The sequence below is a fragment of the Melozone crissalis genome, unplaced genomic scaffold, assembly GCF_028551555.1.
Source record: "Melozone crissalis strain CALT ecotype California unplaced genomic scaffold, PUWL_Pcris_2 ptg000006l_1, whole genome shotgun sequence".
Lineage (NCBI taxonomy): Eukaryota > Metazoa > Chordata > Aves > Passeriformes > Passerellidae > Melozone > Melozone crissalis.
Window position 1 is genome coordinate 4,897,680 of NW_026535784.1, and position 129,397 is coordinate 5,027,076.

The 129,397-nt window shown below is 39.0% G+C and overlaps 1 protein-coding gene across 1 annotated transcript; it reads right to left on the bottom strand.

Moving 5' to 3' along the window:
* Positions 1 to 57,643: 57,643 nt before the first annotated feature.
* On the bottom strand, positions 57,644 to 121,596 carry STIM2 (stromal interaction molecule 2). The gene is made up of 12 exons (XM_054294300.1): positions 121,384 to 121,596; positions 85,782 to 85,912; positions 75,419 to 75,533; positions 68,397 to 68,508; positions 67,639 to 67,754; positions 66,255 to 66,432; positions 65,180 to 65,357; positions 64,442 to 64,609; positions 64,146 to 64,246; positions 63,663 to 63,901; positions 60,165 to 60,366; positions 57,644 to 59,353 (listed from the first exon to the last, which is right to left on the bottom strand). Exons 1-12 carry the CDS (start codon positions 121,562 to 121,564, stop codon positions 58,873 to 58,875), a joined length of 2,202 nt encoding a protein of 733 aa, XP_054150275.1. The 5' UTR covers positions 121,565 to 121,596; the 3' UTR covers positions 57,644 to 58,872.
* Between the last annotated feature and the right edge of the window lie 7,801 nt (positions 121,597 to 129,397).

The window sequence follows — 129,397 nt, forward strand, 5'->3', positions numbered from 1 at the left end:
GAGCCAGCTGACAGCTTGTAAGTCAGAACCATTGGGCAAACCAAAATCAGTAATATCATGAGGAAATACTGGATTTTGTGGCCTTCTTTAGACAGCTGTAATAAGCCTCACATACACAGGCTCTCATGCTCATGCAGACTTCAACCATTTTCCAAGGATCATTTCCCTCCAAACTCAAGAATGGTCCACCCCAATGTGCAGAAAGTCAAACAAAGGTAGCAGAGAGCTCCTGAAAATCTCAACTACAAAACAATAATAAGAGGTGGCAGAAGGGACATTTGGCCCAGGAGGAATACAGAGATACAGTACAGGTGTGGAATGATGGTGTTAGGTACAACAAAACCCATCTGGAGCTGAATGTGACAGAAAATCTACAAGGTAATGGGCCTCACTTCAATCTCTGAGAAAGTAATGAAGAAAAAATTGGAAGTATTTTCCAAAAATATGAAAGAAAATGAGATAATAGGTGGTATGCATTTATAATGGCATTTTTATATTGACTTTAGCAAGCATTTTGACACTTTCTCCCATAACTTTCTCATGGATATATTGATGAAATATGGAGTAGATTAGTGGATAGTAAGCAAGGTGAATTGAAAACTGGTTGAACTGGCAGGATCAAAGGTCTGTGATCTGCAGCACAGGGTCCAGGTGACACCAACCCCTAACTGTGTCCCCCTGGGGCTGATACTGGAGCCAGTGTTGGTTAACATGTTCATTAATTACCTGTGACATGGGCGTGAGTGCACATGAACAGGAGGAGTGGCTGGTATACCAGATGTTGCCATTTCAGAGCCACCACAACAGCCTGGACAAATGAGCCAACAGAAAGGCCATGAAGAGGGAAGAGCAGAAGTCCTGTATCTAGGAAGGAACAATCCCATCTACCAGCACAAGATGGGGTCTAGCTAGCTTGGAAGAAGCTCTACAGAGATACTGCAAAGGAGGGAATGAACAACTTGACAATTAACCAGCAATGTGTCCTTGTGGCAAAGGCAGTCAGCAGTCACTGGTTTGTGTTAGGGAGAGTATTGTAGAAGGCTGAGAGAGCTGATCCTCCTCCTTCACTCAGCACTGGTGAAACCACTGAGTGCTGAGCACAGTCCTGGAATCCCCAGTGCAGGAGAGACAGGGACACAGGTGGAGCAAGTCTGTTTACAGGCTGTGAGGATGATTAAGGGTCACATGAGGAAAAGCTAGGACTCTTCAACATAAAGAAACGAAGGCTCACGTCTGATCCTGTCAGTAAAGCAGATGGAAACAGACTCTCCTCAGTGGTACCAGCCATAAGTTAAAATACATTAAGTCTGGTTTAACCATTAAAAAATTAAGAAGAAGAAAGAAACCCCGTATTTTCAGTGTGAGGGAGATTAAGAATTGGAACAGGTTTCCCAGAGAGGTTATGGAGTCTTGGCCTTTGGAGATATTCAAGATCAGATTCAATACAGCCCTGAGCAACCTGCTCTAGCTATCCCTTTTGGGAGATGGGGGGCTGGACAATCTCCAGGTATTCCTTTCTGCCTCAGACTCTTCTACCAGAGTCTGTGGTTCTGGGATCAGTTTGGTCACCTTCCCAAACACACAACCAAAGTGCAGGGAGCTTTCATTGTGTTACATGTAGACTTGTGTTCACTTGATGGGAGCCCTCATCTGTTTTAGCTACATTACAAGAATGCATTCACATCCATACCAGAAAAGGATCATGACCTACAAGCCCTGGAGTGCTGTAGGAACACGTGTATGCCGCACTGCGCCGGAATCACTGGGAACTGCTGATGGAGGAGATTCTTCTAGTTAAAAAGCCTAAGCAGAGACATTTTAATTAGCTATGGACTCAAAGCTATACTTGCTGGCAGTAGAACTCCCAGGAAGAATTACTCTGATTTACAGTAATTTTCCACTGAGGATTTCAAACTTCACAAAAAAAAAAAAATTATAAGTTCATAATATAACAGCAGAGATGAGAAAACTCCCCAGGAAAGTTTTCTGTGCTGGGATATTTTTGTAATATTTTCACATTTTTGCATCCTTTCTCCACTCTGATTACATACAAGACTGTATTTCCCAACAAAAGGATTAGGAAAACTGAAAAAATATTATCATACTCTCTAGAACCAGTGATGAAAAGAAATGGCTGTCCAGTTTGCCAGATATTTCTATTTATCAGATATTTTTTTTTTAGCTTGCAGTTTTGAATCAGAAATGGGGAGGGCAAAAAAAAATAATAAAAAGAAAAAGAAAATACCACTAGAGTCAATCCTGTTGACTCAGGCACCTGCAAAGGAAAGTAGAGCTAGAGGTTCATTCTCCTGCTCTGAATTAAACAAAGAAGGGACTTGAATTTAAGTCTCCAGTTAATGCCCTATGGGTTAATTTAGTGGACTATTTTGGTTAGGCAAAAAAACCCAAAGTCTATAGGGCTAGTATGACTTTACTATGCCTTTACAACATCAAGCACTAAAATAAATCAAAAACTGGCACACTTCAGCTTCTTAGCAGAAAATAACAATTGCATTTTTTAACATTTTATGGAAAAGAGAAAAACAAGCAAAAAAGAAGCTGAAATGTGAAAGGAGGTATTTCTAGATGGCAGATTGTTTGTTTCACCATGGAATCTTTTCTATCACCAAGCACATTGCACAGGATGATAACAGAGCTAGCAGAAGTCCCTTACAGGGGAGCAAAACCATTCTGTGGGTCAACTAGGTTAATTTTAAGAACAAAAGAGAACAAAATAAAATAAGAAGTACCAACAACATCAAAAAAGTAGAACATATAATAGCTGTTCGTGAATCTCACACCACATGGTACAGTTATATGATATACATACACATATCTGCACGTATGTACAGCCATGTCCTGCATCACTCCTGTTCACACAGACACATCAAAACTAGCTTTAAGCTAACTACATAATTGTTGCTGTCAGCATAATCACAGCATCTCAGTGCAGACTGGAACACCTACTGGGCAAATTTACTCAAGACCCATTGGTAATGTCTGCCAAGACCAACACGTCCAGAGCAATACTAATAACTATATTTGAAACAGAACATTTAGCTTCATCTACTGGCACAAGACATCCCTATTCAATACTACTGGAAGATATTCTTTAACACATAATTCATCATGGACAGACAAAGAAAAGGAGCAGATTATAAAGCTGACAAAGAGACAGCAACCTTGTAAATTTATACCACTTTTACCATCACCTATGAAACATCTATCTGCATCTTTGTTCAAAGGTTCCCAGAACAATATTTCAGAGCAGTCTCACCTGGCTAGGAAGCAGCAGAGGTTAGGGAGCCTGTAAGAGTGAGACATTCATTTCAGACAACCAGACATCCTCCAGGATCCCTTCTTACTCAAACTGTCTGATCAGTCTCTGTCTCTCTCCCAAGTCCAAGCTACTCAAAGCCCCAGATGCCGTGAGGGATCTCAGGACATAGCAAGAGCCATGAAATTCAAGCTTTTCAACCTAGCTTTCCCCCCAGAAAGGAGAGAGGTAAATGGATTGACATCTAATTGCTCCAAACACCATGTTGTTTAATCACCAATTAGACCTCATTTCTCATCTGCTAAGTTCAACCTATTGATTTCCAGTCACACATTCTTCTTGTTTACTGTAAAGACAAAGGCATGCCCCTGTGTGCTCAGGGGAAGCAGGAGCTGTGGCCCCACGTGTACCCCAGCAGCCCCATCAGCACACATGCCGTGCCCACATGCCCATGTCAGGAGCAGGGCAGGCAGTTTATTGCAGGCATAGCTGCACAATAACAAGTCTGAAAGCTTCAGGCTGGAGCTGGCTTGGAGCAAACATCTGACTAGGCAGATACTACAGTCGAAAGCTGCCCTGGGGTTGTGCCTGCAGAGCTCTCTGTTCGCATTAGTTTTCTGACTTTCTCAGACTTTTCTTAGAATAATTTTACATAACAGATTGGGATGGCACTTGGAGTAGGTGCAGCTACATAACCCTTTATATAGAGGTCGTGTAGAGGCCTCTGTACAGCATAAGTACCAAACTAAAAGCAACACTCATCTTCGGTGCCTGGCTGTCAGCTGGTCTTGGATGAACATATTTTTAGCACTTGTCAGTATTCCTGATGCTCAGGCACCTTCCTCAGAAAGTTTTGTAATCATTGTTTCAACAAAGTATTTCAGTTTCAACAAAATAGTAATTCCTGACAAAAAAAAAAAAGAAAAAAAAAAGAAAAAAAAATTGTGCATTCATTAATGCTGAGCAGTTCTACCAGTTTCTTAAAATAAGCAAAAGTAACAGTATCAGAAGCAATGAACTGCAGTTATATGCATAGTAGAGGCAGGAAAAAAAGGCAAAAAGTGACAATGCAGCCAACAAACTCTAAAAAAGGTTTGCATTTATTGCCTGGCTATTTTACACGCTGACCGGTATAAACCTACTGTTTTTGCAAGACATTAATTCATTTCAGCTGCATACTGTACATTTTCTTGTTGCTGTGTTCTGAATGGGTCATTCTTATCTACCATTTCACAGTTTATACATCTTATTGATACTACAAAATCAAATTCTTAGCAAAAGGATGGCCTGTCATTTTGTGGAAAGTAATCTATACACAGCTGTGCTTCCGTTAGCTTATCTGTACCCATCAAATTAATCTGATTACTTCTAAGCTTCCCTAAACTATTCTGAAGGAGAAAATTCTGCTAGAATTAGGAGTTATGATTTTTATGTCATTCTAATGTGCTTAACAAGATAAATCATTACAGAATTCAAACACTTTGGCAACACATATCCCTGGCAGGGGAGTGGACATTAAAATGGCCTCAAAACCAGTTTCTCATGCTCAGGAGACACCCTAGAGGGCTGTCCTGGAACAGAACTACAGTTCTGCATGGGCTTAAGTCAGATAAAACCAGTTGAAGGAAATAAAATAGAATGTTTGAGAACAGACATTTCAGCAGTTCCTATGAAGAAATTAAAAAATTACAAACCTACCATCACAGATAGCTGTAGAGACACAGGCTGATTAACGAAAAAATATAGTACCTGATCCTGTGTTTGGCTAGATGCTGAAAAGCGAAGTCCATTTATTTAGAAGAACAAGACGACAAAGATACAATCTGTTTAGAACAAGAATGTAATTTTCAGTTGCATGTCCACTTTCAGCAAGTGCAGTTGCTGCGGGAAAAACAGAAATCGAATCACACTTGCTGCTAAATACATATTTAATTGCTTATGTTTTTTTTATATTTTGTTTTGCACCAGACTGTTTACTCTGCTCATGATGATGTGGAATTAGTGTTGCTAAGTTTTCTGCTTCCTTTAACCAGTCTTAAAGTGCCGCCTAGTGCACGTTTAAGGCAACAGCCTCGGCTAACACAGCAGTGCCAAGGGCTGAGCTTGCAGAATATTCTAGCAGATTTCATTTCATGTAAAAACACTTCATTATCTCCCTCCAGCCAATTTCATCAAATTTTAGGGGCTGAAGTGAATTCTGCATCTCTGGGAATGTGTATTAGTAGCAGTTAATCCAGTAAGACCCTGGACTGATGTAACATAAGAAGTCGTACTAGTGCTGTCTAGCCTTCCAACCTGCACAGCTGTGACAGAGGAGGGAGAGATTGTCAGGGAGGCTGGAGCACTCTGGGACCAGCTCTCAGCACCACTCCCACCAGGATGCTTGCAGTAACATCAACCTAACCCAGCAGGCTGGGCCTGCCCAGGGGCCATCAGCCCCACAGAGAGCACCCAGGGCCCAGACCCCTTCTGTCCTCTAATCAGCAAGAAAGGATGTGCCCAATGGCTCTGTTTGGACTAAGAAAACAAACCTTAAGGAGTGGATTGATCTCTTCTGAGGCTTTGGAAGAGAGTGCCAGGGCCTGATACCCTCCCTAGAGTTACAGCTGGCTGCATCAAACTAAGCAGATACAGCAACAGATACTGCTGAAAACTGTAGTTGTTTAACCACACACAGACATAGCAGTGTACATCATCCCAACTGCTCGTGTTTTCCTTGGGAGTGAACAAATCACCAGTGCTCTGTGGCACAGTGAAGGAAAAGAAGAATTGTTCCTTTTATTTTTAATCACAAAGATAAAGAGCTGGGATTTACTTAGAAACTTGTCAAGAATTACATGAAAAAAATCTGAAATTACCTGAGCTTTTAGCTACCTGACATTTGCTTGAACCACAGACTTCTTTCTCCCTTATAAACCATGTACACTCAAAATGAGCTCTGCTTTTCATTCACTAATTAATTTAACACTGCAGTGGTAAAAAGAGCTTGTTTCTCAAATGCTTAAATATTACTCTTGATGTATAGGGATCTATCTGTCTTTTGTGATATGTTGTGATAAGCTAATTTCTTCTGCAGAGCTTTCCTGCCAATAAATTGTAGTGCAGGAAATCATAGAATCACAGAATAAGCTGAGTTGGAAGGGACCCACAAGGATCCTTAAATTCAACACCCAAGCCTTCACATCATCATCCCCAAGAGTCACACCATGTGCCCGAGAGAATCATCCAAACACTTCTTGAATTCTGTCAGGCTTGGTGCTGTGACTGCTTCCCTGGGGAGCCTGTTCCAGTGCCCAACCATTCTCTGAGTGAAGAACCTTTTCCTAATATCTGCCCTAAATCTCCCCTGACACAGCGTCAGGCCCCTCCCTTGGGTCCTGTCACTGGGACCCCAGAGCAGAGATCAGAGCCTGTCCCCCCTCTTCCCCTCACGAGGAAGTTGTAACTGCAGTGAGGTCTCCCCTCAATCTCCTCTTTTCCAGGCTGAGCAAGCCGAGTGACCTCAGCCATTCCTCATACCCCTTCCCCTCAAGGCCCTTCACCATCTTGTTGCCCTCCTTTGGACACTGTCTAAGAGCTTCCTATCTTTCTTATATTGCAGTGCCCAAAACTGCACACACAGGACTGGAGGTGAGGCTGTCCCAGCCCAGAGCAGAGCAGGACAATCCCCTCCCTTGCCCAGCTGGCCATGCTGTGCCTGGTGCCCCCCAGGACAGGGCTGGCCCTCCTGGCTGCCAGGGTGCTGCTGAATCACATCCAACTTGCCACGGATCAGGACCCCCAGGTCTCTTTCTGTGGCACTGCTTTCCAGCATCTCATTCCCCAGCCTGAGCCTACATCCAGCATTGTCCCAGCCCAGGTACAGAATCCAGCACTTTTCCTTGTTGGTCTTCATATTATTGGTGATTGCTCAGCTCTCTGATTTGTTGAGGTCTCTCTGCAGGCCTCCCTGCCTTTGAGGGAGAACAGCTCCTCCCAGCTTTGCATCATCTGCAAACTTGCTCACTCCCATGTCCAAGGCATTTATGAAGATATTAAAGAGCACAGGGCCAAGGATGGAGCCCTGTGGAACCCCTCTACTGACAGGTCACCACTCTGATGTCACCCCATTCGCTGTAACCCTTTGCGCCTGACCTGTGAGCCAGCTGCTCTCCCATCACACCATGATGTGTTTATTCACCTATGTGCTGGAAATTTGGTAAACTGTTACAATATGTTCAGCTGGATAATTATAAAAAAATATTAAGACAGTCCTTTTGTCATCACTATCACAAATAAACCCAAAACCAATTGAGGATCAATAAATACATCCAGCTGGCAAATCTCAGTGACAAGATGTCCATATAATTAGAACAGCAGCACCTGCTTTCCCCATCCTGCCTCACAGAAATCACTTCGATCTTGCCTCTTTAGATATTTAGCATTTACACTGATGAGATGAATCTAAATTCCCAGGCAGAAGTCACTGTACATATACATCAAGAATATTTTAACTCTTCTTAGTTTTTTTCTCTTCTCTTCGGGATTAAATCAGAGTTCATAGTATGCCTCTGCCTTTTGTGGTTTTATTAATTTGTGCCTAATTACTTATAGAGCTATTTTGGTTTGACATTATTCCTACTTGGGCTCTGTTAAAAGATCTTCAACAGCTGTTCCAGATCAGTGTAAGCATTATTTCACATCCATTTTATCATCAGAATTAATGAAGAGAAAAAAAGCACCTGACTTACTGTGTAGTCCAGGGCAAGTGGTTTTTCTCTCTGCTTAGTTTTTACATCATTACCACCTTCAGAAAGACTTATCAAGAATCACCTTTTTTTCCATTCATACAGTACTAATCATGCTCAAAAAAAAAACCGCCAAGAAAATAACCAGCACTCTTTTATGTGTCTTTTAATGGTGTATTTAAAATTGGTGTAGAGCAGAATCCAAATATTTTAAAGTGTCATTAGACTACAGATAACAGGACCCAAAAGATCATTAGTCCATCTGGTCAAACCAAGACAATAAGGCTTCATACTACAAGATTTAAAAACACCCAATAATGTCACAGCAAGAACTGCTATGCAGTAATGAATTAATTTATTTATACTTGCCACAAGCAGCTTGTTCTCTCATTCTCTTCCCTGTAACCAAATTACATATGCAAAGTAGGATCTGGTAAGATTGCTTTTCCCTGCATAAATATATACATGCTGCTGTGTGCCTATTTTAGAGAAGTCAAGGTCAAAAAAGTATACTTCCATTTGAAGCAGCAATTCCCACTGTGGCTCCTATAGAAGGTTATTTTAAAATCTTTGCTGAAATAAAACTTAATTGCCTGAAAAGCCAAAGTGACAGTGTCTGAAGGCTTTCTTCTGAAACTTGTGCTTGGTGGAGTGCTGAATGGAGCCAGCCTTTAAATACCTTCAACCTCTTAGGGGGCCAAATTTGGTCAAGAAAACTGAGAACAATATCACTGAAAGGTTGCTTGCAAGAAACCACTGAAGCTGTCCAGTCCACTCTCACCCTCCAAGCAGGATTATCAGCAGAACTGAGTCAGGTCATCAGTAGGAAACACCCCAAAGATGGTCACCTGGCTGGGTGCCTCACTGCAGTCCTGGAAAGATGGGTTGGCTAACTTGACCCTCCCCATGCAGAATCATGATTGTTTCCTCCTGATACATCATCTGTACCTTCTGAGGAATTTTAGCTCTCTCATTTTCATAACTCCCCATAGTGAATTAGTTATAAATACCTACTAGATCCCTCCTTAGTCTCTACGTGACCGTGTACATGCCCAGCTCCCTCAAAGAGCACGTATCCTGCAGTCCATCTTGGTGGCCCACTGACAGACTATCAATAAATAATTTATGTATTTACTTAATTGAAAGATGGTTCTGTTCTGAATAACACTTCCTAAGTCACTGGGATTTATGTTAAACCTGCTGTAATGCTGTAGACTCCAAAGCTGTATCATCTGCTGGGCAGGACAGTACAGAGAATGATAGAGGCTCTTTCAGATGCTATTATGCAAGAGCACACACAGAGAATTCATCCTCCCCACAGAGAAAACTGTACTGCAACTGAAATTACTTCAACATACACTTCAGGTCTAAACTAAAACTCTTGCATGTATCTTGTTAGCATTCCATATGGCTGTGGTTTGGCCCCCATCCCCAGACCATTTTGATTGGAGTCATATCACCTTACACAATTGAACAATGCACTATTCCATGCATTAAATTGCTCATATCTTAGCTCAGCTCCTTCTAGGTACTGCCAGGTTGCATAATGTCACAGTCAACTACACCATCCCAATGGATCTTTGTAATGACTCCTGGTAAAATTTTCAGTAGCTCTGGAAGAGGATTGACCCTCTTGAGAGGATGGAGGCATATGAAAGGTCAGTTAGCAGAAGCATGCTTCTCCTGATACTATTGTTTGTCTTGCACCAAATATTTAAAATTTCAGGATTTACAACTAAAATCTAAGGTGAACACATCAGCAGAATAACCACAGCCACAGTTTCATTAACAAACTGAACAGCTAGAAATTAGAATGTGGAATGTATTTTTAATATACAGTCCAGTGTTTAGCTCAGAGCAGGAGCAGCAGAGTCTGGCCTGCAAAATACCCCTTGAATACCACCTAATGCTTAGGCCAACATAGGATCTACTTTTTACAGCTCTTGTGTCAGCCACTTTCTTTCCAGTCACTGGTCTAAAAATTGCCTTTTTATCCCTGAACATTTTGACTTCAGAAAACCACTTAAGTAGCTTTAGTTCGGGACTGTGTCAGCTCCACTCCAGCCTGAGCTACATCATATTTTCCTCAGTCAGACCTTTTTGATCCAATGCATCCAGTTCACTGCTTGTTTTGACATCTGCATTCTGAGAGCCATGCTATTCCAAAATGGCAACAAAACCAAACTAAAAAATCAAACAAACAAAAAACCACACAAAAACACAAACAAAAAAACCCCCACCCAACACAGACTCTGACAAATTAACATACTGCTAGATACAGAGAGAATCTGCAACAAGATTTATGATAGATGGCATATCTCAAAATTTCAACGTTTAAGCATTGAGAAATGGAATTCTATTCATAGGTAGTATGGTCCAATTTCTAATTGCTGTTCGGTAATTTTGCACATATACATAAACAAGTGAGAAAACATTATTTTACTTTTCTCTTCCAAAAGAAAAACATTTTAATCCTGGATCTAAAAGCACCAATGTAGAAAGGCTGCTTAAAGGCAGTGATGAAAACCTAACACCTACCCTACCTGCCAATATGTGTGTGCAGAGAACTCAGCTAGAATCACCAAGGGTTTGGCTTAGTTTTAATCTAGCAACTGTTTCAGAGGATTTCCATTACTTTTACACAACTGCAAATGTTTTCCATGCATCATTGCATACCAGCAACATTTTCCAATGCCTTTCTTCAATAAATTTTACAGAAGACCACAGCAGGAAATTCTGCATGCCCCATTGGGTTAGCAATCATTAAATATACAACATCCTAATGAAAGGCAGTTTAGAGTACCAGCAAAGAACTTTTCACACATAGACAACCAGTTTCTCAGCTTTTGAAAGCCTCATAAAAAGGCTTCCAGCTGCCATATAGTATTTGCAACCAAACAAAAACTAATCCTTGGCAAATGTCTTTGCAAAAAATAACTACAGAGAGTAATAAAGTGGTTAAAAATGGAGTCACACCAAGAGTAAAAACAAACACTAAACCAATCCTTTTTAGCCTTCACTCCTATTTTAAATTGATATGACTCACTCTTCCACATCATTCTCCCACCTGTGCAAACTTGGAGGCAATATACCAATTTTCAGTCCTACAGCACAGACAAATATGATGACAACTGTCCTGTCCTCAGCCAAATTTCACACATCTCGCATTCAATAGTACAGAACCTAAATTTAGTTCAGCTGAAGTCTAGTACAGACTGACACAGTAGTATTTTGACATTCAGCTATGTTTTTCATAAATTTATGATCAGTTCTTGAGTAAATCTCATTTCATAAACAAGACAAGGGAGGGCAGTTTCTCAAGGCTCTTGCCTTCCCTTTCCCCTTGGCTGCACAGGGACCCGTGACAGCCCTCAGGGCAGCAGGACCATCATTATGGTCTGGGCATCAGCAAAAGAGAGCAGAAGCCTTTCACAGGGGCTTGTATTTCACTGTTTTGGGCTGCAGGAGCAAGGCACACAGCAGTGTTAACCCCTTCCAGCACAGAGAGAGGAGGGAATGAGACCTGCACCCAGAGGGGGAATGCCCAGGGGCAAGCAGGGCCAGGGAGGGTGGATGGAGAGCATTTGGGGTTGTTATGGGCTGGGCATCAGCAGGGCAGCTGGGGCCATGCCTGGCAATGCTCCAGTGTACAAATCCAGCCTGGCAGGAGTAACAAAAGAGTCAGATGATTTGGATCAGCATCAAGGGCTTTATCACCATGCCCTATCCAAATCCTACCCAAAAAGTCTCTTGGCATTTGGAAGGAAACTTCAGATGACACTTGTGGGAGAAGGCCTTGTGGCAGCTGGACTGCCATGCTGCACTCTCAGTAAAAATCAGTCCTAGCCCCAGCCTGTATTCCCAGACACCAAGCTGCAACTTTCTCAGGGAAGATCTGCAGCTATGTGATATGACTCAATACACAGCCAGAGGCAATGGCTCATATCTGACCTATTTTGAACCACAAAATGTGGAAACAACTCTCAGCAAGAAAATATGTGCTTTACTTTCAAGAGCAAGGAGGCCCAAGTAGTTCAATTACCACCCAAGATGCTAAGGAGAAAAAAAAGTGTCTCACTTCCAGTGTTGTTACAGAATCTCAGAAATATTCATGTCTCTAATTACTTGATGATGTTCCTAATATTCTTCACTAACGCTCCCCTCTCATTTTTTTCCTGGTCACCAGCAAGCTCAAACTACAAGAATATTCAACTACCCCATTTACACAGGAAATTTTTTTTCTAGATTGTGTTACATTATTTTCTTATTTACTTTGGAAGTAATATATTATTTAAACATAAATTAGCTGGGATCAGAAAAATGCAATGTTAGAAATATTAGAAAGACAAATGTATGTTTAACTTTTAGCTGGTTTTTAATTTTGTAGTTCCACAAGAGAAAAACAGGCTTTTCCTCCTCCCTATAAAAACAAGAAAAATATCACTAATGTGGAAACAATGCATTGCAAATGTATAGAAATTGTTTCTCTAATCCTTTTAGCCTACCCCCAAGAATTCTAAACAAACAAACAAAACAAGAGGAAAAACCCACTACTAGAGCCTTGTTTTAAGCATTTTTTACTTAAACCTTTTCCATTTTGCATTTTTGAGTATAAGGAAAATTTTAATGCGTGCATTTGTAACTTGCACTTTAAAAAAACCAATGGCTATGTATTTTTTCTTGTCTTTCTCCCTCTCTCTAAGGAACTTGTGTAAGAATCACCTTTTTAGCATATCTGCTGAGCTTATTGGCCTGGTCATTAAAAAAAAAGCGAAATAAAAGCACAAATGTCTGCCACTAGAACTACCTAAGTTAGCAAGAGTCAGCCAGGAGCCTGCCTCCAGTGACATCTATGAAGATGTCCTTTCAAAAAAAGGAAATGTTTGCTCCCTCTCATCACTGATTTTAATAAGATTCATTGGCTGAGACAGCTATTCATGCACAGCAGTTATGATCCCCTCAGACTTTCACTGACCTTCAGGGAATTATCTAAAAGAAGGAACCAATTTTCATCCCTGGAAAGGAGGAGGGAGAAAGGCAAGCCCCCTCTCAATGTGTAAAGGTAAACACTCCAGCAGAAAGAGCTCTGATGTTATAAAAGAATTCCTAACAGCAGGAAAGAAGGCATCAAATCAGCTGCTGTCATTTTAAATATTTCCTACAAAGGAGGAAATATGCTTTAGTGCAATGAGATATCCAGCAGTGGATTTTTATGTAGCATGCTCAAGAATTAATCTCCATGTTCAACTCTGCACTACTACAGCTGAGTCAGCACCATTCTTTTAAATGACCTGATTCTGCAATCGCATTATTAATATCATGAAAATTACTTTCCTCTTTGCTGTTTTGTGCTATCAATGGAAAGCCACAGAAGCAAAATGCATTAGCTCTCCCAGGTCTCCTCTAGGATTATTTGCATCAATACAAACTGAATTAATCATGGAGACATTTGAATAATCACCAGTCGCGTGATAGTGCCAGAGCTGTGTCAGGAGCTGTGGTTCACTTCTGTAAAATGTTGCATTTCATTTGTGTTATTGTCATCTGAACCATGCATATTTTACCATTCTCTATCAGGATGATATCTTGCAATCTGCACTGTTATTCCTTTTTATTTCTTGGCATATTTTATATACACTGTCTGCTTTGTGTTTCCTAATGTTCAATCCTAAATTTTTAAGTGGCACAAACTTAAATTTATGAATCTGAAGAGGGGAATTCACGACTAGAAATATCAGTATAACAGAGACTCCCTTTGTTCTGAAAGACATTGACTCAACCTTTGATTTGTAGTGTTTCGTATAATTCTAGGCTTTAACGGCAAAGAGGAGAACAACTGGAGAACCAGAGGATTGCTCTGATGGTCAGTAAAGTTTAGCTCTAATTTCTGAGCACTTCTATAATTCAGGCAGACTGCAGATGTTAAGAGTAAAGTACTTTGGAAAAAACCACTCATGACAAAATTGATTTGTTCTAATCCTACTGGATTGGTAACCAGTGGGTTCAAGGCAATTTGTCGAGCCTGTTTAGCAACATAAATTCTAAAAACTTCAGCATTTCTAGCAATATATTAGTAAACATTTTAAATTTAAAAGAGGTTCAGATAGCTAAAGTCAGAATTCTGATAAAAGTGCTATAGGGTTCGTCAACATATTTAATCGGCAAAACAAATTTTAAAAGATACTTAATGAAACAAAAGCAACCAGATTTCTCATAAAATCATACTAGGAACTTATCAAACACTGTGATATACTGCTGGAAAAAATGCATCTCCCTCAAAAATAGTACATAAATACATGTGAAAGAGATCCAACAGGCAAGAGAGTGACAAGCAGTCTTACACACATACAAAAGCAGGAGTCAAATTACTGGTACTGAAAATTATCACAGAAACATACATCCCTGTTAAACATGGTTCAAGTGGGTTTTAAACTATGAAAGAAATATGTCTTTATCAAAGGGAATTCAGAATAACCAAAGTGCCACATGGATGTCACAGCTTTGGAAGAAGGACAGCGACAACCCCATCCATCTTGCCCACAACTTTTCTGAGTCCTTCCAGCTTTCAGGCCCCTCTTGCAGCAGTATGGCAACATAAACATGATTTCCCAGAGACACAAAACTTCATGATGCAAACACCCTCTAAGCAAAGCTATGGAAATTGTATCACCATACCAACAATAATAAATCTGGAACAGCAAAAAGCGGCAAAGTATTAAAAAGCATCCAATCAAAGCAAACACTGGAGCAAATACTCAGTGGAGTAAATATATTCATCTCTGCCCAAAAGGAGACAAGACCTGTCATTTGGGAGGGTAGAGGCATTTCATGAAAGTACCACAGCCAATTTATCCAAACATTCAACTGAGCTATTTTTCATTAATTTTCCTCTGAAACGCTTTTTTTCTTTCTTGTATGTGGAAAACAATGCTTCACAGAAGTCCACATGGGGGAAAAAATCAAGTATTTAATCCTACCCTGTTACTGTACAGCTCCAGTTACCATAACAACTTGCTGTAGCTCTTCTCATAATAGGCTTAGAGTAGCTTGTCCATAAAACCATTTTGTGACTGGAACTACTGCTAGTACACTATTCTGCATCCATGCAGTCCCTCCGTTGCCAAGAGTCAAATTTATTTCATTTTAAGTGTAAATATAGTTCACAGTATTTGAGATTTTATGGCTAGAAAAGCCAGACTATAGGAAAGATAGCAATCACATCACTTACAGTGTGGCACTGCATTGATCATTAAATAAACCCCAAAACACAGCCTACTGCTGTTCATCAAGTGCTTCAATATTTCAATATGCTTATAACAGGAAAAAAGTATTTTAAATACATGTGAATTTGTAGCTGTATTTTCAGTTACATCACCGGTTCAATTGCAACAAATCTGTGGTTCTTTCATTTCTATATTTGAAAATTAAATGCTATTTAAGCCTGGACTATATATCAACTCTTTTCCAGGTATCTTTTACCTCTGTTTTTTGATAAAGTACTCCAGCTATGGAAAATGACTGTGAAACCTACTAAAATTCTGTGGGTAAAGTTGGAAATGGTACTAATTATTTTTTTCTCAATTTTATAACACAGATATCCTTTCCTAACTTTTATTGTTAAATATCAGCTTTCCTTTAGCATTATTTAGGTAGGAAGTGTTTGTACAAAGGCTAAGATGGAACTTCATGTCAAAGTACTAGGTTGAAAGATCCTCAAAATATCTTTTATCTGTTTTGAGCACTACCAATTCTTTAATGAAATTACCCTATCTTTTAAAGATAGTTATTCACAGTGCTTCAATGCAAGGGAAAATATGTACATCCAGGCTGGTCTGCTATTTGGTGCTCCCAGTTGAGTACATTGGAGTAAAGGTGCCAGGCAAGTGCAACTTTCAAATGTTAGGAGCCTTCTAGACACCCTCTACTGTCAGCAGGGTAAAAGACTAAATTTAAAGCTCCAGAATTTTTTCTCTTGAGGGAGAGAATAAACATTTTTCTCCAGATGACAAATTTAAATACAGACAGCTCCACATTTTTTGCTGTGCCTTAAAGCCTTAAAACCTCCATTTAAGCAGGTCATAAATGGGAACTCCTAGGTTTGCCCCATAGCTGATGATCAGGATCCATCCACATCCCCAACAAAGCTTTCCTCCTCTGGCTCAGGCCTTGGAGCAGGCTGCACTCTAATCCTGTATCTGGTTTTAGTACAAGTCTAGCAAATTCTTACCAGCACCAGGAACCTGCCCATTAGATCCAGACCCAGAGGCAAAGCAGACAAGGAGTGGTGCCCTCTCTGATTCGACGGGATAACTTGCACAAGGACTGGGTGGAAGTCTCTGCTCTGGCTGCTGCCTACTCCCTGTGCGAGGGGACTCTCTCAAATTCATGTGCAGGTGGGAGCCAGGATGAAGGTGGGCAGTAGCCTTACTTACAGATATGAAAAATCCTCACAGTTTCACTGGTTTTCCATGCAATTTTCTGTACTCTTCATAAGAGTACATTTTTCGTTTTCTGTACCTTGTCAACTGTTAGAACAGCATTAGGGTCCATTTGCTGTTATTTTTAACTTCTTTTTTCCTTTTTAAATGCATTTCCTATTTTAAATCCTCCCTAGCAAAAGTTTATTTCTATCTAAATCATTTGTATCTGCAAAGTTCTCTGAGTTATTCAGATTTGAGGTGTGCTATTTTATGAAGTTTGAACTTTAAATCATTCCTAAATCAAAGCCAACAACGTGGCATATTTGGGCTTAATTTGATGTGCAAAGACCATTATTATCTAGTTAGCAATCTCATCTCAATTTTAAGTATTTTAAAAAGATCACTAGGGGAAAAATTCTGCAGTGTTTCAGTCAATGCATACAAGTCATTAGCTAGCAGAATGCCTGACCTTAACTATGGATAGAATTTTGTCTGTTTAATTAACAAGTGATGAAGAATAGCCATAATTTTTGCATGTAAGCATCCTAAGTGGCTCTAGCCCAATTGATTAGTATTTCCTGAGCAGAAGTGGCAGGCTAGCAAACACCACTTTGCAGATCTCAGCTCAGCTCTGGCATCAGTAAAGTCTCTACTAAAAACTTATAAAGGACATCTAAGCACAATAAGATCTTTATTTTGGACCCATTAAAATGCTGGAAATTGCATTGTCAGTAAAAACGGCAAAATGGATATGAAAAGCAATTATTTCTACCCTTAAATAAAAGTGTACTTGAATCTTCCTTGGAAAAATAGCAGTATCAAATTCTTGGAAAATTACTAATCTGTTCAACATGGTCCAACTTAATACTGCAAATTCCTCAATATGTATGGCTGAACAGCCTTCTGTGGAGGGAAATTAAAAGTGAAAGACCAAGAAGAGGACATGAAATGACATAGCACAACCTAAAGGTTACCAGCTGCTTGACAGTTATAGTAAACTGTGGTCAATTTAACAGGTTTTTACTGAATACAAATTAATGCCCTTTTCTATTAAAAATGATCCATGGCAACCATTGGCCATTTCTTTTATATGAGGGAACAAATAAATATTCCTTTAGGAACACATTGCAAAATCCAAAGCTGTTGTCCAAGACACTGCTTTGTAAAACACAATCTGAGCACAACTTGCAGGCAGGGTGAGAAAAAACTTCCAGAGAATTCTATGCAAATGCAGGATTTGGAAAAATGCATGGGAGCTGTGAGGTTCTGGCACAAGAAATGGTGGAAGCCCAAAAGAATTTGTCAGCAATCGCCTTAGAAGGTCTGGAATACGCAAACACAGAAACTGCTTCTTTCCCAGTAAAGCCAGACTTTCATACAACTCCATACACCTGCCATGCACATGGACAGGACAGTGCCAGAGAAATGCTTGCCTCATCTCAACCCTCCTCTGAAGAACCTTCAGTGGGGACAATCACTGAAGAACGTCAGAGGCATTCCTATCCTGAGATGCTGTAGCAGCTGTATATCTACAAAAAACATTGAGAACGAGGTGCAAAGCCACGTCCAAGTGTACATGCAATGTCTGCTGTATTGTCATGGCATGACCAGTGAGTTTGGCCAAGTGAGCTTATCCTTTATGTTCCTCTAAACTAAACACAGGCCTTTTGCTGTATCTCTTACCAAGCAGCTGGATGTTGCACCAATTCATAATACCCTGAGTATTACCACTTGCAAATGACTTCCAAGGGAATGAGTGCTCAGGAGTTTGTCGGAGACCTGATTAGATGGTGAAATGAATCAGTGTTAGAACCGCAGCAGACTTTGATCAGTTTAAAAATGGCTTGTTTGAACATCTGAAATCATTAGCGAGGTGCAAATGGGAGTGATTTAATATAGTGTTGAGAGCAATTAGATTGGAGTTCATTTTGTAGTGTCTATTGAGAACATTATTTTTATCTGGTTTAGAAACATTATAATACTTGCATAATAGATGCGACACCCATTCTCCTTGAGCGTTATTATAAATGTCTTTCCAGTAATATTCAGACATGTGAAAGCAGCAGTAAAAATAGTATTTGCTCTTGATCTTTTTCTGGGAGAAGGCTGAAGATTTCAGTGGATCAAATGCTTATTCTGCCTTCCAAGCTCTTTAGACATTTATCCAAAGATCTACTAAAGCAGTCAATGCAGATGGAAATGAAACTTTAAGACCTAGCTCTACAAAGTATTTATATTGAATTGCTTTAGCAAAATCCAACTACACATATTAAAAAAATGCACCTTCCTTACAAAATGCCATTAATCTGGAAGCTATGCCTCCAGTTTCTCCCAAAATTTATGGCATTACTTTTAAAATAAAACCTAGCAAAATGAACAACCTCCAGAAAGATCTAGTTCAGAAAATATAGTGCTCAAAGTCCCAGACTTTTCCATTATTTATCAAATTGATTTCTGTGTGAAATTCTGTGGTCGCCTCCTCTCCTCTTCCCAACAGTTCTGCCTTTGTCTCCAATAACAGAAATTTAAAGCTCTTTCTTATATCATTTTGCAGTAAAAAACAGTTGGGAAATATAGCTTGTTTAATGGTAACCTGTAGAAAAAAATATATCTTTTTATATAAATACATATTGACCGCAGTGGTCTGAAAATCAAGAAATATAGCTCAAGAAGTGACCTACTGACAGACAACAGGGTTTTCAAAGTATCATCATTCCAGTTAGGTTTATATCTACTGGCATGAAAGTAGATCACATTAAAGGGCCTGAGCCAAACCAGTTCAAACTCAAGAAGTTATTGGAAAGCTTGGGAGTCTATACACATGGGATAAAAAGTGCCATTTAGAAACCACTAGTAGATGATCTGCCTCCTTGTGATTAATGTGCAAAAGCAGAATTGTGCAGAAATAGACTAGTAAATGGAGGGCTTTCGTTTTTCCTAGTGACTGTGTTTACCATGAGTCATTTCTAACACAAAACACTTACTAATAAATGGATCACGTCAGGCTTTAAAGTTGTTTTCCTCATAGTACCTGCATGTGATGTATAGAACAAATTTTATCTTCATTTATAGACAAAAATTTAAGACCTAAAATATACTCATAAACAGAAATTCTATGACAGTAAAGGAAGCAACTATGCCAAAATATGAAGTTCATATAACCAGCTTTTTAACTCCCATCTATTAAGTCTCTTGTTTACTCAGGCATTGCTGACATATTTGTCTCTGTGCCATTCCTAAACAAAAAGCTACAGCTTCCTTCAAGGAAGCATCAGTAGTTCATATCAGTGGCATGAGCACATTCCACACTGGTTCTGGATGGGGATTCATCCCAAAGCAAAGGACAATTGTTTGTTTCTCAAAGTCCTATTCCAGGTTCCACAAGTAAGTTTTGGGTTTTCTAGGACAGCATTGACATGGGAATCAGCTTTGGCACATTAATCTTCGCTATTTAATGGTGTAAACATTCCTCATCTGCCAAATAATTTATGCCTTTTACTGATGCTAAATCCTTAGAACAAACATATTAACTATATACAGAATCAGTTTCAAATAAAATGATGATTTCTGCCCCAATGCCAAGTTTTTACTCAGGAGCTTAATTTTACTTTTTTGCTAGGCAAAGCAAAAGCTGCTGTTCCCCTCATTAGCACTCCACAGTTATTGAATGATTACTTCTCCTTCAAACAGTCCCTAAAATCTCACCTTGCTGAAACACGTGAATATGGGGGACTAAGCTCATGATCTTTCACTAAGCTTCATTCATCCTGCATTTTCAGTCAGGTATTTTACAGGAGCCACATAGCATAATCTTTGTTATATGCTTTATAAAGCACAGAGTACACTAATATTCAATAAAAGGTTAAGAAACAGAGTAAAACTAATGAAGAAAAAAAAGAGGTTGTTCCAGTATCACAGGAATTTCCAATATTAATTCTTGTTGCTTTTCTCTCCTGCAGGCCATGATGACATGGAAGACAGAGCAAAGCAAGGCACTTCAGGTCATGAGTTACATCTAGTTCCCATGAGGAAGCTGGTAAGAACATGATTAAGTAGAGTCATCCAAAAGCATTTGAACTATGAGTTATTTTTCTGAAGCAAAATGTTTCACTGTGCCTGTGCAAAACACAGGATTTTATGCATTTTAAAAATTCTGTAGAAAACTGACCTTCAAAAAGTAGCAAGAATTATATTCTTCTTCTGCAAGTGGCCAGATGAAAATTAAACAAACAAGCTCTCAATGTAAGTTGTCCTCACTAAAGAGTTTCATTGTTTAGGGGAAGGAAAGGGTTGTGACATTATTTTCTTTTAAACAATCAATCCTTCAGAACATCAAGTCACTTAAAGAAGAACCATTAAAATAAAATTAAAAATAAACCAAACTAATTTCTGCCCTTGTTGTAAGATGGGTAATTACACAAAACCCAACAACAATGAAAGCAAGATCATTACAGAGAGAGTTAAATAGAGAGAAACTCCCAGAAGAGAACATAACAGATGTGGATGGTATATTACACCATTGTTATCAGGCAAAACTATTCTCTTTGCTTGTAAATTAAGTTAATGTGTTAGTATTAATACTTAAGCATTTGAAAAATAAACCGGATTTCAATTACCATCACATTTCTACACATGGTGAGGATCATGTCCCTTGTGACAGGATGCATACTGTAGAGTATTAGCTATTTAGAAGTGATTGCTCTGGATTTTTACCTCCACTGTTTGCAGGACAACAGGGCAAGAGCATGGGAAGGAAGCATGGCTGACACGGATAGCAGCAACAAAAATTCTGGCTGGCCCCTCACTGACACCCCACATAGGCTCCCAACACTGCCCATCCACCAACCCAACAGGGCTAAAGAAAAGCAGAATTAGGGCAGGCCTTAGAGCAGTCCATTCCAAATATCCCAGGGACTGATCAGAACAGACAGTGCAGAGCTAAGGGCTGTGCCATGTGCCTGAAGTAAAGAGAAGCAGCACCCAAGGGCCCCAAGTCTGACCCAGTCAAGAGAGAGGGAATAAAACATTTCCTCACCTCCCCTGCTGCAGCCTCACAGCTCATTTGTGTTCTCCAGTTTGACCCCGCCATGGGCCTTGCCAGGGGAATCTCTTTGCATTTGAGCAAGGACCCTGAGCCTTTATCTCCATCTCTGCCTGCACAGCTTCAGAGAACCTCCCTGTGCCAGATCCAAGTGATACGAGCCAGTGCAGAAGGTTCCTCAGCAGTACATGGAGCCCTCCTCCCATCTCTGGAGCAAGAAACAGGAAACTTGCATAATTAGTCAATTTAGACCCTGTAATGAGCATTGTTTTATGTTCTGACATTAAAGAATGTAGGAATCATTTAAAACCTGGAAGGCAAATCCACTGTTGGAGCAAACAGCTGACTCCAGTGACATTCAGCTTGTTTATGCAAGCAGCGAATTTGGCCTGCGTGTACTTTTTGCTCAATGCTTCTGTCAGACAATGCAGAACAAACAATATTTGGCTTCATCTCACTCTGGGCAGATCAACTATTTGCACCCAGGACTTTTTTCTTTGCCTGCCAGTTTGAATTTTCCCTCAGCCCAGGCTTTGATGTACCTTTATAACAGCTGCAAAACACATTTCATGCCAAGGAGCAATTTGCAGGCACAGCACTAGACATTTCAGAGCATTGCTAGTTATTCATACAGTATTTTTTTGGCAGCTTTTCGAAATATAATACCATAGAACTGTCGTCTCTCACAGTAACAAGTATTTTCATGCATTAGTCTTTTCTGTGAAAATAATTTATAATTTTTTACCACAACAGAGAACTCATCCTAGCAACATAGAAATTTTAAATCCAATAGTTTATTTTAGTAGTGCTAATTCTAAAGCAGTCTTAACAAAGGCTATGTTGACATATGTGTACAAAATATCTCAGGTAACAGAAAGGAGGGAAAAAAGAGGCAACCCCATGAAAAAGCACCTTGCATCCCCACTGCATGCTTTAGCTGACCTACCTTTCCCCAGGGGAAGAATGCAGTGCCTGGTAAATCATATACATGCTGTGAAAGCAAAGGCTCATTTCTCTATTCCTGCTTTTTCTGTACAAAATGTACATAGAAATATTCTTAATTTGGATAATAGTTCCCCATAAGAAAAGATTTCTGTTAAGCAGACATAAGTCTTATGTACCTCATTTACTTGAAATTCCTAAAACTAGGCTAGGAAGGCCTTGCACTCCGTCTGAATTTATCAGTGATTACATAGCAAAGACATGGTAAATAATATTTGTTAAAAAGAAAACCCAAATGTATCTTGTCCTCATAGTTTACAATCATCAAAAAATAAAGCTGCTCATATTAGCTTCGCTCAATGAAAAGAGTTTCCATCACAGGCTAGATTCTAGAATATGAGAGGGTGACTTTTTCTTAGTTTAGTTGCCTTTTAAGACCCAAATGTATCTCCTACAAAGTTTTCCAAGGACAGTTTCATCACAGAATTTAAATTCCATTGATATTCAACTGCTAGTAATCCACTCCTACAGGCCAACAGCCCCAGGGCACCATTTCTAGCCTTCTATCTTTCTCAGTTCAGCAGGCACATCACTGTTTTCTTACTTTGTGTTTCACATCACAGGCAGACTGAGCCATCACCCTGAGCTACATTTTCAATGTAGAAATCAGACATTCAAATCTCATACTCTGGAAGACATCCATCCCTGCTCACCAAACCTTCCCGTCTCATTCACCTTGTCAAGTCATCCCATCAGACTTAAAGGTATCCTGATATTCTGGCTGCTAGGACAGTACTAATTCATCCCCAGGATGTGGGCTGAGGGCATTGCAGGGAGAAGCTCCAGAGAAGAGCCACCTGCAGCAAGTTCCAGCTCACCAGCACAGGTCCCCCTGTCCTGGGAGGCAGGCCAGCCCTGCTTCTGCAGAGGGAGAGTCTTTCTCCCACCTGCCCCAGGCCCAGAAGCTCTTGGTGACAGAGAGAAAAGGACAACCCGAGCCAATTCACCGCTCTGCTCCTGCCCCCTCACGCCCCCTCCCCAGCTGCCAGGCAATTTGATGTTCAGCTGGCAGAAGCATCTTGTTCTCTCACAGAAAGTAAACTAATTGCCTTCATTATTACTGCTGTTTCTCATCCCTCTTCTGCTTTGTGCCACTTGCCTCTTTTGATCATTCTTCTTAAATATACACAGACTTCAATCCATTTAGATTTATCAGTGTTGTATTCTGCAGGTTATTACTCTCTCAGAAAGCAAGTTTTCTCATAATGTGATAGCATTTGGATAAGTAAGGAGTCAGTGTCTCCCTTTGAACCTTATTTACTTTTCTCCTCCTTCCACATGTCAGTTAATAAAAAAATATGGATGGAAAGTATAAGAAAATCTTATGAGATAAGACCTCCTGCACAAATATACAGAGAAGTTAAACATCATCACCTAGGAAATCAATAGCAAAGTAAGAAGAAGATCCAATCTCTTGATCCAAATCCAGCAGTCTCAGAAAAGTACTTTATGTCTAACATCACATTGGTTTCATTTATGACATATTTCTCACTGCTGTTGTTTGAAATACTTTCAACAGGGAAAGAAAAAATAAGTGATGAGCTCTCCTTTATTTTCCTGGTTTCATTTTAAATTAAAAAGAACCTTGCATCATGCCTAAATCCTATATTTCAAAATTTAAGTTTGCCTAAAGAAGAAAAGATTGAACGAACAGCAGAAATTGTGGAATTTTTTTTGTTTAAAAAGAGATTTTTCTTTAAAAAGGAAGGAAAATATCTACAGGTATTTCTCAACTGTAACTTGTTAGACATAGATACAAAATACAAGTATTTTAGTCCAATTTAGTTGACGGAATATTAAGTACATAAGAAAAATATTCAAACCCTAAAGACTGATTTTATAATATTTAAAACGTTACTTAGAAGCATTTTTGGCTGTTTGGTAGGTGAAGGAGATACACGTATCCAAAATGATCAGAGCACATAGTGCAGCAACCAGGTTACTTTCAAGTTGTCATTTAAGAGACCCAGACAGCAAAATACACAGCCAGCAAGGCAGCTGGATGCACAATTTATTTCCAGTCTCTTTTCTCATAATAAAGAAACTACTTTTCTGTCATAGCAGCAGCATTCATTATACCCAAAGCAGTGAGACAATGGAAACATCATCACGCTGTAATTGGCCTGAGGGATGCTGGCACGTCACTTCTTTCAGGCAGAGGAACACTGAGGCTCATTCCTCCAGTGATCCCCAGCCAGAGCAGCTCTGCAGCTGAGCTCCTGCCCCTTTGTCACAGCTACTGCGCTGTCCCATCAGGGCTAGATGTCCTAAAATGGAGCAAGCAAACTCAAAACTAACAATCAGTCATCCCTACAGGATTCCACTCTGGCTTGGCACAAACTGTGGGGTTTACAAGCAATTACAATTAAATCATTTTGTGATGAAACTCTTATTAAGAGACACGACAGAAACAAAAACAGCAGCATAATTCAATTTGTTTTCTCACAAAAGATACATCATTGATCAGCATTTTTCAAATCAAAGCTTTCTGCTCCTGTGTCTTGTAAAAGACAGAGGACATTTCTCTAACCTCATTAAGTTCTCAACAAAGACCAGAAGGAATACTGCCTTCAGTTTTCAAAAGATGACATATGGTGTGTTCCACAGGATTGTCAGAACTAATCTCTGAAATCTTCACCTTAAATTGGCTGACAACTCTGCTAAGCTAAAGTTATTTTTGTATTAACCCTTAGGAATACAGATTGCCAGCAAATAGTAAAACTAGTCATCTTTGCAATTCCTTTTTGCTGTGTATCTGAAAGGCTCAAGGCATTATACACATGCCAGCCTTCAAAACATCCAGTAGGAGGGATACTAAAGCCACTTTAAGGTAGAAGTATTGAGTAACAAATAAAATAAATAGATGGCAAGAGAAGTTTGCAACTCAAGGACAGATAATTTCTCAGTGCTAGTTCACAGCTGCAGACAGTCTTGTCATTAAGAGAAGTTATTTCCTAAATGTTTTCCAGATCCACTACAATATCAGCACTAGCCAGTTTAAAAACTTCTGAAGTCTAACATTTTTACATTCACAGAAAAACACACAGAAGGCACTCACTCCAGTTTTGTTGACATTATGAAAGCTTTTCAGGTCAGGACTCAGACAAATACTGATTCCAACACTTCCATTGATGGAAATCAAGAATTTGATGAAAGCTGGGAGACCTCTGCCCAAACAGAGAATTAAATTGCTATTGTCCTGAGCAAGTACCTAAAGTGAGCTGCTCAAAAATAGTAACTCCCTCCACCACACACACACATCCCCCCCTCCAAATCTATAAAACATCATTCTGCTCTTCACAGATCCCATGGAGACAGCTGATTAAGCACTAACAGTCAGCTACTACAGCCAGCAATCATGTAGGACAGGACTTTATTAAAAGAAAAGTTTTTTTCCATAAAGTACAGAGTCACCAGGTACAACTTCTCCTTCCATCATTTCAGATGGTCTCTTCTAGCTTTTGCTGAAGTCTGTTTCTTGCATTACTCTGTACAGCATGTGAGGCTATCTAAAAAGATCATTAAGATCAGTGAACATTAGCAAAATCTGTTTTAACAACACATCCAGACTAATTTTTCTCAGAAACTAGACAATATAGGCATTCTTTATCTTAAAAGTAGAGAAAAGGAAAGCTCACATCTCTAGAAATAATTTTCCTTTGCTGATTTCTTGATCAGACACAAGATCTTGCCTCAATTCCATCTAGAGGAGTTGCCTTAACCCTTCCTAGATTTCCTTCCACTGAGGCATATTGCAACATGCGACTGCTCCAAGGAGAGGGATTTTTCTCATAAAACATTTGACTAGAAGAAAAGCCTTTTTGGAAGCAAGGAATACCTATTGTCCCCAAGACATTTTTGTGTTAGGTTCCTACATATTTTTATCTCTAAACCATGCTCCTCACAGCTTCTTCCTAGCTGTATTTCCATAAACAGCTACAAGCCATACTTATTTTTGATCTGCATGTTCATTGTGCTTGACTGTAGTGTTAGAAATCACAGCCCATCTGGGTATGTCTTTTCTCTTTATCTGACTACTGTTTACAAGAATTTGCCTCTGCATATTCCCCAAGATGTGAATGTGGTTATTCAATCATGATACATAAAGATCATTTCGAAGATAATCTCAGATTCAACAAAAACTATAGGCAAAAAGATAGGCCTTCCTTTCATGAGCAACAAGGAAAAAAAACATCTTCAGCTGGTTTTGTTCAGGCAGCAACATCAACTTACACACAGTCTTTGGGAGACATCACTCGGATTCTTGTGAAGAGAGAGTTATCAGAGCCAGAGACTCTCTGGCATGCACCAAACATTAAGCTTGCAAGCTCCTCTAGGCAGAGAGAAAGAAACAAAGAAAGCATTCAAGTCCCTTTTATATCACATACACATAATACACAAGTGAAGGAGCAAAAATAACACCAGTATAAACTCTTCATCTAGCAGCTCATCACCTCCATGGGAACTGCTATAGCAGAGATTTCAGGTCAGCTTCATATTGATCAGATGAAAACCAGTTAACCATTTTCTCCTCACAAAGATCCTTTTCATGAAACTGCAAGCATCTTAGTGATATAGAGTTTCTTGCTTGATAACAGAAGAGAAGCTTTAACTTCAACAGTCCTGAAAATTAGGCCACCAACTGCATTGGGCTGCAGACTATTTTCAAAACTCACTGCATTCAAAAGAATTACGAATGCCTATCTATTGCTCAAAATTTTACCTGTTAATTTTATGAGGGGCTCTTTTTTTGCAGCTGTACAGTCATGATAGCATAGGTATGCCTAGATTTTTGCAAAGTTTATTTCAATTATTCCCTAAAGATTAATTATGATCTTTTGCAGTAGGCCAGTACAAGTTCAGAATCTGTAGAGTCTCTTACAGAGCCCTGGGAAGCAGTCTCTAAAGAAATACAGACATTACTGCAATTCACATTATAGAACACATGAAGTGTTATACCTGAGAATACCATAAGATTGTCAGATCAGTCACAGTTTTCCTATGATTAATAGCATTGCACTGACAAGCATATGCATGTGCATATATATGGAAATTTTTATATGAATAATACAGCTTTATCTTGCATAATATTCATTGCATATAAATTAATGCGTAATGTAAATAATTCCCTCCTGCAATGCTAATGATGGTGGTTTCCAGTTAGACCTCATATACAGTAAAAGCTTATGCCTTTGCCAAACCATGTATCAGAACATGCAACTCTCTCTGTGAAGCATTGGCAGCCAGCAGGCCCTAGGTTTGCAAACATCTAGGAATCCAAGCCTGTTTTACACCAGTTTCATTGGCAAAAATGTTTCGCTTTTACACTGAAATCTTGGCCTTTCCAGGGCATCAACACTTTCTACTCTGCATTGCCATCTCCAAATATAGGCAGGAATAGTCCTTTCTGTAGTAGGTTTAAGTGAAATACAAACCTATTTTCCCAAGAAAAGCAGTGAAATTCCAGGGTCAAGGGAAGTGGTTACTGCTGGCCTTCAGTAAGATGATGGCTGTTGTGTGAAGATACATGGCTGGCCAGGATCTAAGTGCCCCAAGATGTGTTTGTGAGAGCCTCCAAAAACTGTGAAGAGTGCTAAGATACTGTTCCAACAGCACCTGCAGGTCCTGGCTCACACCACCTTTCCTCCTGGTTTCAGTGCTCACATCGGTTTCACTGTGCCAGATTTGTGGCCACACTCTGGTGGGCTCAGACTCCCCAGGTGTGCCCAGCCCTGTCTCTTCTGGTGGGGAAGCAGCTCTGGAGAAAACAGTGCACTCTTGTATGAACACACAACTGCCCTAAACACAGAGAGCCCAGCACCAGGGCACACCCTCGCTCCCCCCTCACCACATTTCTACTCTTCAGTGTTTTATCCCAATGTTCTTCTTCATGACCGTAGCAGAATTAAAATTCTCCTAGCTGGCTGCAGAAGAGCAGGACGTGACACACATTTGCTGCCTTCTCTTGACTTTTGATTCAGCAAAACTTTAATAAACCTTATCATTTAAATAATCATATTAACATGAGCAGTTGCCACTACTATGTTGCTTCCTCTCCTTGTACCTTCATCAGGTCTTTTTAACACATAGGATGTCTGAGAGGAGGACTAATTATTGCTTTGTATTTGCACTCCAACATGATTGAGCCCTACTTACAAGCCTTTAAAATAATAATTGCATACTTTTATAAATTGCCACACAGACAATTCAAGCACAACTATTTTTTCCTCAGCGCACGTAAAAAAATTTCTCACTTTACAGTCATTTGGAAAATAAGATACAGCACTGAGGACAATACAAATTGGCAATTTTAAAAAGATAGAGATAGATATACATTTAAATCCCTGTCTAAAAACTTCAAGACCTAGGATGAACTTTTCATGCCTAAGCCTGTTCCTACCTCAACCAACTCTCTAACAATTAAATAAAGCTCATGGAGGCATCCTTGAAATCTGACTTTAAATAATAAACATTGCATGGGATTTCTTTTCCACTATTTGGGGTTTAATTAGCTTAATGTTTGCAAGATATAACATCATTTAGTCTAAACAAGACACAACATCTGATCTGGCTTCAAGTACCATAGACGCAACCAATTCCACAACGTTTTTGCAGGGAATCAGATTTTTGCCTGTAAAACAAGTTAAAGTGTTAGTAGCTCCAGGTTCACCCAATACATCATATAAATGATGGCACACATTAATGTGACATGAGCTTTCCAATGAGTTCATGAGAGAAACATTTCCATGGTCATGTATCAGAGTGTCAAATTCCTTTCTAGTTGTAGCAATAACATTCATTGTTCTCGCCGTCAGATTATGAAGAGTTGTGCTTGGTTAGTTTGAGTTTCTCATAAGCAAAGAACCTGACAGAAAGTGGATATTTTGATCTATGTAAATATTAAACTAAAGAAAATGATGATGTGACAGTTAAGGTGATACAGGTTATTACATTAACCTGCCTCAGCTACTCATGAGGAATGAAAGCTGAGCCATGAAACTCAGCTGTAATTGTGTAATGTTGGATGAAAACCAACAATTTAGAACTGATCACATAACTCACAGTTAGTGTGCAGTGTTAATGTGTAATGCCTATATGAGACAAAAAAGGAAAAAAAAATCCATTTTTTGATCTAGCAATATTTTAGAGACATGGAATTTAAATCAGAATTTAGGATCTTAATAATGCCAACTCAGAATTTGAACGGATTAACATGTTATTGTGCTTAATACCCCAGCATTTTCAGGGAACAGGAGAATGTTTGCTTAATTTCCTGGGATGTTATTGAACATTAAAATTGCATGGGAAATCATGGTCATGCCCACTTGTACTCATTAATAACGTCATCACACAAAGATCTTGCACACACCACATAGTCCTCTGCCAGCTAATTTCCAGTTTATGAAACTTTTCATGGAATTTGGCTGACTCTGGGAATAAGTCCACAGTGAGTAGCACAAAGGCAGGCAGGAGGCAGCACAGGGAGCTGCACCGTGGGCCAGCCCTGCATCCCTGGCTCTGTGTGCCCGTGTGTGTTTGTGTGCCCCCAACAGCACTCACGGGCAGGGGAAGCTAAAACCCTGAATTTCAGCTGAAGGGAAGCACCAAGGGGCCTGCAGCACATGACTCAATCAGTATCACTGCTCCCAGGCCAGCAGTGCTGGGGAGCATTGCTACAGGCAGGTTTAATGCCATCTTTAATATGCTTTGCATAAGCTGTTGGTTTTTTAATTGGCTATACTGAGTGAACTTTTTTTTAAATTAACAATAATGAAGCACAGTCTCCAGAACTCCAAAGGGTTTTTCCAAATAAAAAGTAGCTCTAATGACAGTCTCTGGGCTTTTTTAACATGGTGAAATAAGGCAACTCCGGTGTCATTTGAAAGTGACACTGGCTGCAGAATACTGCTCCGTCTATCCCTCAGAAAGAATCTATGGAAAACCTTCAGGAAAATTTGTTCCCCATTCAGAGTCACATGACTAAACACCACCTAAATTAACTCCAAACCAAAAGTTATTGATTCTCGCTGATTTTCAACAAGCAAATTTTGAAGTGTCACATGGATAAAGAGAGTACTCAAGATTCTGGTTGGGTACAGCACAGGACTTGATTCCCTTCCTTCTCACAAGTACTTAAAGATGTAGGATTTTCAATTTAGACAATATAGCTTAATTTCACAAAAATGTATGTCCAATAATAAGCAAAAGGAAAAAAAAAATCCAAAAGGCCACATCAACAAATTTTAGGAGGATTTCAATGTGTAGATCAGGAAATAGATTTTTTGCTCCTTTCCTGTACCCACCACAGTATTAATACTCTTTACACAATGTGACTGGGCAGTACTTTAATAAGTAGGATAAAATTGCTTTAAAATATATTTCAATACTGAATAGGTATGACTAGGATACAAACTCACCACAAGTGGTGGTATCCAAATACTCCACAGGAGAAGGGAATCTTCACAGATGATTGCTTTTGTCAGAGGATAAAGAATATGTTAGACCCCTTTCCTACCCACATATTCTGTTCTACCTATTATTTTTTGTTTGGTTATCATAACTGGTAAAAACAAAGAACTTCAGTCTAAGCAGCATTCCCAGTTCTAGAAATAACATTGCACATATTGGGATTAAGGCAGTGAACACAAAGGCTTGTAGTCCCCAAAATTTTCAAAGATTTAACCTAGAAATCATGAGAATGGGTGTGAGCAGATTCTCACATAGAGAGATATGCACACAAGAGAGTGAAGGTGATACCTATAACTCCACATGACTTTCAGAATTAAAAGGATTTGACCCTTGAAAGAAAGAAAAAAAATCTGGGGTAAAAAAAAAAAAAAAGTGTAACAATGAAAATCCAATACCAAGCTACAACCACAGAGGCTGCTCTTGATAACTGTTGTTTTCTCTTCTCTGCACACATGACCTGTGGAGTCTCTCCAGAGACACTGAGAGGGTGTGAGCTGTTCCCCTGACTGAGCAGAGACCCCTGCTCTGTGTGACTGCCACGTGTGCTGCTTCAGGAGCTTCCTTTGGAACACACAGAGCCAGAGAAAGCAGAGGTGGCTGCGCCAGGTGAGCTGCTTTGGGGGCTCACACCAGGCTGCTTCCCAACTCCCCCGCTTTTACCTTCCCCATTCCAGCAACCTTCACACAGGGAAGAATGCAAAAGGAGAAAATCCCCGAAGCCTACAAAAGAAAATTAACAAAATAGCAAACCTATATCTGCAGTAAAGCAGGGAGATCCTCATTGCCAGAAAGGGAGCAGCCTGAGACAAGTTCAGCCATCCTCAACATTGGGAAGGATAGGGCTTTTTACTGTCTAAAATTCTTCCACTACAAGTACTATGAATAAATGTTGTAGTTTAAGAATCTGTTCAGATAAATTGCATGGAAATTGTTTTTCTAATCAGATTCTGAAATGTTTGGAGTATTTTTTCCGCATTGATTCAAGAACTGATAGGGGCCTCTTCAAGTAAAACTTCAGGTATTCATATGTATCACTCAGCAGACATTAGAAAAGCAAAAAAAACTACTAAAACACAAGCAAATTTTTATTGAAGTACATCAAGAGCCCCTAAAAAACCTATTTCAGCATGAGATGGAGAGAGTTTTAGCATTTTGAACAAACTTTAAAATCCCATTCTTGTGCTGTTTGCAGAAAAAACCCCGCAAACTATTCCCTGCAGCCAGAGAGTCTGCTCTGATAAGAGTTTTATGAGACTAAGCATAATTTTAAATTGAATAGTCTTTTTTTCTCCATACAATTTGTGGTTTCTCCCCGTTCTCTATCCCATAATTTTATTTTTTAGAAGTAGCTTTCCTTTGAATTGGATTTTAAATACGCATCATTACAATTCTGGTAAGTAAGACTGCAAACACAAATGTTCCTCTCAGTCAGGAAAAATGTCTTGTGACAAGTAAAATTTTAAAGCTGCTTAGTTTTCAGGTAGCATCTTTGCTTAGGTTTAAAAAAAATACCAAAAAAGTCCCCACCACTAAACAAAAATTCCAAAACTCCTGAATATCTAGCCTATAAATGGATCCATTTTGTTCAAGGATCTCCAATCCACTGTTGACACAATAATCCTTCATCATCCTTCACTTTCCAACATGTGCCACCTATCCAATCTCAACTTTGCCATTTCTAATCATTAATAATGTTTTAGTATTAATCGTTCCCTGGCAATAGATGAATGACACATCTGCATGGATTTTGAAGAAGAAGGTTGAATCTTTATTAGTTCCAAGATTATTTCTCCTCTTCCATAACCCTGTCACCTTACTGTGCCTAGGCTGAGTTAGATGACCTCTTTCAACAGGTAAGGAATCAGAGCTAGCACTACCAAACAAATCCCTTGGCATCTCTCCCTCTTATGAGGAAAAGAATAAATCAGCTGTCCCCTAAGACTCTTGTTCACTATTTGCACCTGGAAGCTCATTTTCTCAGCATACCTTCCTTACAAAAGTTGTACATTGATAAGGTATATCCCTGTAACCTAACAAACCCTATTTGCACTTCCCTTTGAAACAAAACTGCCCCTTAAAATACATGTAATCACATAAGCTGTTCCCTTTTCTTCCAGATAGTGAAAAACACTTCAGGCCAAAAATACAGAAGCCAATCAGGCATTAGGGTCTGGGCAATCTCTTCACTGTTTAGGAGAAGGACAGGCAATGCCAGCAGAACAACTATCTGATTCTCAGGAGTGCTCAAATGCAGAAAAGACTTGTCAGATTGCCAGTGGCTGCAGGAAAAAAAAAACCCAGAACCCCACCTTCTTCAAAATGTAAGGAGAGTTATGGCTCATAAACAGCACATTTTAAGGGCAAGGATATAGGGCATCTTCAGGTAGGGACACATTTTAGGTACTGCAAAGGTGATGAAATATTATGACTAATACTGAAACAATGTTCCAGCATGCATCAAACTCCATTGAAACACCTTTTAATTCCAAAATATTTATCTTTATTCTGATCAACCCCTATTAATGCAGGGAGTGGTCAGCACTTCCTTTTCAGCATTTACTGTGTTGTATTATTCCTTTTCAATAACACGATTAGGGATGCAGCATAGACTGTACATCTTCAGATAATATTTTGAAAACTACTCAACTTCAAATTATTTTTTCTGCCTGTGAGGGCTCTTTGTAGGTTGAAAAACATCAGACCTATAAATCATCATATTGCTTTGTTATGCAATCACAGATTTCTCACATCTCTCTTTTCTCTGCAGGTCACACACATACAGTGCTACAACCATTCCCTAAGATGGCTTGCACTTCTGCTAAAATGTGTTTTCCACAGAGAAAAGCTCCAAATTGAGAATAATAAAAAAACCCTCTGAAAGCTGACTTCTGTCTTTTGATTAAAAGGCAAAATACTTGAGCAAATATTTACTACTAGGTTGTCTCCAGGTTTTCTCAGTGAAGCCACAGCAGCCCCACCAGGCAGCCAGCTTATCTGGTGGCAACACCCCTGCACAGGTTTTTCCCTGATGGGCTCTGCAGCAGCACAGCAGCTCACAGCATATTGGTTTCAAGAGGGCAGGCAAATCTTTTCCATCACTGTTTGAGTAGTAAAAGACCGAAATGATATTGCTGGGGGAAAATGAGGGGAACATTGATATAAAGGTCAAAGCGCACAAACTGACATCTCAGAGAGAAGCTAAGACACTTTTAGCTAATGCTATGTTAATAAGGGTGGAATAGACACCAATACTGTTTGCAGCTCACATAAATAAAATTGTGCATAGTACTTGGTAAAGTGGTGGGTGTTGAGGTTTCACTTGTGCTTTCACCGGGAGAAAATGCAAAGTCAAAAACCTTTTGTATGAGAGCTTCATAAAACACAGTCAAAAACCCTTTGTACAATAGCTTCATAAAACACTGTAAAAATCCTTTTGTAAGATAGCTTCATTAACATTAAAAACATGTAAGAGTATGACATTCCTCTTGTACAGGGAACAGCTACAAAGGTAGTAACCCTCACCTCCTGAACATCACTTTATTGGGCTGCAGACTATTGAACATCACTTTATGTTACTTGATAGCAAAACCCTGTGGAAAGCACATTAAACAATATTAGCATAGATCTTCCTGCTTCACAGAGAACAGAATCTCCTCACGGTGACTAGAGCAAGTAGAAGAAAAATGATGTCACAAAAGGTGACCTCTGAACAGTTTTATAGAGAGGTTATAATATAAACCTATTCTCCCAAAATAGAACAGCACAAGAATTGCAGTTACAATCTAAGGAGAATTAGTTCAATTCTCCTATAGCAAGGAGAAAGTATTTTGTTTAAATTTAAGAAACTAAAAATTAAGAAATATTATTAGATTGGAAAAATCCAGTTTTTTATGACCTTTCCCATTGACAACAAGGTATGAGTAATCTACAGAAACACCAGTCTTGTCATATCAAGCAGCGCAGAGCAGCATTAATGCTGAGGACCTTCAAGACTCCCTAATGACAAATGGTTGCATTGCAGCAGCACTAGTTAGCATGCTGAGTGCCAAAATCCCTCGAGAGTCAAAATATTCCCCAAAATATAGATCACAAATTTTGGGAAGTTTTGAAAAGTAAACACAACAGATTTCCTACAAACAAATTGAGCAATTGAAGAGAGTCTTCAATTCTATTTGGTAATGGGGTTGATTTATTTTTTTAGAAGCAGTAAGAGAGCAAATTCATACAAGTTTTAGTCAATAAAATGCTGCTTTTATAGTCAATAGAAATGCTAAACTTATAAGCTTCGAGGATTTATACATAAATAAAGATGAAGCACGGAAATAGGCACAGCATTCTTTCACTCCTGTTTAAAAATATTTAGAAGCCTTTGAGCCAAGCTGAATGAGTTTTTTCATAAATTCAAGTATTGATATTTTCCTGAACCATTTACATTATAATTTTAGTTATTTATACATACTTTTGCTTCTCACAGTTTTTAAAAAAAAAAAAAGGCAAGAAACCCCTCATGGGGATGGTTCTCCTAATTTCCCCTTTACCAAAAAAGCTTTGTTTAGGGGTGTTGGGAGCAAACAAAACTGATGCAAACTCCAGCATCTCCAGGCCAGGACTCTGTCCTGGTCCCTGGGGCCCAGCCCTGTGCATGGCAGCTCCTGTCTGTGCTCAGCCAGAGGGATGTGGCTGCTGCTTTTCCAGTTGCAGGTTCAGCCACTGGCAAAGCTGCACAATGTGGCTGTTTCTTTTCCAGTTGCAGGTTCAGCCACTGGCAAAGCTGCACACACATCCAGGAGCTGACAGGGCTGGTCACACAGGCTGCCACAGACAAGCTGCTGCCTTCAACACCTCCCCAGAACACAAACCAGACAGCCCAGTGCCCTCCTCCCCTTCAGCTGGTACAGACAGGCAGTCACTGGTGAGAGCACACACACACATTCGTGCATCCCCCCAGGGCCAGCAGAGCCCCTCTGCCCACCCAGCATCCCTGCCCACACCCCTGCCCCCCTCAGGTCCCCTCCTGGGTGGCTCTGCCATGAGCACCCCCAGGCACAGCTGCTCTGGGCACACCCAGGCTCTGAGCCAGCCCCAGCTGTGGGCACCGAGCCCACCAAGCTCCTGTCACACGGGTGGGGACGGGGCCGCCTGCACACTGCGAGGGTGGCACACAGATGCCACTGGCCCCAGCGGGGGACATGACAGGCCAAAGGAGCCCACACCCCACCATGGCTCCAGCTGCTCCAAATCCATTCACACAGCACCACAGCAGCTGGCACCTGGTCTCTGCAGCACCCCCACGCAGGGATTCTACAGCAAATCTTTAAGGCAGGATCTGATCAGCAGATCAGACACACAGACTGATCAGTGTAGGGCTCAGTCAGTACTGACCAGCTCTGTTTACAAGTGAGCAACACCTTTTTAGTATCCCTTTTTGTCCATATCCATGGTTTCCCTTTGGCTCCCTTCCCATGCACATTTCCCCACCAGTGTGGGCAGAACCAACAACCCTTTGCAACATCCTGGACCCTCAGGTTTACAACTTTATCAGTTTTAAAGTGCCCATTTGTTAGCAAATCATTAATTCATTTTTCTTTGCTTCTTGTCTTTGTTCCATTATGTTTGTCTGCCAGGTCTGTCGCTATGTTTCAGTTATTGCTTCCCTTCTCTCCTTTTTGTCACATTTGACAAGGTCCTTGACCAGATGATCTTAGAGAAAGAAGTGTTCCCACGTTCCCCACACAATCACTTGGACATACCTCTACATACACCCACACAGTCTCACAAACTGCTGACTAAAGTGAAATCAAGTGAAAAATACACTTCAGAAATATCCAGGGATAAATAGCTATGGGAGCCTTCCACCTTCTGTTCTTGCTTCTGGTGTGCTCAGGCAAGGACTGCATTCATACTCTTGTAAAGGACTTCTATTCCTTGCTTTTACAAAGCAGTGCCATTTTATTTCAATGAGTCCTCCAAGAAGGAAAGTTGTACTCAGCATGACTAAAAGGTGCTTTCCACTCAAAATACACAGCAGATAATACTGCAACAAGCCAATAAGAGAAAAGAAAAAGAGTCGAGGTGGTCTACAAACCAAAGACAAGCATGTAGTCTACAATTCTATTTTCTATGAGAAGGAGGAAAGAAAATTCACCTTCTCCGGCTTCAAGGAGAGGCTTGCAAGCCAGTGCTGTAATTACCTTACTCTCTTTTTAAACCACTAAAAATATAGAAAGCTTTTGGTAAAATGCAGCATAACTTTGAGAAAAAGGATACTTTTTCTTTCCCTCATATTTCAATATTTACATTTATGTGTCCAGCTAACACTCCCCACCTTGCAAAGAAGGGGAACATCAGTCTTGGGAGCAGCGCTACAAAATAGTGTTTTAATTCCCACAACACCAGCCCTACTACAAAATCCAGAACAAATGGTAAGCACTGAGAAGACTTTTTTCTAAATAGTTTTCTTTTAGGAGTAGCAATAACATACTCACCATGGGTGGAGAGGGAGCCCAACCACGTGGACGATGAAAACACGTACTAAACACAAGAGGAGCATCACTAAAGCTGGGGAGGGAAGAACATGAACTTCCTTGGAATTCTCTACCCACTCCACAGCTCCAGAAAGATTTCCTAGACTTGAAATGTCTGACCTTCTAATTAGTCTAATTAAAACCTCCCTCCTCCTGAAAGCTTTCACTGCCCCCTTTTACCTTCTATAACCTAAAGTTCAGAAACAGTGCCAGAAGGACACAAGGAATTATGATTAAATATATTACACTGGCCAACAAAGAAATTATATCTAATGTTTCAAAATTCTTGGAATTAGAGGATTAGAGGATGTAGGAGGGTGGAGCTTTTGCTGAAGTGTTTACCTAGGTAACCATTAGAGGGGCTCAATCCTTCTGGGCTCTTACAGTGCACAGAGCAGTTTACACAAAAGTATTCAGCCTGAGAGAACAGCTTCCTCACAAAGGTGTTCAAAGTGTCCCATCTCCCTGTTTAACATGCGTTTCGTGTTACAATTTAATCCCTTCACATGCACGGAATTTGACATAGCCCTGCTGGGAAGCTCAGCTCTTCCCCCAGCCTCAGCCCCCCCCAGGAACCTCCAGGCGCTCGGCAGCTCCTGCACATCCCCTCAAAGTCGCTGCAAGTACCAGCACTGCCCAGCAATTGCACTTTACAAAAAATCCTGCAGCTTCTAATTGAGCCAGGCACTTCTTATGTAGGAAAACACTTGATTATTTTTTCTCCTTTAAAAAAAAACACAGCTTATGAATTCCACCTGCTTACTGATACATTTGACACTATTGGAAAAATAAGGCAGCTGATTTAGGGAACAAGAATTGTTCACACTAGGGAGATCTGTATCATTAACCATTTTTTGTTTCTTAATCTGTTCTTTGTGTGCTGTAGATAGAGCAATTCTGCCACCTAGAGTAAAATTTATGTCCAAGATAGAAAGATTTTGGTGAACATATACTGTCTGCTTGACTAATTTGAAATGGAAGAGATACTTTCTCTGGCAGATAATTAAATGCAAATATTATGGGTTTATTCATTTATTTTTTTAAGGCATGCTACAAAATATTTAGTTGGCTGCTTGCTATCAAAATCAGCAGCATTGCCAAAGAACCAGGTGAAATATATAATAAATACAGCTGAGATAATTTACATTTTTATTGGTCCTTTCATTACACACTTCTCCAAATATTTCCACAACTCACATAGAACTTATATGTTTCCCCATATAAATGGAAGAGAATTCCCTTAGCAAGGTTTTTAAATCCAGAATTAGTCTACTTGAGCAAATCATAAAATTAAGAAAATTATAATCCAACTGAACATAAAAATTGTTCCAGTTCATTCATATATATGTACACGTGTGTGTATATATACATGTTATATTTTTAAATATTTCTATTTTGGAGACCAAAACCTGCTGCCAGTCGATACATTAAACACTGTCTGTTAGCTGGGAGGGGAAAAGTGAGGCAATAGCAAGACAAAGTAATTCCTTACATAGAGCTGATGATCTTTAATTTATATAAAAGCCAGGATTTTAACATCTCATTACTATGAACTAATGCCTCTACATCCAGTTGTCTTACTCACAAGAACAAAGAACTTATGTCTCCTCAGACAGGAATCTGTGGTTTTACAGATTCGGATAAATTCAAAGCAATAACTCATCCTTTTCTGGGGGCTGAAAGGACATATGCTGAGCTCTTCCATGAGCAGTCAAAGTACCAAATAACACATAATTTATATTCTAGTGACACAAATACATTTGTCATTGATGTGGATGGAGATTTGCTTGCGACTAAAAAAGACTAAATATATTATTTTCTTCCTCTATTTTCTCTCTTTCAGTCAGGGGAGAACACCCTACAGAGGGTATTCAAGGTTAATCCCTTGGCTCAGCAAGCATTGGCTGGAAAGGCAGGGACAAGAATTCCCTCCAGGTGCAAGTATTGGATGTAACCTTCAGATCACAAAGTCTTTAAAATTTTGTTTCCAGAAGCCAGGAGAGTTTGCCAGATAACGCCTCTGTCTTTTGTGCAGATCTGTTCCTTAAACACCTGCTACTCCTGAAGCAGAGATTGTGAGATAAGTGAACCTTGGCATGACCCTTCCTGGCCATCCTCATGGGGTTGTTCTGGTGACAAAAAAAAGCACCAAAAATCAGTTGTTGCTGGAATTTAAAATAGCCTCTGCTTATTGGCAATAATGTGTTGCACCGAATGCACATAGCACACTTCATCTGAGGATCTAAGTGTTTTGCAAACATTAATTAAGCTCTGCACTGCTATTATGATTCACAGAATGCCATTATCACACCCAAGGGATGCAGGAAAGAAAGCCATTGAAGCAAAGGATAGGGAAGCAAGCCCTTGAAAGCAAAATGATTCTGGTTCCATTTCAGATCACATCGACCTACATACATCCTAGGACAGAGAAAATAAAGTCAAGGATTACTCAGAACAGAGCAGTTGATTTTTATGTGATTTATGAAGCATAGATACTTTTAAAAAGTACTGGTTTGTTCTGACCTTTCTTTCTTTTCTTGTCATTTGCAGGATTATGTGTTATTAGCATTTCCCAGTCCTACTATTATTTCTGTATATTCTGTTATCTTCCTAACCTTGAATACATTCACCTTTCTTTTCAAATCTGCTAGTCTCAACCTTCTTCCAATCATTTGACCTTTGAGTATCACATTTCTTCCAAACACCCTATGCCTCAAGTTCTTTCACTTGACATTTCCCTCCAGAAGTCAGAGAACATTTTTTCCTCTCTCAACCTTTAGCACATTTTTCAATACTGCACCAATCATTGCTGACTCCCTGGGGAGCAAATCATTTTCTATTCTAGGAACCAGGAGTAAACAGGCAGAGTGGATCCTGGGAGCCGAGAGCAGCAAGCATTCATTGTCCACCGCTACATCCCTTCAGCTCATCTCCATCACAGCAGACACACACTGAGGGACACGTTCTGAGGTTCAATAACTGGTGTGATAGGTCTTTGTGGCATCAGCCACGTTATCAACACGCAGCCAGGGTGACTGAGTGCCTCTCTGAAGCGCCAGTGCTCAGCAGTGGGCAGACCCCAGGCCTTGGAGGCTGCACACGACTGGCAGGGCTGGGATCTGCCTGGGGCCATGGAACATGGTGGGGAACTCACACAGCTCCTGCAAGGAGTGGATGTGTATTGGGTTTTTGTGGACTTCTTCAGGCAATTGTACAAGTCCCCCATGCACTGGCCCTGCTGCTCATGCAGGCTTTGAACACCCCAGTATATGGGAGGGATAATAGAGCAGAGCACAAGTAACTGAAGTAAGTGAGGATGTTTCAGGAGTGCATTAATGATGACTTTCTGACACAAGTGATCCCCCAAAAGCCAGCCAAAAAGGGCAGATTCTCTGCTGGGCTTCATCCTTTCAAAGAAAGAACAACTAGCCAGGGGTGTTGTGATTTAAGCCCCACAAGCACCCCAGCCCCATACAGCTGCTCACTCACTGCCTTCTGCAGAGTTCTGAGGGAATGAATGAAAGAGGAGAAAAAGTGAGAAAAATTGTAGGTTGGGATAGGAGGGGGAAAGGAATGGTGAACAACAAAAAGTTTGCAAAAGCAATTGTTTAGCACCAGCCCAACTAATGCCCAACTAAAGTTCTGAGCAGCAGCAACCCCTGGAAAACTGATTCCCAGTTTTATGGCTGAGAACAATGTCATGGAATCTCCTTTTGGTCAGCTGGGGTCAGCCTCACATCCACCTCCAACCTCCTCACTGCAGCAGAGTAAGAAACAGAGAAGGCCTTAATAGTGTGTTAGCACTGTTCAGCAGTAGTGAAAATATTGGTGTGTAATGAGCCTCACTTTGGTCACCAGTCCAAAACATGGCACTTAACAGGTATTTTCTGCACAGAAATTCACTCCATCCCAGCCAGAGTTAGTGCAGGGAGTGTGAAGGCTGGGGGCAATCATGAGTTGTGGAGTTCAGGATGCTGAAAGGAGGAGACAGGACAAATAGCAAGACCCTGCACTCCAGGAGAGTACTTTTGGTTTCCTCCCTTTGAGGAGCCATGTGGAGTACAGTTCTGGAGAAAAGATTGGGGCAGCCATTGGATTTTTGCTGAGTCACCTCCTCCAATCTCAAGATTTGTCTCTTCCAATGTGCAGAAAGGACTCCTGCACAGAAGAACAGGAAGTTCCTGACAAAACTCATCTATCAAAAGGAAAAATAAGAGATGACAGCAGGGACAAGTGACCCAGGAAGAACACAGAGACACTGCCCAAGTGAGTAGTAATGGAGTTAGATACATCAAAGCCCATCTGAAGCTGAACCCAGCGAGAGACACAAAAGGCAATATGAAAGGCTTCTACAGGCATACCAGCAGCTTAAGGAAGATTAGGGGCAGTGTGCTGCTGGATGGGCTCTATAGTAGCAGCCAACATGGATAAGGCTGAGGCACTCAGTGCCTCCCACACCGTGGTCCTTCCTAGCAAGATCTGTCTTTCAGAAATCTCAGGTTCTTGAAATCAGTGAAAATGTCTGGAGCAGGGAAATGCTGTCAGTAGAGAAGGGATGGATGCACCCACAAGTGCTGAGGGAGGCAGCCAATGTCATTGTGAGACCACCATCAATGATCCTTGAAAGGTCATAGGGGCTGAAGAAGGCTCCTGACGACTGGAAGACAGCAAGTGTCATCTTCCAGAAGGACAAGGAGGCAGATATGAGAAACTACAGGCCAACTGGCCTCACTTCAAACCCTGGCAAGGTGGTGCACCAAATAACCCTGGAAGCTATTTCCAAGTGCCCTCAAAAGGTGATGAGTCAGCATAAACTTAGAGTTTATACTCATACCTAAACAGCCTGACAGCCTTCCACAACAAACCTATGAGCTCAGTGGGTGAGAAGAGAGTCGTGGATGTGGTTTATCTTTGCTTCATCAAGGCTTTTGCCAGTCTCACATGACTTTCAGATACACTGACTAAATACAGACTAGATAAGTGGACAATAAAGTAGATTGAAAACTGGTTGAACTGCCAGGCTCAGATGGTTGCTGTGATCAGCAGTACAAAGTCTGGCTGAAGGACAATCACTAATGTATCCCTGAGGTTGATACTGGGGCCAGTACTTTTTAACATCTTCATTAATGAACTGAAAGATGGAATGGAGCATGCCAACGGCAACGTTGCAGATGATAAACTTTGGGGAGGAGTGGCTGATACACCAGATGGCTATGTTGCTTTGCTGCCATTCCAAGGGACCACAGCAGTCAGGAGAACTAAGCAAACCAAAACCTCATGAAGTTCAGGGAAATCAAATTTAAAGTAATGTATTTGGGGAGAAATAAGGCCATGTACCAGCACAGGCTGTTTGGGGCAAATGGAAAGAAAGCAGCTCTGGAGAGAAGGGCTGGGGGATCCTGGTGAACTTGAGTCACCCTGCACCCTTGAAACAACCCAGAAGCACTAGGCAGAGCCAAGCCAGCAGGCAGAGGGAAATCACAGAAACACGAGGTTGGAAGAGACCTTCAAGATCATCAAGTCCAACCCATCCCTAACACCTCAACTAAACCATGGCACTGAGTCCACATCCAGTCTCTTCTTAAACACATCCAGTGATGGTGACTCCACTACCTCCTCAGACAGACCATTCCAGTACTTTATCACTCTTTCCATTAAAAGCTTTTTCCTAATGTCCAAACTATGTTCCCTTGGTGCAGGTTGAGACTGTGCCCTCTGGTTCTGTCAGCTGGCACCTGGAGAAAGAGACCAACCCCACCTGACTGCAAACACCTTTCAGGGAGCTGTAGAGAGTGATAAGGGCACCCCTGAGTCTCCTTTTCTCCAGGCTGAGCACCCCCAGCTCCCTCAGCCGTTCCTCACAGGGTTTGTGTTCCCAGCCCCTCTCCAGCCTCGCTGCCTCCTCTGGATGCGCTCAAGTGCCCCAAGGTCCTTCCCAAACTGAGGGGCCAGGACTGGACACAGCACTCAGGGTGTGGCCTCAACAGTGCCGAGCACAGGGGCAGGATGACCTCCCTGCTCCTGCTGGCCACACTGTTCCTGACACAGGCCAGGATGCCCTTGGCCTTCTTGGCCACCAGGGCTCCCTGCTGGCTCATGTTCAGCCGGCTGTCACCAGCACCCCCAGGGCCCTTCCTGCCTGGGCACTGTCCAGCCACACCATCCCCAACCTGTAGTGCTGCAGGGGGTTTTGTGGCCAAAATGCAGGACTTGACACTTGGATTTATTAAACTTCATCCTGTTAGACTCTGCCCATTCATCCAATCATTCCAGGTCTCTCTGCAGAGCCCTCCTATCCTCCAAAAGATCAACACACACTCCCAACTTAGTGCCATCTGCAAATTTACAGTGAAAGACTCAGTCCCCTCATCCATGTCATCAATAAAGATATTGAACAGATGATACTTCCAGTGGTGATACACAACATAGGTGCTGGGACCAGCCCTGCACTCCCCAGTACAGACACACAGCAGAGATGAACAGGAGCAATCCCAGCACAAAAAATACTGTGGAATCTCCATCTGTGGAGATACACAAAACCAAACTGAATGTAGTCCTGAACAACCTGCTGTAGGTAACCCTGCATTCAGCAGGGGTGTTAGATTAGACAGTCCCCAGTGGTTCCCTCTGATTCTAAAGGTTCTGTGACACTGTGACCCATGTTCTGGTGACTGAATAACACTGAAATAATTATTTTAAAAAGAAAAAAAAAGAAACTGACTTTCCCCCAATATGTTTAAAACTCAACATACAGAAAGAAATCAGAGACTGTCAGACATTCTCATCTACTAACTGCAATCCACCAGCAGGTTAAACCTGCAGACGTCTCACCCACAGTAAGAGCTCAGAACACTTTTGATAAACTAGGAGGGCTCACTGAGAGCATTGGATTCCAACTAAGACAAGCTGCAAGACTTTTTCCAGAATGGAAACACAAACTACAGAAACAGGGACTATGCTCTAGCAGAATACTAATGTTAATGTTGTCAGCTAATGAGCAGAAATGAGGGGATAAGCTTGAACATTCCTCTCTCCTATTTGTGTGCACTCCATTAACATATACAGGGTTTTCAAACAGCTAGAATACAGATGTGAAATACATTGAGAGCACTACTGAAAGTATTTTTGATATTTTCATACCACTTAGGTTTTACATTCTCAATACTTTTGTATCTTTTCCATTCCCCCATCATGTCACTTTATGAAAGTCCCTGTTTAAGATGAAGGAAGGTGAAACCTGCTTTTAATAATATACTCTTTCCTGGATTTTCATTTTACTTTTCATTCACTCCTCCCCACGCCCCCCACCCTCTAAAATTTGAATAGGTTACAGTATCTTGAACGACAGAGGAGAGTTTAATGCAGCTTTGGAAAATCACCACTTTTCTTTGCAAGACAAAAATGCTTAGCTCTCAGAAGTTCTATCCCTTAATCTGGTATAGTACTTTTAATTAACAGAAGCTTAACCTTCATTCAACCCCTCGCAAGAAGCCAGTCACTATTGCCTTTATTTTACCAAACAATTGAACTGTCTAATTAAAAGTCACAAAACAAATAAGTGACAATGAGAACTAGATTTCAGCTTCTGTAGCTTAGCTAAATGTATTATGTTATCTATTTATATTTATTAGAGCAAAGATCTAAAGGCACATCTTTGCCAACACTCACCTTTGAAGGGCCAGAAGACAAAAGAAATCTCTCACTTCAAAGTGACAATAGAAAACAACTGAATTTTTCACTTGAAAGATTCATTGCTCTAAGGTATTAGTGGAAATTTATGTAAATACTTAGCCATCTATTTTTTTCTACAGACATACATATGTATATATGTATATACGTACATACATACATACATATATATATATATATATATACATATAAAAATCCCACACACCCACTAGCTGATGTTGAGCTTGAAGTAGACAATGTCAATTTTCTTTTAAGGAAGCTTTTGGGGTTTGGGGTTTTTTTCCCCTGTCACACTAGTGTGAATATTGCCATGCTAGGCAGTAGCTATTTCATCTAGATAGAACCTGGTTGAGCTGCTCAGGGTTGAGTCTTATCAGGTACAGCCCTCAAATCACACAAAGCACAGCCAGCAGCAGCCAGGACAGATCAAACACTAAGCTGGGGTGCAGTGGGCACCCACAGCAGGGACTGCTTTATCTGTCTCCTGAAACAGAAAGAACAAAGTCCTACCAGTTCATTAAAAGCAGCTTTGAAAGTCCTGTAGTTTTCTCAGGTATTTCCAGAGCCACTTAAGATGAAGAGGGCTGTAAAAAGTTGTGTAAGGTTCATGAAGCAAACTTCTTCCCAGCAAGAAATTACTGTTGTGTAATCAACAAAAAAATGCAGGAAAACACCACATCACTTCATTTTCATTAAACACAGGTAAGTGACCGGCAATAGTGTAGAATGTAAGTTATAATAAATTATATTCTTCCACAGTGAGACTGCACCTTGTGTATTCATACACAACAGACATTTTCTGTGTATTTCTACAACCCAGTTCTACAGTGTTGTAGAAAGAAAGTGCAATTAAAGATTCAGTGATTAAGGTTTTAGTTGCACTTCCAGCAGGACTTAGCAAGAAGCTGACCATATCATAGAACCAGAGATGGGGGGGCAGAACTGCAACAGAAACATTAGTAATAACCTAATTGGAACACATTATTTGGAAGAAGCCCCCTAGCTAAGTTACACGAGCTGTAATATCAAGCTGGCAATATCAATGGAGCACTATTCAAGTGTTTCCAATTGATAGGATAATATTTTAAACCCACCTAAAATCCACAGGTGTTGATAAATCTTTCTGGTGTCCATACCAGTAAGCTATAAAATTCAAGGAGCAAGGAGGCTTCCAACTATAGACCCATAATCCAACAGTATTTTCCTGAAAAGTAATACCAATGTGATCTTTGAATTCCTGCCATTTCTATTATTCTCTGTCCCCCAAATTCTCCATTGCTTCAGTCACACCCTACAGTACAGTACTGATCAAAGCAGGTGTCCTTTACTGCTAAAATCCCCTTTTCTTATATATAGAAAAGCATCCCAGTAGGACACTCATATTTCCCCAAATCTTCAGTAGGAAAATTGTGAATGTGCTATTTCATGGGCACAGCACTAAAACAGTCATTCACCACTGCAAAACCCTGGAGAAAAAAAGAGGAAACAGCCAATGTTTCAGCAGAGCTCAGGCTGCACCTAAAGTGAGAGAACTATTTGTTTAATTTCCAAGCTTTTCTGTTTAAATGAATGTTTGACTTCCCCCAGACAGGGAATACAGTAAAAAGTAAAAGGCTTTTTTCACAAAAAGCTAAGAAATGGAGCTGCCTGCCTAGTTTATGTAATTCTTTGCAGAGAAGTCATCCTCTAATGTGAATACTAATTTCCCTTGTGAAAAGGAGCAGCAATAATAACCAACAAGTTGAATGTGAGCATATTTGCGACCTAACTGTCAAATGAAAATGTGTGAATTACAGTGCTGCTTTCTCCACTGATGTTTGAAATCTAACATATGCCAGTTTACACAGTGCTTGGAGATGGAGAGCATCTTTTAAAGACACGGATAACATACACCCCCTTCTCTCTCTGGAACAAAAGAAGAAATTAATGTTTGGTTGTAATGCAACAAAAAAATCAATCACAGCTCTTTGATAAAGGTTTGTCTGAGATCCCCTGGAAAATAGGACACCTGAGAATTCTTAACTACAGCAGATACAAATCCAAAATAGCTACAGCAAATTAGTGCCAAGGAAGGCTGAATTATCTCCATGCAAATCTCAGAACAGCTTGGTTTGAACCAAGAGGCACCACCTTTACCTACAGATGTAAGTAAGTAGTATGGGGCAAACACTCTTCACAATTTTGGTTAAGGGCATATTTAAGATAATCTAGAGAAAGGAGTGAATATGTGTTATTGGGGACCTTACATTTGATTTCAATAGCTCTAGATAAAATGGTGAGCATGAGCAGCAGAACTGTATTCTCTGCTACACACTCAGGAACAAGGCATGGGGAAGTCTATAGCCTTTAACTGAAAATGCCAGCTGGCATTTCTGCCTTTGTGGAGCTCCCTTTCACAGTACTCCTGCAGGATCTTTATCTTTAAAATACAGAATCTCAAAATAATTTTGAAATTATTACCATGCAGTGTTACTAATGAGGGTCTGAACAGCAGGATTCTGGTCAGAAATGTGGAGGAGCCCCATTTGTGTTTTTCTTTAGCTTCTTTAATGCTGAACAGTACGTTACATCTCTCAATATGATGATTCAAAAAGAGCAAAGTTAGCTTTTACAAGAGAAATTATTACCACAGCAACTGATGATTACCTTGCACAACTGGCCACACTAAAAATGTCCTTATCAGTAGTACACATCCAATCCCAATGTGCAAATTAGCACATTAGTTGTTGATTAGCAGCTCAATACCAAATCCTACATCAGGCTGCCAAGTCTCTTTCCTCACATCTAAACTATATCTAGGGCATTCTATGGGATAAATTAGTTGATATTAACAAAACTAATAATCTAATTGTTCTTGTACACTTTTTAGTGCACATCCTTAATGAAAACAAAGACTAAAATATATAACAAGGTGCCTTCACTGTTCCTATCAAGTACACAAACATATTACTCCTTTTAGTTTCTTCATTCTTGGCTGCTATGTCATGAGCACTGTCACAAAGGGTTTGAAGAACTCCAAGTAGAACTACCATGTTCACTTTCATTCACACTACTTTGGGATATTGAAGAATAAAATATTAACTCTTTTTTTTTTTCAAGGAAATTACCTGATTCGAGACTGCAGTAACTAGAGCTCCTTGAAGGCTTTTCCTTCATTTATATTGGCATGATTTAAGTAGAAATTAGAGAATTTTCTCCACTGCCTGCAGAGCCTCAATTGGTATATTTGTCTCTGGCTAATATTAGCAGCGGTACTGAGTAGCTACAGCAGCTCTCTCAGACACACCATTGATCACTGGCAATGCACAGTAGCTCTGGCCACACCTGCCTGGACTGCAGGATTCCAGGCAGAAAACTCCAATCAATAACAATAACAAAGCAAAACTCCAATAAAAAACCTTGAAAAAAAATTAAAAGCCTAAGATTTGCCTGTAGGATGAGGAGATACATTGCTAACAAGAAAGCAGCAGAGGTGTCCCAGACCTGCTTTAGGAGGCTGCACAAGGCCATTGAAGAACACAGATTGCACTGCAGAAACTTTTCACTGCATTACAAAGACAAAAGTCAGACTCACTCCAAAACATAACTTCATGTTGAAGGCAATGCTGCAACTGATGGGTTGAGCAGATGACTGAAAGAAATAAAAATCACCAAACCACAATTAATTGCTGTATTTAGTTAGCCTACACTAGAAAACTTGTCTTTAAAGGATGTATTCTTTTCTATGAGAAGTTTCTAAATTGAGGTTTTTGAAATGGATCTTTTTTAACTGTTACATATTAATTTTGGAATTTATACTGTTTACAAATCAGAAGTCACACATCAAAGCAGAAACTACAGACTTAAAGCACGCCTGTGGCCAAGCAATGTCTAGATGCATGAATGCAAGGACTCTTCAAAGTGACAGGAACCTTGTTAGGAAAAGTTCACATTCAGAAGCCCTTTGCTTGTTAGGTACTGGAGATACATTAACTTTGCCAACTTTATCAAAACCCTGTGTGTGTTTCTTAGGTCTCTTCTGAAATTAATCAAAATCTCTGACAATGTAAACTGCAGCTATCCAGGCTGTTATATGCTCCAACTAGGCAACAGCAATCTGAAAAAAGAAAATACTTTAAACACAACATGGATGGGGTTTGGGGGAATTTGGAAGGTGGGGGCGGTTGGTTGGTTGGTTGAGAGTTTTTGTTGTAGATATTTAGGGTATTTATCTGTCTTGCAGTCTTCCTGGTAGATGACATGTCATCTCCAGAGGTGTATCAGATGTTATTTCTGATGTTTTATTTATCTTTCTCAAAGTATCTTATCTAAAATTGCTACAAAAAATTTACACACAGTAGAGACTGAGCAAAAAGCAGAATTTACCTTTAACACAAAGCACTATTTCCATTGACAATCCTCCTTAGGATCTTATATCTACACCTTAAAAAAGGGTGTATTTCTTAAGAGCACGAGCAAGGAAGGGGGAAAAAGTCCCAAATATCAATTAGATAGTCTGTGTTTGAGCTTCCCTCATACACAACTTGTACCTTCAATCATTATTCCAGACTCCTGCATTGCAGAGTACAAACAATTCACGGTATATCCCTTCTTCTCCTGTGCCCCTGCCCCCTGTCTCTTTCTTCATCCACACAATTATTCATGTGCCTGCACTCCCAGGCTGTAATTGTGACAATCCCTGGAATATTTCTCTATTGCTAAGCATCTTCTGCATAAAACTGATGAGAAAAACTGGAGAGTGGATAGTTTAGTAGTAAAGAGAACAACAGGAAATCCAGCATGAGGTTCAGAAATTACTTCCAGGATATGACTAGCTATAGGCTGAAAGATGAGACCTCTTAGAATACAGACAAAACCTGGCATTTAGAACTTAAATAGTTAACTTCCTCTTTGAAACACAGAAGTACAAGAGGAAGGATTGAAACAGACAAGTACTGCAACATTAAGCACACAGAAATTCAACTAAACTTCTCTTTGAATACAAATAAATTCCTTGAATAAATAAATATTTCCCACTGTATTGATATATTTGTGGATACTTAGCACATCCTTACAAGGCACTCAAAGTAACAGGGAGTATATGATAGACCTTTCTGAAAATGTTCCAAAACAACCAGGAACACTCGAAGCCTAGGAACAGCTAAATGCCCAAAGACCTTACAGGCGATTGATTACCTGTCCCATTTCAACCCTATTTCACATCCTCCACCTCACTTAGGGCAAGCAGGATACTATAGAATTTCACAAGTGATTCCACCACCAGTGAAACTGGAAAAACTGTGAGTTTAAAAGCTGAGTTTTGGCAGTGCAAGGCAATGGACTTTGATTCAATAGTAGTCAAATGCAGTTCATCAGAAAAAAAAAAATCAAACCCTGACTTCACTGACTGCATTCCAGCTTGCTGAAGCTGTTAATTAACCAAAACTCAGTAATGCCCTTTGGGATTAGAATGCTCTGTGTTCCACTTGCTTGGGTGCCAAGTCTTGCAGTAAAATAAGCCGTTTCTTATAAGCTGTGCTTAATAGCTCAATCAACATTTGCAGGAGAAATTAACAGCAGGTTCCCAGTAATTTAGCTCTCTGAAGATGCTGATTTAGGCTTTGCCAGCCTATATGATTTCCCCACTGATAAACTGTTAACACTGTTTAATCAACAACACCAAGGGCAAATTGAAGTGAAACCAGTGACCAACTCACACACACACTCACTAAATTATTGCTTCTGAAGTGGGCTGTATTAGATAACTACAGTTGAACATAATTTATATACAGACTCAATTATCAATATCCATTTTTAAGGGATAAAACATGATTAATATTGAACCTGTGGTTCACCTGTGTTGTCACTCACTGATTTACCCCACCACAATCTTGCCACCTCCACAGAAGTGGGATTTTTAGTTACAAGAGAAGCTGATTGAAAAAGCTCTTCTTGAGCTTCTTCCTTCTCTGAGCTACAAGTTAAAAGGAATATTAAACAACAACAAGGGTTGTTGGTTTGTTTTTTTTTTTCTGGTAGAGAGCCACAAGCTCTCAAACCAATCCTCATGCTCAAAATCACAAGGCTACATATTATTCCAGCAGTCACTTGGAAAGGCTTTTCAGCTTGTTCAGAAGGGAAAAGAAAAGAAAGAGTGAAAAGAAAACAAAACAGCACAAACCCAAAATCCCAAATCTTCAAAATGTTAAACAACCCAAACTCAGAAAGGATTTTTCAAGCAAAAGCAGTAAGACTCTGCTTTTACAAACCTGAGTGTAGCACTCTAGTTGCCAAACAAAATGGTCTCTACCTTTCCTTTCACAGTAATATTGCTGTCAAGCTTTAATAACAGCATGAAAAAGAAATACTGGCCAGAACCCTAAGAAGAACCAAGAAAACTTATCTCAAGATAAATTTTTTTTTTTAAAAAATCAAAAATTATATACTCAGGGAGCAGGCTAAGATCAATTAAAATTACATAACATTTTCACTAACACAGTTTCACTTTTCAAAATGAAAGTCAGATTTATTCAACATTAAGTGCAACAACACATCAGAAATCAATAAAATCAATTTTCACTTATAAAGTAAAGCAAAGTAACATGAATAAACACAGGAAAATACTGTCTGAGACTCTCCAAGCAGGACATTTCTCATAAGACTCACAGAAAAGAAAGAAAAAAAAAAGATTTTTATATGCAAACAGACTAAATTCCCCCAAATTCAGGGTTATTTTCCAGTTGTAAAGCAATATATAGCTAATGGGAGGTAAACTAGAAAAGGGGATGAAATGCATCATGCTGTACAACACCAAAGAAATACCCCAAATGCATTTGTGTACAGCATTAACAACATGCAATAGGTGAGGTTAAAAGCAAGTACAGTGTATATATTAGAGACAGAAACTAGTCAGTCTGAGGGCTTTCTTTCTTGTTTTAGTTCAACTAATGAAAACAAACAGAAGCCAAGAGCAGAGGAAGAGCAGAATCTGCATGGAGAACATCTCTTCCCAGAACAGTAAACATCTTAACATTCAAATTTTGCACACATTTACTTGTCTTGGTCCTCTTCTTGCTATGTCATTAAAACATATCCAGATCCAATGGGCTTTATGCAAGTATCTACATTTTTATAAAGCAGTAATTAAACAAAACAATGCAAGTCATTCAAATTCTGCTAATCTTTTAAGTCAGGCATTAATATGCTGAACACTCACTACAACTCAACATTATTTAAATTAAAAATAAAAACAGGGCAAGACATCTCCCAAACAGCCTTGCTGAAGTCTAGGGTATTCTAATTATATTTGTTGCTTGGAGGAGAGCGATGTGAAAACAGACAATGTGCTACCCAATTCATTTCATTAAGAATTATTTAAACCATACTTTTAGACAACAGCTGGTCTCTTTGTTCATTCTATTCAGTTCACAGCCTGACAGATTCCTCTTGTCAGTCTTTTATTTTTTATAACAGCAATTTTTTAAGACAAACTCCCAAGATCTCCTATAGATTTTGTCAGCTATTGAAAAGCAAGCAAGCATAGCACACATGCAAGTTATTAGAATTAGAGAGCCAAATATAATTAACTACAAAGTTCCAAGCAGTAAGTACATCTACATTCCCCTGGGGAGACTCCATCTTACTGGGAGATGGGTTTGAAAGCTGATAAAGAACACAGGTTACCTAGGTCACTTCAGAAGTTCTCTGCCTTCACCTGAAGACTTACCAGAATCCATTACCACCCAACAAGCTAACAAGCTAGTACAAATATTTAAGATTGTCATTAATTTCTGTAAGAATGGAGTGATGGCTGACAACTGAAGACCGACTTTTGTAGTGTTAGACATACTGACCCTAATTTTAAATGAATTCAAGTCTGAAAATAATTGTGCAGCATTAACTTAAGACACAAATAAACAATCAAAGGATAATTAAAGGATAATTTTACCACTCATACACAAATCACACCAGCCTATGCTCCACCTCATTCACCTGAAGTACAGTAGTGTTTTTACAATATCCAACTGTGGCAAAGTCTTTAAAAGGCAACTATTTATCATTTATCTACTAGTAATTCCCAACTGAAAAAGGCCTGTAATGCTCTAAACCATAAACAGGACAGGGATCACAAAGAACTGAGTTGAATTAAAATAAAAGGAATGTGAAGGACAAAGTTTTGATTCAGATGTCTTTAGCACATATTAAACCAAAACTGACATTAAGACATGCTACTAAATGTTCTCTGAAACTGCTCTGAGGTGTGGCAATCACCCTGGTTAGTACTGTAACTACTAAATTTAATGCTGGGTGAAAAACAGAATAGAAATCAGAAATAAGAAGGTACCCTGTCTTTACATGTACCCTAGAGAGTACATGTAAAGAAAAGAGTGGGATTTTTATGTTGAATAAAAAGTTACTGATCTGAAAGTGTTGAGACTGAATGTACCTCTTATCTCCAGCAATCTAAATTGTGAGTTTTCCTTAGGAGATTAAATGCCACCAAACATTTTTCATCCTCTCCAATGAACAAGAGGCATTTCTTTTTACCCTGCTCAAATGTGTAATCCTTAACATCTAAGCAGAAATCGACCTTCCCACTTTCATTTCAGCAACGCATTAAATACACAGAATACACACACAGAATTTGGAAAATTTGAGATTTAAAGTTGTAAAGAAAAACAAAAGATAACACAAATCTACTCTATTTCTGAATGCCTGAAGTAGATTGGTAAGTACTGACATCTGCTTCAGCAATGCCAGATGCAAGAGCACCCAGGAATAATAGTTTAACATTTGATATTGTTACCACTTTTATCAATTGGTGCATTCTGTTTATGTAACAGAAGACTAAGTGGAGAGCCAGAAAAAGCACCATCTGTACTGGGCTGGAAGCAAAAACTACCTGTTGAATACCTGAATGACACATCTGAACTGCTAATGAAGCCTCAAAGAACAGTCACCTAAACATCTACACTGTCAGGCAGCCAAACTCTGCAGGCAATTTTTGGTTATTAGTTGTCCCAACATCTGTGCCATTAGCAGAAAATGTTAGCAGCACTTAGACTCAACCAGGCATAGGGGGCTTCACCATGAATCATGAAGATGCAGCATCCAGGTTAAAATGCCTACAAGCAATTTGGAGCAGTGGTTCAAGAATGAGATATTAACACACCCCTATAGCAAGAGCAACTGGAACAGATTAGAAAAATGTGTTCATCCAACTTAACCTGTTGCACAAGGAGATAAGCAAATAGACAAGAGGTCCAAGAATTAGTAATTCCTGTATTTGGCTTTTTTAAAAAAATAATTTACATTCTTCATTGCTCAAAAATATGCTTGTAATTGAATGGGGAAAAAAATATTTATGAAAGTAAGGTAGCAATCCCTCTCCAGCAATGTATCATGGAAACAGAATGAAACTATCCTGAAACTCTAAAAGCTGGTGATAAAAGAAATACTAATCAGCTCATCTCCCGGCTGTGCAAGCCATGTTCCCATATTTTGGGAAGCAAAAGGCAAAATCTTGAAAGCTTTAATTTCTAATTAGTGTTATCTTTTTAGGCTTTTAATCAAGTGTAAATTACTGCCTAACTCCAGCTGGCATCCATAAATATCGTAAGAAAACTGAAATCAAGTATTCTTGGCTTCATCATCTTCTAGGCTTCCAAACAAGGAATCACATTCTTACTCTAACATTACTACTTGGATGACAATTGAGAATTTTTCCTCTTTCAGCAAACTGCCCTTCAGGAAGCAGAGGGTAATCCACTACCTAGGTACCAGTGGGGGAAGAAAAGTTGACATATGCCTGGAACTGCCAATGAACAATTTTAAGTTCCATCACTGAGCTGTGGGGATGAGGGATGGAGGGGAACCAACCAAAATGAAAAACCAAAAAATGCAAATGCCATCAGCTGGTTTTATCTCTAAGCCCACCATAAGATGGTAAAAAGCATTCCCCATGGTAACCAAAATGCCTTTCCCAAAACTTTTATGCTAATCAAGTGTCACGTAGCTTTAGTAAGAATTGTGGAAAGGTTTGTATTTGTTTCGTTTTGGAAGAACTGGGATTTTTTTTCCTTCTTTATATAGAACCTTACATTTGACACCTCTTCATTTTACAAGTGACTTAAACAGCAACCTTAAACAGGAAGAAGTCTTCTAGGCAATTTCCACAAAGAAGCTGCTGTCCTGACAAAGTACTCTAACAAAACATTTGAATAGCAAAGAACCTCATCTTCTGAAATACCAGATAATTAAAAACAGAACATGGATTTTAGCTAAAAAAAGCAAAAAACCACCCAAAACAAACAAACAAAATAAAACCCCACAAACCAATCTCTAATGACACTAGCTGACTGTCTCAAGTGACTGATACTCCCTATGAATCCTGGTGGTTGGAATGCTGGCTGCACTCACTGACTGCCAGCACGTTCAAGTCACACTGGCAGCAAATGGAACAGAGAACCTTCTGAGGCACATGGTCTCATTCTTCGATCTGGATGTGAGATTCAGTTTCCTGTTATTTCATAACAGATGTGTGCCAGGTACTTCAATGCTAAGACTGGATTTGATGACTGCCAGTGAAGATCTGCCTCAGAGCCAGTGCTCTCAGCATCCCTCAGCAACAAGACTCGAACCATTTAAAGATGGGGATTTCTGCAGGAGGAGCCATGGAGGCCACTTACATTGTGGACAAATTTAAATGGCTAGAAATGCAAGTGGCTATTAAAATAATAAAAAATAAACCACATTAAGGTAGAATTTGTTTGTCCTCCAACATATAATATTCACCACTTCTGATTGTATTCATTTAAGCTTTTTGTTCTCTATTAAAAAGCAGCTATAAAGTTACAGCCAGTGATGCACTGAGTTGAGAGTTGTCTGTGCTCCAAAGGTTTGCCATTTTGAAGCTAAAATCTACCACTATGATAATCTTATCTGATTTGTTTGCACAGTACAAAGAAGTATTTTTACCAGAAAATAGTTAAATTGTTTTTTTAAAAATATACTTAGCACTAACTCTCAGCCAATAAAGAGCTCAATACCTCCTCTATTTCACTTTTAGCTACACTTACTACAGAAAACTGAATTTGTCTGTTCTGGCTTCTCAACATTTGAGTTTTGATATCAGAATTAAGAAGTGCTGCCCTTCTACTACTCAGTACCAGCTTTTTCTCCATGTGTAAATGTTTACTCTCCAGTACCAAAATGCCACTTCATCTTTTTTGGTAATGATAGAGACAGAGTTACTCAAACCTCACACCAAGATCTACTATCCAGCCCCAGATCTTATTTTAAACTCAATTATTGCTATGGCCTTCTCAAGTGCACCAAGGTTTTTCTGGTAGTAGTCTTCTCCATGTTGTTTGGGAGGCACAGGAAGTTCCCTACTTGCATAAAAGTAATTGTTCCCTTTGTAGATGTTCAAGTACTCCATCAGGGTTTAAGCTACAGCTCTGGAAGGCTCAGCATCGAGGTGGTTCTTCGGCACAAGTCTTTTTTCATCACTGCTTTTTGCTGTCTGCCATGTACAGAGTGCAGAATCTTTGTTCAAAGAGACCATTGCTACCTTGCAATTGCTTTATTTTGAAGCTACAGCTGGTCAATCTGATGATTCAGAGAATAATGGAACAATATTATGTTCTCATTATTTTCTATTCCACTAATTTTTTCTTCGCCAAACTTTATCAAAGAATTGATTTGTCCCATGATTTTCTGCATAGATGGCCTACAATCAGTCTCTGTTAGACAACAAAACTCTGGATTATTTCTGTTCTCTTAAGGAATTAACCAAGGTACCAGGACATGTAAAGTGCTTGCAAATGCAAGGTCTCCACCCCATTTTATAACCCTTCTCTTTCAGCCATGTCACTAATCACAGTCAATCTGTTAAAATCACCACCACTTCTTGAGGAGAGAACAAACGCATTGGGTAGGTACAGTGAAACCTAAATAGAAAATGATAGAAAAGACACATATCATTTGATTTCAATTAGCTACAGGTTTTGAAGGCTCCTTACTAGAAAAAATGTAGGCAGTCTGTGAATAATTCTTTCACACAGTACATCACATACATAGTGGCAAGAAGTGAGCCCCCAGTCACAAGTCCCTGGCGGTGGCACCTGCTCCTGAGGCAATGAGAACACCCCTGTGGAAGATCTGAGACTGTTTAGTCATCACTGGGTAAACTGCTTCTGTTGACTAGAGCAAGAGATATTTCCTTGGAATGTACCTCAGAAGAAATTCCTGCTCAGTATATTAATATTTTCAAACTGAATAAAAGGCACTGTTGCTTAAGCCATATATTTCTTGTCTCCAACTGTTAAAAAAAAAAATAAAAATATGGTTTTGAACACCTAGCTACTGCTACCCTAAGAAGGCTTCCTTGTTATCTCACAGTAATTTCACCTCTCCCTAAAAAAGCTTCACAAAAATTTCTTTTATCTGAAGCATGTCATCTCACCTTTATATCTATCTTTATATCTAAAATTATGAGTTAGTATAACAGTATGCATTATAAAATTATACCATTTACTTCAGACATCTCTGAACAGCTAAATCTTCAAACTATACAAAAATAAAGTGTATGAAATCTTACAAAAGGAGGACATTAAGACAATAATAGCTAATTCAAAAAATATAATAACTTATACACAGCAATAAGCATAAGCAATGTAGCCTACGACAGCTTCCAATTAACAGGACCTCTGAAACATGTCTGAAACAAGCATCAGCTAGAATTGGAACATTCCCAAGCACAATAATGTTTCCAATTTATTATCTTTACCACAGTACAAACTTTCACAACCCAAATGTCCATTGTCTGTCAATCTGTAAACAAAAGCTACTATTCCCCCTCCTCATTTTCAGAGGTGAATTTTTTCAGTCTTCAGTGAAGTTTCACAACCATCTTGCATAAGGAATCAAGAGCCTGTTCTCTTGGTAATTTATTATTTTCTTTTTTTTTCTTTTTTTCTTTTTTTTTTTGTTTGTTTCTCATACAGCCTGCAGTGAATTAAAATCACAGTGAAAGTCCTGGGAAAAAAATGATCTTTACAGCAGGACTTGAACCATTCTAATAATAAATGCATCTAACAAAGCTCCCCATAATAAAAGCATGACATTTCCATTTCCAGAAATCAAGTCAATTAGAAATGCTAAATTTTACTTAAAAACCCCAAAAGATCTAAAAGTGAAAAGATTCATCTTCTCAGTCAAATACAAGTCTTTCAGTTTCACTTGCAGAGACTGTTCCAGTCTGTAAAATAGTAGTGCAATTCATTTAGTTCTACTTCTTTTATTTTCCTTAAAGTCCAGTAGATAAATGTCCTACTTCTATGGAAAGATAGGAAGATGCTCCAGTAAACAAGAAACTTTGGCAAGCCCAGGAAGGCTTACTAGTCCATTAAAGCTTAGGAGTCCAGAGCGGCTTAAAAATGGTTTATGAATAAACTTTAAAAAGTTCAACAAATCAAAGTAAAAAAAAAAAAAAAAAGCTGAAAAAGACAACCTAAAAAAATAAAGAAATAAATAGGCAGAAATGGATGTAAACTGTCTGAACGTTTTAATGATTTCTCATTGACAGCTGGCACAACCGTTGACAGTACAGTCATTAAATATAGGTGACCTACAGAGTATTCCATTGGGGCATCCACTCTGGGATGCTCAAATGGAATTACATTCCTAAAGATTTAAAAAACAGAGTTCTCATAATATTACTATAGGTTCTCTTCTGCCCACCTCACTTACACTTCTTCTTAAAGAGGTTTTTTATTTTTGATGGCTTTTTATTTTTTTCACCATTCTGGTAGAGGTCCTGTGGGATGCTGCTTATCCTGGGGACAGAAGCAGCTTCATGGCTGGGTTTGCTGTCACTGCCGGTCGAGGAGCACGAGGTGTGACGAGGCTTTGGGACGGGGATCCCAGTTGAAAGCTGGTTCATGCTGCAAGACTTCTCCAGGATTCCATTATAAACTTTGCTTGCAGGACTAAAGATCATGCTCTTAGTTTCTGCCATGCCTACGCAGTCAGGAGAGCCCCTAGAAACATCTGCAGTCAGAGAAGAGGAGTCTCCCGTAGATGATTCCTCCAGTGAAAATTCTTCTGGTGATACTTTCTGAGGAGAAATTGTCTGGTACATCTCAAGACTTGCTGGAGGAGACTGTTTTCTTCCAATGGATGAATTTAAGGAGTCACATTCCGAACCTGTTTCCTGTACTTCCCTGAGTCAGAGCAGAGAGAAAAGAAAACATAATGAAACTACAATTGTCTTCATAGAGTTAAAAAGGAAATTAATTCAGAATCAATAACATTAGTCTAAAAGCACCACCCACAGTTTTCCTTAGTAGTTAATTAAACAAAAAAAAAATTAAGTTAAACATTTTAAGTTACAACTTGCATTACATCATTTTATTATCTAAACTTAAGGGAATTAGTTTGTGCAATCTTGCTTTTGTGAGCAGCAGCATCCGCCCAGAAACAGTCATTTGTATTTCACTTCAAAGAACAAAGGCTATCTTTCTGGCACGTGAAGTCGGAAAAGTTATGAAATGAAAGAAGGAGATTTAAGCCTATCATATACAAAAAGTTTCTTCAGGACAAGTGTCCCTACCTTTCAACAAGCTCATTTGCTCCTTCCAAAAGGAATTTAACCTTTTCCTATGAGGCCATGTAACAAGAGTAGGTACACGCTCAACATGCTGTAAGAATTGTGTTACCATCCATCTCCTCTTCGCCCAGTAGCTGACATTGCTTTTGATCCTAGTTTCAGATGTAAGAGCCAGTAACATATTGTAATGGAGAATCAGGGTTAGTTCAGTGCACCCTGGATTGTAACATTACTTAACTGTACATGACATGCTAGCTATTTACATACACATACCAGACAAGAACTCTCTGCTCCACGTAGACTATATTAATTTATATCATCCTACAGATTACTTTAACTTTTGGCTTGGTTTAACCTCTAATTCTAAACTGTTAGTCTCAATAATCCTATCAAGAGTTGCAAGTGCTGTTTGCTAATCTCCGTACCATTGTTTATCAGCAGAGAAGTAAATGGCTTCCTCCTCCTCTTCAGTTCGATAGAGAGCTGGGCAGCTCGACACAGAGAGGATGTCAGGGTCAGGGGAGTGCAGAGCGTGCTGAGACTGTGGAGATGATGGCACAACACTGCGTCTTGATCTACACAAGCTACTGCTTCTTGCCAGAGTGCTGGGAGCTTTTACAATGGACCCTGAGACAGAGAAAAAGCAAACCAAAACCCTCCAAGTGACATTGATGTTAACAGTATCTACTCTGAAGACTAAGTAGCAGGTATCTGCTTCGGCGACAGTGACTTTTAAACAACTTTGACATTGCTTGACAGTTTCAGAGGAACAAAGACTGACACACCTCACACATTCTACAGTTAGATGAAGCAGCTAATCAAGATGCAACTGCAGAGATTTTGTGCCTGCCAAATACTACCCTGACCAAGTACACCAAAGCTCTGGCTCACTGTGCTCTCTTGAGAACAAAAAGAAAGATTCTACTGAAACTCCCAACCCTTCATAAACTAAAAACAGCAGTGCTGAAATTAGTATGTTACACAATGTCCTGTATTTTGTGTGGTGATTTGGAGGTTAGAAAAAAATGTAAAAGTTTTGCAATGTAGGTACGACTAGCCAAACAGCCAACTGATATACACTACACTACTTGAAAAATAGGCTAGATAGAGAAGACCAATTTCATTTACACAACTTGACAGAAATTACATAATTCAACCTAACTTTAAGATCAAGAACTTTCTTTTAGATAACATTGTCTGTTGCCAGGCTAACTATGAATTTCTGGAAGGAAAAATACTAAGAATGGGTGGAGACAGCCACGCAAGACTTCATCAGCAAAGTACCCAACAGGAAGTGATAAACTCAAATGTTCTTAATCCAATTCCTCCTTCAAAAGATTATTAGGCAGCAATACTTGTACAGAAAAAAATCTACAGACCTCTTTCCAGGCTAGCTGTTACAAGTCTCAGGATTTTCACACCCCTCCTCAAACTGTCCCATGGAATGCAACACTGCTTATGTAAGATACACCAGACCTTTACTGGTGTTCAAAATTGTTTAGCAACCACAACACGCTAAAAATCCCTTCAATTATTTCTGTAGACCAGGATGTCTAGCCTGACAAAATACATTTTATTTTCTGCAATGCCAGTTTATCATCATATAAGCTACAGTTTCCCTTCCTGGAATCTCAGAAAAGGACAAGTTGTCCACTCTCTTTTAGTACAGGAAATCTAAACAGTACTTACTAAAAGATGCAGTTACTTACTTAACTACTGACCGTAAAAGCATGTTAGGAGCTCAAAAATTATCTTGTGTAATTACAAAAAAAAAATCCTCAAAGAGCAAATGTGAATTGAGATAAGAGAGCAAGAATCTCTCTAGGAAATTTTGCTACAGGTCCAGGTAGATCAGATACCATCCTACTTACTGGCATTAAAAAAAAAAAAACCCAAAACAAACAAAGAAACAAAAAACCAACCGAACAAAAAAAAAAAAACCAAGATTGCACCATCGGTGAATTTTCAGAGAAGTAACAAGCATTTTGATCCTTTGTAGGCGTATATACACCGGGATATGAAGAAGTCAGCTATGACAATTGAACATGTAGAATTTTCCAGTGCAAATGAAGTTCACTAAATCAAGGAACCAGCTGAATCCTAATGAGTCAATGGAAAAATAGAAGTTTCACTACTACCTTCCAGCTGCAAGGACTTTTTTCCAGTGTCAGACACTATTTCTCAATCCATTTTTGTTCTTCAACTTGAGATTGATCAAACAGCTCTATTACTTGACACCATATACGCCTATCAACGCAATTGCTCCGGCACAAAGAAGCCTGTCCAACAGACTTCAAATTTTGTCACTTCAAATTTTGTTTATGAGTCCAAAGGATGCTGGGGCCAGGCAATATCCCAGTCCACTTTAGATCCAGTGATGGAAATAGCCCCTTTCTTAAGTGACCTCCTGCACAGCGCATTTTGCCTGAAGCCTCATGACCAAGACAAGCCATTATGCTTCTGTCCTTCCTCGTGTGTATTTGATATTTTTGTCTAAAGGATGGCAATAATTCAGTATTTACTGAACTAACCTACAATAATTTGACTCCTCAACACTAGTTTCAACAACAGATCATTTAGCATATTTTCCTCATACAGTAAAGTTTCAGCTAAGTATGCTCTTACAAACAGTACAGTCCTTTTCTAATTGTAATTCCTTTGAATCAACTGCACTTTCTTCTCTGGCTTCACTTCTAAGCAAGAGTTAAATGAGAAGAGTGACTAAAACAACTCACAAGTCTGAAGTTTTTTACACATATCCAAGTGTTGTCATTTTAGACCATCTGGAAAATCATGACAATAAATGGAGCTCTTCATTTTGAAATCAGACCACAGGCTTCTCAATACAGAATTGGGTGCTTAACTCTAGGAATCCATATTTCATTGGGTCTCCAATAAATTTGTTGCTAGGGTTTAAATCAAAGTATTTGCACTGAAGACAACTAGAGAAACAGTATTCCTTAAAAGTGATCAGAACTTGCAGTAAGTTGCAAGAGGATTAATGAACTTTTCACTGTGGTCTGCAGAAAAAAAGGTTGGTACATTAAGAAGAAAAACCAGTGCCCAAGGCATACCAAGTAAAGCCAGCAAAGTGGCGACCTTATGCTATTTTAAAATACAGTTTGAATTTCTTCTGAGAATCCCAGCCCTGGAAGAAAAATGTAGCCACATGACAGTTTTCCTTTCTACTCATTCCTCAGCTTCAAACAGCTTGTTTGAATAACTGCATGGGAGCTCATCTTTTCGATTTGCCTCTGGAGTCCAGTTAATCACAAGCTCCATGAAGCAGGCTCTTGTTCTGACACAATGACTCATGATGCAAGGGTGGTCTGAATCCCCACTGTATTTCTTCTGATCATAGTTTAACCAAAGCTGGACTTCTCTCCCTCCAGAACTCTGCCTCTCCAACGGACACTCAAACAACCAACCCACTGTATCCAAACACAAACATTCTGTCTGAAAGCTTCCCTTGAACAACAACAGGATTTTGTTCCAACCACTAAAGAATGTGCACAAGGCTATGTAGCATGCGGCCTCCCAAAGGATGTGATCTTTCTCATAGCTCAAGGAACCCTGGACTAACCTCATCCCTTCCATCTGAGCTAACAAACTCAGAATGATTCATTACAAACTTTTGTTTAAGTAGCAATCCAAGGTTGACAACCACTTTCAAAACCTTAGCTGAATTTGCCCCACTCCCCCACTGAAACAAAAGAGAGGCTTTTTCTTCATGTTATCTTTAGTGCAAAACCCACTTTGCCATTTAAGTCCCACTGGAGCTAGTATCTGAAATCCTACATAGAATTTTGGTCTTTTTGACTTTGATCTAATCCTGTTTGATTTCAGTACTCTTCTCCCACCTGACTTGAAAATCCCATGTCCCACAATTTTTCCCCTTTCTTTTTACTGAGCTCATCACTTACCATGAAACTGTGAAACTATTGGAGGAGTGTCTTCATCTAAGTCATCAACTCCCCCTGCAATGGGGTAGGGAGGAATGGAAACTCGAGGCATAACTACCCAGCTGTGATCAGAGTAGAGAGAGGAGGTCAAGCTTGGTAGCCCAGAATTGTGTGCGATTTGAAACCCACAAATCTTCTCAATCTGCTGCCATCGATAAAGACGCTCCCGCAAACACGTCGTCAACTCAGAGAGTGCTTTCCTGAAAAAGGCACATATTAAAATTATATACACTGTACTTATTGATAAAGCAAAGCAACACATTCAGTTCAGCACACCAGAAGAACCATTACAGCTGTTGAAATATTCACATTTTAGTATTTTTTAAATTGCTTTTGTAAAGGGCAAAACCACTAAGACACTCAATTCCGTAACTCTCCGGGAGTTCTGTTCCAGAAGCAAATAATCACAAAAGAATATGCATCCTCTCCCAGTAACCCTCTTACTTTGCTTCAAGAATTTTATGGTCCACTTCATCCAGGGAGGAGCTGTGTGCAACATGTAGTGTTCCAAATACAGTGCTTCTCTTCTTTTTTATCTTTTCTGCCTAAAAAGCAAAGTAAAGTGAAATGCATAAAACTAGTAATATACTTAACAGATGACAAAACATTAGCAATATTGACATGTAGCAAACAACAATTCAGAGAAAAAACACAAATGCTTATCTGCTTTGTGTTTACTATTTCATATCTCTAGCAACAGATCAGAAAAATTTTTAAGTAGCTGAAGAATAATTTATTACCTCATCTTTAGCAATTGCTAATTGCATTTCTGCATGCTGTCTTTTGATATTGTAATATTGTACTTCAACTTCGTGTGTTAACTGAAGCCACTTCTGCAAAGCTTCAGGAACAGACCAATTACTTCTCAACTCAAACTCCTTCTCAGCCTTTTTTAAAGCCATACGAACCTAGCAATCAAGAAGAAATGAAAGTGTCACCAAAAGCATAATTAGAACTAACAGGTGAATTATAAGCACCTTTATAGCCCACAGCAAAATAGCAAAGCTTGACAGAGTTTTGGTGTGTGCTGGTTGTTGTCAGGTATGCAGATCTGGCAGCTCTGAAATCTAGCATATGGTCTTCCATATTTTTTCCAATGCTATATAGTTCCTAATTCAAAGTTTAAATATTTTTGTAAGATGATAATTTTTTTAGTACAAAAAATCCAAGTTTATTGCTGCTCAGATGAAACAAAGCTACTCTCTCTCTTCTAATAACAAGATAAAAAGAGCTTTTGTGTATTTTTTTTCTGTGAATCCCAAAATATTATGATAAGCTAATATACAAAGTTTACAGCTTCTAATATTTTCAGGATTATTTTACTAGATAATGGCATGACTGACAATCATTAAGAACTCTTAGAATTTTTCCATTCAAATCCAGCATTTGGGGAATGCTGTTTTAAACACTACTGAGGATCTAATAAAACTAGGACCAATTTAAAGTCAACACTACATTTATTAACAGCTGGCAGATACCTGTACTAACTCTTCCTCTGCATATTTGAGCCTGCTGAGCTCACATTCAGCTCCCTCTCTCAATTCCCTGAGGCGATGAGCTTCACGTTTTGCATCATTGATCTCATCCATCATTTTGCGCTCCAGATTTTGCTTTTCAACAGCAACGTTTCTATTCTCTTCTTGTGCCTTCTCAAGCCTTCAGAATTGAACAAAAAATATGAGAAAATATACAGCATATTTGTTAAAAGTTGTAGTCCTCAGGATAACAAAATGCATCCAGCAACAGGGCAACGGGCACAAACCAAAGCACATGAAGTTCCATCTGAACATCAGGAAACACTTTCACCATGAGAGTGACTGAACACTGGCACAGGTTGCCCAGAGAGGTGGTGGAGTCTCCATCCTTGGACATATTCAGAAGCCACCTGCACATGGTCCTAGGCAACCTGTTCTAGATGGACCTGCTTGAGCAGGAGGGGCTGGACAAGATGAACTCCAGAAGTCTCTTCCAACCTCAACCACTCTGTGATAATAAAGACTCTGCAAGCTTCATGAATCAGCAGCAATTACATCACACAACGTGATATCCATGCCAGGCAAAATACCCAAACTTTAAGTGAACTGTCATTAAAAGTGTAGTATCATAATACAAATCTCTATAGACAACTGTGTTACAGGTGCACCACAGACTATCAGCTTTCACGCTGCTATATATGCAATAGAAACTAAACAGCTCAGGTCTGTTTCAATCTTAAAAGCTTAAAAAGAGAAAAGGTGTTCTCATTCCCATGTATGTAACTATTTAAAATAAACTGTAATTATATGAAAACAACAATACATACATGTAAATCTGTAGGAAAACCTCAGCCTCTATTCTCTACCTTCATCCACAAGTTTGTATTGCCTGCTAAAATATCCAGGAGCAATCTCTACCCAAGAAATCAGCACCACTGAAATCACAATTTCCATGCAAAGGGAAGATGAACACAATCCAAAAGCAGTTAATGCAAAAAACATAAGACTGTAAAGGATCTGCATTTGTGCTTAACCTCAAAACAAAAGGACAACTTTTTTTTTCTTTTAGGTTTTATACCTTTCCTGCAAGTCAAGAAGACTTTGCTCTGCTGTTTGGAGACTTTCTAAGTCCTTCATCATTTTTGTGATATGTTCTCTTGAGGTTCTGTTCTGTGTATATGCAAACCAGCAGCCTCCAAAACCAATAACTATAGAAACTGTTAATATAAAATCCTTCATCCAGTTGTGAGGGGGACCTGTGCAGAGAACAACACCATCATTAACTAGTTCATTGATACAGACAACAGATTAAGGCCTTCCCCCCCTCTCCCCAGCCTAAAAGGTGACAGAACCTAATGCTAAACAGAATTCTAGCTCATTTATCTCAAACCACTTCCAACAACTACCTTTTCAAATGTATTCCACAGCATTTTCATACAACATAAGCAGGTCTGCTCTAATAAAATTTATTTCATCTATACTAAAACATTCATTAGACTGAGAAAAGCTTACTAAACCCCTTCACAGTACATACTCAGTACCTTTATTTAGAGTTAAAATAGAGTTCCACAACTGCATCAGGCCAGTAGGAGGTGTAATTAGATTTGAGCAAGTTCTTTCCAGTCTGCACCCTCTTAAATACCCTATGCTAAGTTAAAAATGCACTTGGGAAAAATCAAAATGGTAACAGCAGCACTTTTTAAAAGTTGGATTGTCAAATTATCAGATTCAAGATTCACATAATACATCTTTGTTAGTACAAATTTTAAAGTCACTTGCACCTCTGTAAAGACAGTTTCTGTGAGCATTAAAGGTCTAACACAAAGTGACTCCAGCTCAGATCTGGCCTGAGTAGCTCAGGAGCACCTGACATGCACAGCACCAGAGCAGAGCTGTAACTGTGTACAAGCAGGCATGCAGAGCACCGGTGATGAGCTATGGACATGGCTGCATATGGTAAAATGGGTCAGATGTGGAACTCCTGCATTAAATTTAACTGCACTTAAACTCAGGTATGCACAAAACACAGGTGTTGGATTTGCATCACCATCTCATTTTTTCTTCTTGGGGAAAGTCATCCCCTCTCATTTCAGCATCCCAGCTGTACTGTCCAAGCTAACCGAGAAATGAATGTAACCTTAGCCATAAATGCAATTTAAACAGTCAAAAATATTTAGAGGACACGTCTTGTGACACAAAAGCCAACACCCATCTGTCAAGTGAGGTTATACTAAAATTTCTACACGATCTTACACACAGAAGTGAACCTTTGTTCTGCTCACAGCACATAAATAACTTTTTTTAATTCATTGCAGAGTTCCACAACGCATGCCAAGCAATTCATCAGCACATCCACAAAATAGATAAGCTGTCCTATCTACACTATCAAGTGTCATGGAAAATATGTTCTGTTGAATTCCTACAATCAAGAGATAAGAAAAAAACTCCAAAAAGTTACTAACGAGTGAGAGGTCCAAACAAAACAACATCCAAGGCTTTAAGCTGAAGCTTCTGTCTGTGACTCCGGTCAATTATTTTCAAGTGAGAGATCATGAAAGCATGTTCATTTACTGCTATCCTGTTAATGACAAGACAAAATGTTACCTATTCCATAAACTATATTCAAAATCACTCTATGCAAAAAAGACATCAGTAGCATTTCCCACAGTTACACAGATTACAGCTATGCAATTGAGAAATACAATACAGCAGTAATGCTATAGAAATGCATATCAGCATGTGGCAAAAAAAGAAAATAAAGTCATTTAACTATTCTTTTCTTTCTGGAAAAAAATCATTAAATAAACCCATTCTGTACAGTTAAAGGTATATTCACAGACTTGTGACACCAACTCCTAAATACATGCAATGCTCAGGTGTGGTATTTATGCCCCAGGTAAGGTATTTTAGAGTTACATAGCAGCATATACCCATACAATAAATCAGAAGATGTTCAAAAGGAAGTTTGCTACCACATAGAATTATGTGACCTTTGATAAGGCCCACAGAAAGAAATAAAACTTTTAGGGAAGTTGCATTTTGAAATATTCTGGCAGAAAAAAAACTGCAGCCACCTCTTCAAAACTACAAGGACACTTCTCTTTTCCTGCATTTGACTGTACCTTGCTAGACTTTAGGTTCACATAGTTGCTCCTACCACTTAAACTAATGTAGCAACCTATGGGGAATTATTTGAAACTAATCCAGAAGATATATTTACCTGGGAAGTGTTGTTCCATTGACATTGCTGTCTCTAAAATTCTTTTCATATTGGGGCAATTCAACAAAATCTGAGAGCCACTGAAGAGTGTCCTCTTGAGTCCAGTTATGAACTGCAAGAAGAATTCAATTACCTTAGGTTTTTACTAAAAAATCAACAGCTTAGAAGACAAGCAGTAGAAAAGCAGGTTACAATAACCAGAAGAGCTTAGGCAAATATAATTCCAGAAAAATTAGCATTACCAAGGTGTTTCTGGCATTTTGCCTTTTTCATTACATGCTCCCCTGTGAAAGCCTAGGCAAACTATAAATAAACAAGCATGGAACCAATAGAAGTATTTCTTTACTAAAACTTTCACAGAACAATTGAGTCGTTTGCTTTAGTTTCAATCAGGACAGCATCTTGTGACTTTCAACTCCTTAAAGTGATTCCAGCCCCTTTGTGCTCACTACCCTTGCAGAACTAAACACTCATCAGCTGGTGCTGTAACCACTTGAGGCAATGTACCAAGATCTTCCCCAGGATGATGCCTCAAGAACTTATTTTGACAAGAATTTTCTTAGAGGCTCATGCCTTCTAACCACAAAATAGGAGCTGACAAGAGAAGGAGAGAGGAGACTGAAAGAAAACACCAAAAGACAGAAGAAATGTAACAGGAAAGCTATTAAATCTCCCTCAAACATGCCCAAGAAAAGTGGAATAACATGCAAAAATACTTTACAAAAAAATACTAATAATGTAGAGAATAATTAACAATTTTCCTTAATAAAAGCAATACTGTACACAAACATTCATAGCTACAGATGTGCTAAGAAAATACTACCCACAGATACTACCAAAAAAAAAAGAAAAAATCACATTTCTGTCCCTTACAGAGCAGCTGCTGCAGTTTGCAGCTTCACTGACAAAACTGAAGGGAAATTTTTCACTCCATTTATAGTCTGCAAAAGTCTGTCTGCATAGGAAAGAAACAGGGATGGTCTCTTTCTGGACAGACGTATTCAAATGAAAAATTGAGGGTTTTTTGAACATTTCTCTATCTAGCACTACTTCCATGTGACAGTGCTAGGCACAGATGATAGGACACATTCTCAGTGGTGACTTTTGACAATAATCCTTTAGGAAGCACTGCTGAAAGCTTGACAGGTAAAGCTGCAGGCAATGGAAATTTTTATGAGTTCAAATTCATATTTCAGTTCACACTGTAAATGAAATAAGGACTTCTAGGTCTCTTGTCCACACTAGCACAGCTGCAAAATAAGCTTAAACATTTTAGGATTATTATCATTCCTGATAGGTGGAGACAGAACACATTTCACAGACTCACAGCTTCAAAAACAAACTCAGTACAAACCTCTTGTAATCCATCCATATGAATGGCTACACAACCTCCCCAGTCTGCTGTCCCATTTCCTTCTGTCCCTGTAAGCTACAGTCAGGTATTGATTTGACACAGACTTGGTTTTGTCATATTACAATATTACAATTTACCACATTACTCTAAGATTTTATGCAAAATATCTGGGCTCCATTTATAAATAGGTAGTTTCCCCATTGCAAAAACTCTTAACACTGTTATGTGAATAATAAGCAATCCAATTTACAAATCATTCAAAGTCATTTGGCTGGTCATTACAAGTATCAAAACAGTGGTAAAATCCTCCAGAAAGATATCACCTTAACTGCATTCTAGAAATATGTTCACGACTGATCCAAACTAAAAGCATTGTTTTGTTGTGACATGAGAAAAAGCCACCTAAAAAGGCCACTGCACACTACAGACTATCACTGACACTACAGAACACTCCATTTCAGAAGCTACACAATTCACTGAGTTTGTAAGCACGGGCAAGGGTTAAAAATACCATTGAGACTTTTCACTTCTACTGATGAAAGAATTTTGTAGACACTCTGCCAAATTTTACATAAATTTATAGGTTTCTATAATCCAGTGGTAAGACTAAACATTATCCTGAAAGGAATTAGCTACACATTTAAGTGGTTTACCATAGAGCAAATCACATCTGTTGCACTGCTTAGACTGGTGTGATGTTTTCTTAATAGACTATCCATGAAATTTTCCCAAACAGATCAGTTACACTCTGGAAAAAGCACTTTATTATTCATTATTGTCACTGTACCAGATACCTCCATTAGTACAGAAACTGCAAAAAGAAGTAACCACAGTCAATCCTAAACTAGAACTGAAACTTGTACTCTCTGTACTCTTACACTGTTACTCATTTATTAAAAATAACATCAATTACCTTCTTTATTTGTGTTGTGTCCTTTAACTGACCACTCAACCATTTAAGCTATGAATATATACTGTTATCTCTTACTCTGGGATGTCAACATCTGAATCTCTTTTCACATACATATTTTGCAAGAAATTTAGATTTATTATGTAAACTAATTCTTCATTCACAGAAGTCCAGTGTCAGTGCCCCCAGATCCCCAAATTTTTCAGGTGGACTCAGACTCTAAACTACACTGTTCTTACTTTCCTATGCTATCAATCAGTGAAAACATTCAGACTGCTTCTTTTTGTTGTTAACTTCCATACACCATGTGTTGGTCAGGAGTATTACTTGACTTGTCTCCACTAAGACTTCATGACATACAGATATGTTTGTTCTGCAACAGCATAAAGTACTGAAAAGCAAACTGGCCCTTCTCCACGAGAAGCACTGAAACATGACACGAGGCAAGTGTGATATACACCAGGACCAGGTGTACTGAAGGGCAAGCAAGGCAGCTGAAACTCATCTTGATCAGCACCGCCAATTACAAGGTGCCAACTCACACCAATTAGCTGAGGCTGTAATTTTTCCTTAGTTTATCACCAAAAAAGAAAGCAGTATACTTCAGACAGCAGAGTAGCAATCCACAATTACTCTAAGTTAAATGCATATAGCATTACAGAGTAATTATAACATTCTTCTCTCTCACAACTCTTTTTACAAAGAGATGCCTTCAGAGAGAGGATGTCAGCAACATGCTTTGGGCAGGCAGGTATAGAAGAGCAGTACTCAGTCTCTAGCCCTCCATCAGCTATTATATTCAGACCACAAGTTTGAGTTTGGGGGGTTTTTTCTACTTCTTTTCAACTCTTCTACCAACATACCTGAAGGTGAAGACAGCAAAAGTAACTTTAACTGGGCCTGTATGAAAGTTTCTCATTATTAACCCACAGTAATTAAAAGGTCAGGCTATTTATCAGTTTCTTGTGTTACATTTATCATCATGTTAAATTTCTCATATCACACAAAAGGATTCAAAACTTAGTTTCTACGACCTTCAGCAGTAACATCAGCAGTATGCAGCATTATGTAACTAACTCATCCTTAGCCAAGCCCTGCTTGCATTCATTTCCAACCTCCAGATATTTAAAACCTGAGACAGCAAATGATTAGAGAGCAAGGCAACCACAACATGTTTGAGGTATACAGTTTAGTCCCAGTTGCTGCAAGAACACTTGTGCAGCAGTACATCAGAATATAACAGGTGATCACACATCCAAATATAAAGCCATTTTTGTAGCTTTTTACCCTAATAAATACTGTACCAGACTTTAGTTCACCTCCTGTTTTCCACAAAGAGAGAAAGAGAATTAAAGTGTAAAAAAGGTACGCATAGAAGGCAAGAAGGTTTTTTTTATTATAGGGCAGTCCATAGTAGATACTATACATTAAAGCTCAAATATGCCATAATGGTAAAAAAAAGAACTTTTTTTTTTAGGCTGTTTGTAACAACTAGGTTTTGATAGGATTCAAATTAGTCTGACAATAGCCAAGCATTCATGAGCTCCAGGTTTGACTTGAACAGTTTTTACTTGGCTACAAAATCAAGTCCCAAGGGACAATTCTGCATCACTAAGGATGCAGCATCCAGCCCTACTCTCTGAGACAGGTCAGAGAACCACCCAGCTGAAGGCTCTGGACTGATCTTACAGCCCTCTTGCTACTGAGACTAAATACCTACACCCTGCTCTTCAGACAGCAAATTCACACAACCACAGCCCATTACAAGGGCAAAGAGAGACAGCAGGTGCTACTGAGTGAGAGAATTTCCAGAGATAATTGTACAAAGACTGCTATTCAGACATCAATAAATACTGATGAACAGATGAACAAATGTTCATCTGTCCCCTTTTCCACACTCAAAACTACTACCTCTTCAAGGCCTTTGCAGAAAAAATACTACACCTTTGATATTAACCTAACAGTAGCTATTAAGTTTGTTACTTGTGAATAGCTGAAAGGCTCTGCAGTACATGTATAATACTGCTTATTTGAAGAGGAGACAAAGAATACCATACAACAAGCACATATACAGGCATTTACATTGAAAGAAAAGTAACAACAGTAATAGAAGTCAGAAGACTCTCAGAGAGAAGTGTTTTCTACATTTTAAACAGCTATGATAGTTCCTAGTCACTCCTCTAAACAGAGCAGTCTGTAGAATTAGATTTTAAAAAATTCAAAGGTCAAAAAAAGCACATTCTAACTAAAGTAAATTATAGTCTTGTTTTGTACCAAAGGAGTCCTTTAAACTGAGTGGCAACACAGCAACAAGAGGCTAGATGCTGATTCAAGCTATGATATGACTCCTGCCATGCAGGTAAAACCTGTAACATCCTTGAACTTCCTTTAATTTGCACCAGCCTAGACTGTGCCTTAAGGATTCTGCACCAGGCAGGGACATCAAAAACCTGCCCAGTGCCAGAAATACCAAAAAGCAGTATTCTGAAGCCCCTTCTTTTATTAGGCAATTTTTAGAGCTTTGAATGCAGCCAATTCTCAGCGTTACATTCAGTGTATAAAATCCTTTTCAATCAATTATTTAAAAGCAACCTCTACTTTCCTTAGTCCTAAAAGGAGACATCAAACAGCAATGACCTTTTTTTGCTTTCTTCCCTCACATCTTATCTGCCTTGCACCACCAATATGTTAAACAAAGAACACCTTTGAACTATTTGACAAATATTTAAGACAAACATCCACATAAAGCAAGCTTTATGGCAAAGAATAGGCAAATTCTACTCAGCATAAACTACGCAGCAGTAGACCCTGAAGATGTTTCTGTATATACTGTCAGGAGCAATAGAGTTGGCAATTCTCACACAGATACCTCAGCAGATTGCTTAAAAGTCTCAAATTACTGATATTATCATTTGCACTACCTCCCATCCTCTTGCTTAATGCTGGTGAATTTCTATAAACTAGTGGCACATATAACAAATAAATCAAAAATTCCTAAAACATATAAAGGAATGGCAACATATTCCATGTTACCTAAAATCAAATTAAAGTAGTTCATTTTCTGAGGGGCTTCATGCTTTCTAACAGTCAGCAGACCACTGGTAACACTGCTCAGGAGTCTCATTCTAAGGGTCTCCCCTCTGGTGCAATTTTAGTTCTCTCAGCAGGATACACACATAAAGCCACTATAAGCAGACACAATGAGATGAGACATTCCTCTCCAAGTCTTTTGAGTCTTACTTGCTACATTCAAGAACACTGGAATAAAGATATACACAACAGACGAACTATACTTCTAGAATCACTATAGCCTAAATTTTTAACAGTTACTCGTGACTTACACCTACAGTTTTGAGGAAATAATTTTTTCTGATAATTTAGTTGCAATACTTTCAGGGAACAGGATCTTCAGTTAATAAGTATTTAAGGAATATTTGAAGAGATAAGGCCAAAAGTTACTGGTTAAAACAGAACATTTACTACATTCCAAACACTCCATGCATTACCTCAGAGTGCAGTTAAGTGACTTCCTGCATTAGCAGAATGAACCAAGGCCATATTCCTGGATTCATTCCCCTCCTGCTCTTACTTTCAGTTGTTTGACCCATACTAAGTTTTAGATCTCTCTATGCTCACTATTAGAACAAGCTGTGGTTTAGGTATTCTCAAATTTAGCAGTCCTTTTACAAACATGTGCAGTTTGCCCTCCCCCTCCAATTGGAGGCACAAAGGGTAAAGATCACAAATCGAGATAGGAACAATTTACTGGAAACAGCAATGAGATAAGAAAATTAACAATAAGAGCAACAATACAATGACAAAAGGTATAAGAAAACTAAACTACTCACATGGAAAGCCCCTGACAATAAACAAATACCAGATGGGTCCGTTCCCCATATTTCTCCACCAGAATGAATCTCCTCTCCCTGGCACAGAGAGACACTCCAGTTCCAGCTCCCAGCAATGACGTGGGGTGCAGGTGTAGGATAACACCCTGGCTGCAGCCATGCCCCCTCCTGACTGCTGCTGAAAATTAATCCTGGCCTGGCCACAGCCAGGACAGCACAACACCTTTGGAATGAGGGCTGGGGTGGGGAAGGGGCTGAGGAAGTCAGGTATTTTTCTCCTAACAATTCTAACATTTCAGATCTCTTTTTTAATCACTATATCCTGGGACATATTTGGCAATGAACACTGTGCTGATCAAATACTGTCCTTTGATACTTGGAATAGTTGGCTCAACTTACTTATTTCATTTAAATAAAAGTGAGGGAGGGCTGATGGTGTTGGGTTGTCAATGCATTTTACTGTATCCCATGGTAAAGAAGATTTTTCAAAAATTCTTTGGACTAAGAATTCTAGATCTTTGCAGCTCAAATAAAATCGAAATCAAAGTGAAAGTGCATTGAATTTTCCACTTAATACTATATTAAAAAATTTAAATAGCTTGGGAGGAACTCTTAGGGTTTATTAAACCAAAAACATGCTAATCTGGAATTCAGCACTTGCACCATCACCTTGATAAATTACAACCTCATGTAAACTATCTTAGTTTACTTAGTTTACAATACACAAAGCACATGAAGAGGAAATTACCTCTAGCTGAGTTCTTAATCAGATTTATGTGTGCCTATAAATAACAGTGTCAAAACAGACTGATGAAGATGCTTCAAGAGGTCATTCATTCACTACTCTATACTTGGTGGAAAAATTGTTGAATTTTACCGATGCCATTTTCAGCTACACTTCTTTACCTACCTTCAGATGTTTTCCAGCGTTTCCACAGATCCTCAATGGTGATATGCTTGTCTTCTCTGTGCAAGTGACTATGTTTATTTGAGGCATCCTTGTATTGCATATCTTCCCTTAGAAACTGAAGAAAAGAGAAAAACATAATCTTAAATGCCTAAACAATGATTTCTGAAGAGAAACTGCACAGAAATCAGGTAGAGTCTTTCCCATTTCTTCCCCTTGCAAGCAGCAGAGAATTGATCTGAGTTTTCTGCATCAAAGACTCAGAAGGTAAGGTAAACCCTCTTACAAGATTTGTTTTTCACAATTATTAAATCCTAGAAAAACTGACAATGCAGTTGTTACTGCACTGAGTTGAAAATCATTAGTATGCCTCAGATTTACAGTGATTACAGGAACACACCACACAGTCACGCTGTACACTTCTCTACTCTGATGACATTTAACCAGCTTCCCCTCCTTGAAAACAAGGCCATGTAAGATTTGAAAGTGTGCCAGTCATTTTTGGATGAGTAATACCTGAATCCTGCCATACCAGTTAAATGCAACTGCCTGAGGGATGAGAGTAAGCTGTTTACCAAGTAGTATTAAAGTCTTTTGATTAGACAACAAAAATTTGACTTCTATTCATCAAATTAAAAAACAGAAGTCATCTGAGGGCCAATTTTCTGCTTGCTAATCATTCCTCAGTGGTTACACTCCAAGCACAGAAGCATTACATAAAGCTGCTTCATTTTCAGTAATTAATAGGAAGCCTTTTAGCAAACATTATAGAAAGGAATATCATGCAACCATGACATACAGAGTGGGTGGTGCAGCACTGGCACATGTTGTGCAGAGAAGCTGTAAATGCCCCATCCCTGGCAGCATTCAAGGCCAGGCTGGATCGGGCTCTGAGCAACCTGAGCTAGTGCAAGATGTCCCTGCCTACAACAGGGAAGCTGGAATCAAATGATCTTTAAGGTCTCTTCCAACACAAACCATTCCATGGTTCTGTGATACAATTTTATGATGGCAGTGTTGTATCGGTATTCCACAAGTCGCTACAAACAGTTCTCCAAATACATACCCAAGAAAAGCCACAGAACTGCAAAATACATTCAGTTTTTTTATTTCATAAAGGCATGTTGGAATACTCGTTGGCAAATGATCTCCCATTAATAGTGGAAACCTTTCATAAGTATCAGTCCCTGAAGGCATTACATGAACAGTCTCTGTGGGTGAAGACCTTAGGAGTAGTATTAGAAAACAAGTATCTGGTTCTAACAGTACCAGAAAACCAAGTAACCTTCCACAGTAGACAGCTTGCTTTCCTCTGCTCATGAAGTTTAATGAAGCTGCTCCAACAAAACCAGCTACAGATAGTCATGACAGCCAAGTCAAAAAACAGCCTTTTATACAGCTGATCACATGTCATCACCACTTCAAGAGAGGTGAGGAAGAAAGCCATGCTAGTGATGCACTGCAAAAGAACTCGATTCTTAAAATTCAGTCCAGGTAATAATTCAAGTGCAGAGCATCCCACAAAGACTCCATTTCCAACAAACCTACAGAGTATACCATTCAGAAACTGCAGGAGACACTGAAAAGTAGCCAACATTAAATAATATTATTAACTCTTAATAAAAAGGCAGAGTATACAATAGCAGAAATACGCAAGAAATATGCAATTCCCCCTAACTTAATGTGCAAATTCTCCCTAACTAAAATATTTTTACTAGAATATGAGGGAATCTCAAATTATGAATGGATTCACATTTCTCCCCTAACTGATGGATTTGGGACAACATACTAGTTTGCCCTCCTTAAACAAACCACAGAGCCATAGTGTCAAAACACTGATTGGAGGTAAATCCTCTTGCTTTTAACTATTACTTCAAAACTTTTTCTGATTGTCAGACATTAATTTTGTAAAGCCTTTTGACTACTAGAATAGTTCCATTTAGCCCATACAAGCTGCATAAGCATTTTTAGCTCCTTTTCCCCATGTGTATAAGAATGGCATAAATTGAGATATATAAATATATACATGCACACACATGCATATACATGAGAAATATATGAGAAACTTATGAAATATGTGAGAACTGAAAATAGCAGCCTGTTGGGGCAAAGGCAATTACAGATCTTCTGAAAAACCATGGATCAGCAACAGTAAAAAGGTTTAATAAGCACAGGACTGTATGTTGTAACTGTATGGAAATGTAAAAATATCTGTTGCACATTCCATCATCCAAGTGGGAACTCTGAATACTTCCCATATTAGCAATTCTACAATGAAGCTGCCAAATTCTACAACTGTCATGCAACATGCAATGAAAGATGGATTGTCTTGTTCATTTCAACTCCATGTTTATTAAAGGCTAAACTGAAAAGCAGGAGCTAAACAAAAAGAAAACAAAATAATTTTCTTATCCACTAATGTCCCTAAAGCTTTCCAGATTATAGTACAGTCTTACAGATGGAACAGCACGAAAGAACTGATGCTTTCCCACCTTACCTTTTCCCTCCAGACTGCAAGTATCTGCTGTCAACTGACATCCCCAGAATATCCTTCAGGAACTTGCAAGTAACATACTAAAAATACAGCAAAAACATGTCTTATATGTCCCTTTCTGTAAAGATTATCTCTTTTCACGTGGGGGTTAAGGTAAATGCTAGCACTCACTCTTCAGCTTCCCAGTGACTGATGATGCACAGTCCTCGGGGACACCAAATGTCTGGCAGGGACATTTTTTTTTTCAAAACAAGTGTTGTAAGGTGATCAAGTTGCTGAAGAGGGACAGAATATATTGTATATCCAGGCCTGGCCCAATTTTGAGTCTTCTCAGCTAAAACTCAGATCACTTTTGTTTGTACAAACTTACTACCTTTACTGATAGTTGTCAGTAAAAGTTGTAAAATATCAAAGGATGAGAACTTTTGTTCGGTTACAGGTGCTGTCAAGAAAAATCTGAATAGCTCTTAACAGTACTGCTCAATTGTTAGAAGTCAAGGGAAGGAAGATGCCAGCTGAAAACAAAAAGCTCCAAGGTGCGGCAGCTCTGCCCATCCCACCGGGCCGGGCCCAGGGACGAGCGCGGCTCCCTCCGCCTGCAGTTCCGCCGCGCCGCCCGCAGAGGGCGCCGCCCGCAGGCGCTCGGGAGCGGCTCCGCTGCGCGGGATCGCCAGGAGCGGGACGGGCCCCGCGCACTGGGACGGGCCCAGCGGGACGGGCCCCGCGCACCGGGACGGGCCCAGCGGGACGGGCCAGCCGCGGGAGGATTTAATTACCGCCCTCTTTTTAAAAGGGAGTGTCAACACAAAGTGGAAAGCAGCGTGCAGGTAGTAACCAGCACAGTTACTGCTCAGAGGCAGAGACAGTACACCTCTGAGTTGTACTACTGAGTTCTGAGTGAGAACTTCTTCCAAGTGAAAAGCTCCTCTTCTCTCCTACCCATACTGCTCCCAGATCCCGAGAAAATAACCACGATGACTTCCTCAGAGGTCTTCTGACACCACAAGGTCACAACGCTAAAGTGACAGTGCACGTATCTGGAAAGAGGTCACCGTGTTTCAAAGAGAAGTGCATTCACTGAGGAAGAGGTGCATAACAACATCAAACATCTTTCTTTTGTATCTTTGTTTCCAAAGTGGCCTAACATGGAAGTGTTTCTTTAAGAAAAAGAACTGGGACCTAAATTGAAGAAAGACAAAAACAGAACAATTCTAGTTAAAAAGAGGATTTTTCTATTCTTTGTCATGGCAGCTAATCTCTCTTTTGTTGCTGTGGTCATTAAGTATACAAAGAAAAGGTTAGAAAAATAAATCTAAATAGGGAGGTTAAAAGAATAAGCTCTAAGAAAAACACATCTAAGTATTATCTTAGCCAACATAATTACTCAGGAAGGAGAAGTCCTTTTAAGACTACAAAGTTGAAACCAAGAAAGCAGAAGATAAGTTGCCTAAAAACTCTGTATGAAACAAAAATAATCATTGGTCGAAGCAGTTACTCCAAAAACAAGTACAGAATTAAAAAAACACCACACCTGGACTTGAAACTAGTTTTGATCCCAGAAGTACTATAACAGCACACACATATATGCTCTTAAAAAGAAAAAGGAAAAAAAAAAAAAAGAAAAGAAAGAAAAAAAAGAAAGAAAAGTAAGTTAAAATATCGATGCTGCAAGACTCAGGACAAACAAGCAATTGCATACTTTCAAGAATGCCACTGGAAAAGTAAAATTAACCACACTCACTAACAGCGGCAGGAACCACTCTCATGATGTTTATATTTTGTTCTGGGTGAAGGCTCAAGTTTATGATTTTCAGTTTCATCAGCTTAAAATAGACTCTAACTGACAAGTTTAAGAACAATTAGTAACATCTCCTGGCCAGGTATTACTCTCACCCTTGAGCATCTATTCCTCAAACAGTGTTATTTCCTTCATATTTACACCGTCAAAGGAAAAATCAGCAAAAGTTCCAACTTCAGCCTTTTAGTGCATTTCCTCACATCAATTTGCTACAAGATTTGTTGCAGCTATTGCAGTGTCACACATACTGACTAAATTATGATGGCAGATGTGCTTTTAAATTGCAACATACCATGATTCAGGTATGACTGCCTACCCGACAGAAATGGCTTCTAAAGATGCTATAAAGTAAAATAAAACATATTTAATAATATTAACAATAAAACATGACAAGAACAACGTAGGACACAGCCAGGAAAGTATTATCAAGTATATCTTAAATAACATACACATTCTATCAAAAAAAGTTACTCCAGCTGAAAACAAAACTGTAGCTATCTACTGCAAAGTAAACTCTGCAAAGCCAAGACAGAATTTCCAAGGGATCACTTCATTGTAGCAGGACTAAATAAAGAGGTGCAGACAGCTTCATGTTATCTTCAGCACTTCCAAGGAGGTGAGGCGTGAGGCAGGTCTGCTCCAAGCCACGTTGGAAAGGTTTCCATGCAACTGTGCCCAGGAGAACACGTGCTGCCTCTGCAAAGGGCTTCTCTGCACTGGCACAGCTGTCAACTAACGCCATCCATGTGTTCACACAAGACCTGGCTCCCTATCCTGCTCTGCAAAGACAAATTGTCTGGACACGTTCAGAGCTGCTTACAAAACTTCAGGAGACTAAAACACACTCTGCCTGGAGACAAATACCTTAGCAGTTGAATGAAAAAAAAAATAAAAACCAATTCAAAAAAGACCTCTATTTATTCAAGACCTCTATTATTCCTCAAATTAAGGAATTCAAAGTAACCCAGTAGCTTTGGGGGCAAGGATTTGCTGCACTGGTTAGAAAGCTCAAAATTCTTGTTCCAAAGACCAATGTTTGTAACGGAATGTCTTGCACAGTGAGATGTAAATGCACTCAGGAGCCATCCCTGTGTCATGAAAAAAACAGTTATAATGTCCTCCATTTCTAAACCACTGCAGCACATATTTTTCCACAGGCAGAATTTTGTCTAAAAAGCTGACACCAAAATATTAAGTTGTTTACAGAAATATTAACTCCAGTTTGAGGACTTTTATTACATAAATGACAATGACAAAATCAAAATACTAAGGGAATTTGAAAGGACATTTAACATCTTGCTAAGAGTGTATTTCCAGAGAACAAAATGAAGCCTATCCCTGTCAAACTTACTGCAGCCCAAGTGCTATAACAGTATTATCATTCCAGGCCATGGTAGCTACTTCTCCTGCTTTAATCACTGTATAGAAGAGAATCATCTTCCCTGGTTTAGCCCACAAAAGTTAGATTCTATTTGATTCTTGCCTCCAGACAACATTTTTAAGCCAGACACTTTGGCATATCATCTCTGAGGTCCCAACTGCTTTGACCATCCTGCTAAAAGCTATTCTCTGATGCTTTCAATGCTGCAGTCTCTTCTCCTTACTGTACTTTTTGTCTTTTTGTAAATTATTTTTTGGGGAGAAGGGCATGGGGCAGGGTGTTGATGATTTTCTATGGGGTTTGTTCAGTTTGCACTTTTTTTATAAAGTGACAATTCCAGTTACCTCCTTAAAAAAACTTAAGCAAAATATGAAGTGATCTCTCCAGAGATCCCACGCACAACTGCACATTTGTGCCTTTAGCTTGGTGAGACATCAGACACACAGCAAGATACTAATACTTCAAAAACATCAACCTATTCTAACACTGCAGAGAGATTCCTTGAGGAAATTATGTAGGACCTGCTATGGGAAGTGAAGGAAACAGGAAAAACCTATGTAAATAGTGAACATATGATAAGTGTGTTTTATTGCTTGTGTCTCATCATTAAAACAAAACAAGTTCCCATGGTGCAACAGATGCTTCCTGAGGCAGAGAGCCTCCCACAACACATGACTAAAACCTCAGTTAGTAACACCACGTTCTCCCTTTCACTTACCCCTTTACAGCCTACCTCCTGAAACCAGCTTAAACAATCACAATCCTTGACATATAAAGTAATAATATCAGCAAAGTATGATAGAAAAATCCATATTAGTCTGCCCTCATAATAACTATAGAGGGCTTTTTTTTCTTCCTTTTTCTTTTTCTCTGCTGTACCACACCAAATAATGAGGAAAAAAGGAACTGTGGTGAAAAGTAACTACTCCATGCTCAGACTAGAGCCCCTCTAACTTCCTAATAAGACTTCAACAAAATCCCTCATGTTTTGCTGACTATTAAATTCCATGCTAAAAAGTTAGATCAGGTTTCCTCACATCAACTTTATCAAAGTCAAATAAAGTTTCTTTCCAGTCCGTACAAAGTACGTCCAAAGGTCTTCCAGTATCAGATAGGTTTTGAGAAAATAGGAAATATCTTTGTTCAAATTTCTTAATATCCTAGAAAAATTCCTTCTTTACAGAATGGTTTCATTTGGTCCTTCATTTAGAGGAAAAACAAGCTACAACCTAAAACAGGGCATGAAAACATTAGGAAAAATAAACTGCATGCAGATGAAATGTCTGGAATCACTGTAGGGAGTTAACTGTTGGAATTAGCAAATTAAAACAGTTAAAATAAATAGTTCAACATCTTTAGCTCTTTTTACCTTCCTGTCTCAAAATAACTTATTTACAAGAACTTCCTTCCTTGGTGTAAATATATCCTTGCAACACTGTTGTGGTGCTGCTAAAACAGCAGAAAGTTATTCTACTTTGTCACATTCTTCCTGCCAAGTAAAAAGAGAACGAACACCTAATCCACATACTCAATATGCTGCTCTTCAGGAGTCTTGCAAGTAAAAACCATGCAGCATAAAACAGAAAATCCATTCCCTGCTGTTAAGTAAAATCCCTCTATTCCATGTAAGCTTTACTTCTAATAAAGTGAGTTTTTTAATTATCAGTCCTCATTCTTAATCAGAATAAGCAGCATTACCCACTGTGACAAAACAACACAAAATCTTGTTCTGAAATATAAATAGGACATATTTAGTACATATTCAGACCTACTGTAATCAGGTAACTATGTAACTATGTTGTGTAAATGCAGATCTTTTAACATAATGGCAAAGATTTAGTAAAAGCACTACAAGAAAAACAGAGGTTACTAGCTGAACTTGCAATTAAACTGCATTTCTCATTAATTTCAGGTTTGTATTTAATGTCTTAGAAGAAAGCACTCTATGCAAATACATATTCATCACTGATTTGCGTGGAAATTATATGTAGAAAAGTGCTACTTTGCAGAGAGTGGGTTATTAAATATTTCTTCAGTAATTAAAAATGAACTAGCAGAAACAAGGGCTACAATTAAGTCATCTTATTTTATGCACAATGTGTAGTTTGAATATATAGTTTCACCCATCTCTAATTACCCCAGCTGAACAGCATGCCTCATCAACCATTGTAATTTCAGCCATTTAAACAGGTCTTTAGCATAGTTTCTCTTGTTTTCTCTGGAAGAGGAAGAAATTAAGGTCAGATATAAAGATGGTCCACTGGAAACCAGGGCAAATCTTCTGAATACTAATAAAATGTTTCCAATGTATAAATGTTCCAGTATTTTCTTTCAGAAACTTCCTCAGCTTCAGTGTATAAAAAATGCAGTACAAGTCAAGAGAAATCAAAGTACTGGGAAGCTCCTCAGGAAGCTCACACTCCATCACTAATGTTTCAGTTTGCAGACTGAACTGTGCCTGTCCCAAATATTCTGCAATAACAAAGGCAGACTATATGCATTATTTTTGAAAACTCATGGCAGTCAGGTGAAGTCCCTGGTGATCAGGAAAAAGGAAACATCACTCCTACTGAAAAAGAGGAGAAACACAGACCTGAGAAAATAAAGACCATTGAGCCTCAAACCTTTGTGTTTTGGAAGATCATGGAGCAGATCCTCATGGAAGCAATGTTACAGCATAAGCAATGAAGTGATCTGAGACAATCCAGCTTGGCTTCACTAAGGGCAGTGTCTGACTGATCTGGTGGCCTTCTATGGTGGGGTACTGCGGTGGTTGATGGGGGCAGACCAAACAAATGTCATGTACCCAGACCACTGAAAGGCCTTTGACACAGTGGCACATAACATCCTCATCATCTCCAGACTGGAGAGAGATTAGAAGGATGGATAAGGAACTGCCTGAAGGGACACAGCTGTCAATCCTTCTCTGTCCAGGTGGAGGCCAGTGATCAGTGGTGCCCTTCAGGGCTCTCTCGTGGGACAGGGGTTCTTTGATACCTTCATCAACAACACAGACAGAGCACCTCAGCAAGTTTGCAGATGACATGAAACTGAACAGCACAGCTGAACTAGAAGAAGAAAGAGATCTCATCCAGAGGGATCTGGACAAACCTAAGGAGTGGGCCCATAAGAATCTCATGAAGTCCAAGGACAAGGTATTGTACCGGCATTGGAGCAATGCATGACATGAGCACAGACTGGGAGAAGTCATTGAGAGCAACTCTACCATGGACTTGGGGGTGCTGGTGGATGAAAAGCTGAACATGAGCCAACAGTGTGCACTCACAGGCCAAAAAGCTGCATCCTGGGCTACATTGAAAGAGGAGTGGCCAGCAGGTCGAGGGAAGTGATTCTGCCCCTCTGCTCTTCTGAGATCCCACCTGGAGTGCTGCCTCCAGCACAAGAAAGACACTGACCTGTTGGAACAAGTCTGGCCAGCAAAGATGATCAGAGCACTGGAGCACCTATCTTGAGACAGGCTGAGAGAGCTGGGCTGTTCAGCCTGCAGAAGGTTCCGGGAAGATCTTATTGCAACCTTCAGTACATATAGGAGGAGTATAAAATAGAGGGAGAACAGCTATTTAACCAGGCAGATAGCAACAGAACAAGGGTGAGTGGTTTTAAACTAAAACAGAAGAGATTTAGATGACATGTTAGGAACAAATTCTTTACTTAGAGGGTAAAGAGGCACTGGAACAGGCTGTGCATAGATGCTGTGATGACCCCATCCCTGGAAGAGTTCAGAGTCAGGCTGGATGGGGCCTGTTGATGCTGTTTGCACATAGGCACACAGAGAAGTAAGCAGCATCACATTAAATTTGACAATGATAATTCATAACTCATTCATGGAGAACAATCTTCCCCTAGATGTTATAAAAAAGGAAGACGAAACGGGGCTAGATTCTTCTCCCATTCATCTACATTAAGAATGTTTGTCAGAACCACATGACAATACCCTTATTTTTAGGGAATATCTTCACTCCCCTTGGTTGTCAAGCATGTGCCTAATAACGGCCAGAAAGCAAAATAAGCAAGCACAACAAACTACACAGACATTTCCATTCCTACCCAGTAATTCTGAGAATCCCAATGGTAAAGTTGAGTAAATGCAAGGGCAAGTCCTTTGCCAGGACCGCCAGGAGCCTACCTACCAAACTCATTCAAGCACAGTCACAAAAACTTCCTTAGGTTGTAGGACTTAATTTACCATTAGTAAGGACAATGTCCTTAATACTTGTCTGTAAAATGTAAACCAAACCAGAAATCTTTCTTCTAGACTGCTCTCTGTAATAGGTATTGGTTGATAACATGAAGTGCCTGCAACAGATCTAAGGTAAATAAGATAAGACAGTGATGCCTCAACCAAGAAAACTGAGTGAAGAAACTGCAACACCAAGCAATGGATCACACCACTGTCTTACTGTACCTTTGCCCACCTCTCACACCAATCACAAAAGTAGCACCTTTTATACATAGTCATGCAAAACTTTCCTTTAGGCTAGAACAATGGACAGTAATATCCCACTTCAGACAAATACAGAAATTACTTTCCTTCCATATGTGTCTGAGGAAAGGGCTGCATTAAGAAGAACAGCAACAACTACTCAAGTGCTGAAAGATAAAGAGCAGCTATACAAAACAAAAGGATAAAAAAGACTTCACGTGCATACAAGTAAAATTTTTTTACTCCTACCTCATCACTTTCATCTACCTCGATTCCACCATCTTTGTCATCATCCATCTGCTTATGGATCATGCGGAGCGCCTCCAGGCTGAACCGGTCCTCCTCAGTAAAGCATGGCGGGCTCAGTGAACTGCAGGGATCTAAAGTGAGGAGGACAAAAAAAAACAACACAACAGAAATGTTATTTACTTTAACTTCAGAATACAAAGCTTCCAAGCAAAAGAAAGGGTTTAAAATTCTGCATTGTGTATGTGTACTTCATTGCACATAATCACCAGGTCACAGATATCAAATTTAACTGTAAAATAGTAATTGTACCCAAAAAAAGTGAAAGGCTTGTGTGTGCAAATCAACTCTTTATTTATTCTGGAAGGAGTCCCAAAAAACAGACTGGAATAGTTTTGATTTCCATTTATTTCTTCCATCCCACTAACTTACTATCTCCATTTTTTCATTTATCATCCACATTTAGTTTATGTCAGTGCAGTGGCAAATAAAGCTACTGCATTTCCCACCCTCCTTCTGAAAGTCTAAACAAAACAAAGAACAGTGGGGGAAAAGAGAAGGAATTGTCATATCATACAATCATAGTCTCATAAACAGGTAACAAAGGAATGGCAATCACATTGCAGATCAAATTCTAAATAGGTGGTACTACCGAACACAAAATACTCAAGGACTGCAAGAGCAGAAAGCACACTGCAAAGAGAATTCAGCTGATAGTAGTACACGATGTATTAGTCCTGTACACTCTGATCACAAACTGCAGTCACTGTAGAGCAGGATTCCAAGTCAAAAATAGAATTCTTTCATTTGCATTCATTACTGAAGGCTCATGATTTGCACACATCTGATGGTTCAGCTTGCACCACATCAAACTGCTAAATCTGTGTTCTTTCCCTTCTACAAAGTACATGCCAAATGCTCCAAAATTCTACAACACATGATCAACCATCGCCACAGCAGCTTTACACAGACCTTGGCATTCACTAATAGCAGCTATTACATTAATTCTGATGTACTGAACACCAGCAAAGAACAGAAGGTGGAGAAGGATACAGAAATAGTTTTTTCAAAATTGAACTTAAATAAGGTAACAAATTCCCACTGTACTAGCCACTATAAAACTGCACTGACTAGCTCCATAAATTGTTACACTACACTTAAATCATATCAATGCAAGTAAAAATTGAGGGAGCATATAAGTAATTTTGCTCCTTCTAATCTATCAAAGAATTAAGCTTTCATGTAGCTACAGAATTTATTAAAAGGTTCACTTATATAAGTAAAGGAAGCACTTCTGGAAAAATAGAGGAATCAAATGTCTTCAGAAAAAAATAAATTATTTAGTTTATGATTTCATACCAGCTGGATTAGCATGATTCTGCTTTTCTTTCTAAAACAAATTTTAAAATAATTAAAAATCAAATTAAAGGAATGTATAAGGTTACAGAAGCAGGAAGTGCAAAGATAACAAGCATGACATAGCTGGATTCTCAGACACATAATTAACAGGACTGGCTTCCACAGCTAGACATGAGTCAATGCATTCCTACTTCATACTTCAGTTTTACTACACAGGAGTTAAAGGAAACCTGTTTTCTGTTCCCAGGCATCAATTAAAAAAACAAACAAACAAAACATAGCAGAAAAAACCTGAACACTTCACTGACACTGTCCAAGAACAGCGGTGTTGCTTTTAGAACTACTTCATGTATTTCTAAAAGCAACATTTAATACAAAGACAGATTTCTATATTTACTAGCTACTAAATTATTAAGTATTAATAAATATTTAATTAATAAAATACTTATTATTATTATTGATTACTAGATATTAAACGGGACCAATCACAAACAATATAATTTTCAGCTTTGGAATGCAACTGATATTATATGAAGGGGAAAGGGTTAATTTTAAAATCTATTTTAAAACTAAAAAAATCTATTTTAATTGTCCATTTTTTATTTATTACAAAAGGTTTAATTTGCACAATACTCGGCATTTAGATTTTTGCCTTGCAATGAAAAAATTACAATCATTTGAGGGAGTGAAGGACCTATTCCTGCAGCTACAGGGTGCTCCATGTAGAAAGGTTTCCCTTGCAATAACAATGAATCACCTCAAAGTTCTAATTATTAAGTTCTCACGGCCATGAACAAAAAATATTATTTTACTAAAATATAATCATATCAGAAGAAAAATCTCTGTATTGCAAGTTATGATCTATACTGTATCTTAAGTTAGAAGAAAGTATAGTTGTCAAAACATAAACAGATCCCTCAAACAAACCCAACTTGTTTAATTTGTACTTAATTCTATTCTAACATGGAATAAAATTTCAGATATAAGTGTTCACAGTTTGCAAGCACTCATTCAAATGTGGTTTTTTTCATTTTAATCAGCAGAGTTTTTCAAATCAAAACTGTTTTCTCAGAATACATTTTCTCACAACTGAGGCTGATCAGTCCCCTTAATCAGGGTACTTATCTTAAATATGCCTTTTTAGGACATTTAAGCATGAAGGCACTTTAAAGAGCTATGGCTTTTCTTGAGAGAAGTAAACAGGCTGCTTGTGCTTCAAATGTCCCATGTGCTGGCTCCAAGAACACTTGATCTCTCTCTTAAGAGCCGACAGAGTGCCAATTGCTCTTTTTGGGACTGAGAAAAAGAGCAGGACCACATGTCAACTCTAATAAAAATTAACCCACTCCGAAGAGAATCCAGATTTATTTTCAAGCTTATTTTCATGTGGTAAAATTAAACCTTTAGACTGACAGACCGACAACATTGGTCATCCCTTTCCTCAGAGAACAATCTCAAAACAAACTACAAAGCCACAACCTAAAGAATATATGAAAAGCATTTCACAAGCATACCTATGGAGCCCTACCAAATCCAAAAAACAGCTGATGGAAATTTAATCATCTGCAGTTCTGCAGAATATTTCTACAATGCAGCAGTTTGCCTCAGTTGCATGGCACAACCAATTCAAATTAATACTACATGGAGTGTGGTTAGTTACCTGGATGTCTGGGAAGTTTTTAAGACAAAAGCCAAGAGACAAAGCCTCAAGACACAGCAAACACCATAAATATAGCCCTGAAGCCCCACAACAAATCATAAGCCTAGTCGATAATTTTTCACTTTTAATTGACACTACTGAAGATGTTCTGGAATTCCAAACGTTCTCCTGGACCTCAAGGACAAGCCTGATTTAACGTCTAGACCGATTTCTCCATCCTAGTCTGGTGTGTTGTCATAAATGCACTTAGTCCAAAATCATCACCACAGGAAAGAACAGATGATAAATTCACTCAGGGAGTGAACCAACAGCATGGAATTTGAGCTTTCCTTTAAGGAAAAGCACAGAAGAATTACCAAAGGAAACAAAAGAGACAGGTGGGCAAGAGGCATAAAGGCACAGCAGATATCACTCCAGGCACAAGTTATTTTATACTTCAGTTTTCCATGTTGCTCAGAAGCAAGGAAGTTTCAGAAATACTGGTCATAATAAGGAAGGAATTTGTTCCTGAACTACTAAATGTCAGACTCGTGGCTCACAAAATTTGGCAGAGGATTTTGAAACAAACCTTCCTCCCGCCTTCAGGCAGTAAGTGCCTCCCAGCTCTAAGGCAAGAGGGGATGTCCTCACCAGTCCACAGGAGACTCCCACAGGAGACAGTCTGATAATGAACCAAGCACAGTTATCCAACCCAAGATAAAGAAAACTTTATAAGTAAAGGGAAAACAACACTTCACACCCTTTCACCCCACCCCTCCTTCCCCCCCACTTTAATCTTCTTCAGTGAGACTAAAATAAGGTGAGACTACAAAAAGAATTTCAGTTTGAAATTCCCCTCAACTTTAGATTCACAGCTCTCTATTCCATTTCCTAAAGACAACAGAGGTTAAACTTAAAATGTGACATTGTCAATACAAGCCAGTAAGGAAAATTAAATATCTCCTTATCCTCAAGCACTCATCTCAACAAAGCCCCTGAACTTTATTTAGGACTACACCATCAGAAGGGTTTCCAAAGCAAAAAGGTATATGCACCTCATAGCCTTTCATGCACCTTGCATTTGCTTCTCCCTAAACAGCTGCAAATGTTCCAGACTTCAGAATAAAAAAGACCAAGAGAGGGAACAAGCCTGCAGTTCTCTCACACACCTCCTTTTGCATACACACACTGGAGCACAACAGCTATGGCTGTGCCAAGCTGACAGAATGACTCCAACCAGGTGTCCACAGCTCCAGTCTGGAACTTTTCAATGTCTGAAAAAACCTTGTCAAGAATACAGGGACACACAGAAGTTTCATGATTTTTCACAGGTACCTGGAATCAGGTAGACACTTCCAAATCTAAAATTTAAATGCCTTTAAATTTTTCCATTAGTTCACTGAGAGCAATGTAGCAGTTGGGAGTTATTTCAAGAGCCTGACTACCACACATTGGTTTTGTTCTGTGAGGATGTTCAGCATTCACCAAGAAAGAAAAGCTTGTTTTTTATTATAACATATGGCAGTCCTATGGAAGCCTGCAGGGTTCCCATGCCTGTCTTTTGCTGATGAATTCAGAAGTGTACCATGCTGTTCCCAGTTTCTGATTCCTCATTCCTAAAAAGCCATATGGGATAAAGGGAAGCCTCACAGAAAAGGCAAGCACTATAAAGCATCAGCTTCCCAAGTACATACTCTCATCTTAAAATAACTGTGCTCCAGTATGCCATGACAGATATGGATTTCTTTGCATTTTCCAGACACAAAGGAGGTGTCCACAATATGTTCAACCCCCTGCCAAATGAATATTCACCTAACTGGGATTACTATTCCCTGACATTTCTGTTTGACATGTACGTTAATGTACTGCAGTTTCTTAATCAATTCAGTGACACCTTTCAAGGCAAAAAACCTTTACAAGAACAACAATTTTTGAAGACCTGAGTACAAATTGGAACATCAGATAGAACAGGGATTAATGAAAATACTGAAAAGCAAGTGTTTTTAAGAATTTTACCTGATGTTCAAAATAAATTTATTCACAGTAAAGGCAAACATGTTTTTATGTCAAATCCTTACATAATACATCCTGTCACTAAAATCTTCAAATGCTTGAGACAGCCTCAGAGTGAGCTTCTTTTAATCTTTCAATTAAAAGCTCCCAAAGCAAATCACTCCTACTCTTAATAATTAAACTCCTCCATATGGCAAGTAGGCTGAGCAGCATCTAACAGTTAACTTGACAAAAGTAATTTGTGACATTATTTTTCACTCTAATTATTTAAATAAAAGTTCATCATTGAAGCACATCTTTCCACTAAAAACATTAAAAAAAAAAAAAATTTTGACTACAAGTATAGAATACCTTATCTTCTAACCACAACAGTGATGCTATTTAAATGAGCTTCCTGAAGAGGAAAATGCTTATTGATGACAGCAGGGCAAGGGGAAGAGGTGCAACAGGAAAGGAAAATTGGAACATTGTTGTCCCCAAAGATTTTAAAAATGTTTCACATTGGGCTTTTCCATTGCTCTGTATGAGAAATTCAAGTGACTTTATAAACTCATGCAACAGCAGTAATTAAATTCATATATTAAACTTCTGACTGCTAATTCTGGTATCTGGAGTGCTTGCTTCTGAATACACATGGAATGTTTAGTGACTGGTGACACTGCAGTTTAACAGGAAAAAAAAATTCAACAAAAGCCCCTAACTACTTGCAGATAAGCTGCAAGAAAATTGCCATGATTGTTTCAAAATCCACTAAACACCTTCAGTAACAAAATGACATTTCAAACAGCCTTAAAATAAATCATTACAGTTTCAATACGTAACAAGCGATTTTCGCATGAGAGATTCAAATCTGATTTTGTCACTATCAAAAATTGTCCATTTATTCTGCTATTTCAGTATCTTCTCATATATACAGATCAATTAGATTCTTTCCCCCGCATAGAAACTTGATGAGGCAAGCAAGGCTTTGATTTTTTTCTTAAATCATCACTAGCTCATCTCTGCTCTCTCCACACCCACAAAAAAGCTGTCTAATTCTGAACTTCATTCTCTAGGCACTGGGAAAAAAAAAGAATATCAGTGAGATCAGTTTATTTAAAGTAGAAATTCAGTCAAATAATATTATTAACAAAATTGTTAAGGCAGGTTTGTTAAAGCTGTTCTAATCTTTCCAAGGTAAAATCTTCAAAAGAAGCAGCAAGCACTTAATTTTCTGATCGCTCATTAAGACATCAAAACATCACACACTATCTCAGAAAAATGTTTAAGAACTTCATACCCAGATAAACAGTAACTCAAAGGAAAATATATGACAGGAATTCCCTAGAGAATAAGATTTGATGGCAAATTAATTTTGCTTTAATGTAACTGCATTAAAAGCAACTATTCCAAATCAGCAATGCTTGTTTAAAAAGGAAGTTGCAAAAAGGGGGTTGAATATGTTAATCATGCCAAGGATCATTCTGTCAAGATGAAAATATCAGTATAAATACTTCATTTAGACTGATAGGAAATTAATTATTAAAATTACAGTGCTGCTCTGTCTGACTAAATAAAAATCAAGAAGATGAGTTCATGGCTTTTCCATCTCCTTCCCACACCCTCCCTGTGCAATTACACAGTTTGAAGGGAAAAGGAAGTTCGACAATTATTGTATACAATGGTCAAAGTAGACTGATTTAGAAGAGGAACTCCTGCCAACCCCAACAAAGCAGAACCAGAGGAAACTGGGAGATGCATCTTATGCAAGCCCCTAAAATCCTGTTTTTTCCTCCTTCTAACTTTACTCGTACTTCTATAATACCTACTATACAAACCTACAAACACATATGGATGGATATTCAGTGTAAAAAAAGATGCCAGATGTCTGATACTTGCTCTCAGCAACAGCAAAGTCTCTTTCACTTTACTTGTATTTATTAGTAAAAGACCAAGAAGGGAAATACTTAAAGTAGTTTAAAGATTTAAGTTTTCATGATTTGGTAGTAAAGACTCTTTAAATGCATCTTCAGAAATGTATGATGTACTCTGCACTGTAAAATTACAATTGTTCCAAGAAAAAAAAATTAATTACAGACTTTTAAATATGATGTGAATTCACCTGGAATAAACACATCCTTCACTCAAACACAATTTAAAAGGACAGTCTTATTTTCCTTATATGTTTAGAAGAAATGTGTTTAGAGAAAAAGGATTTTGTGAATTTTGAGTTAATTTGTCAATAGAATGTTCATCCATCTCATGAAAAAAATTACAGATTTGTATTCATATGTACTTGGTGACAAGGCATAACACACATCTAAGCACATATAACATCACACTTCTATGTTTTCATGTATTTTAGGTCTGATTAGTTCTTTACTGCTCTTTTCTAGCAGCAGGGAGCTGGAAAAGATGCAGTATATCCCTGATTATATACTTTAATCTGCCCAAGAATTTGTCAGCTCTTAAGAAGGAGCAGCAGCATAGCATTTAAGCCACTTTCTTAATTTGGTCAGGAAATGAGAAAAGTGATATACACAGGTGACCTTCAAATATCTGATAACATGCCCATGTGATTTCAAAAACAAATATGCTGGTAACCATTTTCTTACTAAAAAACTCATTTTCTTGCTCAGAATTCCATCCTTATTAATACATTAACCTGGAAGTCTGATCTCCAGATACCTGGTGAAAGCCTATAATCAATATTGAGTGTATTCATTTCAATTCAAGTATGGCTCAAGACCTAGAAGGAGCATGAACCACTAAATTCCTTTTTGGAAGACAGTGTCTGCAAAATATAGCAACTGTGATAATATGGTTGATATCAAGAAGTCACAGATTTTTTCATACTGAAAAGGTAGTTCACAGCTTCCAAGTGTGAAAAAGGTGAAGGGAGGGAAGCACTGGAGAAAAGGATTTTAGCACGTTATTTTTCTTTTTAAGCTTAATAAAAGGGTTAGAAAGTTTTACAGATGCGGGTTTAAAATTTAAAAAACATCTGATACTTTCAGACAAACAAATTGAAATTTTCTAAAGTTAGAGGAGTTTAATAAAGTCAAATTAATTATTTTCATATAAAATTAAATCTATAGGTATACATCTTTAAATTTAAAGTTTTAATCACGTCAGTGTTTCCTCTGATATATTTGTTTTCACATGTGATTCATAATCATATCCCATATCCATGAATCAGGCATGTAAGCATGACATTGCTGGCATTACTGAATTACTTCACTCTTCTACACCATTTGATCTAGTACTCATATTATTAACTGTTCCAACCAAGGAATCAAATTTAATCCTTTGTGAGCACCATCTGTAGCATCATCAGTTCCCTCACAGTTCCTGTAACAACATGTTGTCAAGATGTATTTATACTTTAAGAGATCATATCAAAATTATAGAACTGAAACCTATATTGAAAAGATGTAACACAGTATTTACTATAAAAGAATCTTAAAATAAAGACCTGGGCACTCTTTTTTTAATATATATAATCTGTTAGGATTTGAGTATTAAATTTGCCAGCCTATGTTTATACTTTCAGAAATACAAAGGCACTGAACGCATAGATTCACTTTATTTAATAACACCATAATGAAACACTTCCTTTTAGCTCCATTCAACAAACCAGCAATTTTAAGTATGTACAAATATAATTTTCTTTAAAGAGTCCTATTAGCCTCTGTGAAAATTTAGTAGTACAGATTGTTGGCTGGTTAAGGACTAGCCTACTTCCAGAAGCTTACGTGAACTGCTCTGCTGTTAGCACTCCAACTCCAGATTGCATAACTGGCAGTTTTGCTCCTACTAATATGCTGCTAAATATTTTTCTCATGATGAATTTCACCAAGTGATAAACCAGGCTGACAAATCTACTTATGGTGTCTCAGTTCACCTTGGCTTATTTGATGGAAATCAGATGTAAAGAGCCTTTAAAAAAACCCAATCCAATAAAGAAGAAAAAAAGAATTAAAAAATTAAATAGTCATTGATCTTGGGAGATACCATATCAGCATTATGCTTTTGCTCAAACCAAACACAACTAGTAAGACATACAATTATCAGGATGTTGGAATAAACCAGAGCTGCACATATCTTAGACACATCTTGGCTGATACCATTCTGGCAAATGTATTTCTGGGCCCAAAAAACCAGTAGGAAATGGTGTACTTTTCCAGTATGTATTCCACAGGTGTTAGAGTGGTGAATAAAATAGAAAGCAGTTCTTAGACAATGAGTACACACTGAGGATATACTCTGTGCACAAAGCCATGCAATGCAATCACTCAGAGTAGAAAAAGAGGAAACTCAGTAATTAAACAACTCCAAAACCTACAGTAAGTTCCATCATGTTAAATTTAGTTCAGACTGATTGTTTAACAAAAAGTTCATGCTACAAACACGTGGCTCTTGCTATCAAAAGGAGTTAGATAAAATTTGCACAGAAGTTTAAAGTAGTGCTATTCCACCTCTAGTCACTGCATACAGAACACCACAACAAGGGAAACTCTCCATTTGCTTGAACAGCACACCTTGTACAAACACCACTTGTACAGCTTCAAACACTGTCAGCTGCTCCCCAACAGCATGAGCATATTTGGGATGCAAGGAAGAGCCAAGAAAATAATTCCACATATGCTCTAAGGCAGAATAAGCCAAAGACTAATGCTAAAAGGATTTCTAATTGTTCCTGCCCCTGCTGTTCATTTCTGTCCCTGTACCATCTCTTTCCTGGTACCAACACAAGCACATTTGTACCATCCTGCTGCAGGAAGGTTCGGGAAACTGATCCTGTCTGAATCTGATCTCTGTGCACAAACACTTCTGACAGCAAAGGTGCAGGGGAGGAGGAGACCCTCGAGAGGCAGAGAGATGCCCTGCACAGCCCCAGCACTGGCACACCCCACGCTCCAGCTGAATCCGCCAGCAGCACGGCAGGAACCGAGCACTGAAAACACGGAATGGAACAACATCTACACTACTGGAGTGGAAAACTCCACCTCATAGTTTAGATCCTGGCTTTCACTACTAGGAGGTGCAGGACAAGGATGTGTCCTGGACAACTTGTTGCAATTAACAACTATCAAGTGTTTTTCAAGTGTATTTTGTAGCCTTACAAAACCTAAAACAGAACTTTGCTACACTACAGGAGGAGATGAAGTAATAGCGAACTCAAAAAGATCTCTCCACAACATCTCCCAGAACAGTTTCAAACACCAGCGCCAGCAAGCCAACAATTTGTCCTTTCTCCAAGCATGAGCCTAGGGAAGCCCCATCTCCAGGCACAGCCCACTCGGGCAGCAGCCAGTCCACATCACAAGCAGACACCACATCTCTACAAACACACATCAGCAAGCTCAAGGTGTGTGCTAAGTGCACATCTGCCCCAAACACTGCCCTAATTTATGCTGTGCCTTCATTTCAGCTCCAGTTTTTTTGACCCTTTTCCAAAACCCTGGCGCCAGAACATGCATTAACAACTAAACACACAAGGCTATAAAAAAGCAGCATAACAGAATCTGTCCCAAAGCTGACAAACGATGACACTTGGCTACACAAAGCCAAATGGGTTTGTTTTTGGGACTGTTTTGCTCTTTAGGGACTTTTAAAAATTTTTATTATTGGCAGATGAGACGACAGCTTTCTGAAGAGAAGAAACAGACATACTTAAGGAAAGCTCAAAGGAAAGAGAAAGAAAGTAAAAAGACATTTTATAATTTAAGACTGTGACAACTGAAGTTATAACCAATTGCAAAAGAATATTGATATAAGATCCTTAAAGGTAACCAATGACATTAGGTGATATATAATCTACTCTTCAGGCCTCATTTAAACCCCACTGTATGTTCCTGACACACACTGGAAAAAGTCAAGAAGAAATGAAGGGCAGTGTGCTTTTCCCAGACAATGACACTTTTACTTCTGAGATTCATTACACATACTTTATGGCATTTATACATATTATTTATTTAAACATAAAATTTAAGTGTATAGTTTTGTCACATAAGAATTCAAACACTAACACTGATTTGTGTCTATCATATTTGAAAATACTAATGCATGAAAAATAATATTCCAGGTTTTTCCAACTCTCTGGACACATACTGCAAATGGAGCTGTATCCCTTGCACTGCATTACTGAAGGTGCTGTTTGCTCTCCCCACCAGACAGCATCAGGAAAACAGGCACTGAGTCAAACTGCAACAGACAAGTGTTTCCACTACATTACCTCCTCTTAATGTATCAAGTATCAACACATACAGGCAGTCCATCATTTTCAATATCAAAAAGGAAGCAACTTCCTAGAGTTAAAAAACCCATTTGCCCTTCATTAAACATAAACAAAAACAAACCAGAACCATGAAAGATTAATTCTACTTCAATACATTCAATTAGACTCCATTTTCAAAAACCACAGGAAGCTCATTTCACAAGAAATGTGATTCTGCTTCCCATAGAAATACATGCAAATACAACATATAGAAAAAAAAACAATTTTAATAAATCAGAATTGTTTTCAAATATGCTGGGGTTTCTATCTTGTTTTTTTAGGTGTCCTATTGCTGGGCTATGGCTTTCACAGGCAATATGAAGTTGTTCATTCACATCTCTGAGAAACACATTTGGTAATACTATTCTGCCTTGTAATCTCACTTTGATTTAATCAAATGTAAGGAACATACATACTCCAGGCCTTATCTCTGTTCTCATGCCCTAAATGCAATACCCTAAAAGCTGACATCCAACAAAACAACTATTCCATGTCAGTCACATCTATCAACCAGCACCAATGTTTTAATATTTTCTATACCAACACAGTGACTTGTAGGCTGTAAATCTTCGCTTTAATTTTTTTTTTCTGTCTGTAACAATTTTTAAGTATTTTTTATGCCAAGTCATCTGCTGGGAGCAGGCAGACAGCGTTCTTCTGTTCTGTATTTCTAAAAAATACTGAGTACAACTGACATACAGCTGATACCAGAAAACAGGAGCATATTTATGCCTTACTGCTCATAACAAAATGCTAAATTCTCTATTTGCTCTACTAAACAAAAAAAATATAACACATATAAGGTAACACTTAGAAAAGTTTCCAGTTACTATGAAAACAAACAAACATAAAAAATCCTCTTCTGGCATTAAATATGTTTGCTGAAGTTCTCTTCATGCAAGTAAAATTTTACTACCAATATCAAACCAAGGCCATAACATTGCCTCTAAAATGTTTTTAGACTTACTCAGTTAACACTCTCAAAAAAAAAAAATCAACATTTTTCAAACTAGGAGAATATGCTCAGAAAAATTTCACTCCTATTCAAAAATTCTCTAGAGAAAACACACTGGAGACAAAAGAACAGCAGTACTTGCATACATGACAAAGATGAGGCTATCATGAAAAGAGAACTCAACTTTGAAAACCAAGGCTTTTATAGTTTACTTCAAGTGGCATCACTGTAAATTGGGAGCTTAGTACACTCACCATATTGTAAGCAGATGCAGGTTTTCTCACTTCCTTTACCTATGATAACATTACACACAGCCTACACCAGACTATGCTACTGACCCACTTTCCTACTAGCTTAGTAATCATCTGTTAAGTTCTCAATTTGTCCTTATTTTCTTCTTTAACATTTAAATGTGGTATTCTTAAGATTTGTTTAAAGGAGAAGGTGTCAAGGCATTAAAGGAAAAGTCTTCCATCCAGGCATGTCAGAAATTCAATTTGAAATCTTTCTTTTAAGCAAGTCTATAAATTTACTTCTCTTCAGTGTCTAGGAGCTGGCCAAATTATGTGTTCTTATGCAATGGTGACATTCCACAAGTTTGTCAAAGCACAAGTTTGACATTCAGTGATTCCTTTTCAATCAGCATCTATAATCTCTTTGCAAAGGCAGATCCCACAAAGACAACTGTGTCACCATCATTTCCTCCCCTACCCCCTGATATTGAGGCTCCAATTCACAAATGCAAATAAAAATGTCACCCTTATTTATGAAATCTTGTATCCTCACCCTATTTTCTCAGAATGCTCCTAGGAAGCACTCTGTACTAAGGAAGTTGCTGACACAGCACATTTACATCCCAAAGCATGAAGTAAATTAGAACAAGAAACAAGGTAAGGTGAAGAAACCCTTCGAAAGTCCTGATCAAATCCCAGAGAGGATTACCTGTGCACAAGTTCTGCTTCCTTTCAACATGTATCTTGTGTCAATAGTAAAGAATGTCTGTGTTCATTCATGCATACAAATAAACTTCTCCTAGTGGCAAAATCTGTATGTTTTTACCAGTTAGGACCAATACACTGAATATAATGAAGAGAAACGAGTTTCAGTGGAACTTAAGGCATGCTAAGAGAACAGGGTGCCAAGAATTGGTATGCCTGTAGAAACCCAGAGCTTGAGAACAGGGCAATAACCATCCAGAAGAAAGAATTCATCTTAACAAGAACAGGCATGTTCATTCCAGAATGAGGATCTCTGTAAAGCTACACTACGTTGTATACAATTGCTTTGTATCTTGCAGTTCCTAAAGAACTACTTTTTACACAAGGAGAAATTTGTATGCACTACCTTATAAAGGAAAAAAAACCCTAAAAATCTACCTGCATGGCCATGTGTAGCCCCAAATAAATGGCAACCCATACTTTTAAGTGAGATCTATTATAAAAGTGTACACATTTGTCCCACAGCTAGAGCAAAGAAACTCTCTGACACTGCCAGTCTTCTAGCAAAATTCCCCATTGTTTTGGTAAGAAACCTCACCTTTCCTTTCAGTGATTTAATAATAGAGACATCTGAGATTCTCTGGGGATTAATGCATTCAAAAAAGTTTTATATGGCTTTATGGCATTTACCAAGTTTTAAAACATCTTGTGAAGAATTAGCAATTTTCATGTGTGGAAGGAGAATGGAAGAAAAGACAGGCTTTTTTCAAAATGTTTTTACAAGCCAAAAAAGTAATTAATGAAAATGTGTTACATAAGTTACTGCACTACAACTGCAGTCATGATCAAAAATAAGATGCAAGATGCTGCTAGCTAAGTTGCAGTCAAAAGCAGAGGGAAGGGAAAGAGAAGAGTATGGAAATAACAGAAAAAGAGACAAAATAGTAAACCATCAATTTCATTGATCTGTTTCAGAGCAGCATAACAAAAGTATCTTACAAAAAACATTCAGTGTATTGCAAAAATTATTTGCAACCCTAGATAACCTTCAACTTTATCCATATTTTGGCTGGAAAGCTGTAGAAAATATTCCATATATGAAGTGAAATTAATATGCAGAATTAATGCAACCAATAACACCCTGAAAAACCCAAATCCATCCCAATAGAGTTCAGTTCTTAAATTCAAAGAAGTTCTACCTTAATATGAAAAATACTGAGTTCAGAGCTCATTTGTTTGTAGCTACCTACAGCAACACCTAACAGAAGGTGCAAACCCTGAAGCAAATTCAGGACTTACACAGAATGCCCAAAAGAATTCCAACCTTTTCTGAACAGCATCAGCTGTTCCATGGAACTGCATACTGAGCTGGGGAATTGCCTCAAGGTAGGATAGAATGCAATCCATCAATCAAAACCTTGTCTCTCACACCTGCCAGGAGTAGCTTACCTAGTAAGCAGAGTAAAATTATTAACATGCTTAAGTAACAGTACTTAATCAGTCTCAAGTAACAAACAGAGAGAAATCAATGCAACAAACATCGCTTAAGTTTACTAAATGTACTGGTGTAAACAATTGCAAGATTCATTGGCTTTTAAATCTGCAGGTTTTGAGAATATAGAAGTCAGAAGACAATATAAATTATGACAGCAAAATTTAATCTCTGTACTAACAGCTTCTCTGTTCTTTTTTTTTCCCCAAGAACTGTAATTATTTCAACAGAAAAACAAAAACAAACTTACATTTTGGGTACAACAAGTAAGTTACAACGAACAAACTTAAACACTTGTATTCTTTAAATTCCCTTGTTTGAGACAAGACCACATGGTTAATGATTTACTGATCCCTTACAAAGGTTTACGTGTTGTAGTAAAACCTGATTAATAGAATTCTTTTAGCTTGGCAATTGAAATAAATATTACACGACTATTAAAAGCCAAAGACACAGCTGCAAGAGCACTAGACTGAGGCAAAAATTAAGTATATGCTAGTCCAAGTACAGATAACCAAAAATTTACAGAAACCATCAAACAAGTGAAAACATAAAACCCCACAACTTTAATTTAAAAAGTTGAGAGCTGAGTACAATTTTTCAAATTGCAACAAAATTTTGCAAATACATGCAGAGGTAATACAAAAATGTACTTTACTAAAAATGCAACCTATGATGCTACTAAAGCATTGCCTGTAAATTAATCATTCCTTTTGCCATCATTTGTGTGCGCCCTGCCAGGCCAAACAAGAATAGGTGATTCCACAAAGGCAGACCAATGAGGTGACAAATGAAATAACTAGCTCCATAACATGAATTTTCACAGCTTTTTATGCTAAAAGTTAGTATTCCTTTATTCTAAAAACTAGTAACAACTAATTTCTAATTCCTGCCTACTCGCTAGCACATACAACTTCATATACCCTTTAAAAAAATCTCCTTTAATAAACACAAGCACATGCTCTTTTTACCTGAAAGGGCTTTCTACCTGCAGACCTATGTGAAATCGCTTCAAAAAAGAGAGCAAGAGGGTAAGGACTCCATAAAAGGAGATATTTTATATGCTTTAACATCCACTTGCACTTTTCAAATTAGATCAGCATTTATTAGAATTGTATACTTCTATACATGCATAAAAAAAAGTACACACATGAGCACAAATAAGATCTCATAAATAAAAGATATTTGAGGAAACAAAACACAAGCAACTACAGAAAATTAAAATGAAGACAAGTAGGATTTTAGCCCCATTTTTCACACAGACATCTTGATACAAATGGGATCGGAAGATTTATATGTTCTCACAATATTTTATTTTTATTCCCATATGTATTGCTACATAATAAACCACATCAATATATGCCAAGTTCATACAACAATACCTGAGCACAGGCCCATTGACCTACATATGAAAAACACCTGCAGTAGCCTAGGAAGACCCAGAAGGGAGGAGGAGCTGTTGAGGACAGTTTTCTACCTTGTTGAAAATAAGCCAGATGGCAACTTAGAGCAAACTTGGGCAACAGTTTCATGGTACATTTATCCTTCAAAAAACGTTAGAATTTGTTCAGTGATCCCTATCATCTTGATCCAAACCTAAGAGTGCATCTGCATGCTGCTCTGCCTGCACACTGTACACGAGTCTGATTAATCTGTTTCTGCAGTGTAGCAAATTACCCACCCACATGAAGATGTGGCTGATAGAAGCCACACCTCAGAGAGGCTTCAAGCAGCAACAAGGAAATCAGGTCAAACATACACCCATGTCTGCTGCCTTGTGTCTGCCTGTCACCTCTGAGCCTCCAAAGTAACTCAACAATCTCTCTTCTCTCCTCAGGAGCATCGTCCCAACTCCGACCAGAGCTGCCCTGCCCAGCTTGCACAAGCACAAAGCACCAGAACAAACTGCAGCACAAGCTGAAGCTGCAGCCTTTGGTGCCTCATTAACTAATCAGGAAGACAACAGAAAGATGATTTCATAAGTCAGTTTTGAGTTCTTCTGTATGGGTGCAAATATTTAACTCAGCTTGCACATGCCTCAAGCAGGACTGACAAAGTGAACATAATCACCAGTCTGTGGTCTTGCACACTCAGTTCACCCCTTCTGTTAGGGGACAATAGAGAGACAAGAAATGTGTTGAAACTACAGGAAATAGTATCCCCACAATTCCATATTCAACTGGAGATACAGTAACTCACTAGAATCTAAGCAACGTTACCGAAGGTTTGTGCATAAATATGCCTAATGCATAAATAAAATGTTTCTTCTTAATAAGAGTTACCCCCCCAAAAAATGTGATACCATTCATCATTTGATATGTGAAATGTTTTAGCAGAAATCAGGAAAATTTTGCCTTGTTTGGATCCACAGGAATGCTTGGTCACACAGAGCCAACAGATTCCTGACACAACGTCCTCCAATTGTTTGCTATTTAACATCACGTGTTCACCAAAGATGAGACAATTACCCCTCCCCATAAGGGGCCTTTTTAACTCAGCCTACCAGAGCACATTGGGTTTTCTCTTCCCTCATCAATACAATATTTCATAAATATGTTCCAGGAGAGAAACAGCTGCATTCAATTCTGTCTGAAAAATACTGACTTTGTTTCTTGAAGATCTTTGTTTCTTAAAGCTAGTATTTTACCTGTAGACAAACTCAACAGCAGTAGATCATACAAAATCCTTTTCATAAGCTCTTGTACTCAACAGAAGAGACATGTAAAACCAAACAAAAGACAGTCTTCAGAGACAGGATACAAATGCATCAGAGAAATATTGAACACAATGTATGAAGCACTTCTTTTGTACTCAGAGGCTTATAACCACTTTATGCCTGAAACAAACACTGACTTCCTTTTTTCCTGCTGGAGAGCTGCAAGTTCAGTTGCAGAAATGACAGCGAGCATAACAATCTTCTTCCTTCCTACTGAATTTTGCTGTTGGCAAAGGAAAACATGTTAGCAGAAAGCACCACCTATGACAATCTGCAGAGAAATTCAGGTCTGAGCTGCAGAGGGAGACGTGGAGGGGAAGAGGCAGAGCAGCTGACCATTGCTGACTGGCACACTAAGTCACCTGAGGTAATTAAACATACTGGAATGCTTTTGAGAACTTCTTACCAGAAAGATTGCTAATTGGTGTTAACTCCATTAAATTGTTTGCTTAATAAGCAGCTATTAAAAGTTGCTAAACAGAGAAAAGCAGAGGTAATTAAACCTTCTTTGCTTGAGTACTGCATACTGCTCTGCTCATCTCATCTCTAAACAGAATCAGCATAATTTCAAAGAAAGAAAGGGGAAGTCTTCATAAGCAAAAAAAAAGAAAAAAAAGTCTTCATAAGCAAAAAAAAAAAAAAAAAGAAAACAAAGTGAAGAAAAACAAACCAAAAGCATACAAAGGATAACAAAGTGAAAGGAAACAAACCAAAAGCATACAACAGAAAATAAAGAAGAGTTATTCTCCAATTGACAGCATTTTGAAAAGCTACTAGCTAAATAAAGATACAAACTAGATACAAACTGTCTTTATAGAAATGCCTTAATACATAGTTACGATTATGAATTCTATTGATCATCATGTCCAAGACACCAATTTTCTTCCAAATGAGATCTACATGATGGAACATAAAGCCATGTTTATACTGGTTAAGATAAAAATCAAGCAGTCTGGAATGTATCTTCACAGTTCAGGACACAAGGCAATTAGTAATTGTTTTTTGTTAGGAAGAATTATATTAAATTGCTGTGCACTAGACTTCTTGCAATACCCTTTCTCAAGCCCCAGGCAGATGGTTATTTCAAGATATTAGATAAGCTATTTATTTTCTGAATTTGTAAGGTAATGACTAGGCTGTTAAACAAGATTTTAATCAGTTACTCATGGACCAGTGCAGGAGGGAAATCACACAATAACATGCCTAAAATCCTATTTGTGAATAGCATCAGTTTTTGTCTGACAGAGCAGTCTCTGGAAAAAATACAACTCCCTAAAGAGCCACTGTGGATTTCTACATAACAGCAGCATGGATAATAAACATGGCTTTTTGCTTACAAAAGCACACACCAATGTTTTAGTTAGAGTTTATCCCACAGGAATTGAATTCTCTGTCGTATCAGGAAGTGAAATTTTAGCAATATGCTTCTGAATAAGAGATGAAAGTGATAGATGCTCAGCAGAAATGCAAGTTAATTCTTCTATGAAAGCAGTAAAAATAGTGCCCAAGACCACTTTGTTCTGAATCCAGTATTTTGACAGTCTGTGAAGATCTATAGTTACATCCAAAATTTGATTCCATTAATTAATTTCTTTAAAATGGGTTAGGAGAAGAATATGATACATGCATTCTCCTTGTCTGTTATCCAAGTCTGTGGAAGAAAACAAATAATTGTAAGTAAGGCTAAATTATGTACAACAAAGTGAAAAACCTCTGGGATTTGTTGCGGCATATTTTCAGTACTACTGACTTTTGGACAATCTGTTCTCATGCGTACACTAAAACAAATTCTGCTAAACCAAGTTTTTTAAAAAAGTAAACCTACTCCAAACACAAAGGTGCTTTGTCAGTGAATTAGCTAAGAACTTCCAGGCACGTAACAAAAGTATGCAAGAATATGCCGTGAGTGGAATAAAAAATACACAATGTAACCTGTCAGGCACCCTCAGAGTGGAAAATTTCAAAATCACCATATTTCTCCTATAAAAATAAACAACATAATTAAAGATGTTTCTTAATTTAGCATGTCTGTTCTGCTTTGTAATTGTTTCTTCTACAGTTATAAAATTTATACAGCTAAAAAGTATTGTTTACTTACATGAACAAATACAACAAAAGAATGGGAGCCAAGGAATAATCCAAAGCAACATTTCACAGCTTCCTGACTTGTTTACTGTGTATGCAAGCCCTCAACCCTACACAAAACCAATCTGTCACCTCTATGTCTTTAGGATAGTATGCCATTAATGGCCAGAGGTTTCTTTCCTAAAAAAATGCAAAAATAACTCAAATTTTTTTACAATGGAACAGCATGGGCAATCTTTGCTACCCTCCTGTTACAGAGTTTTCCCAACCCACCCTCACTCCACTGGCAGCTTTTACTGATTTGCTCTGCCCGTGTTCAGTCAGTCTCTGTCTCCTGTTGAACATTCATTAGGCCAGACTGGCACCCTCTCCTCAGTTACTCTGTTCTTTCTACAACCTGGCCAGGCACCAGTGACAGCAATTTGGGACATCACATACTGCAGCAAGCAGGAGCATGGAGAGAATGGAAGAGTGAAAACTTTGACATAACTTTTGCTGAAAGCTGACTATGACACTTTTGATCATGGAGTATTTCGTATCTATGGAACATTCAGTTATTTACTAGCATCACTATACACAAGCAAGGTCCCAGTTCAGGGATATTACACTGTCACACTGCATAAAACAGTCTTTTTGCATATATTCAATGATACAGGCATTCAATAATTGGGCAGAAATTACAAAAAGTTAAAATAAATTCAGACAGTAATACAGCCTTAACTAATCTAAATGGCCGTGCATCATCTTTATTAAGAACAGATTTCTCAAGTACTCACCCTCACATCATTTATCTTCTATCTGAACCAAACTACTTTCTGAACAATATAAAAGGAAAATCTGCACAGAAATCTACTTCTGGAATTTTTTTTACCCATTGCTTAGCAAGTTCCATTGGACATTTAACTGAGGAAAAGACCAAAAGTGAAGGTAATGTTAGACAGGCATCCAAAGCCAGAGTCTTCCCCAAACAAAACCAAAAAATTTTAAAAATTACATGACAAAGTAAGTAATTCTATATTAGAAAAATCATTACTTCTAAAAATATTTAGTTATTAAAAGATTTGCATATAAAGAGATCCCCGGAAGATTTCTAGAAGCCCTAATTACATGAAACACATTTGCTGTGCTCAGAATTACAGTGCAGAACTTAGGAATAAATGTTCATCTATTACAACTTGCATTAATCAGAGATAACAGACAGGAGTTCCTGCAGATTCCAACGTTAGTCCACAAAAGAGAACAGCCACTCAGGAGAACCCTGTCAGATATTCCCAACAACTTCTGAAAGATCCTCAAACACAGGACAACTGTAGCCTCCTAACAAGCTGCAAATTATGTTACCAAAAATCCCTGAAGAGTCTGGGTTTTCTGTGTCTCTCTGATATCTCTCAAAGACAAGTCTATGCCACCAGAAAAAAAGGCACTGCCCACAACTCTCATTCCTCTGACTGGAAAAAGAAATGAACACTAAAAAGCTGCTCAGAGCAACTCCAGGGCTGTGGTAGCTTCAAAGGCAGAGCAGGCAGCCCAGCACTGTGCCTGTGACTAAACCAATCACAGCTGCACCATGCTGAACGATTGTGGGCGAGCATATCACAATTTCTAATTTAGCACAACATTCTGCTGTGAAGCACAAAGTGTAACTTTAAGCTCCCTGATGCAATTAATGCAGAGGTGGAATTGTTCTTCCTTTTTTCCATAGCTCTGCTTCAGTCTTATCTACTAAGAGAACCATGTTGACTGATGGCAGTCTACTCCTTACTTCTGACATTCTTTATGAACATAGGCAGAAGCTTCTAAAACCAGCTGTGCATCTTATATGCTCCCCCAAAAAAGATCCAGTAAAGCAGTGAAATTCTTTCTGGAATCTAGATGGCATTTTCAGTTATGTACTCTTTCACCCAGCATTTTACAAAACCTACACAACTCCTGCATCAAAAGTTTAGCATTGGAGAAATGCTCTCTATACCTTTTCAGTATTTCTGTTCCATTCTAAGCTTGGAGCAAAAAATAAGTGGGAAACCAAAGGAGTTGAGAAGGTCTGTTACGGGTGCTTGAACATATAAAATATGTACAGAACATATAAAATATGCACAGAACATATAAAATATGCACAGAACATATAAAATATGTACAGGATTTGATGTTGGAGTGAAGAAAGCAAGGCAAGACACATGCAACAGATAAGACATTTTAAAAAAGAATTTACCAAATATTTTAGGAAACATTACATCCTAAAAAATTCTGTTACACTGCAAGTCAGATAAAGTTTGTAAAACAGTTCAAAAGCTGACGTGAATTCAAGCATTGATCTTCTCTAGTAAATAAACCATCTACTAGGAAATCTCAAACCTCCTGAAAGTAATAAGTTATTGCTAAAAAGGCTATCAAAGATGAGGAGGAGGAGTTAATACCACTTCCCTTTCCTTGAGTAACATTAACTGTAGCTTCTTAAGTAGTATTACTGATTGGCTGAAACCTTATCCTGCAACATTTTCAAACTAAATAACAGAGGAAACAAAACTTAAGTGCACTTAGTAAGCATTGCAAAAATAAATATCAAATTAATTATTCGTTCTGTAGCATTCAAAAAACTTAAAGACATTAAAGAAATGTGGCAAAAATCCCTGACTCAAAAAACATTTATGTTTACATATAAACATATATCCTTAAACAGAATAAAGCTTTTAGAACAGTTCTCATATAAAGCCAGATGAGCAATATTTTTTCACCTGTTTCTGACCTAAGAGTCATCTTCACACTCAACAGAAATCTGACACAGTGAGCAGACTTAGTGGCAAGGTCCATATGCCCAAACAGCATTTCCTATCTCACAACAAAACAATTTTAGTCTATTACAGAAGGAGCCCAAATGCTGACACCTCAAAAGACCTGAAATGAATCCTGTGCCTAAAAATTCTGGTCAGTAACACCATGGGTACGCACTTCAACATCTCTGGGCCCTACAAACTCAACGATGTTAAACAACAAATTAAAATAATACGACTAGGTGAAGCAGGAAACTGCATAGTAAATGCAAATATGCTTTTCCGGCCACATCTTGAAGTTTGCATGGTATGAAACACCAGCTCCCAAATGATGCTGCATTCTCAAAGCCCAGGATAACAACAACAATAGCCTTGGCATGAGCAACAGCCATTCAGAAAGGCCAAGAAGGAAGCAGGCTCACTGCTGGATATTTGCAGTGTGAGAAGCAGCAGCTGCTACTGGTCTGGCTGCTTTCCTCTGCCCTGCACCCTGCACCCCACCAGTAACCACCACAAGGCTTCACCCAGCATTGCAAAAACAAAGCTTTCTGCCTGCCCTGCCAAATGCAAATCATTATTTCCCTATTTCCTCTGAAAGGAACAACAACCAAGAGAGAACTGGAGGATGCCCGAAAGCCTCCCTTTGGATGATAACACAAGTATAAAAATAACAAAAATAAAGTATCATTTCTGATGGAAGTATTTAACCCATATTCAGATATTTAGGTATACCTATTGTCTTTAAAATCTTCTAGGTTAGGAATGAAATATTGAAGTTACTTTCATTACAATTAAACCTCATAACCATTTCAGTTGCTAACAGAAAAGTACAATCTGTAAAATCAAGGAATTTTGCCTATTTAACAAACTAGCTTCAGCTTGTACTTTGAAGTATTCTCTGTTTAACAGCAGTTTGAGATAGGCCAAAGAAGTAGCAAGTTTCAAAATATCCAAGACTATCAGTTGAGGCTACTTCATAAAATAGGTGAACACATCAAAGACAATGGCTCATTATTCATGCAAATATTACAGGCTACTTAAAACTCTCTATAAGAACAACATTTACCTTGCCCTAGCACTGCAATACACTGAGAACTTCATTATTGATGTTGGCATCTGTACCTGACACCAGCATGAATGTCATAACTCACCCTTTACTATGTCTCTAACTTACACCCAGCTCACATACTAACACTAAGAAAAGACTCAGAACTATCCTCTCCATGAGATATCAAACAACCTGGGGTTAAGCAGAATACTTTAGGGAAATTCCTTATATGCTTTAGCTCCACACAATACAAACTGTTCTGTGGTCAGGTGCTGAGGTCAAATTCACTACCTAGCCAAACAAAAGGAGCTTTGAAACACCCAATCAGGAGTATAAATGGCAGCCTCTGAGCCGATCCTAGGACATAACATGTTGCTTTCCATAATGGTTTACCACTGATTTTTCCAATTCTCATCTGTGTGCAAAAGGCAACAAAGAATTTCATATTTAAGTCAGTCTTCCTCAACATTCTGAATGCAAAACTCGCCAAGGTCTGTCTTGATAGTTAAATGCTCGCTCCTTTCCAGCTTCTAATCAGTCTCTTACTACATTTTCAATTAACTTAAAAGAATTAAGCTTATCCTTTATGATTATTCTAACTACAGCACAGACCTGGAAAAGCAAACACAATTTTCACTCCTTTAAACATCATATTTCCCTTAATTTTTACGTGCAACAAGTCTTCGTTACCAGCAGAGTGCTTCACTTCCACTTTTCATTTTAGTTGCGTACATCAACAAAATTTTGAAGAAGGCAAACTGAACTAGATGTAATTCATGAAACATTTCTACAGTCAGCTTCCAGAGCACACACAAGACCAGACAGTTTCACTTCAAGTATCCACAATCATATAAGAAGCAGTGAAACAATTCTTCTCTTTCCAATAACCTTCATAAACCTTTGGGGGCAGGGCACATGGTGCACTGAATAAAAAAAAATACAAGAGGCCACAAAGTCTGAGAAGTTAGTTATGTTCCCTCAGTATCCTACATATAAGAATGCCCTGGTAGTAACTACAGAGCAAATGCTCATTTTCTGAACTAATTTGGATGAATAATCTTCAAAAATTAGTTGACCAACCTGCGAAATCATCACTATCACCTAAAACCTTACAGCTGCCTAAAACCTCCACTCACAGTCAGACCTGAAGGCAAAAGACCAAAGACAGCAAGCCACAATATGTGATCTTTAAGCAGTGACGCTATTACTGAACTCTGAAAACTCTGTATATTCAGTTGGTATGCTTATTCTCTGCCTGAAGTCTTCTCAAACACTTCACAGAACCTAAAAACACAGTAGCAAACAACAAATTATCAGAATTAAAGAAGCACTTCTTAAGACATTTCTACTAAAGCATAAAGAACATCTATTCAAATGAACAATCAACTATTACATTCCTATTAAAAGAATAAAAACAATAATTTGGACAACATGCATTGCTGTCTTGTTCTTTGGCTTCTATACAAATGTTAATGTGCTGCTGACAGCCTTTTTAGTACAGAAAACTAAGTATGAACTAAGTAAGAAAATCAAAAGCAAAAAAGTCATTGCAATTTTGCTAACTTCTGCCAGGAAAGAAATTTCAGTGTTAGGAGACTGCGAACCAATACAAATCAACAGCAGAAACACAGTTCAGTAAAATCAATTTTAAAAGTAAGTCAATGCCAGCAAAAATTTTGCTAGTCCTCAAACTGAAAACACCAAATTAGTTACACCTCCCAAAACCTAAGCACCTAAATTATGATGCAGCTTACTGCAACATTATGACATTCTCCTCTATGTACTCTACCCTTATTCTTTCTACTTTAGCAATCACTTTAAATATTTGCACAAAAAGAAAAATCATGGAAATGGCAACTATACTGTCAAATTGTTTTGTCTCAAACAACACAATCATACCTGTAATTTCACAGAAGATTAGCAAAAACATATGAAATAGCCACTCTTACTCCAAGGTGTCCACCCCACTCAATCTTGCCAAGAACTATCTAGCAGCAAATGATGCAGTACAGAGGGTGATAGCAACAACAATTTTTCCCCCAAACAACACATTTTTCTTTAACAAAACAGTCCACTGTAATGAGATTTCTAGCTCAGCTGTACCTGTTCATGCAGACATGTTCTCCCATTTCACCCTGGAAACTGGGAAGCAGGGCAGGGATATACCTATTTTCAAACATTCTGCTGATTTTACAATTAATGCCTCTGGGTCTCACAGCATGAAAATAGGTACCTGTTTTCTTATAGTTGCCTGCTTTATAGTGCTCATTATTTCAAAAAAGGCCTACCACACCCTTGCTACCTCCCTCCTAAGACTTGAAACCCATTTGGCCATCACAGTGCTTTTCCACCCCTCCATCCCTCCACCTTCTTGGCTTTCCTTGCTTCCAGCCCAGTGTTCATCCAACCTTTGCTTAGCTAATTTTAGTGTATTATTCCAGCAACAACTGAACTGCTCAGCATGAGGAAGAAGACATGCTGAAGGCCTAAACTGCAGCTGCCTTTAGCTTCTGAGGAACAATGGCCACAGGGCAGGTCTTTTAACACCAAGGAGTCCTACTAGCTTAACTTACACAAAAATATGTATATAAAAGCACTGGCAAGCTTGATTCAAGTATCTTAGCTCAGCTGGTTAGAGCATGGCTCTAGTAACACCAAGGATGTGGGTTTAGTCATTTACTTAGGGACAGGGACTCTATGATCCCTCCAGATCCCTTCTAACTCAGAATATTCTCTGTGTTTCTGTGTATTTTCTAGTTTAACATATCCTTTCAAGAGACAATTATTAGTATTCTATTTCTCAGTATTCATAATTCGTAGTATTTCTTCCTGACCAACACCCAGGCTTTTTCCAAAGAACAATCCACAATTACTCCCAAAAATCTCAAGTATAACAGCTAATCAGAGATCCATTTAATCAGTTAAATCAACTCTAAGAATACAGTGAATAGTACAAAAGCAATCATTAAACTCCCTCCTCTTTTCTCTCCCTGCACCCCTCCTTTGCATGTCAACACCACCATGATGCTGCCACACAGCATCATGAAATACTTTCAGGGACCTGTGCAAGCTACAGCAGCTTAGATTGAGTTCCAGTTCATCACCCCACTACACTCCAAACTCCCAGTCATTTCTGGTGCTGCATCTGTAACCATCTAGTACTGTGAAGATGCATCCTTTTCCTTTCCAGCAGGACAACACAGCACCTGGGATTGTTCACAGCTGTTTTGTGATTTCTGAAACCTGATCCCAGAGCAGGCTGCACACAGAGCTCCCACTCTGCTGGAAGAAGGAACTCTTACCACTTGTCAATATCAAGAGAAGTTAAAGCCTTGACTGCTGTTCATGGGATACTATAAACAGACATGAGGCAACATAAAACAAACTTCCGAGTGCTTCAGAGACAAAAGAATAACACATCACAGATGCACAGTTTCTTAGGATGTTTACTTAATAAACAAAACAAACTAGTTTTACTTGGATTCTTTTATAAAAGTAAAGTAGTCAACTGGATGCATTTAGAGTTCCGATAGGTGGGGATTTTAGCTTACAAACATCTACAGCCAAATCAGAATGGGACATGTTCTTATTATCCTGTATTAATAAAACCTCATTTCATCAGTTTCACTTAATAGAAGTAAATAATTATGCCTGGCAAGCCATTTTAATTTTGAGATACAAACTCTTTTACAATAACTCAACAGGCACAAAACAAATTAACTCCCAAAACAAAAGTTTCATTCCCAACCATCCATTTTTCTGCAAGCAAACTTACTATCATCTACAATAACTAATCTCTTTAAGGAGCCCTACTAAAATCACAGCTTTACTGCTAATCTAAAAGCCTCCCCAAGTACTATGGATAGCCAAAGTACTTCCTTATCAATTCTGAATGTCATTTTTCAGATCCACAGTTGGTAACATCTGGGTAAAATGTTGCTTTTTGTAAGTTAAGTCTCCCCTACCCACTTTTCTCAAGTGCTATTTACTTGGCATGTGCAGGCTTCCACTAAAATGGCTAATAATCACTTCCCCCAACACTTTTATCTCCTCACAAGACGCTGTTGTGCAGCTGTGCACTGAACTGAAGCAAACACCTGATCCTGATGAAAAACCCCAGCTTTCAGCTCAATCAATTCCCCCAAGCAGACACCTGCAGACAGGATAAGTGAGCAGTGAGAACACCCAGAACAGGCAGGGAGGAGGGAAAGCAGCGAGCACACGGGAGGAGCAGCCCCTCCTGCAGAAAGAGCCCATTTCAAGGGCAAGGTAAAGCAGTCACAAGGCCAACCAACATACCCTACAGCTGCTCCAGGTCCCCAGCCCTGCCACTCTAAAACCAGTTAGCAGCAGTGGAGCTTCACAGGACCAAAACCAAAACATCTCTTTACTTTAAATGCAGTCTTGGAGTGCAATCCCAATGAATACACTCATACACTGAAGTCAATGGAATCCTTTTCAGCGGCTCTTATCTGTATTTCAGACTGACATATTAGTGTGCTGCTTCCAAAGTAACTAGAATACCTTCTACAGCACGGATAGTTTCAGTAAATATATTCAGGGAACATGAAGCAGGTATCAACAAGAGACTGAGGCAGCCAGGTTCCATAAAAATACTGGCAAAGTTAAGCTTTTCAAATGAAAACTAAAAATACACTCTGGGAAAAACAGAACTGTCTCTATACATTTCATTTGCAACTAAAATCCACCAGTAGGAAAGGATATAAATATATTTTTCCTTCCTGACACTTAACAATATAAATTTTGGAACTATATGATATTGTATAATCTAAATTTCATATTTTGCAAAACAGTGAAAAGTACTTGGCACTAAAAAAAAAGCAATTTCATTTTCACTTCAAAACAATTTTTAATACTTCAAGCAATGAAAACAACTGAAGCCAGCAGTATTTTCATATAGACATACAATGTTACAGCAAGAAGTTACCTTGCAACCTTCTATATATAGCAATCTAGAATTAAAACTATGCTGGAAGGGAGACTCCTACTCAGAATAACTACCTTTCATATTTGCTTAAAAATCATCACAGAACACCTGATTTGCATATGATTTTTATTTGTTAACAGTAAAGTACTTCTTGTTTGTTGTTCTTCAAATGAAAATACTGTGTAACACTTCAAAATGAGGAAAAACTAATCAAGCTTGTCATTTCCAGACTACTACAGAGAAAATATTCTTTCTATATGCTTTAGATCTAAGCACAAAAACAGAAGACTCATCTACTTAATGCATCTAGTGAGGGCAGGAGGGAGGAATGCATTTCAAGTAAAGCCTGTGGCTCGGACAAAAGAAAATTCAGACTGACAAAAGTTATTAGTCAAAGCTTGTATTTCCCCACCAAAGCTCACTGAACATACTTCTGTATGAAGACTGGGTATATCTTAAAAATAATCACTTATTGAGCCATTCACTCATTTGTCAAGGCTACATATAATTAAAAAAAAAAAAAACAACCAAACAAAACAAATCAAAACAAAAACAAATTTTAAAAACAAAAAACACACCATTCAGGAGATATTCTTGACAAATATCCAGGGGAGCCACAAGGAGTTATTTACTATTAAAAATAAAATAACATTTGTGTGAAAATTTCTTTTCTAAATAACATATTTAACTTGCAGGAAACTGAATTTAAGTAATTCAGTTCACAGAGCCACTAGATGGAACTGAGAAAAACTGTTCCTTTATCTCTGTAACACTGGTTTAATAACTGCATACAATTAACCCCTTCCTTTACTCTAAACTACAAAGTGAGAAGGAGCATTCAGACCACACTTTCACAAAGTTTCCCCTTTTAAGGAGAAAGTACACCGAGCCTAGAAAACCAAAACATCTTAAGCAAATTTTTATTCAAGACAACCTTGCTTAAATGAAGACTCTATCAGAAGGTTTGTTTTCTTTTAAACACAGCTTTAAACAGGTTAAGGTAACCTACTGTTTTTAGTAAACGACTCAGTTCTAGAGGCTGAGGACATGACAATTTCTTACAAATGAACATTAACTACAGAAACACAGCACACACAAAAAATAAATCAGGTATTAAAGTTTTAGCTGGAGACAGTACCAGAAGGCTGGGCTGCTGACAGTTTTTAAATTATTTATGATGCATAAGAAAAGGTAGGAAACAGAAACTGTTGCCTAGAGGAAAAGGATCAAAGCTATCTTTGCATTCCTATAAATTCTGAGCTACTGCAGAAGTTAAGCTTAACACAATCCAGCAACAATTCCAATTGTTGCCTCAACAACAATTCCAATTTACACAAGTTTCTGTGGTGCTGCTTGTGGTTTGCAGTACCAGCTGCAGTAACTCAGTGATGGTTCCCTTCCCATCTCAACATCAAGGAATCACTGAAGATTCACCTGCAGGAACAGAACACTGCCTGCATGGAGAGAAAATCTCCTGATATAAAAACCTTGGCCAGACACCACAGGAATGAGATCAAAAAGGTCAGTGGCTCTTACCTCCTAATTTGAATTCTGTTGAAATGAATGAGTCAACAGTTCTGAGCGCTGTGAGCGCTTAATTCTGAATTGTACTGGCAAGCACATTATCTTCGATTTCCAAGATGAATTTTAGTTAAAATTCTACATCTCATTATACAGATTTAAAGACGCCTGCCTCTACCAGGTCTCTGAAAAATGCCAGGGATTTTTTGGATTTGAAGGAAAATGAGCAAGATCCAGAATAAAGGGGCAGGGGGAGGAAAGGTATAAATAAACTCTCTTCAGTTAAGTTTGAATTGCTCAGAGAAATCAAGTGAACAAGGACAAATTTTCTGACAATCATCACATTCTGTTTGTGCTGATTCTAAATTCTAACAATACATTATAATTTTATTCACCCCTCCTCTTTCAGATATGCAGTTTCCATAGGAACTGGCACTACTTAGTAGTAACCAAAGGCAGAATAACACTAACTTATGTAATAACTTGAAACTTACCTTAGTTTCTAAAAAAGGGTATATGCTTCTTTTAGAACAACAAACTGCGTGTTTATTAATTTTTTGCACATTCCCTATGTGGTCAAGATAAATATCTCAAGTTTCTGTATTTCAAAAAGCCAGTTTCACAGACAGGTTGTAACAGACTAATCCCAATGAAGTCTTCTCATATATCAGGATTTCTGCAGTAAATTAGTCAGCACTTATGTAAAATAATGAACTTTTGACTTTTGAAGAGTCTTTGACCATGCACTAATATTTTTTTTTAAAAATAAATAAAAAAACACTAGTAATTTTCTTAGCTTCATCACATCACAGCTCTTTACTATGCATTCTTCTTCCTAAATATTGATTGAGAATGAACACTAAACACAAAAAAGATGTAAAGATGTCCAAACTAGAGAACACTACCTAAAAATCAATTAGAAGACTATCAAACTGCTTTCTTCATACAAATGCTAAAAAACCCCAGTATTTTTAGGTGATTTTCACAGTAGTAGTATCATCATAGGAAATCTTATCAAGATAACTGCTCCTGTCACTGGGCACAGTCCCCTTCTGACAAATACATGGCAGCTCTGACAGATCAGCATCCCTGGAGTCAGGCAGAAGAAAATGAGTCATGCCCAGGCTGCGTGGGCCCAGCTTTGCAGAACTGGGTAGGAGGTCCTCAGAAAAGCAGAGCTGTCTTCAGAAAGCTCACAGCTGAAAGGGCAACACAAAATCCTGCTGATGGAGAGACGACAGAGCTCCAGCATTCCAGGGAGCAACACTGGGGGTACTAAGGAAGGGTCTGCTACATACTACTACTCTAACACAAGAAAAAAATACCAGCTAAATAACCTGTCTAAATGCAAACACTCAGAATGAATCCTCAGAAGAGGTGAAGGAAAATCCTCACAGGACACCAGAAGGTGCAGAACACACTGGCAGAAGCACTGAAGAGTTACAATCAAAACACTGGAAGGCTGTAAGGCAAAAAAACTCAGCTAAGGGCAAAGGAAGTTACAAGTGCTTGCTGTCTTATCTCTGAGTGGGAGTCCAATGTCACTAAGCTACATAAAGGCCAGGATTTTTCCTGGTTAATTGTTTATTAATATTTGTTTCAAAACTGTCTACAAATCCAGCCACTCACAGCTTTTTTAACTGTATCTCACAGTTATGACAATGCAACTGCTGACTGAGCTATCAAAACACAGCTCTCTCCTGAATTTCTTCTATTCTTCATCACTAAAAATAAAAAAACATGCTAAGAAATTAAAAACTTAATTTAACTGAGAAACTCATTCTATTTCAAACACAAATGACAGCATTGAGATGCTACCAAAAAGTAAATAGTAGCTTGAAGTCAACACCCTTTAGAGACAGGACTTGAAATTAGTCCTCCCACCAGAAATAGTAAAAACAGATTACAAGGAGCTTTTTAGAGACAAACTGAAGAAATGGAATTGCAAAGAAAAACCAAAAAAAACCCCAAACCTGTAATGCTGAGTCTCCATAGCTAGAGAAATCTACTAGCAATTTACTAAGAAAGCAATGGAAATCTCATAGCTCTCAAACTTTTAGGACAAGTGCATGCCAAACTAGTCATGCAAAAGCATTTCACCATGCGCCCGAATTCACCATCCTCTTTGTATTAGCTCACCATACAATGAAGTCTCACACACAACCACCAAATTCCAAATGCATTATTCAAGCCCCAAAAAGGTCACTGATGGAGTTTCACAGCCACCTCAGTGATAAAACTCTATGAACACCTCTGTTCACACTAGGTGCCATCACAGGAAGCAGACCATCCTTGTTCCCCTCTCCTGACACCATGGTCCTCCCTCTCCTTTGCACTGGTGCTAGGCTTAAAGTTAGTTAGGAAACGGGCTGATAAAAACTCAGTTTTACCTCTTGCCTGTGGTTCTTGTCACATTCCTGCAGGCCAAAGCCACAGAAAGTGCTCATCACAACATCAGGGCAAGTCAGGTGATACAGAGCAGAGAGGGAGCATAAAACTCCTTCCCTCCCGCTGGGTTTCCAGCAGTGGGATGAGCATGACTACTCCTACCAGCTCTCTTCTGGTAACAATATTGCCTGCATGACCAGCTGGGGTCAATCCAGAGAAAAAAGCCCCACTTAAACAGCCACCCACACTAGAACAGCTTAAGCCAACTCTAGAGTTGCAGCTAAAAACACATTTTCCAGAAACCTTCACTTCTCAAATGCCAAAGCCTGATTAATTTGAAGAGCTCAGAGTGTTAATATGATGGCTAAGTTCCAGAATAGAAATGTAATTAAAAGAAAAATCTTTGAATTACTAAAAAAAAAACCAGGGTACATTACGTTGCCTATTATTGCTTCAATGCAGTGCTGTAGTTAAAACTGGTCTCAAATATTGTGAGACATAATTAGAGAGAAATTTATTAGCCAAATACAGGTGCAGGATCTCTGTCGCACCCAAAGGCAGCCAAGCTAATCCATGATCATGGATTAAATTTAAACATGAAAATAATCCAGAATTACAAAGCAACTTAAAATTGGGTGAATATAAAAATGTGGAAACCCAGTGCTATCTTCAAGCTTACAACAGAAAGTTCCTTAAAACCTTCTACCAAATTAAGTAGTGAACAAGCAGAGCTGGAGTGAATAGCAAACAGCCTCATGGTATTCCCTCCAAGGGAGACACAGTTCTGTTGGTCCAATTTTCATAATCATGACTAAATACCTTGCACAGTCAAGTCACACTACATATTCAGCTGTCACTTACTGTTAAAAAGGCAGGAAAGACAACACAGGAAAGACAACAGTAATGATAATCTATATACTCACTTAAGTAAATACCTGAATATCTAACAAAATATGGCAAAAATAGAATCATAAGCTCTCCCCTAGTCCTAAAACTCATCACCACACATCCCTTTTCTGTCAAACATCTAGATTATCTTTGCCAGCTTCCTCTCTAAGCCAATAAAAACCTCTGATACTGGGAACCTGTTTAACAATCTACGCAATTTGACTGTTATAGGTAAAAACTTTCCAGCCTATATTTAATCTAAATCACACCCACAAAAATTTACTTCCTCTTCACCTACACCCCAATTACAAGAAAGTTTAAAAAAAAACACAGAAAAAAAAGCTTTAAAAAACTTGCAGTGCTTCCGTGAACCATTTCTTACATATCCATACCACAACTTTTTCCACCACATAAAAATAATCCAATACTTTAATAAAATAAAAAAATTAATTCATAGGTTCTCAACCTCTCAAGCCACATGATTTAATACTCAAACCTAGACACAGAAGTGCAATCAAAAAGGAAAAAGAAAAAAAAAAGAAAAAAGAAAAAAACCTTCTGTACTTTAAACTCAATCAACACATCCAAGGATGGCATCTACTTTTGCCAGCTGCATGTTTCTCATTCGGACCAATTTGTGACTAGAAGTCCTGAATTATTTCCTACAGCTCTGCTTCCCAAGCATCTCTATCTAAGCATCCCATAGCCTCTTCCTAGTGCAGCATTTTATGTGCATCAACTTTTTATCTTCTGGATTGTACTTCTCAAACCAGTCAAAATTAGTGAATTAAAGAGTTTCTTCCGTGTTAATATTCTCTTCTAACTCGGCAGCATATTTCCAACTTTCACCTTTCAGGAAAATGATAGATAATATAACTAAAATCACCCCCTGAAAAAGCCATCTGTTTTTTTCCAAATGCTCAAGAGTTCTTCCAGCTTTGCAAAAAATAACTTAAAACTATTTGGGAGTTAGTTAGATAGGCAAACAACCTCCATGACAAATTGAATTATGTATTTATTAAGTGGACGAACACAGAACTATGCTGAAACCTCCTAAAATTTAAAACAGTTTGTAAGATGGCTTTCAAGCATATGTATTTTCCAGACGATATTGTCATGTAACACAATAAACCCACTTAGAGAATGTTAGATTTCTTAAATAATTGTATTTCTTCTTCACCAGAGTCATTACTAAATGGAAGAGAACACCACTGATAGGCATCTCAGTACCTTTACAGTCCATAAAACATTTAAAAAATTTGGTTTTTTCCATACAGACTGACACATTGAAATTGATTAAGCCCAAAATGTAGACAGCATCAGCAGTATTCACAGTAAGAACCGCTTAACACCACCTACAACCAGATCAATCACTATCAAAAAGCAGAAAGAGCTGTTCTGATACAGCACTTCCACAACGCCCCTGGGAGGTACAACTGCTGCTCCACAGACTGCGGATGTTCCAGCTTCCTTTGGCTCATCCTGCAAGCCAACAGTCTGGACAATTCACACTGCAGGAATGTCGCGTCCCCCGCTAGATCACGTAGCCTTGCATCTCTACCTTGGAGTTTTTTCATGACTACTGCTGAAGTTTCATTAATTCTAACTAAAATTCATGTCTTCAAGGTGTTGGGCAGAGAAGAAACCTAGGTGTGTGTCATCAGCTGAAGTTCAACACTTTCCGTTCAGGGTGTCAATAATATTCCAAACAACATCAGAAATTTTTCTCTGAGAAACGCACACTACTTTGATTCTGAAGGGATATGGGTTCTTCTTGTTTCGTCCACCTTCCAAGTTCTTCCTTTCAATTACAGAGCTTTTGGAAAAGCACATTATGAGACTGGACAAACTTCTAAATGTTTCCGAGAATTTCCTAACGTACAAATCCCATTTTGCTAAGTGAACTGTCTAGAGGCAGTAAAGCTTCCTCCTGGTCATTACGAGATAGATTCAGAATACGTATAAGCAATTCAGAGCCATCAAAGCCTGCCGAAATTATATTATTTCAAATGTTTCAGCAGAACCGCTGGTTTAATTGCAGGCATTCCCAACTGCCCTAAGTACGGTAATGTGACTTTTCTTTAAAGAATTAAGCGAAGGCTGGAATGCTTCCCCTTTCTCTGAGAACTAAACCCCCCTGGGGGCAGGGATGGCCACTCTGCCTTGCAGGAGCCGAGCAGCGACACAGCGGGACCGGCGCGCTGCCCGTGCCGGCTCCGGGCCGTGCGGGGTGCGGCGCCGGGGCGGGCGCGCTCGGCCGCGGCTGGCGGCGCCCCGGACACCGGCACGGGCGGCACCGCGGGAGCCGACACGGAAGCGGCGGCTCCGGATCTCAACAATATCGCTATTCAACAGGATCCTGCACACATCCTGCGGCGGGCTGCTTCCCGGGAAGGGCCGCGCCGGGCAGTACCGCAGTGCCGCCGCCGCCGCAGCCGGCCCCCCTGCAGACCGGCCCGGCGCCCTCTGCAGAGCCGCACCGCGCCCGGCCCCACGGCGGCGGGAGGCGGCTCGGAGGCGCCCGGGAGAGCGGCGTCCCACCCCTGTGCCGAGAGCCGCCCGCCGGCGGGACGCGCGGGGGCCGTTACCTGTCACCGGCTCCGCCGCAGAGCCGGCCGCGCCGCACCGTCCTCCCCGCCGGCCGCCGCCGCCGCCGTCCGCAGCCTCCAGCTCGCACCCCGCGCCCGCGGCGGCGGCGGGCAGGAGCAGCCCCAGCAGGAGCAGGCAGGTCGGCACCGGCCACACGCCGGGCGCTCGGAGCCCGCTCATCGGTACCGGCGCTGCCGCGGAGCGAAGGCAGGAACACAAGGACGGAAGGAGGGAACGCAGGGCTGGAGCTCCGCGCTGCGCCGCTGCCACTCCGGCGGCACCAACCCGCTCCGCTCCGCTCCGCTCCGCTCCGCGCCGGCCCCGCGCCGCCTCCCGCCGCTTCCGGCGGCCCCCGCGCCGCCGGGCGACACGTCACCGCGCGGTGACGTCACCGGGGAGGGGGCGGTAGCGGCGCGCGGCCCCGGTCCCGCTGCCCGGACAGCGCGGCCCGGACGGGACCGGACCGGAGAGGACGGGACAGGACAGAACAGGACAGAACAGAACAGAACAGGACCGGACCGGACCGGACCGGACCGGCGGCAGCCGCCCCAACCTGCATGGCCGGGCTCCGGGGCACTCCTGTCGGGGTGCGGGGTCCCGCCCGGCTCCCCGCCAGCCCGCGCCGGGACCCGCGGAGCGCCGGCACCCCCGCGCCGCCAGGCGTGTCCCGGAACCCCTCCGACCCAGACCGGCTGGGCCGGACCCGGGAAAGGCACAAGGTGAAAATAAGATGTTTTAGCTACAGGGCAAAACCTTGGACTTTGTTAAACTTGCCCTTATCGCACGGCCAGGGCACACGCCTGAGGAGAGCTGTCTGAAGTTCAGGTTCGGGTGTACTACAGCACTCTCAAAACATCCACAAAACGAGAAAAGGAGGAGTTTCAAATCTGATCTCACACAACTGAAGCCAGGAGAACTAAGTCTTCACAAAGATTCAACCGTGATTTCATTGTGCTTAAAATCTTTACCAAAAAAACCCACTTTTGCTGCTGATGTTTCCATCAAGCCACTGAATGGCAGTAAAGCCTGTGCTTTGTCCTATCCAAACCTGCAGGACTTTACAGCATTCCGTTTAGAGCCATTTAACGAGAATAACACAGCCTTTAAAGACCAAATTCAGTCTACTATCTTAGATACACAGTACGTGAGAAAAAAATGCAACACAGGTGCTAAAAGCTATATAAACATTACATTTTCTATTAACTATTGCAATTACCTAAGAAATAACAGAAGAGGGGTTGAAAGAGCCTTGAGAAAAGCCCTTGCCTGCTATGTAGACCTTGCAGGAGACAGGAGCACGAAATGGAGTTGTACAGGCTGCTTCTGTGGGTCAGCAAAATCTGGAAAGCTAAGTCTGAAATCATTACAGTACTATGAAATGCAGCAGGAAACAATTTCTCTACTAATATAGCTGGCATGCAAACTCCATCCCAGTTGAAACATATTTTTATGGGGAAAAAATACCAAAACTTAAAAGTAATCATATAGCATATAAAGATTTGGAAAATGTGTCTAAAGCTAATGAACTCTGATTGAATTGTGAAGTCTGTGCATGGCGTTACCATTTCTGCTGGTGAATACAACAGCTTTTAAAGACCAACAGTATCTGACCAGATCTTGTGCAAAGAGAACAATGAAAAGCCTGTATCTTAAGAAAGCTTGTTCAGTGTTGTTTAACTTTTGGGAGGGGAGCTGGAGCAGAGTAAATTTCCCAGATGGAAACAAAGAAACCAGCTGTTAATTTAATTAATTAGTTAATGTTATATTACAAAGAGAGAGGAATGCATAAAGGGCACATGAAAGAGGCAAGTTTCCTGAGCAAGTGTGAACTGTTTTAACTGAGAGTTAGTGAAGTCAAAAGACCCAGACTGCACAAGCACTGTAAAGAAAAGCCTATTCTGCATCAGAATAGCTGTGAGATGAGGACGCTCCAATAAAAACGATGTGGACCTAAAATAATAAATGATCCTTAATAAAAGTCCTCTTTCAGTATTGGTTCATTCTCACCTCCTGCTTGTAACTTCAAGTCCCCAAATCATCAAGCATGGAATGGATTGTTTTCAAGCAATGTCTGTGTTGTGGAGTTGAGGGGATGTCACTGCTGGTCAGGACACCATAGCAGATCTCACAGTGAGAAGCTTCTTAGCTGGAAATGCTTCACGATGCAGTGCCAGTTCATATCATGCTGGATCAGCTGCATGAGCTCAGAATCAAGGAAAGGCTGCAGCCTAACCCATTAATCCACAGAAACCTAAATAATTTTTGGTTTCAATATGGAGACCCTAATTCTAAGGAGTGCCCTGCAAGGCTTCGTCACAGAACCAGAGAAAAATGTATGACCCCTAGAGTTGCTCTAGTCTAACTCCCTTACTCAGCCCTGAGGAACATCACTCATAACCAGATGCCAGTTTCATTTCAGACTGGTCACCAATACTTTTTAAGTGGAGTGGTTCAGACTGCCATCCATCTCATCTACTTACCCAGTCCCTACTGGACTACAAAGATGCTGTGGATGTCACATCAAAAGACCCTTGCTGAAATCAGTGTGTGCTGCTCTTATCACTTCAGTCATAGAGCCAACTCTCTCATGACCAAAGGCAGCTTTGTTGGTGGAACTGTGCTGGTTTTCAGAAGTGACTCATCTCCTTTGTCATCCCAGAAATGGCTGCCAGAAACTTTTCCTTCATTATCTCCTCTGAGAGAGATACTTGGTAAGGATGACTGCTCTGCAGTTTCCTGCACCTTGCTTTGATGATGGATGTCACATTTGCTTTTTCCCAAAAACTGGAAATCCCATCTGATTGCCACAGCCTTTAGAAGGTGATAGGAAGCAGCACAATGAAGTTACTCACCTTCCTCGGCACCTTTGCAAGCAGCTCCTGTTCGGCTCTAAGGACTTGCAAACATGTAATTTGCTGAATTTGCTGGTCTCCTTCTCCAAACCTTGCCAAACTAGGCATAGGGCTCTGTGAACCCTAAGGGCTGACCTTGCTAGTAAAGAACAAGGGAAAGAGGGCTTTGAGCATCTCAGCCTTTTCACAGTTCTTTATCACTAGTGACCCGCCCCATCCATCAGCAGAGCTGTGTGGGTTTGGGGAATGCTTGCTATTTAGAATGCTTTCTCTACCTCTGGATGTAGACAGTTGTAATAGAAGGGCTGGAATTTGTTGTGAATGGAGAATGGATGGTAATTTCTGGGCATGGGGTTGCTGAATGAAGCACACAGCACCAAAAGAGTTCTTACCTCGGACTATGCTATTGGCATCCAAATTACCCAACCCAGCACATCTGTGTGCAGTTTTGCAAGACACTTCTCTTGTTCTGGAGAAGAAGAGCAATGAAGAAATCCTGATGACTTAAAGAGGTGAGACAGGATGGAGGCACTGATCCCTATCAGCTGCTAAAGGCTACAAAGAGGCATATCCAAAATCTCTGCCTGTTGCCAGCCAAGAGGAACCCAGACATGAGGAGAACCTCAGAGTTGGTGCCACTTCTGTCCTGTGTAACTGCCATGGATGCTGGACATGGGGCTCCGCAGCGTGGGACACCCTGAGAGTGGGAGCAAAAGTTACAGTAGCTTTGTTTCCAGGTCTGCTCCAAGTACAACCACCTACCCCGAAGAAGGTCTGGCACTAGCACACGCACATTGTTGACAGAATGTTGCAACAGCATTTCCCAAAAGTGCCTACGTTTATCTTTCTGCAGGGAGCAAACTGGTCTCAAAGCCTTAAGAGTTCAGCCATTTATGTTACTTTCTGTCACGAATCCTGATGAGTATTAATGGACTCCTACAGTCTTGGTCGAATTTTCTGAGTGTTCTTTGCTGTATGGATAACCTGAGAGGCTTTTATGTGAGTTCTGTCCTGCATCCTTCCATTGATCTTCAGAGCAGAAAGCTTTTTTTCCCTTTTATTAATGTGTATTAACTGCTTTGAGTTGCCTTTCCTGTTAGCAATTTTATCATTCACCTAGCCTTAATCACCACATTGATTTATCTGAACAGAAAAAGGGAGGAGAAATAATCTTCATAGTTGTTTGATGCCAATAGTTCTTTCCAATATATACATTCAGCCAGCCCTACAGTAACCCTGAAGCAGGTCTGAACAATAGAATAAAGGAAAAACAATATTTTTTTCTGCCCTTTAGTGCCATTTGCAGTCTCTCCAAACTAAAAGCTGTGAATGCTCTGGGTAGATGAGAAGACTGATGAGGAAAAATGAGCCAGACTAATAATAATAGATGAGAAAGAAACCTGGTGGGGAAACAGAAACAAAGCACGAACTTCGAAAAAATGTTATAAGGTCATCTTACAGGAAAGAAGGCTCAGAAATTAATACAATTTTTATTTTTGTTAAAAAACAATGCAAGTACAAAGTGGCAATAAGTTCAAATTCAGATAAGCAATTCAGATTATTTGTAAGTTGTCCAAGAAACATTTGATTCTATTAGTGCTGTGAAAAGAAACATTCATTTTTGAATAGACTTGAGATTAAAATTCAAATGTCTTCTCTTGATTAAAGAAGTTATTTATATTTATTTATAAATAGATATTTATATTTAGAAATATTTATGTAAAACTTTCTAGTTCTCAGATTTCATGTGCTGATAAAATATCAAATGAAGGTGGAATTTTGTAAGATATGTATTTGCCAGGATGAGAGGATCCATTTAGGAACCCCTTCTTAGTTGTTTCTGGATTACTGAAGCTTATGTTGTGGGGAGGGAAACTTGTTAGTTCAAGAGGAACCTATACAAAGTATTTGAAGTGGTCCTGTAGTTCCAGCTGTTAATGGACTAAGAAGGTATGGGTCAGAGTTGTTATCTCAGTTCAATAAGAAAATTGAACTCAGAGAATGGAGGTCAGTGAAACATCTTCCCTATCTGATGGGAGTAGGATAAGCCCTTAGGATCTTATCAGTGATCATGAGTCTAGATATCCCTCAAACGAGCAAATTCCCTGGTAATAGGCTAAAATGCTGCAAAAAATACAAAATCTCTTTCAATAAGAAAGAAGGAGCAGTCATTAAGGGCAAAACATGAGCTGCAGATCTGCAAAGAACTTTTTTATTACATTTCCTAGTTTGAGAATTTTTTTTTCAATCAGCATTGTCACAGGCATTGCAGAAGATTTTTTTCTTTAACACTTATGGAGTAAAGACAAATATAAAAGAAATCTTGGAACACACACACACAATGTTCAGCAAGTGTTCATTGCAGCTGATTTTGTATTTGCATAGAAGCTTTGCTTATGTTTTTTTCAAACTGTTGAGTTCTTTATGGGAACAGAGATGCCATTCCAGTTAGAAGATGTTGGCTAGGCAGACTGTGGTTGGATTCTGTTTATTTCAAAAATAAACAAAGACTCAATCTGTTTACACAAGATCTGGAGGCACATCCGGAGATACCGAGTCTGAAGGAAAACAATGGCAGAATGAGGGAATAAAATATTTCAGGCAGCACTTGGATTTCTGGAATCTATAGTAGGAGCCAAACAGTTGCCAGGACACAATCTTACTGGTGGTGCAGGAGCAGGGAGGGATCTTGCTATCTTGAGTATTTTGGCTTGTCAAATTACAACAAAGTGATGGGTTGTTACATATTTTGACAGCTAAAGACCATTTGGAGCAACACAAAAATGGTTGTGGAAATGAATTACCTTACAGATTTAAGTGATCAGAAATATGTTAAAAACTACCAAGGGACAATCCTGAAGATCATGATATGACAAAGTTCATCATCTGATCTACTCAGAACATACATCTGGTTTTGCTAAAATTGATTGCCAGACTGTAAAAGTCCAAGCATCTTATTAAATTTTAACAAGACTTTGATTCTGGTAATTCTGCATTCACAGTAAAATCATAATGGGTTCATTTGCAGTTCAAACTGTCTTTAAATGATCAGTGCAACCATTCGTGATGTTTAATGAACAGCAATATTAACACAACAAATCTATACATTAAAAATAAATTGCTGACTTTTTCACTCTTCAAGCAATGTGAGAACTGAACAAATTTCAACACAGAAGTGAGAGCTATAGACATGACTGGCCAAAAAAGACTATCTTAGAGGGAATGGAGAACAGAGCATTTTGCCACCAAATAAAAAAAAAAAAAAAAAAAAAAAAAATCCCAGTATGTACATAATATTTCTTTCACTTTCCCTGAATCTCAGCAAATCTCTAAATCTGCCATTACCTAAGCAGAGACAGTCAGTGCTTTGTGTCTTCTTATTCCCTCTTCCCTCCCTTCCTGCTAGACAGGAAACAAGGAAAAGCACAATCAGGGGCTGATGAGAGTCACTACTGCACATGGCTACTTTTTATTTTATAACAAGCATATTGACCAACTGTGTGAAAAAAAAAAGAATAAAAATCACAATTAAAAGAAATCACAATTAAAATATCATTTGGACAGAGTCATTTAGCACATTCTCGTGAGTGCAGCAAGTATTGAAGAATGCCTCCTGGGACACATTTGGGTATGGTTTTGCTCAGAGAAAATAGTTCCTACTCACATGTAACAGGAACTATCAGAATGGAGTCTGCTTATTCAGGCTGGTAGAGGCATTCTGGGGATCAGTTTTCATTTTCTCAGTGCCTGTAAAGTAACTGTTGCATTAAAAATAATGTGAGTAGTAACTTTCAGAATTTTTTTTTTGTCTAAATAAAGGCTTAGTTCATAATATATAGAGCTGTTCTTTACCTGAATGAGCATGGTCAGAAAATGCTGTCAGATTAATTATTTACAATGGAAATAATTTGTCCCTTTAAGATAATATTTGGGATAAGAACAAAGACTATTTATGACCTTCTGAAGAAGCAAGAAGAAATTGGCAAAAGCTTTTACTTCAAGTGTGGTTTTGATACTTTTAGAAGCTGTTGATTGAAAAGTGGAATGAGAAATCACTCAATCAGAAGCCAGAACTTCAGTGAGTAGATTATATTCTCATGATCTGTGACTAACAGAGAGCAATAAAAAGCCTAGTGAACATGTGTATCGTGTAAATAGAATTCTATTGTCAGATGGCTTGTGGTAAATTGAAATGGCTGCTCTGAGGTCACAGCAAGCTGCCTGTTTCCTGGAATTTCTGCAGGCAAGTTGCACATCCTGTAAACAGGAGCTCTCTATATCTGTGGCATTGCACTGCCAGGTACTGTGAGTGACACAGACTCTAATAAATAAGATCATTCTGTGCAGAGGCAGAGAAAGTTGGTCTCAAATTATCCAGAAAGCTGAAGGACACATGAAAACCACTGCTAAAAAAATCAAACAATAGATATTTTTTCTTTGCCTCTTTTTGTATGTTTTGAGTTGGGTAATAGAGGGAAAGCACTGGAGACTGCATCCTCAGTTACAAGGTCGTTGGATACAGACCATCTTCCTACTGTCAGAACACAACCTTGGGCATTTGGTCTTATCACTTGCTACAAACAGCTGCATTTCTCACAAAAAATTTAAAATAAATTTTTAAAAAGAGTGAAATTTCATCCATTGCTTACATTTTCAGAAAGAGTAAACGCAGTTCATTTTTGTTCCTGCTTGCTTTGCAGGTTGTGGTTCATTGAAACTACTTTGCAGGTAGTTGAACAAGTTTTCATGATCCTTCTTGGATCTGGACTTTTTTATTTATTCCTTAATCTGCCCATTATGAAATTGTGACAGTTTTGGTTAGGATGAGACAAAAAGGTTCTGTATTCAGTAAAGTTTTTCAGCTTTCTGATATGACTTGTATAGGACAGGTCATATTTTTTATCTTCTACTTAATGAGTTTGAGCAGTTCTTTCTGAACTGTTTATAGTAGTTAATAGGAAATACAGGGAAGGGCTCAACTAAAAGTCTAAATCTGAGACAGTCAACTCTTAACCCCTTTAGAATCAATAGAGAGTAATGGGAACTTCAGGTTGTTAATTTCTCACTAAAATAAGCATCTAAGATCTGAAGCTTTTCAAACATGGAGAGGAGAGGCAAATCAGCTTTCTGGAAAAACAATGTATGTTCTGTCTCTTATCCA

Bases quoted from the DNA above. Each gene is read 5' to 3' on its own strand.
- STIM2 (XM_054294300.1), bottom strand. From the start codon at position 121,564: ATGAGCGGGCTCCGAGCGCCCGGCGTGTGGCCGGTGCCGACCTGCCTG. The intron at 65,358-66,254 runs GTATAAAACCTA...TCAATTCTGAAG, and splicing joins CTTCTTGACTTGCAGGAAAG to GCTTGAGAAGGCACAAGAAG. The intron at 63,902-64,145 runs GTAAGAGGGTTA...TGCCTTTTTCAG, and splicing joins CATAAAATTCTTGAAGCAAA to GAAAGCACTCTCTGAGTTGA.